The sequence below is a fragment of the Amphibalanus amphitrite genome, unplaced genomic scaffold, assembly GCF_019059575.1.
Source record: "Amphibalanus amphitrite isolate SeventyFive unplaced genomic scaffold, NRLGWU_Aamphi_draft 001757F_arrow, whole genome shotgun sequence".
NCBI classification, from domain to species: Eukaryota; Metazoa; Arthropoda; class Thecostraca; order Balanomorpha; family Balanidae; genus Amphibalanus; species Amphibalanus amphitrite.
The window spans coordinates 1-111630 of NW_024883250.1; the positions used below are offsets into that span (position 1 = coordinate 1).

Genomic DNA, 111630 nt, shown 5'->3' on the forward strand with positions numbered 1-111630 from the left:
GAGAGAGCTAAGAAAGACTAGAGGGAAGGGATAAGGACGGGAGGAGAAAAAAGAGACAGAAAAGGAAAACCAGAGAGGGTAAAATAAGAAAGAGTGTAATGGTTAAATCAGTGAGAGGAGTGAAAGAGGAAATATTTAGTTGTGTCAGCCTGTTTCGTATGTAAAATGTAAATTTTCTTTCCATCATTTCAGCTTCGGATTGGAACTTAAATCTTAGCATCCTTATGATAAACCCACGCTGACGGGATGGGACGTTTTTATGGTCGTCGTTGGGAGCTCAGCACTAATGGGGATGATGTTGAGGGTTTCGAAAATATTTCATAAAAGAGATGCTATTTTTTGCACAAACCTATTACACATTTTTACGTTTGCTATATGGCAATGCTAGGCCCAGTTCCTTCGAGATCAGGTCCACGATTCCACAGCTTACAACAGGAGCTGACTCCACAGCTACAACAGCAACAGGAGATAGCTAACATAACAATTAACCCGCGCCGTGTTGGTGGCATGAACTTTCCGTCGAGTGCTGGTGGGGGGGGGGGGGGGAGCCCAGGGCCTCCTCTAAGGATTTTTCACTGGGTGGGCAAAATTTTTCGCCGCTCCCCTGCCCAAGGGCAGATCCAGTCACTTGTGTTGGGGTGCAACCATTTTCACCTGCGACTGAGGGGGGGGGGGGCGGGTTAAAGGGACTATCCCACCTTCAAAAAAGTACCATTTAGGATTCGGAAATGTTACTCATGATATTGTGACGAATTCTGCAAGTTTTTACGCGTTTTCATTGTATACTTATTGAGATATTGCGACTTTTATATTTCATCGTGACGTCATTTAGATCGGATCCGATTGACATTTCTTTTCAAATGAAGGGAACGAATTTCTTTAACACCACGAAACTGAGGATATTGCGACCAGGATTATAGTGGTTTCTGAACCTGGCCGCCAACTTGGCTATCTCAACTCAGAACTAATGCAAAGGTGGGACAGTCCCTTTAAGGCCTGTCACTTTCACAGTCAACCAACTGTGCCATTTATAGTTTAACGTTTGTCGTGTGTGATATGGTATTTCGTGTGTATTTCACCTTAAAGGTATGCCTATTGTCTACATTAGTGATGTCAATAACGGAAAATCAGGATACCGATACCAAACCAAATGTCAACCAAAACCATGAAAAATACCGAAACCAAACCAACTTGGGAACATGAGGGAAATACCAACTTTTTACCGAATTCGTATCCTCTTATACATTAGCCGGATTCGTAATACCAACAAAATACCAACAACATTAGGATCAAAATACCAAATACCAAGTTGGTATCGGTTTGGTATCGGTATAGGTACCAAAAAGTTGGTAGGGGAAAGTGGGGTAAGACGGTCAGGGTAGGTAAGACGGGCACCCCTTCTGCAGACCAAACCAATAGCGCTACGAGCAAGAAAAGTTAGGACCAGAATTGCCTTTCCCACTACACACCACCATTCAAGTCTGGTGAATTTGTGTTCAGTCGATAATCTTTTATTTTGATTTCTTTAAAACACTCATTTCATTGAAAACATCCATAATGTATTGTGCAAGCTTTTGTGTACAGCACTATAGAGTTAAAAACTCGCAATCACTTGTGGTACACTCATATGCCAACAGTGTTCATTTACGGCGGATTTGCTTTGTCTGCATCAAATTGTCCACAGCGAAAAATCGTGCTGAACTTCTGACATTGAGTTTGGGGTAAGACGGGCAACTATGAACCCAATGGGTCTGTAATGGTGAAAATATTTTTGTTGCTGTAGGAAAAAAGAAGCATTTCTAATAAGAATATGTTCGATTCCGATACTCACAGACATGTTAGCAATATTCCTTCGGCACAGTTTATTCTCGAATAATGAATGTGAAAAACGGTTCTACATGGCTTCTGAACTAGGGCCTATATAGGAGCATACGCCTTCTGCACGAATCTCGTATACTGCCATTTCCGAAGCACTTGAGACCAACGAGCGACTGTATAAATGCGGCTAATCTCGGGCATTTGTTGCGAGCTGCGCTGATCGGTGAAAGAAGCTGGCCGTCTTGCCCTACCCATGTGACCGTCTTACCCCATGGGGTGGGGTAAGACGGGTTTTTGCAAGGTTTTGCAAAAATAGCTGCAGTTTATTTGTTGAATCAGGTCTAAGTCTCATCTTCTGGCAAATGAAAGTAAAATGTCTGAAAAAGGTTTTCACCCAGTTTCCCGTTTCTATGATGTTTCTAACCGGCCGAAAAATGGCTCCAAAGTTAAGGTGCCCGTCTTACCCCACTTTCCCCTATCCGATTGACATCTCTAGTCTACATACATTTAAAATTTTAAGAAGACTGCAAATGTGCAGAGTTAAACTTACTATGATTGCTCCTTGAACCAGAAATCGAATAGGTAGGTGATGCTCGCTGCCTCTTTTTAGGAGGCATGGTCAGCTTACTCTTGGCGCGTCCTCTTGATCTAAATACGGCTTTTATTGACCTTAATCTACTTGTAATACATCCTTGGCCTTGTAGTGCGCTACCCTGCTGGACAATGCCGGTCTTTGAATGTCCCACACTGACCTCTGAGGCCCCATGCTGGCCTGTAAAGGCCCATATTAGCCTCTGAGGGCCCCGCACTGGATTCTGAAGACCCGATGCCGGCCTTTAACCATCCCCTGTATTGGTGTTTTTCCAGCCGCGAACGTATAGGAGGGGGGGGGGGGCGTTGGACCTCCCTTGCCGTTTCGCTCCTGATCGAGCTAGAGCTTCGCGGAAAAAAGCAAGCGTGTTGCCCGTGACGAGAGGAAGCCGATGATACCCAATTTTAACCCTCGCCGGCACAGGCCATTGCGTCCTTCGGCGGCACGACCCCCCCCCCTCGCGTTTGGCCCCTGATCAAGCTAGAGCTTCACGGAAAAAACGAGCGTGTTCCCCGTCACGAGAGGAAGCCGATGATACCCAATTTTAAGGTCCTAGGTCATCGGGTGACCTTCCAGGTCAGGTCAATGACCCGAAATCCGGGAAAATCGGGACCTGTTAGAAAGTCGTAAAGTGTGGCTGCTATGCGGTTTTCCGGGGTGCTGATCACGAATATAGTGTTAGTTTTGATCAGAGATGATGTTTTAAGCATTTAGACCAGGTCGGGTCAGGTCAGGTCAGGTCAACCGGTAGGGGTTGTGACGGGTATTCGTATTACGTGTCAACCGCCTCTGAGAGCTTCGTAACATGTTACGAAGGCACCAAAACTACTTCGTAAATGTTCAAATGGCTGCTAAATTCGAATTCAGCTAAAAAACTAGCCTAGAACATGAAAAAAACTCGAAAAAGTGAACCGAGGTCACCCGAGGTCACCAAAGGTCAATGACCTGACCTGACCTTCAGGTGACCTTGACACCCACCCTTATGTATGGGAGCAACATCAAATCACATGTTTGAACGTTCGAAACCACGAAAAGCTTGCAAACACGCGGCTAATGCGAGCCGACATACGCCGAATCGCGATTTCGGCCAAACATGGTCACGGAAAAGAGGTCACAGGGCAAAGGTCATTGGGGTCAGGGTGATGAAATTTTCAGGGTAGGTGTAAAATTGATCAATGCGAGGGTACTGAAAGTTTCATCGCGATCGGCCGCTTTTTACGCGAGTTATTCGCGAAAAACCTTAGGGGGGTTGCATCAACCCCCCTGTGCCGGCGAGGGTTAAGGTCCTAGGTCATCGGCTGACCTTCCAGGTCAGGTCATGGACCCAAAAGTCGGGAAAATCGGGACGTTGGCTGTTAGAACGTCGTAAAGGGTGGCTATGGTTTTTCGGGGTGCTGATCACGAATATCATGTTAGTTATGATCATGGATGATGTCTTCATGCATTTAGATCAGGTCGGGTCAGGTCAGGTCAGGTCAACCAGTAAGGGTTTTGCCGGGTATTCGTAGTAGGTGGCAACCTCCTCTGACAGCTTCGTAACATGTTACGAAGGCACCAAAAATACTTCGTAAATGTTCAAATGGTTGCTAACGGGAGCCCTCCGTCTAACTCGGCTCCTGGGCCACGTAGCGACACGCGATAAGCGGCAATCGAAAGAGTGTCAAAAATAAGGAGGAAACATTTTAAAGGTGAGGGCAAAGGTCAGGTCACCAGAGGTCAGCAAAAGTCAAATTTTGTCGATTTCAACGATTTCCAACAACCGACGGCTAACTCGGGATTCCGGGAACCAATAGAGCTACAGCGCCGAGGAAAAGCGCATTCGATAGCTCTTTTAACGCTCTTTCGCCAGCATGTCCTCAAATTCGACCTCAGATCAACGGTTTAGTGTTTTCACCGCTCGAGCACGTCTCTGTCAAAAGTTGTCAAAAACTGCTGAATACCCTTCATGATCTGAGATGACCTCAGGGGCACACAAAGAGGTCACAGGTGCAATTTTCCGATTCAGTGTGTCATGTTTTCCTATGAACCGATGTTTGAGAGGGTGTAGATCAGTGGTCGGCAGGTCCTCCGGGGTCGTGCCCCCTTTTTTGGCGCCAGGCAGGGCCATTACCCCCACCTACCAGACCCCATTGGTGATACAACCAAGGTTACTGAAATTCCATACTTTTCCGTGACTCTTTGGGTGCCATATCTGCGAGAAACCGCAGGCCCCCTCCCCTGCGGTTTCTCGCAAATATCTCAAAAACGTTGGCACGGAGCGCCACCATTTTTGAACATTTTATCATACATCGTTTCTGCACATGCTGTGAATATTTCAGATCAGAGTCACTCAAGGTCAGGTCACCAGATCACGTCAAGTGACCTCACCTCAGTAAAAACTGCAACGCCTGCTTTAGCTGCATTGAGTGACAGATCTCTTTCAAACTTTCAGGAATTGATAAAGGCAACAACATGTACAACATTTGTATCTCGGAGATTTGATGTCGGTGACCAAAGTTCAGGTCAATTTCACACCCTCTCCCATTATCAATGGGAGAGGGCGCAAAGTCAATGGTAGAAAATTTAAAGGCGCCTCTTTTGGACCAGTGCCATTCCTAACACTGTGACACTCTTATTTACAAGTAAACATGACCGCTGAACCGGAAAATTGCACCCGTAACCCCACTGTATGTCCCTGAGGTCATTTCAGGTCATGAATTGTATCTAACAGCTATTCGCTAATAGCTTTTGATAAAGGCATCCCAGAGCGATGAAAATGCCTTAGATGTGTTCAGCTCGACGAAACGGATCGACTGATGTGCAACAAAACCTTCGATGCTTCTCGACGGGAGGATCACGATGCTGATAAAAGTTAGCTCTTGCAAGTTTTGAGTAAAAAGTTATTTAAGAAAAACTATCAGCAAGCAACGTACATTTTGGCAGTTTTTGTCTCCTGCAGGCTAAACCACCTTCGGTTGAATCTGAGGGCAGGCATCAGAAAAACGTTAAGAGAGCTATCGAATGCGTTTTTCCGCAGCGCTGTAGCTCTATCCTTTCCTGAGCTATAGGCCAGTTTGTCGAAAATTGTCAAAGGTTGACCTGGAAATTGGCGAAATTTTACGTTCGATGACCTCTGGTGACCTGACCTTTGATTTGACCTAAAAGGTGACCAAAGTTTTTTCTTCATCATTTCTTACGCTCTTTCGATCGCCGACTACGACGTTTCGCTAGTGACCCAGGAGCCAAGTTAATAGGGGGTGTTCAACCTCCATCTCCAGCAGGGCGTGGAAATCCAGGAGCCCCAGCGGGGCGCGGGTTAACCCCCATACGTATAGGGGTAGCGGTATTTTTCGAGAATAGATCACGTTAAAAGGGTCGGATCACGAAAAAACTGTACCATCGAGCCGATCATTTTTATCTGTCCTGAAAATGGCATGACCTTAACCCGAATAACCGTTGATTTGTGAGATCTTTCTTGAGATCATGGCAGGCCACAAAATCTCACTTCAAGAAGTTACAGCAGGACCCGATTAACTCGGCAGTTGTTATTGACCTATGGAAGGTCACCCAATGACCTTTAAATTAAATTGGGTAGCAGCGGCTGCTTATCTTCACGGGCAACACGCTCAATTTTTCTGCAAAGCTCCAGCTCAGAGACTGAGATGCTCAGGTCAGGGTGCAATGGACGACTCCTCTCCCTTGCGTTAGTGACTGTGAAAACGCCAATAGACGAGCGCCGGCTAGTACATGACTGTTACTTTCCACGACTGTACGGAATGGTGAGCAGCTACATGAAAATTGGCATGCGCCAGCTAATCAGTTCATGCTTTGTGCGTTTGACCTCGACTAATCTTTGAATCCTGGGGCACAACAGTTGTGATGTTTGTCCCATCAAGGGAGCCATTAATTCTAAAAAAGATGAGGCTTTCTCAGAGGCCCTCATTACCCCCCGCCGAAGGGCGCCATTACCCCCAAAGGGGGCATGCCCCACCATTTGCCGACCCCTGGTGTAGATCGACATTCGTCCAAAAGAGGCGCATTTCAATTTTCTCCCATTGACGGATAATGGAGCAGTCGCAAAATTGACCTGACCTTAGGTCACAGATATAAAAAAATCCGAGCTACCCATTTTATACATACGGTTACCCTAAGCAAGTACTGAAAGTTTCAAAGTGATCGCTCAGTCGGGGTCTGAAATTTTCATAACATGTGCGAAAAAGATGTCGGAGCAGGTGTATCTAAAACAGCGGCGCTACGCGTCGCCGTTTTTGAGATAGGTATTCGCGAAAAACCTGGGGGAGGTGGGCGTAAAAACGCCCCCCCTAGCACGGCAATGTTAAACGGTCGACATAGCGACTCGGACTGAACAAATACCTTTAACGTTTCAACGGTTGAATAAGGTGAGAGGATTGAGGAATGATTGCATCAGATTTTTCTTCTGTTTGTCGGTAGCTTAGGTTAAAGTTAATTTCGCAAGCTGTCCATAATCATCCCAGAGGGAAAATTCAGCGGCACATCGTTCGGGTCAAAGTAATACCATGCATTCCCAAACTTTGTTTTGCAGGCAAAATTCGAACAATTATTTAGAAAATATTATCGGTTGCCCTATTTACATCCTAGGTCATCTAATGTTAAGAAAGATCATGAGCGATTGTTTATACTACAATTTTGAATACATATGCTAGCTTCGTGTTCAAAGCATATTCTAAGCTCTAGATCCAATGTACAAAAAGGCATATGATCTGACCCAAGATCTGACCTAAAAACGACCAAAAGTCTTCCTTCATTTCCCGAAAACCAGCCCCCGTTCACGAGCTCCAGAATTCCTTTACCGTGACGTCATCACGGCGGAAAAATTTTCCTTCACCGATAGCAAAGCATGCAAATCATGGTGTGTTTCAGGCAGGCTGACGAGAAATCCAAGCCCTATATGTGTTCAAAAGACGTACCACTAAACCATTAGATTCGTCTCATTACGATAAATGGGGTTGAAATCGAAACATTCGGCCTATATTTAAATAAAATGGGCCAATCAAATGGTCCCTGCAACTCCTAATGAAGGATTTCCTCCTCGTTAAACATTTGTTCCTTGTGTTTTTTATCAACGACAGGGGAAATCCTTCACAATTGCTACCAGATTACTACCATATTCCCTCGCATTTCTGTTGCGCATTGCCTCACAAATAAGAGTTTTATGAAGTTTCTGCTAATTGAGTTGTCATATTTTGACTTATTTTGGCGATTGTTAATTATTTCAACACAGCATGGAATAGATAGCGTTCATAGTTTGCTGAAGAATATGGCTTTTGCTGAGTTATTATCAAGTTATCTGTGATTTGGTGCGCCGTGATCGTAGCATTATGCAAATTATATCAACTTTTAAAATCAAATCAACTTTTGAAATGAAGTTCACAAGAAAAACCAATAGTTGTAGCTTACTGATTGTTTAAACATAATGATGCAAGATGTGTCTCCCAGATTGAACTCATATTTCAATTGAAAACTGAAAATGCAAAACAGAAGATGGGCCTGCGGAGTCACTGAGATCACAAGGTGCTCAGTCTTGATTGTTGGTAGTTGAAGATGTTGAGAGAACTCGTGAATCTGCATACCAGGTCCTGACTTGCTTGATTGATCAAAGCTATTTTAATTGTCATAATTGTGTGTGGTGACTGTGCAAAGTGCTGCTGCGCAGGGGCGTAACTTTTTGGTTTTCGTTGGGGGGGGGGCAACGCTGTCAGGGGCGCCTTTTTAAGGGCATGGGGGCGCCTCCCCGTGACTGTCTAGAAATAAGTCTTATTTCAGTTTACGGCAGCATTTTTTTTTTTACCATAGCACGTTGTTTTTTGTGCCGTCGTGTTTTGGCACGTTATGTTGCAGTTTTGTTTCTGAAATAGCGCGCCAAAAGCGCGGAATTATTTTGAAACCAAATACATTTTGAAAGCAATTTGGGGACCAGAGACCGGGGGCGGGTAGTGGAATTGGGGACCAGGGTAGTGACGCCTTATTAAACAACGCATATGGTAGTTCTTCTAAAGAAACGAGACGAACTGATGAATTGACAAAAAGAAAAGAAAAAACAACTGATAAAAAGGCGAGATTAAAGAAACAAATCTGTAGAACTTTACCCCACGCAGAAGCAAGGGACGTTTTTACGCCTCCCCTTTTAAGTTAAGAACACACTTCATACTGCATCTTTTCCGCACGTGCTCTAGAAGCAAACCAGTGGCAAAAATTTGCCCTCATCGAAAAAAAATAAAAAATTGCCCCCCCCCCCCCGCCCGCGCCGGGCCGGGGGGGGAGGGAGTGAACACCTCCCCTGCGGTTTTTCGCAGATATCTCAAAACTCCGCGCCACCGTTTTTGGCACACCTGTTCATGCATCTTTTTTTACACATGTGCAAATTTCAGACCCAGAGCTCTCAAGGTCAGGTCACCAGGTCACGTCAAAAGACCTCACCTCAGAAAAAAGTTGCAATCCTCGTCATAGCTACACCGACGGAACGATCGCCTTGAAACTTTCAGCGATTGATAAGAGTAACAGTATGTATAAAATGTTAATCTCGGAATTTTGATATCAGTGAACTATGGTCAGGTCAATTTTGCGACCTCTCCATTACCTACATATAAGTCAATGGGAGAAAATTGAAATGAGCCTTTTTTGGACGAATGGTATTTAGAACCCTCTCAAACATCGTTTTATAGGTAAACATGATACACTGAATTGGAAAATGCACCTGTGACCCCTCTGTGTGCCCTTGAGGTCATCTCAAGTCATGAACGGTCACCACCAGTTTTTTGGCTGTAACTTTTGATAAAGGCGTGCTAGAGCGATGAAAACACGTCAGATGTATTCAGCTCGACGATACGGATCGACTGATATGCAACATGACCCTTTTCGGTCAGGTTATGACCTTGACCTGAGGTCAAATTTTAAAAATGACCTTTCAAGGTCAACAAATAGTTCATTCGACGCGTCTCGACGAGAGGAACATGATGCTGCCAAAAGTAATGTCGTGACACTCTTGAGTCAAAAGTTATTGCCGAAAAACAGTTTTCGTGAAAACTGCTATTTTACAGTTTTTGCCCTCTGGAGGCTAAACCGTTGACCTGAGGTCAAATCTGAGAACAGTGATCAGAAAGGTCTGTAAAAGGGCTATCGAATGCGCTTTTCCGCGGCGCTGTAGCTCTACTGATCCCGAGTTAGCCGTTGCAATTTCCAAAATTGTTGAAATGGCCAACATTTGACCTTTGATGACCTCTGGCGACCTGACCTTTGATCTGACCCAAAAAATGACCGAAGTGTTTCCGTCATTATTTTTGACGCTCTTTCGAATGTTGCTTACTGCGTGTCGCTACGTGGCCCAGGAGCCGAGTTAGACCAGACACCCCCCTCCCCGCCCGGCGCGGAAGTCGCGGAGCACCAGCCCGGCGCGGGTTAATCCCAGGCTGAGAGCGTTCAAGCTTAGGTCACCCATATACCTCTGTATACCGAGACATGCAGAAGTCTGTGGCTCACCAGGTGATATCAAGTTATCACGAAATGATACAAATTACTCCTGCTTTGAACTAGAGGTGGCAAAACGTGAAAATTTTGGGAACCAGACTCGAACCAGACCCGGCTGGACATTTCTGGAACCAGTCGGACCCGGTCTAAGTTGGAATCGGAACCAGTTGAACCCGTTCCCCAAAAGTCAATTAATACAAACCGTTTGTAGAAATCATTAATTGCATCGTGTAAAACAGCCCTTTTCCCACTGATAATACTTATGAGCTACAGTGTGCAAAGGGGAACATACATGAGCAAATGTTTTCTTTCCATTCACTTCATATTTTGCAATCATATGTAGTGTATCATATGATGGATGATGATGTAAATAATAAACCAAATTATTACAAATGCATTCAAATATATTCAAAAAGACACACAACGCTTTCGGTTCATGGAACCTTGATCACTGTGCAAATGAGTATAACAATCGCTGTAACCGTCTAAAAATTCTTTGAAATTAATCAGCCGCGTGTTTTCTTCTTCTGCTGGTCTACCACCGATTTTGCTGCCATTGACGACCACCGATTTTGCTGCCATTGACGACCAGAAGAAGAAAACACGCGGCTGATTAATTTCAAAGAATTTTTAGACGGTTACAGCGATTGTTATACTCATTTGCACAGTGATCAAGGTTCCATGAACCGAAAGCTTTGTGTGTCTTTTTGAATATATTTGAATGCATTTGTAATAATTTGGTTTATTATTTACATCATCATCCAACCTGTCATGGATACTAAACAAGTATCATATGATATAAGGTATAAGGTATATATCATATGACCAATAAGGTATTGGCCAGAGGGGCGCTTCATCCACCTGAAGGGGCACATTGATAAACGGATGGGGCGCCGCTCTGCGTGCGGGGGCATTAGTTATTAGCAAAACAGATGACATAAGACGTGCGTGTTGTCAGAGGGGTACCACTTTGGCTCGAGGGGCGCTTTTTAACCAATGGGGCACGCTATTTAGCTAAGTTTTTACTTGCCGCAAGCGGCGCACCATCCCTGAGGAACGTTACACAAACGACTGACGACTCTCTCGACATGGGCATCAGAGGCGCCCCTATAGACCTCACAGGCGTCTCTAATTCCCATTGAGGCGCCCCTTTGGGCTTCAACTGGAGCTCCTCTTTCTATGGGCCTCGGAGGCGCCCCCATTTGGCATGCAGTCTCCCCTCTTTCGTATTGGGGCGCCATTATGGCCTTAATGGGCGCCCCTTTTTCATGTGGGCGCCCCCTATACTATAGACCTCAGAGGCACCCCGAAGGGCCTCAGAGGCCAATAAGGTGCCCCTCTTTCGCATGCAGGCGCCCGTGTTTTGCATTGAGGCGCCCCTGAGGACTTCATGGGCGCCCCTCTTTCGCATGCAGGCGCCCCCAAGGCCTCAGAGGTTCCCCTCTCACGCATCCCATTTCCATAGGCGATGGCGCCCCTTGAAAGATGGCGCACGCGCTCCTATGACGCCGCTGGCCCGTGAGGGCGCCTTTCGGGCCTGGGGGCGCCCACCAAGGTTGGGGGGGGGGCAAACGGAATGTTGGGGTGGCAAAATTTCAAGTTGGGGGGGGGGGCACCTGCCTCCCCAAAAGTATACAAAGTTACGCCCCTGACAATGAGGGGCTATGTGGATACCTAGAGGGGCGGCACCATTATATTGGTGGGTTCCTCTGACACTTCGAAGGGCGTCACTGACACTATAAGGGGCGGCACTAACACTTTAAGGGACAGCAGCATCATTTTGAGGGGCGCCACCAACTTGTTGACGGGCAGCACCATCACATTCAGGGGCGGCATCATCTTCTTGAGGGGCGGCATCATCTGCTTGATGGGGCGGCTCCATCACAATGAGGGGCTATGTGGATGCCCAGAGGGGCGGCACCATTATATTGGTGGGTTCCTCTGACACTTCGAAGGGCGTCACTGACACTTTAAGGGGCGGCGCCAGCACTTTAAGGGGCGGCAGCATCATTTTGAGGGGCGCCACCGACTCGTTTGCGAGCAGCACCATCACATTCAGGGGCGCCACCGGCACTTTGAGGGCGGCACCATCACATTGAGGGGCGCCACCAATACTGAAAGGGGCGGCATCATCTTCTTGAGGGGCGGTATCATCACATTGAGGGGCTCCTCAGATGCTTAGAAGGGCGGCACCATTACATTGAGTGGGTCTACTAACAGATTTAGGGGCGGCACTGTCACATTGAGTTGCTGGATCATCACTTTCTGTTCGCACGCCGTTTGCAGAGACGGGGAGTTGTCGTCGAACGGGCTGTATTTACTGCCGTGGTGCCGTAACTGCACACAAACAAAAGAAACCATCTCAGTTTCGGTCATGTCAACACCACATTCATGACGTCCTACAATATTTCTATCATGAATCGTTACTTATCATACAAATACAATTTCCCTTTGTTTATATCTTATCTGACGCGTTTCAAATATATTGTTTACTAGGTAACTTTCGTATCTTATCTCGGAACACCTTTAAATACAAAAATGCAAACACTTTCAGTCGCAGTGACAAGTGATGATTGTATACAATTTCTTACAGATAATGACAGTCTAAATCCCCAGTTCAGTTCATACCGACAAGTTTTGCCTCCCATGCGAAGTCTCAGCGTGCAAAACGGGTTCTTGGTCGCACCAACTTCGACCTCGTATAAGCGCCATTAGCACAACGCTGAAATGCACACAAAAGAGGAAAATATATCACAACTGTACCGATATACCATATCGTAATCGAATAAATAACACACAACTATCAGAATTATCGCTCAATATGCGTTTGTGGTCGATCGACAAGCTCAACAAAAAATTATCCACAAATTTGGCGCAGCGCCAGATTGCCTTCGCAGCATCGCCATTTCCTTTTATCATGTGAAGCTGCTTAATAATCAACACATATCGAAATGACACACTTACAAGCTACATACCAACCAATACCTGTATCGAAATATCACTCACCCGTTGATATTCTACATAAAAACAAACACAAAGGCACAGACCACTGACGAACCGGCCATTCGTCTGCATTCGTCCCCCACGTGAGCCGGCCGAGCGCCGCGCAGCGGCCGTGACCTTCACAAGGTTCGGCCTTCAGCCGGTTCTGAGTAGAGCTGCCGCTTTACAGAAACACGAGAGCGCCGGTGCGCCGACGAGGCGGCGCCAACACTTTCTATAGACGGCTGCTTCACTTTAAGAGGCGGCATTATCATTTCGGAGGCCAGCAGCATCACTATGAATGACGGCGCCTACTGTTAACGCCAGACCCCTTGAAACCCTAATTTTTCGCGATTGTTTTTTAATGCGCGGAAGAATTTCAACCATATTTAGGAAATAGCTGTTTCAAGACCTGCCGAAACTTTTTCTTCAAATACGTTTTGTTGTCACTTACTACGCATTTCAGACCCTTTGGAACAGTCCTTTTTGGCTCTTTCTCGTTACCTATTCGCTTGATTTCAGCCAAACTTTGACACAATGAGTTTCAAGGGCCTACCTAATTTTTACTAATATGGTCTTTTAACAAAATGTCAAAATGAAAGGCACTTGTCATTGACTTGTAATGGTAAAAATTGATCGGAAAACTTTGCGCCGTGGTAGAGGCTAGCACGGCGTAGCAGTGTCAGCTGTTGCGGCGCAGCTAAGCTCCGCCCACTGCGCCGCGACACCGGGACCGGTCATTCGCCGCTCGGGCTCGGAGGGATGCGGAGCTCTGACGGACTGGAACGAGACACACGCTAACGCAGGTATCCTTGCGTGAATATATGTCGTTTCTCGCGCGGAGAGGATAAGGATGAAGAATGCAATGCAGATCGGTGTATGTATAAAACGTTAAGCACTCCTTCCAGCTACAGAATGTTATTCCCAAATAATTTTATTTTCAATAATCTATAGCGAGCCTCTCCGCAGCCGTCCTCCTACAGGCTATTGTGCATTTAAGGAGAAACGGGACATGATATGACGGACTGTCTTTGCATTCAACGGCTTTATTTAATTGAGGATATCCACATATGTACTTGTAGGTGCGTATTTCGTTTTTTTTAGTTTAAAATAATAAAACTTTATGATGTTTTTGGGTGAAAATAATAGGTAAATCTTTCCATGATATTTCCACAATGCTTTAAGAATATTGTTGATAGATCCTAGGCCCGAAAAACAATAAAACAGGGAAAGATATAGAATGACTCAATCTGAAAATGTAGATATGCAATATCGAGAGTTAATGATCTCCCATCCTTCACCTCCCCTTGTCAGTCTCTCGTCTATAGGCTTAAAGTCTCAAATGTCTCTCGTCTATAGCCTAATCCCTATTTTCGTCACTTGTCTCTGGTCTACCATCTGGTCTGTCTTTCGTCTACCGTCTTTGTCTCCCGCCTCTGCTCTTGCGTTTATGCATATTGTTTGTTGTCCACTAGCCAACGTTTACCGTTCGTATCATTGTCACTTTGTCTCCTCTTCCTTTCTCTTTCTTCCTCCATCCTTATTTGTCGTAGAACAACTTATTAAAAGTTCATGACATGCAAGCAAGTGTTCCAACTCCGCTGCGCTGCGCGCGCGGCCCGCACGGCCCGCACGCCGGCCGGCCAGACTGCGACTGCCGGCGACATGACCCGAGGCTGGACCGCAAGTGGGCGGAGCCAAGCCGCAGTGTGCTAGTGCGGCACGACCAATCAGAGGGGAGACAGCGCCCAGCCTGTGTCAGCCTCTAAGCAGGGCTCTGACGACCTTAACATTATCAGTCAATGACAAGTGCCTTTATTTTTCATTTTTCGTTAATAGACCATATTGATAAAAATTAGGTAGGGATCTCAAACTACCAATGTCAAAGTTTGGTTAAAATCAAACGCATATACAACGAGAAATAGCCGAAAAGGACTGTTCCACAGGGTCTGAAACGCATAGTAAATGTTTGTGGCACTTGTCGTTGACTCGTAATGTTAACTGTTTTTCCATACTGGATAGAGGCCTTCCTACGTCATATGACATTAGGCTCCGCCCACGGCTGCGGCATTGACCCGTGCCCATCAGCGACCTCTGTACAAACGACACCCCTGCCATCTGTAAAGGACTATGCATTTCGCTGACGCTTCACGTGCTATGTATCAATTGCAGCAGACGGTCAAGTAAATGTTAAGCTCTTGTTGACTCTCGTATATAGGACCAAGAGGCCATCACTCCTCAACCTACTATTCACACATGCTTCGAACAAACGTTAAAGATTCCTAACAAATACGATGCTCGATGTAGGATATATGTATGTTTGAAATACGAGCGAGCCTTATGATGTGAAGCGAAGGTAATTAATTAATTATTACGTTGTTCGATGGTTGCATAGCGATGTACAAATCAGCAACTACTTGATGACATCCGAAATCCCATTATCACATTAGTTATCTGCAACGCCATAGGCTTTAAATACCTACAGGTGAATATTTCCTAACCTTATGTCAGGTATATGCCATCTGCCCGTCATTTGCAGCTTATGAAAAATAAAACAAATATCAGCCGTCAGCGAACCTATCAGCATTGTACAAGCAATGCGCATTGAGCATTTATGGCTCCTCAGTCATCATGTCGCTCTTTGGGCACTGTCAGACAAGACGCTACGCACAACTCCGCCGGCTTTCGGCACCGCTCGACCGTCCCCGCTCCCCGCCACAGCGCGAGTACCGCGCGTCGGCCCGAAACCGCCGCAGGCCAAGACCAGGGGCGTAACTTTGTATACTTTTGGGGGGGGGGGCAGGTGCCCCCCAACTTGAAATTCTGCCACCCCAACATCCCGTTTGCCCCCCCCCCCAACTTTGGTGGGCGCCCCTTGGCCCAAAAGGCGCCCTCACGGGCCAGGGTCGTAACCACGCTCAACAGATCGTGGTGAGAAAAAACTGCAATAGGAGCGCCATCCCTCAGGGGGGGGGGGGCGCCATGGCCTATGAGCTTGGGACCTCTGAGGCCATGGAGCGCCTACATGCGAGAGAGGGGCGCCTATGAACTCCATAGGGGTGCCTCAATGCAAAAGAGGGGCGCCTGTGATGGCAATAGGGGCGCCTGCATGCGAAAGAGGGGCACCCTATTGGTCTCTGAGGCCCTTAGGGGTGCCTCTTAGACCTATGATAGTATAGGGGCGACCACGTGCAAAAGGGGCGCCAAGGAAGGCCATAGTGGCGCCCCCATACGAAAGAGGGGCGACTGCATCATGTATGCCAAATAGGGATGCCTTTGAGGCCCATTTTAGAAAGAGGACCTCAAAGGAGCGCCTCAATGGGAAAAAGGGGCGCCGGTGAGGTCTATAGGGGCGCCTCTGTTAGCCATATGGGCCGTTACATGCGAAAGAGGGGCACCTATGAGGCTTAATGGGGCGCCTCCATGCAAAAAGGGTAGGTCGTTTGTGTAGTTTTTGAGGGACGGTATGCCGTTTGCGGCAAATAAATACTTAGCTAAGTAGCGTGCCCCATTCGTTAACATGCGCCCCTCAAGCCAAAGTTGGTGCCCCTCTGACTAGACTTACGTCTTAAATCATCCCTTTTGCTAATAATGGCGACCCTCGCACCACAGAGTGGCGCCCTTCCGTGTATCAATGCGACCATTGAGGTAGTTGAAGTGCCCCTCTGACAAGTACCTTATGCCATCATCCTTGCTAGAATAGCGCCCCCAGTCCGCAGGCTGCCGATTGGCTCCTGAAGGCGCCCTCGTGCCAGTTTTGGTGCCCCTCTGCACTGAGTAATGAAATGTATGTGGCACTCGCACAGTGAGGCGCCTACCGATTTTAAGAGCGCTACTCGAGTCATAACCATCGCCCCTCTACGTATACCTAGAGGGGCCTGGATGCCATATAACACACTATAATGTGTTATGGCATCCCTGCTGCTAAAAGGGCACACTTAGCTATAAGGCTAGCGCCTCAACGGCTCATACAAGCACTCTGCAAGCCAAAGTTAGCGCCCTTCTGACTTATATCATTTCTTTTGCAAAGTAGGGGAGAGTGGGGTAATTTGGCCGGTGGTGTAAATTGGCCGCCCCCACCTGTACGAAAGCTGATAAAAGTGAATGAAATAACTTTAGTCTCTATTCATTTGTCATCGGCAGAATTAACTCGAGAACAAATATCAAAACTTTCCCCCTCTTAGTTTTATTCAAAATTAATGAAAGGTGAATTACGTTAGAAAATGGTAACTTTTACTTCCGTTTAAAAATTTGTATAACATGTAGTATTTGGGCTGTAAACGAATTAAAACATTATAGCGCCATTTTTGAGGGTGTTCAGCGGCTCCAAGAGCAATTTCATCTAGTTCTGTACAGCCATGACGACTTTATAGACAAAAAATTTCAGAATGGCAATGTGGGGTTATTTGGCCGGGACTAGCGGGGCAACTTGGCCGGTGCGCTCAGAGTCACTATGCTGGGACGGCCGAGTTGTCATGGTTAATTATACCATAAAGGACATAATTCATGACCAACTTTGACTACCTTGATGCCATATTTCCTATTGGACAGCTGTAAGGGCATGTGACGTCATCAAAGGTTACCTAACGCTTTTTTGCTAATAAATACTTACAGAAAAAAAGATACAGCCGCGCAAATGGTCTCATTGTGTTCAGCTCGTCAAGGCGCATCGAATGATATACATGATGACCTTGAACTCACGTAACCTTGAGGTCAAGCGACCTGAGGTAACGAGACCTGAAGCCAACCTTGATCTTGACCTTGACCTCTCGAGGTCAACACATACATGTTTCGATGCGGAATGACGAGAGAATTACGATGGTGTTTTTTTGTTTTGTCCTAACTTGATTACTTCAAAAGTTATTCGTAAAAAACTGTCATCGCATCTAGAGCCGCTATTTTGACTATTTTCGACCCCTGTGACGGGTGAGTCAACCTCCAAAATGCTTCAAATGCGTCGTAGGACACGCGTCATTGCTGAATGTGAAGCTGACTCGCCTATAACAAAAATCATGGCCTCAAACTAACACCGGCCAAATTGCCCCACACCCCCGGCCAAATAACCCTGCTAGTGGGGCAATTTGGCCGCTTTGCAGACCTTTGTAATCCGCCACAATTTCAATATCAGTAGTTACTTAATCATTTCAAGTTTACTGTCCAAGAAAGTAAAATGTATGCCACACCTGTCCGCGTTGAGAAAATGCAGAAATGTGTTGTCGATTTTTAGTTACATCGTTTTCTAAAAAAAGCGGCCAAATTACCCCACTCTCCCCTACGACGTCGCCTCTCGTTGGACAGGGTGGCGCCTAGGGCTGATAATCCCGGGATCGGGATCCCGGGATCCCGGGATTGTATTAATCCCGAATCTCGGGATTAGAAGCATCGGGATTTCGGGATCCCGATATGATCCGTACAGAAACATCGTTCATAAAGTGTAGCTGATAGTAGGTATGTAAAAAAAGGTAAGTGAGTAACAACGCATTACAGTGCAGTTTTATGTCCAAAGATCTTACTTACGCCGCGCAAAGTCGTTATGCACAAGTATTGGTTACATATATACCTAATTGACATTGTTTCACACCGTCTCAGCCTTCACAATGTGGCGAGAGACGAGCTCTCTCTCGGCTCATCTCTCGCTCCCCGCGACGTCCCTCGCGTACTCGGTTTAACAGATCATTTTGCACGATGACATACTATGCCGACTATCGAATTCGAGTCCATCGAGTGGGAAGAGGTCGGCCGTCTTCTCTGTGTGACTGTGGGAGCACGTCTGGTGGCTCAGTTACTGTCAGTGCCCCGTGGCTGGACGATCCATGAGGCTGGCCGGGCGCCCTGGGCATGGTTACCGTTAGTGAATAATTATTAATTACGTGCCTTTGTGATAAGCTATAGCTAACTTTGCCAAAATGTCGGATTTTGCTGAATTTAAAGGCAGTGCGGTGTGGGAACATTATCTAAGAAGTCAAGATGGCCACACAGCAAAGTGTCGTCTTTGTAAAAAGGTACTGAAAATATCTGGAGGTTCCACCAAAGGACTTCACGTCCACCTCAGGAGCAAGCATGGTGGTATGAGTGTTGCTGGACCATCCCGATCCGGAGAGACGCCGCAAAACGTGTCCGGCGAAGGTCAAGGTGAGAGCGCTAAAACCACGGCACCGCATCTAAAAGGAATGAAGACCTTAGATTGCTACTATGTTTCCAAAACGGACGACGACCTGGATGCTATCCTAGCTAGAATGTGCGCGAGAGATGGGATACCTTTTACAGTTTTCTGTACCTCACCGGACCTACGCGGACTTTTGGCTGCTAAAGGATATAAAAACCTTCCAACCCATCACAACACGATCCGCCGGCGTGTCCTCAAACACTGTGCTCGCCTGAAGTGTGACGTGAAGGCGAAGCTGGCCGAAGAATTGTCAAATGGCAAACGGTTCTCACTTACGATCGACGAGTATACGTCCCTGAAAAACCGTCGCTATATGAGCGTGACTGTCCACTGCGAAGGTAACATGTGGGGTCTCGGTGTCGCGCGTTGTCACGGATCGATGCCAGCAGAGAAATGTCTGGATCTTCTGCAGGGCAAGCTGGCAGAATTTGGCCTTGAACTCAGTAAGCACGTCACCTGCGTCACAACCGACGGAGCTTCGGTGATGGTGAAATTCGGGAAGTCACTGCCATGTGAGCACCAACTCTGCTTCGCACACGGTGTTCACCTCGCCGTTGTCGACGCTCTGTACTCGGGTGACGCCGGGCAGACCTCTGAACAAGCAGATGACGACCGTGGTGGTGGTGGACCTAACCAGGTGAGCTTAGTATACAATTATGCATACATCTGATATAGGCACCTAGCGTGAAAATAGAATAACAGTGACGAAATGGTAGAAAATTGTGCACCAAAGTTCGTATCATTTACTGTGCGATTTCACTTCATAAGAGTCAAAGAACAAACAACATTTCACCCAGAGAACAAGGCTTAAGAGCATCGAGCTCAGTTTCATCCGCATCGCGCAATTACTCTCCTTAAAGCATAAAGAGTCGTAAACAGTGGCGTAGACAGGGGGGGCCATGGGGGCCATGGCCCCCCCCTTTCCGCCCAGCCGCCCAGATGGCGCCCCACTTAGCGCCGACTAGGCTGATGCCGTTTTACAGAGGGAGCATGAATTAAAAAGCGATGTGCAGGCAGGGATCGAACTCAATATCTCTTTAGGGGTGCCTGGACACCCCAATGCTCTCCAGGGCACCCCCAAATAGGACCTGAGCCCCCCAATGTTTAAGGGCGCACCTCCGGAAACCAGAATAGGTATTCCGAACCCCCAGGGTCGATGGCGCCCCTGAAAGCCGCTGGCACCCACCAGAACGGAACAGTCGCCCCATTTAAGGTTAATTGCACCCCTCTGAAGTTCATAGCTGCCCCATTCGGCCCCATCCAAGGTCGATGGCGCCCCCTGAAACCACTGGCGCCCCTCTAAAGCACCCGCATTCTTCTCAAGATCACAGTCGCTCTATCCGAGATCAATAGCGCCCTCAAGAGAGTCACTAGCGCCCCCCCCCCCCCTTGAGACTGAAGTCGTCCCGCTTGAGACTAAAGTCGCCCCATTCAAGCCCAATGACGCCCCTCCAGAGCGCCCGGTGCGCTTCTGAAGATCACAGTCGTCCTCATCCGAGGTCGCTGGCGCCCCTCAAAAGTCACCGGCGCCCATCTAAACGGAGATCACAGCTGCCCCATCTTAACCCTAGAACGCCTAGGGGGGGTTGTATCAACCCCCCTGAGGTTTTTTCGAAGTGCACGCTAAACGGCTTGTCGTAGCGGGCTGAAATTTTCAATACCCTCTGGGGCAGCCTTTGCGCATCTTTTGCCGAAAAAAAATTGATCGGGTCATGTCAGGTCACGGAGTTATGACGTCATAAGAGGTACAGCCTCCGGCCGGATTTTCACAAACTGAGTGCCAACGCCCTAGGTTTCCTGCCGGTGGTACGGACATCGGTTGATGGATCGTGATGAAACTTCCCATGCATGTTGGGGCAAGTATTGGCTATCATATGGTATAAGAAATTTGACCGGGTCAGGTCAGGTCACGGAGCTATGACGTCACAAGAGGAACAGCGTCCGGTACTATTTTTGAAAAGCGCCCGAACCACTATTTTGCTAATTCTTGTCACCTCAATGGGAATATGCAGCAATATTAGCTTCTATAGGGAGCAAATGGACCTCCCAAATCCAAAAATACAATCAGATTTCAAAAATTTAAATTTTGATTTTTCGAATTTCTGCCGCCGACTGTGACCTTGCCGACTTCCAGCGCTCCCAACGCGCCATTTTTAGAGCTAGGGAAACGAAATACATACCAAACGATAGAGAATTGATCAAGGAACACGAAAGTGAAGGTTTCAAGTCGATATCTCCCACCGTTTTGCCGCAATCGCCGCCGAAAGTTGAAAAAAGTCTATTTTTCCGAAAATTTGACCTTTGACCGGTCAAAAGTAGGTCAAATGTTGACCTAGGACCAAAAAATATACCACCAATCGCGAGATCTCGTTGAGAGCAATCCGTTAGTTTTTTCCGCTAAGCTCTACGACCTTCCGTTTCGAAACGCCAGGGGGGGGGGGTCGTAACAACCCCCCCCCCTGGTCGTTCGTGTTATGAGAAATGGCCTGGTCGTGCGAGGGTTAAGATCGATGGCAACCCTTTGAAACCAATGGCGCCCTTCTAGAGTTTATTCGCCCCATCTGAGACAACGCCCCTTGAGACTACAGTCCCCCCACCCAATTTCAAGGCGCCCCTCTAGACTGTCCGGCGTCCTGCTGAAGGCAACAGCGGCCCCATCCATGCCCAATGGCGCCCCTCAACGCCCCTCTAAAGATCACAGTCGCCCCATCAATCCAAGGTCGCTGGCGCCCCTCAACAGCCACTGGCGCCCACCTGAACCGGGACTTCAGTCGCCCCATCCTAAATCAATGGCGCCCCTCTGAAATCACTGGTGCCCCTCTGAAAATAACAGTCGAATCATCCGAGATCAATGGCGCCCCTTCAGAGCGTCCGACGCCCTACTGAAGGCAGCAGTGACCCCATCTAAGCATTACACCCCTCTAGATCACCCGGTGCCCTTCTGAAGATCACATTCGCCCTATCCGAGTTCGTTGGCGCCCTCCAGTAGTCACTGACGCCCATCTGAATGGAGACTTCAGAGTCGCCCCGCCCCATTCAAGATCGATAGCGCCCCCCCCCCCCCCGCCGAAACCACTGACGCTAGGTAGGTAATTATTTTACAATGGGGCTGTCTCATCGACACCAAGGACCCTTTTCAAGATGCAGCAGCCAGGCGGCGCCGAGCTGGGCTAGGATGTGCCAAGCGTTTCTTATAAGGCAGCCTCGATAGTGCCACCCCTCGTTGCGATACCGCCCCTCAATGCGACGCCGCCCATTCACCGTACAATGCCACCCCTCAATGCAAGTGCTGCCCCCAGCGCATTGCCCCCCATTATTGTGATGCCGCCCCCGCCTAGCAGGGCGGTGCCGCCCCAGCGTACGCCACACCGACGGAACGATCACTTTTAAAACTATCAGAGATTGATAAGACTAAGAATATGTATAAAATGTTTATCTCGGACTTTTGATATCCATGACCTAAGGTCAGGTCAATTTTGCGACTTCTCCATTAGGTATAAGTCAATTGGAGAAAATTGAAATGCGCCTCTTTTGGACGAATGTGGTTCAAAACCCTCTCAAACATCGGTACATAGGTAAACATAACACACTGAATCGATAAAATGCACCTGTGACCCTTCTGTGTGCCCCTGAGGTCATCTCAGGTCATGAACGGTCACCAGCATTTCTTTGGCTATACCTTTTGATAGAGACTTGCTAAAGCGGTGAAAACACGTCAGATGTGTTCAGCTCGACGATACGGATCGAGTGATATGCAGCATGACCCTGTCCATCAAGGTCATGATCTTGACCTGAGGTCAAATTTTCAAAATGACGTTTCAAGGTCAACGTATAGTTCATTCGACGCGTTTCGACGAGAGGAATACGATGCTGGCAAAATAATGTCGTCACTGTCTTGAGTCAAAAGCTATTGCAGAAAACGATTTTAATAAAAACTGTTATTTTTGGAGTTGTTTCCCTCTGGAGGCGTGGCAGTCAGTTACTGGAGGCAGTCATGCATGTCCAGAAGTAGGGGCTGCACGCACTAGACATCGAATTGTAAAGGGGATGTGTGGAGAAAAAATCAAGAACGTATGTCAGCGTTCGGTCGCCTCTGACTGCAGTCGCTGCTGGTATGACAATGAGTTGGGATCTCATGGTGGATCTCATGGTCTTAATTGTTCAAATCTTTCCTTGATTCCAATTTAGGCAATAAGTCGCAGCGTGTATCCTACATACGTGCGCTCTGATATTCTAAACACGGCAACCCCGGTCGACCACAGGCTGCAGCCCACAGGTCACTTCGGATCAGTGAGTGAGCCCGTATATTTTTCTTTTCTTTTTTTTTGCAAAGAATAAAGATTCTGCCTATCGATCAACGTATAGTTATTTTACCGTTTCGAATTCGCATGGATGCGTATTTTGAGAATAAAATGTCCGTAGCCTGAGCTCGTTTCCTATATCATGCTAAAAATTCATCTAGATCAAGGTTTTTTGATAAAAAAAAACACCAGGCTGCAAATTGCATTAATTGGACTTTATGAAAATCAGCGAAAGCTGGTTCTTATGTATTTTGCAACACCTATAGTAAATCATGCATGAACATGACGTTACATTTTAGCCTGACACCCCTGTCACTAGCTGACAATGGCGCCCCTCTCAAGGGAAAAAGTCGCCCCCTCGAGCACCATGGCCCCCCCTTTCGCTGATCTCTGGCTACGCCACTGGTCGTAAATCTTCATCTACAAATAATCCGAGGAGCCAACACAGCAGGATGACCCCTTAATATATGTACTATTGAGCGCAGAATCCGCGCTCATACCGGGACCGAGGCTGGGCCACGGCGGGGCAGGCCTGGTGTGTCAGAGAGTGTACCGATTAGTGTGATGCGACACAGTATCCTTTGAGGGTCACGGAATGACATGACCTGGCTGTTTCTGTTCCGAGTGGGGCGGAAAGCCGGGGAAGGAGAGCCGCAGTAGGCGGCCGCAGCCCGCGTGGAGTGTGTGCGGCTAGACGTCAACGTGAGCGTGATGGCACACCTCAGTGATCTTGACAAGGGCAGGCTCATCTTGCTTTTCGATCAAGGTCACTCTGTCAAGCAGGCGGCAGAGATTCTCGGTGTAGCTCTAACTACTGCCAGACGGTGGAAACACCGTTATGAGCAGGAAGGGGAAAGGGGTTTGAAAGCGCGCTATGATAAGTGTGGAAGAAAACGGAAGACGACGGAGGAGGAAGACAGGCACATGGTGGAGGTTCGTACTTTTCTTTTATTAGGTATTTGTTGCTGTTGTCTCTGCATTTCTAGGTCAAGACGAGAGTGTAGTATCAGATGATTAATCGGGCCAGCATAATGATAATATCGGGCCATAATGACTAATCGGGACAGCATATAATGATAATATGTCGATTAAAGAGCATGTCTAATTGATTAAACGTGTCAAACTATTTACTGAGGTTAGTGCTTGTACGAGGAACATGTTTATACCTAAATAGTAGAAAACTAGGGTTACCCGCGTGCTCCGCAACGCTAAGGGGGGATTTTTTGACCCGTGGGTTGGTCTGTGTCGATTTGGTTGGTAAATATCCATTTCGTTCGATTGCTTTTTGACGGCCAAGCATTTTGTAAGAAAACAAAAAGATACATCGCATCGAGGTGCCCGTGTCGTATTATCATGCGTTCTACTTTAGAATGATTCGAAAACTGGCGTGAAGTCTTTTGAGGGCCATCGATGAATTTCGCTAAAAATGACAATGTAATGGTTTGGAACATTTACATTTTTAAGGATACTGTTGCTAATTATGCAAAAATGAAGAGTGAATATTGGACAGAATTGAATGCTCTATCCAATGGTACCATATTCAATTGCCAAAGGTATCAGGTTATGCAGCAAACCCCGTGTGATTAATAAAGTGGCACAAAATTGACAAACACCATTTTCTCCTGTGATTTGCACCACCTTGATTTGGATCAATCAGCTTTTCATAATTTTTATATGAGAGGCGGTACCTTTCTCTTGCAAATAGGCGTTGATTCAACTCGCTCCATTTAACGGTCACCTAAAAATAAAATTAATTCCAAAATCCCTCAAAAACCGCAATTTTTCAAATAAAAGTGCCCTCTCCGGTGCACGTGGCGCGTGCTATCCTCTGCATTGCACACCATTCAATAGCCCGTTCAATTCTGTACACGATGCTGTTTTCCCCGTGCCGGTCGGATCCCTGGTCACCAAGATATTGCACGGGAACTGGACCCGTGTCGGCCAAAATTAGCCATTTTCGCCCGATTTCGCACGCCGATTTATACATGTAAAGTCTATGACGCGAATTTGCACTTTTTGAGCACGCACCACGCGCTCCCTATCGACCCGATCGAGCTGAGACCCCTCAAAGGCACGTCGCGCATCCTTGATCTATGAGTTGTGCAAATTTCACCGGGCTAGGTGCAACGGTCTGGCCTGCAGTCCACGCAAAGCACCACCAAGTCGGGACCTCGGTAACGGACAGACGCACCCTCCTCAAATAGTAATATAGACAAGCGGCTGCGCCACTTGCTTTGCTGCGTGGTAGAAAAAATTGCGGCACCAGCCAATTTGCTTTCGAATGGTGTTTGATTCATGTCGATGTGTCGTCTAGAAGCATAGATATGGACGGAAATGTGAAGAGAATTTAAAAAGAACTGTTGGCAACACCCTGAACTGAGGGCGTTGTTGGATGAAATTTGGGTGATATGGGGTCAAGACGGGTCAAAGGGGTCAGCCCCGGTCACTTTGGGTCAGGCCAGGTCACATAGGTCACCTCTCGTCCTCTGGGATCAGCCCGGGCCACTGTTCTGCTTTTGCCTCCACCACTACCCCTACCCCTACCACTACCCCTACCACTACCCCTACCACTACCCCTACCACTACCCCCACCCCTACCCCTACCACTACATCTACCCCTACCCCTACCCCTACTACTACCCCTACCACTACGCCTACTTCTACCCCTACTACTACCCCTACCACTACTACTACCACTACCCCTACCACTACCACTACCCCTACCACTACCACTACCACTACCCCTACCACTACCCCTACCCCTACCCCTACCACTACCCGTACAACTACCCCTACCAACACCGCCGGGTCATGTCAGGTCACAGAATAATTGGATCCAATCAGTACTAAAATATCAGACTTAAAGTGTTCCCAGCCCTGCCCCTATTCGTGCCATTCCATTACGCTTAATCGTATTTGTCGGAAATGGCGCTTTGTGGCATATGTGGCGCATTGCGACAAACGCGGCGCATTTTCACCCGGCGATTGAGCATGCATCTTGGCACCAAATTGCACCCATATCGGACTATATTTGACAAAACTGTGCGATTTGCGACGAAGATGGAGCCTTGGGACAAATGTGACGCATTGCGGCAAACGCGGTGCATTTGTAAATACCTATCAAAAACTGCACCCATTTAGCAACAATCAACACATTCTCTCGCCACTTTTTATTCAAATTAAAACTTGCCCATCCGCCAATGCGAGGCACCCGCCGCCGATCGGCATGCCGCCGTCCACAAAGTTTGTCGACCCCGGCTCTCAATGAAGATCTACGAACCGATCAAAATTTCATTGGCGTTCTTCCAGCGCGCGCCACATGCCAACCGTGCACCCCAGCGAGTCGGAACCTAGAAAAGGCGCTGACCCGCTCTGTCACCTAGAAGGTGTGCAAATTTCAACCCCCTACGTCGTACCGTCTGCCCTGAAGCCGTAACAAATTGAACCCACTACACGGCGTGGCGGACACACACACACACTCACAGACAGACGGATTCTGTTGCTTTAGTAAGTTAGATGGGCGGCTGCGCCACTTGCTTTGCTGCGTGGTAGGAAAAGATTGCGGCACCAGCCAATTTGCTTTCGAATGGTGTTCGTTTCAAATCGATGTGTTGGCTAGAAGCATAGATATTGGACGGAAATGTAAAGAGAATTATAAAAGAGCTGTTCTGGGGGCTTAGTTGGATGAAATTTGGCTGATAGGGGGTCAAGACGGGCCAAAGGGGTCAGCCCCGGTCACTTTGGGTCAGGCCAGGTCACATAGGCCACCTCTCGTCCGGTGGGATCAGCCCGGGCCACTGTTCTACTTTTGCCTCCACCACTACCCCTACCCCTACCACTACCCCTACCACTACCCCTACCTCTACCACTACCCCTACCACTACTCCTACCACTACCCCTACTACTACCCCTACCCCTGCCCCTACCACTACATCTGCCACTACCACTACCCCTACCACTACCCCTACTACTACTCCTACCACTACCCCTACCCCTACCACTACACTACTCCTACCACTACTCCTACCACTACCCCTACTACTACCCCTACCCCTACTACTACCCCTACCCCTGCCCCTACCACTACATCTGCCACTACCACTACCCCTACCACTACCCCTACCACTACCCCTACCACTACCCCTACTACTACCCCTACTACTACCCCTACCCCTACTACTACTCCTACCTACCACTACCCCTACCCCTACCTCTACCACTACACTACCCCTACCACTACCCCTACCACTACTACCACTACCCCTACTACTACTCCTACCACTACCCCTACCCCTACCCCTACCACTACACTACCCCTACCACTACCCCTACCCCTACCCCTACCAACACCGCTGGGTCATGTCAGGTCACAGAATAATTGGATCCAATCAGTACTAAAATATCAGACTTAAAGTGTTCCCAGCCCTGCCCCTGTTCGTACCATTCCATTACCCTTACTCGATTTTGTCGGAAATGGCGCTTTGTGGCAAATGTGGCGCATTGCGGCAAATGCGGCGCATCTGTACCTTTCGTTTGAGCATGCACCCTTGCACCAAATTGTACCCTTCTCGGGCCATATTTGACAAAACTGTGCGAGCTGCGGCAAAAATGGCGCCTTGTGACCAATGTGACGCATTGCGGCAAACGCGGTGCGTTTTTATACTTCTATCACAAAATCTTCCCATTGAACGAAAATCAACACATTCTCTCGCCACTTTTTATTCAAATTAAAACTTGCCCATCCGCCAATGCGAGGCACCCGCCGCCGATCGGCATGCATTTAGTTCACAAAGTTTGTCGACCCCGGCTCTCAATGAAGATCTACGAACCGATCAAAATTTCATTGGCGTTCTTCCGGCGCGCGTCACGTGCCAACCGTGGACCCCAGCGAGTCAAAACCTAGAAAAGGCGTTGACCCGCTCTTTCACCTATAAGGTGTGCAAATTTCAACCTCCTACCCCGTACCGTCTGCCCTGTAGCCGTAACAAATTGAACCCACTACACGGCGTGGCGGACACACACACTCACACACTCACAGACAGACGGATTCTGTTGGAATAGTAAGTTAGACAAGCGGCTGCGCCACTTGCTTTGCTGCGTGGTAGGAAAAGATTGCGGCACCAGCCAATTTGCTTTCGAATGGTGTTCGTTTCAAATCGATGTGTTGGCTAGAAGCATAGATATTGGACGGAAATGTAAAGAGAATTATAAAAGAGCTGTTCTGGGGGCTTAGTGGGATGAAATTTGGCTGATAGGGGGTCAAGACGGGCCAAAGGGGTCAGCCCCGGTCACTTTGGGTCAGGCCAGGTCACATAGGCCACCTCTCGTCCGGTGGGATCAGCCCGGGCCACTGTTCTACTTTTGCCTCCACCACTACCCCTACCCCTACCACTACCCCTACCACTACCCCTACCTCTACCACTACCCCTACCACTACTCCTACCACTACCCCTACTACTACCCCTACCCCTGCCCCTACCACTACATCTGCCACTACCACTACCCCTACCACTACCCCTACCACTACCCCTACCACTACCCCTACTACTACCCCTACTACTACCCCTACCCCTACTACTACTCCTACCACTACCCCTACCCCTACCACTACACTACCCCTACCACTACTCCTACCACTATCCCTACTACTACCCCTACCCCTACTACTACCCCTACCCCTACCCCTACCACTACATCTGCCACTACCACTACCCCTACCACTACCCCTACCACTACCCCTACCACTACCCCTACCACTACCCCTACTACTACCCCTACTACTACCCCTACCCCTACTACTACTCCTACCTACCACTACCCCTACCCCTACCTCTACCACTACACTACCCCTACCACTACCCCTACCACTACCCCTACCACTACCCCTACTACTACTCCTACCACTACCCCTACCCCTACCCCTACCACTACACTACCCCTACCACTACCCCTACCCCTACCCCTACCAACACCGCTGGGTCATGTCAGGTCACAGAATAATTGGATCCAATCAGTACTAAAATATCAGACTTAAAGTGTTCCCAGCCCTGCCCCTGTTCGTACCATTCCATTACCCTTACTCGATTTTGTCGGAAATGGCGCTTTGTGGCAAATGTGGCGCATTGCGGCAAATGCGGCGCATCTGTACCTTTCGTTTGAGCATGCACCCTTGCACCAAATTGTACCCTTCTCGGGCCATATTTGACAAAACTGTGCGAGCTGCGGCAAAAATGGCGCCTTGTGACCAATGTGACGCATTGCGGCAAACGCGGTGCGTTTTTATACTTCTATCACAAAATCTTCCCATTGAACGAAAATCAACACATTCTCTCGCCACTTTTTATTCAAATTAAAACTTGCCCATCCGCCAATGCGAGGCACCCGCCGCCGATCGGCATGCATTTAGTTCACAAAGTTTGTCGACCCCGGCTCTCAATGAAGATCTACGAACCGATCAAAATTTCATTGGCGTTCTTCCGGCGCGCGTCACGTGCCAACCGTGGACCCCAGCGAGTCAAAACCTAGAAAAGGCGTTGACCCGCTCTTTCACCTATAAGGTGTGCAAATTTCAATCTCCTACGACAAACCGTCTGCCCTGTAGCCGTAACAAATTTAACCCACTACACGATGTGCGGACACACACACTCACACACTCACAGACAGACGGATTCTGTTGGAATAGTAAGTTAGATGTAAAAACATGACCTTTTTTCCTCGATAATTACCAAAACTAATGCTGTACAAATATATACTTTACTTGACAGAATGTAATATTTATTTCGACCGCAGGCCTTTTTCAAACATTTTCAAATTAGAAAAGTGTCAAACTATTTACTTCAAGATAGGATTGATAATAATAGCGAGTAATTTTTTATCTCGCTTAATGTCGCCAGAGCCACAGCTCAAACATTTTATGTTCATGTTGAATGCTTGTAAAGTTTGCGAGACAAAATCAGAGCACATAAAAAATCGAACCAACTGAACAATGGTTGGCGGTTTCCTGCCCTCTGGGTGTCTAAGAGACAAAACCTAAGATAAACGTTTTATGGTCTTTGTGTAACAGGTCAAATGCCAGTAAACGTCCGATTGCACAAGTCATATCCAGGTAGATATCGTTTTTGCCCAGCACGCCGTCTTCCCCGCACTCTTGCAAACGGTTCCATGTCAATTCCACCAGTGGCATTTCAAGCAGGTCAAACCAGTGACAACTACTCAACCAGTGACATTTCAATCAGTGACAACTCAACCAGTGACATCTGAACCAGTGACAACTGAACCCGTGACAACTCAACCATTGACAACTCAACCATTGACAACTCAACCAGTGACAACTCAACCAGTGACAACTCAACCAGTGACAACTCAACCAGTGACAACTCAACCAGTGACAACTCAACCAGTGACAACTCAACCAGTGACAACCAGTGACAACCAGTGACAACTCAACCAGTGTGCTGAACGCATTGGCTCTATTGTCACAAACCACGTTGGTTAAGTTGTCACTGGTTGAGTTGACTGTATACCCTTGTGAACATGTGCATTTTTCATTGTTGTTAAATATGTCTTCACTACTCCGGCAGGCGTTTTTGCCCTCCGTGGAGGAAATGCGCCCCGACGAGGAGCGACCCTGGACTCTAATGCAAGACAACGCCCCTATCCACACAGCGAGGGCAGTCAAGCAGTGGTTCGAAAACCACGCAGACTCAGTAAGTGGCATCATAAACCTATCATGGCTGCTAACTCTAAAGGGTGCCCCACACTGGACCTCGCATGCGGGTTGCGAGTTTTTGGGTTTTCGGGTTTCTTCAAAATCAAATAATGCAATCTAGCTGAGCGATTCACACTACTATCTAACAAGCGAGTCTGCATGTTTTTAGCTTCCGAGCTACCTTGCATCGCATTCCAAAAGTTGATTTTGAGTCAACTTTCGATTTTCCTCGCTGCGAGGTCTGCAAGCTCTACGAGGTTTGCGGGTTTTTCGTTGGAGTCGAATTTTGGTTCGTTCATGCTGCTATTGCGACTATATGTAGTTTTCTGAAGGTGTACCGGCTTCACAGCATTCATGAAGTGACCATGAGGGTACGGTCTAATTACTCTATGAGTTAGTATTATGCCCGCAAACTCAAAACCTGCAAACTCGCAACCCGCATGCGAGGTCCAGTGTGGGGCGGCTTTAAGTTGTGGTATGATTTAGCTAGGTGACCGGTGACCTGATGGCATTATTTAAAAAAAAATCTTGAGATGCTGTTTATTTATTTATCTGTTTATTCATTTTCACCCCAACAGCAATGCATCCCAATTAGAGGAGGCGAGGCCTACGGCTATGTGCGGGAGGCCGCTTTGCCCCTGGTCGCCTCGTCCCCGCCTGTTATAAACTTATCGAGATAACTTAAACAATTATTTAAAAAGTTCTTAAGATGCCTTACAAAATTGCTCAGTAATGATCAAACACTTTCCAACAGGTGTTATTCGTTGCACCATACAGCTTCATAGTCATGACCGATGTGTCAACCTATATCACGTTACAGTGAGTAACAAACATGGTTTTGTTCGCAGGTTCGTGCCATCCCCTGGCCCTCAATAAGCCCAGACCTGAACCCTATCGAAAATGTGTGGTCTCTAGTGGTTCATGAGCTGGAGGAGGAGCTGCGCCAGCCGGCCCGGCAGCTCAACCAGGACGAGCTCTGGGCCGCCGTCTTGGCGAAATGAGAGGAGCTCCGCCGCCGCCCCGGCTACTTCCGGAGCCTGGTGGCCTCGATGAGGCAGCGGCTGGAGCAGTGCTCCGAGGCAGCGGGCGGTCACACCTACTAAACCGTTCTGTTTGTTTGTCATCTAATGTTAAAGAACAGTGTTTTGTTTATAAATTTTACTTATGTTACCTACATGTGATTAGTGTGCAAGATGTATATTAGTACAAATGTGACTCAGTGACAAGAGGCTGATGCCTGATTTTTTTCTTTCGTGATGTGATATTCAGGGGACTTGAAACGTCTCAACTATTAGTGCGAGCTAGGAGTGCTATGATCAGCAGCACTTGTATATAGCATCGCTGGATTATGTGCAGTGACAGTGAGAATAGACTTGATCACTCAACCTTTTATCCGACATACCCCAGGACTTCACTTGAAGAAATATATAGCTGACACTCCTGGCATGTCTTGTTTTATTATTTGAAAAAAACTGTTAAGCTTCGTTTTAGACGTAGGTGCTACTAGCATGCAGTCATTCCTCTATTGCAGTCATTTCCTCTAACAATGAATTAGTCAACTCTAATTCATTGACAGCGAGAGTTTAATCAGCACCCAGGGCTTCGACAAATTTTGAATGACTCCGACTACTAATAAAACTGTTCACTCCGACCGACTACGGTTCCGGCTTCGACATCTTTTGCATTGAGGATTCCTAAAACGGTTGTGCAAAAGATGAAAAGGAAGATTGGTGCACTATGTGATATTTATTTTAATTGTCGCCCGTTGAAAGGGCCGCACCCTCCTGAGGTTTTTCACGAATAGCGAAAAAAGGCGGCACGTAGTACCGCCAGCTTTCCGGCTACCTTATGGACCATCCTTTGCGCAACTTTTGGCGAAAAAATGACCGGTTCAGGTCAGGTAACAGAGCTATGACGTCACAAAGGTAACAAGGTCAGGCCGATTTTGCACGAAATCGTAGTTTTTCGATGATATCGGTTACACTTTGGCATTGTTTGGGTCAAAAGTGACTGACATGGCACTGACATACCCTCCATTGACCTATGTAGGGTCAAGGTCAGGTCAGGTCTAGTTCAGGTCAGTGACCTCTGGTGACCTCTTGAAGTTTGACTTTCCGGCGGTAATTTTTGGCCCTGAATTCGAATCTGACGGCCAAATAAAGCTGGGGCACTTGGTTTAATCACGGTTTAATGAGCGTCTCAGGGTCAAGGAGAAGTCGCCGACAGGTTAGATCACATTTCCGGCCCCAACTGTCAGACGGCATTTTCGACCACCCGGGGCGCGAACGCGACCCCGCCGGCTTCCGGGCGCTCTGCCCCGGAAGTTATCGCGTAAAATGTGACAAACTTTACACCAAAATGCACCAAATTCATCCAGAAATACGATGGTGAAAATTCCATGACCATATCTGCCATAGCGGCGACGCTACCGGCGCGCAAAGTTAAAAATGCCGATTTTCCCGAACTTTGATCTTTAACCTGCCAAACCTAGGTCAAATATTTACCTATGGTCAAAAGTAATATGCGCAATCGCGAGCTCTCGTCGAGAGCAATACGGTGTTTTTCCGCTAAGCTCTACGACGACGCGTTTCGAAACGGCAGAAGGGGTCGTAACCCCCCCCCCCCCCACCCACCCTCCACTGGAAAGGATGGCGAAATGCCGTCCACGGGCGAGGGTTAAATTTTCAAATTGCAAAGTTCTTAAGCGCCGATTCGGGCAACTTTCATAACGGTAATACCGAGGTGCACGCATTCGTGACGCATGCCCAATAAATGTGAATTGTTATGTCACATTGACGTTATGTTACCATATACATGTAGGTATATGTATATGGTATATATATATATATATATATATATATATATATATATATATATATATATATATATATATATATATATATATATGTAGGTATATGTGTATATGGTATATGTTACCATATACCATATATATGTAACATACGTTATGTTACCACATACATGTTATGTTACCATATACATGTAGTTTGGAGAAACAAAAAGTCTAGTTCAGACAGAATGGCGGTGGCCATAGGGAAGTTGTGGCATTTTCGCTTATAGTTCGGCTCAGACTTCCGGTGAGATTTGTGCTTCCGATACTTATTTGATAGGAACTAATTTTTTTTTTTAAAGGTGAGATGAACATTTTTGAGAAACATGGCAAGGTCATGTTTCTTAGCTGTTTCTTAGCTTAGCTGGCAGAGTGCATTGAGTGTCGCCGTTCGCCGACCAAGTGGCCCGCGCGCGCGCCGCCCAGTCCCACGCCGGCCGGGCGGCCTTGGCCCTGGCTTCTGATTGGCTGAGCGGTCCGTGTGACCAGGCGAGACCGTTCGGCTGGGGTCGCGCCATCACGTGACCAGGGGATCCACGGGACCGGCTCCGAGGGCGCCCAGAGTCGCAGGTTGGCGGAAAAACCGGCTAACACCAGGTTTTACCCGTGCATTTTTGAGAAACATGGCAAACTTCCATTTAAAGTTAATAAAAAGTGTGCTCATGCCTCATGGTCTGGAAGAGCAAGGTTAAGAGCAAGGAGCAAGGCCAAAAACATCAGGAGTTTTTCTATAAAACGTTGCGGTGAGAGCAAAGAGGGCGAGAAATTTAAGGACGATCCGAAACTACGTAACGGCACACCTTAACCCTATTAGTGGCAGGGGGGTTGTTTTTATCCACCCCTCAGGTTTTTCGGGAATATCTCCGAAACCGCTGAAGCTACGATGCTGAAATTTTCTGACTTTTCCTAAAACTAAATTGGGCACATTCCCTGAAAATTTCAAGTTCATACCTTTACCAGGGGCGGCTCCAGAGCACTGGGAATTGGGGGGTCCTATTCGTGAAGCGAGTCATTTGGGGCGAAGATCATGCGATGCTGATGTATTATAACTGTATACACCAGTTTTACGAACATTGAATGAAAGGTATCATGTGATAACATATACAAAGTTATTGTGCATCCTCTTTTGACACGTTTTTGCTATAATAGGCGGATCCAGGCGTCCAAAAAGGGGGGTTATGTTTTACCTCCCAACATAGGTGCCCTGACACCGCCTATGCATGACCAATACAATTGTAGTCGTTTTCTCATAAGAAAATTGTAACACAACAAGACCATTGCCACCCTTTTTAGAAACAGTACCAACAAAAACCTTATGTACTATACTTTTTGTGTACCCCCAATCTCAATTATCTGTATCCGCCTATGATTTTTGAAAATGCATATTTTTAGGATCCATGTGAATTCCTGGTTCATTCTCTATCGATCGGCAAAAGTTGCGTTAAGATTGGTTCAGAAACCTGGCCGTGATAAACAGTCTAAAATGCATCTGCAATAGGGTTGGGACCTATCTGCATGCTCTGTATGTTTTGGTAAAATAAAAAAGCTCAGAACTTTTAATGATTTAATTTAAAATCACTTTGTTAAAAAAAATGCCTAGTTAGCTCAGAAATTAATTATTTGTGGCTGAAAACAACTTGCTTCTGATTGGTCGGGCTAATCATGACGTCACATGTAGGTATTTAACTGTCTGTATATTTGGCGCAGTTGAGACATACATTTTCTATGTATTTTCCTATGGTAAATCGGAGTGATTGGTCGTGTTTTCAGTGTCTCTTTAATTTGTGCTGGTATTGCGTGGCTAAGAAGTTTTATCAAGAATGACATATACTAAAATGTTCCTTTAATAATGGAGCTTCAATATCTGAGTTTTATTGGCAAGCGAAAACTGATTTCGCTGTTATTTTATCTGGAAATTACTCATATTTTAGGTCAATATTCAAAATATTTTACGGGAACAAGTTGGCCCCTTTCTTGATTTTTGCACTCAAATCGCGTGCGATTCAACTGTATTGGAACTTGCAAAGAAGCTTGGTTATTAATTAACTGTGTTGTTATGACACTGTTTGCAAAGCATGGATAATGAAACTGTGCCAAAGACTTAGCTACATAGCAATGCCTCAAGCAATACGCAGAAGGGACAGAATTCAGTGTCCGATCGAGAAGAATCGGTGCAAATGCTACGAGGACCAAGCAGCTGTGATACGATAGCTAGTCGTCTCACTACTCTCACTCCATTAGACCAGCTGATTCCTGACAGCACCGACTCGGATGCAAAGATGGAGCTCATCTTCCAAGCCAGAAACAAGTTCTTTGATGGAAGATGTGATGCTGCCTCTGTCTCTGCTTTGTTGGCCACTTTGGACAGGGCGGAGCTCCGCTCCTTGCGTGAGCGGTTATTCGCCTGTCATCCAGAAATAGTTCCTTCGTTTGCTGGCCGTTCCCTGATTAGGTGCAATACGGGGAGCTGTAATCAGGGAAGTAACTTTCCATATGAAAGGGGTGCAGGTGCACCCCCGTCCCCCATCCACTAGAAGTGCACCCCCATAGGCTAAGCGGCGCCCCACACGCCGCCCCACACGATTAGCTCTAGAGCAGATGGCGAGGGTGATTTCCCGGCTACATTCCATCTCGGCGTCGTGATGCTTGTGGGCTTGGAAAGCGTCCAGTCGTATGTAGGGTAGTGTAGGGGTAGGGTTGAGTTCAATAAGGTCCTTACATTTGAAAGGTTTGAACAGCCCGCAATCAGCATAACATACCACAAGTTAAATAAAAAACTACCAAACTCCGCCCAACTAATATTAATAAACATTACAGCCAAACTAATGGCCTAAATAAAAATATATCTCAAATCCTAACGGTTATCGCGGGTGATGGCGCCATGAGTTGCTATTATCCAAAACATATGCAAATACCTAAACATGTTTGTATGTCCTATGTATGTTTGTTTTAAAAACGTTGCAGCGGCGCTGGGAACTGCAGTCTTAGATCTGGGTATGTTTGGCATCTGCAACTCTTCATATACACATTAATCCTATTTCGGACGGGGAGGCCTTTCAGGATTTTCTTGTACAATTGTCAAACGCCGCGAGACATTCAGCTCATATTTGGTGACTTTTCCTAAATGCTCATTGCGCACATCTCAGCAAAAAAAAATGCCGGGTCAGGTCAGGTCAGGTAACCAGAGCGGGTTTGTTGACCCCACCTCAGAAAAGTTTGCAATCACGTCAGAGCTTTGAGTTTTTCACGAAGTTATTTCCTCTCATCAAGTCTTCAAAACAGTACCTGCAGTATGTGTCGTTTGTATATCTCAGAATTTTTTATCTGTGATCTGAGGTTAGGTCAGAGTCGTGACCTTTACATTGCAAGCCTATGAGAAAATATTGAAATGCGACCTGCACCTCGAGTAAACGAGTCAAAACCACCCAATTCTTTAAGAATTATGACAAATTATCTTATCTGTAATGACTCAGGTGCCGTTTACTGACAAGGACACCGGAGAGGGTTATCTGAGCTGAGATCATGTGAGGTGATATCTACCATACATCAATGCTCACAATACTTACAATATTGACAATGTTTTGCTTACAACACTTACAATACTTACGATGAGACCAGCAAGCACTCTGCCGTTACAGCTCTAACTTCTGTTTCGAAAACCGACGTTACACACATTCGCTGCCAGCATAACATGTATTGTTTGAAACACAAAATACAATTGACATCTGAACCCCAAACGGACCGCCATCCACTCAAATTTTATAACCCTGACCGGTCAGGGGGCGAATGGAGGTCATCTCCTGGGCATTACACTCAGCCCTTGCACAAAATATCTCACCTCACAGTGATCATTACAACAATATCACCGACTTGATAGTGGATATCAAAGTACTTGCATCAGCTCTTCCTGCTATTGCAGACGATCATCTCCTCAGGGTAATGTTGTTCGGGACATGAACGAAGATCGTTTTCGGAGTTTCATAAGTGCTACTGCAACAGCCTGGCACAAAACAGGACTTGCACGCTTTTCTCTGCACTTTGCCCTTCAGTATATCACAAAAGAATTGTTTAGAATCCATCTTACGCTTCTTTCACAGTCTCCCTTGCCACCGTAGGGCGTAGAGAGATTGCTGTTGCTGGTAAGTTAACCCGCGCACCGACGGGGGGGGGCGGATATCCGCCCCCCCCTGAGGTTTTTCGCGAATAGCGGGAAAACCGCGGCGCGTAGCGCCGCGAAATTTGGTATGACTATAACCTCATCAATTTTACACATGGTGTGCAAGTTTGAACCTCCTAACATTTAAGGTCAGGTCACCAGGTCACTTTGAATGACCCAACCTCAAGTCACTTTTTTGCAACTTTGTCACCGTGCCAGAGCTACAGTAGATGTCGGAGGCCTTTGAAAGTCGCAGGATATTATTAGGTCATTAGTAGCTACAATTTGTGTATCTCGGAATTTTGATATCGGTGACCTAAGGTCAGGTCAATTTCGCGACCTCCCCATTATAAGTCAATGGGGGAAAAATCAACTCCCTGTTTTTACCACTAAAACGGGTCGGAATGGCCCCATATACCATACATGACTTCATATACGATCAACCTTCACTACCTTGAGGTCTGTTTTGCTGTTGGGCAGCTGTGAGGTCATGTGACGTCATCAAAGGTCACCAAAGGTTTTTGGCCAATAACTCCGTACAGGAACAAGATACAGACGCGTGGATCGTCTCATTGTGTTCAGCTCGTCAAGACGCATCGAATGATATACATGATGACCTCGAGGTCACGTGACCTGAGGTCAACCTTTGACCTTGACCTTTCGAGGTCAACATATATATCATTCGATGCGGATTGACGAGAGGATCACGATGATGCCCTTAGTTTGTTCCTATCTTGACTAATTCGAAAGTTATTCGAGGAAAACTCTCTCCATATCTAGCGCCGCCATTTTGACTTTTTCGACCCCTGTGACGTCATCTTTGACCTGACCTGAAAATGACCTTAGTAAAAATTGTAGATCTTGGCCGTGCGTATCCGATGCCGTTTACCGCTTGTCGCTATCTTGCTTCGTTCTCGAGATCTCAGGGGGGGGCGGTCATCCGCCCCCCCCCCGTCGGTACTAAGTTGGCGCAGACCCCCGTCGGTGCGCGGGTTAAGGCACGGTAGATAGGAATTACCTCGGTTCTCAACGTCTTAAGTTATTTTTATGAAAAAGAACAAAGAAATTTTTAATAAGATTAGAGAAATGTTAAAAATTTATTTGTAAATTAGGCCAAATGCGTATTGGAAAGGCCTTTGCCCTTCAGCATCTTCCGATTCATCATGTTTTTCATTTGAAAATTCGAGGTTCACAAAATGTTTACCACGCGCTCAATGTTAAATGGGAACAGTACACGGCAGACGCATCAATTTTTGACACTGAACCTTTCATTCGTGAATGCTTTATCATAATTTAAAGCTAAAAACAGCGCAAATGGCAGAGTGAAACAAACAACCTCTTTCACACATAGAAATAACATGTAATCGGTGGTGCGCCAGATGCGCCATTATTTGTCAACCGCAGAAGGTGACATGTGACGTAACAGCATCAAGAGCGTCTTTTTCAAGAACTTTAAAAAATCTGTTTTCTATCTGTCTTCCCCCATTTCTCTCAGCATAATGATTTTATAAGGAAATTGTATGCACCATAAATTCTGCGAAAATAGTTTGATCATTTCTATACATTCTTAAAAAATCGAGTTCCCAACCCCATTTGCCCGTTTTTACCCCCTCTACCCCCCCCCCCCACTTTTGACATTTTTTAATTTTTATTTTTTAGAAATGTAGATCACGTTGAGCGAAATCGAATGCCGTTTGAATTTTGAAAATCGGCCAGTTAGACCTCGAGATATCAGGGGGGGGGGTCGTAAACAGCCCCCCCTGCCACTAATAGGGGGTAGCCAGGAGCCTGCCACTAATAGGGTTAAAACACAGAAGCCTCTTTAATCGCATTCCTACAGAAAGGGGTCTTTCCCCGGCTGGTCGGCCATATTACAGTAATACACCGTTTCACCATGTCTGTGGCCTGCCTGTGTAGGGGAACAGCTATCTGCTGACACCGCCCGGGCCCGCTCCCTGCAAACAGCCACCGTGATCAGTGGACTCCAAGCAAACCCAAAACTTTGCTGGAGAAATAATCCCAATATACACAGTAGACACTGACGCACTAACTCCGCGCGGGCTGCCACTGCATGAATCGCTCCCCTTCTCCGGCCTCCCTCCCCCACTCGGGGAGGGAGGCCGGGGCGGTTGCCTTCCGTGCGGCGGCTGACCCAAGTTCACCAGACAGCAGCCGCCTGGATGGGATACTGTTCCGCAGCACACTATCGGTACACTCTCTGATACACCAGACCTGTCCCGCTTCGGTCCCGGTATGAGCGCGGATTCTGCGCTCAATAGTACATCTTATATAGATTAATAAGGTAAGGATATTGTCGCCTTGCAGGTGAACTCGTCAGATGAATCCGACGGTGATGACGAGGATGAGGACGACAACGTGGAAGAAAACACTACTGGTGCTACTGGTCACCACGAACTACATAGTTCGCTCTCTCCAGTCGTTAAAAGCATTAGAAACATTGTCCGCTGGTTTAGAAAATCGCCCGTACGAAATGAAGTCCTTCAGAAATACGTTAGAGAGGAGCGTGGGCAGGAACTGATGCTAGTGCTAGACTGTAAAACCCGATGGAATAGTTTGTATGACATGCTAGAACGATTGGATAACCTCAAAGCAGCTGTCCACAAAGCACTCATTGACATAGGAGACAAACGTATGAAAATGATCGATGATTATGAATACGCCGCCATACCTGCGCTCATTCGCTGCCTGAGAATCATGAAACTCGGAGCAGAAGCGCTATGCAGGAGAGAAAGTGGACTATTGGAGGCTGAAGCTGCTCTAAAGTTTATGTTAAGCGCGCTTGACAAGGAGGACTGCGCGATTGCATGTAAACTGTCTGATGCGTTGAAACAGCGCATCCGACAGAGACGGTCACGTGCGGCTAAAGTCCTACAATCGCTCCATAACAAAATGTCGGCAGACAGAGACTGGAAAGATATTTTTCCTAGTGCCTCTCGCAAGGAAGCACAGGACTTAGTTGTCCACATGATGGAAAGATTGGGAGAACAGATGCATGATACCGAAGTAGGTGTAGATACAGAAGTGATGGACGCTGATGATCCTGAAGCAGCGCCGTCTCTTCAGTCGATGCTTCAACAAGCTCTAGATGAGGTTAGAGCTCCAGAGCAAGGCACCAGTTCATGCCCGTCTGGGATTAACTTTTCGCAATCTTCTCTGATGATGACGAAGGCCATAAGGAAAGAATTGGAAAATTTACCTATCTCAGGAAGGACAGGCATGGTAGCGCTGTCCTACAACTGGCTGAAGGGCATAGTTCCTACGAGCGTTGAATCGGAACGAGTGTTTTCCACTGTCGGGAATATCGTCACAAAAGTGCGGTCGAGTCTCGGCGACGAAGTCGTTGATGCACTTTGCTTCCTCAAGTGCTACTACCGTAACAAGTGAATGTGACCAGGACATGCTGCTGGTCAGACGACCACAATCCGTAGGCACGTCTACTGTATCCTGACTCGAAATATAAACAAGAAATACAATGATCAATGTCATTCATGCTCTTATATTTGTTCGGGGTGAAGGTGTATGCCTGGTATTGTGTTTATGATGGTAAGGATGCGCCATGTACATACGATATTGCAAGAAAATTCTGCTTTGTAGACAGGTTAAAATAAAAACTGCTCAATCCCGGGATCCCGGGATATCCCGGGATTGCATTTCTAAAATCCCGGGATTGCCAAAAAGTCCCGGGATTATCAGCCCTAGACTGGCGCCCCACCAGTTTATCGGCGCGCCTTTAGCCACATGAACCGCTCCTCTGGTCAATGCGGTCAATACCTAATGCCATCGCTGCAGCTAGAACGGCGCCCCTATTTCGGTGCTAGAACAGCGCCCCTCGAGGCTCTTTTGACGCCCTTCTTCAGTGCGTAATGACATTTACATATGTGGTGAAGAGCGGCGCCGCCGCCCTTGGCGCTGAGTGGCGCCCCACTATTTATTAATGCGCCCAGCTACAGTCTTTGAAATCGTCCCTCCGGGAAATGTGTTATTATCTTTGCGGTAAAACGGCACACTTAGCTAGTTGGAGAGCCTCATCGGTCAATAAAAGCGCCTCTCGAGCCAATCTCGACTATAATAGATATTAGGTAACCCCTTTGCCTAGTCTCCATGACCTATACTAACATCTTTAACTACACTAGTGTCTAACTAGGGTGACCCGCGTGCTCCGCAACGCGAAAGGGGATATTTTCGATCGGCGGGTGTTCGGTTGTTCTTGTGTCGGTTGGGTTATCTTCCATTTCGGTCGATTGCTTTTTGACGGCTAAACGTTTTGGTTTGTGGAAAAAATATCCACCGCATCGAGGTGCCCGTGTCTGATAAGCATGCTTTCCACTTCAGAATCTGTCAAATGTGCTTTATAATTTAGGCGCGTAGTTTTATGACAAATTAAAGGCGTAGATAATTTTCACTAAAAATCGTTTTGCAGAGGTTTGAAACATTTATATTTTTAAGAATACTGTTGCTTGTCATGCAAACGTGATGATTGGATCTTGGAGAGAATTGAATGCTCTTTCCAATGATAGCATTTTCAATTGTCAAACGTATCAGGCTAAGCAGCAAAATCCGTGTAATTATTTAGTGGCACATTTTGGAAAATACCATTTAATTAAGCGATTTTTTCCACCTTGTTTTTGATCGATCAGCTTTTCACAATTTTTCCATGAGAGGCGGTACATTTCTCTTGCCAATAGGCATTGTTTTAACTCTCTCAGTCTGACGGTCACGTAAAAATAAAATAAAATCCAAAATCCGTCCGAAACGTCAATTTTTCAAACAAAAGCGCCCTCACGGGTGCACATGGCGCGTGCCAACCCCTGCACCGCACACCATTCGATAGCCCGTTGGATTCTCTACACGATGCTGTTTTCCCCGTACCGGTCGGGCCCACGGTTACCGAGATATTGCACCGGGACCGGACCCGTGTCGGGCAAATTTGGCTGTTTTCGCCCGTTTTTGCCAGCCGATTAATACATGTAAAGTCTATGACGCGAATTTGCACTTTTTGGGCACGCGCCACGCGCTCGCTATCGATCCGATCGAGCTGAGACCCATCAAAGGCACGTTGTCCATCCTTGTTCTATGAATTGCGCAAATTTCAGCGCGGTAGGTGCAACGGTGTGATCTGTAACCCGCGCTACGTAGCACCATGTCGCGACCTCGGTTACAGACAGAAACTACGTCACCTCAAATAGTAATATAGACTAGGGTGACCCGCGTGCTCCGCAACGCGAAAAGGGATATTTTCGATCGGCGGGTGTTCGGTTGTTCTTGTGTCGGTTGGGTTATCTATCCATTTCGGTCGATTGCTTTTTGACAGCTAAACGTTTTGGTTTGTGGAAAAAATATCCACCACATCGAGGTGCCCGTGTCTGATAAGCATGCTTTCCACTTCAGAATCTGTCAAATGTGCTTTATAATTTAGGCGCGTAGTTTTATGACAAATTAAAGGCGTAGATAATTTTCACTAAAAATCGTTTTGCAGAGGTTTGAAATATTTATATTTTTAAGAATACTGTTGCTTCTCATGCAAACGTGATGATTGGATCTTGGAGAGAATTGAATCCTCTTTCCAATGATAGCATTTTCAATTGTCAAACGTATCAGGTTAAGCAGCAAAATCCGTGTAATTATTTAGTGGCACATTTTGGACAAATACCATTTAATTCAGCGATTTTTTCCACATTGTTTTTGATCAATTAGCTTTTCACAATTTTTCCATGAGAGACGGTACATTTTTATTGCTAATAGGCGCTGTTTCAACTCATTCCGTCTGACGATCACCTGAAATTAATATAAATTCCAAAATCCGTCCAAAACGTCCATTTTTCAAAAGAAAGTGTCCTCCCCGGTGCACGTGGCGCGTGCCAACCCCTGCACCGCACACCATTCGATAGCCCGTTCGATTCTCTACACGATGCTGTTTTCCCCGTGCCGATCGGGCGCACGGCTACCGAGATATTGCACCGGGACCGGACCCGTGTCGGGCAAATTTAGCCATTTTCGCCCGTTTTTGCCAGCCGATTTATACATGTAAAGTCTATGACGCGAATTTGCACTTTTTGGGCACGCGCCACGCGCTCGCTATCGACCCGATCGAGCTGAGACCCATCAAAGGCACGTTGTCCATCCTTGTTCTATAACTTGCGCAAATTTCAGCGCGGTAGGTGCAACGGTGTGATCTGTAACCCGCGCTACGTAGCACCATGTCGCGGCCTTCGTAATAGACAGAAACTACGCCCTCCTCAAATAGTAATATAGATGTCGTTTCTTATGTTAGGCGCGGTGCCCCGCGCCCGTCAGGGTGGCGCCTCAACAGTTAATTAACGTGCCCCATGAGGCAGTTGAAATGCCCACTCTCCAATACCTTGTCATTGCTGTTCCCAGAACGGCGCATCCTGACGGACGTACCATTGGTCCCTCCCAGAGGGAACTCTCGAGCAAGATTTGGCACACCCCTCTCGGAAGTGCATAGTGACATTTCTGTGTTTTAGAACGGCGCATGGTGCTCCACCTACTCATCAAAGTCTCAGCATGATTCTATAGCCCGTCCAATTCTGAAACCTCCGGTTTTGTTCTGCTCCGATGGGATACCCGGTCGGTAAATAATGACCCGGGGAAGCACCCTCCGCCGCCTCCTTTTCAGAATTTGGTCATTTATTTCTCACAGAAAATCTCCTCTGTTAACACGCGCAGTGGAAGGGGGGGCGGATTTCGCCCACCCCTCCTGTTTTTCGCCAATAACTCGCGCCGCAAACATAATATTAATGTGAAATTTCGGCTACCTGTCCAGAATTGAATTGCGGATCTTCTCGTGCAAGAAATAAGAAAATCGGTTCACAACTTTTCTAGTAATAGCGGTGTAAAGTCAAACATCCTGCCGCCGCGGCGCACTATGGTTGGAAACGGCCTCACGGATGGCCGGGGGTCAACGCGAAAAAATGTTTTGCCCATAACTTGTTAATGCGTAGACCGACTGCGATGAAACTTTGCATAGGTATACCAGTGTCTTTCGTGCATCATACAGTAACTCAGAAATGACGAGGTCACGTCACGTCACGCGTGTGTGACGTCATCATTGCAAGTATGTCATAAGTCGCCTATGTCTTTCGTTATGTTATCGATATCGTGAGGCATTTTGAACATGTTTTGAATACTGCTATTACTGAATGGATATTGTTGTTATGCTTTAGGGCGAGAAATATCAACGTAGTGACGCACAGTGTCTTACTATTGGTCATAAAGGGTCACAAATTTGGAGAAAGAGTATTTATGATTTTTTTTTTAGATTAGGCAAAAAAGTAAGAAATAAAATGACGATCAAATGACAAAACATGCGTCAGATTAACCCGGCAGTTGCTGGGGTATTTCCCCATCCGCCGTTTGCCGGGGGGGGGGCGTTCAACGCCCCCAGCCGATAACTCGCGAACAAATAGGCGCAGCGAAACGCACGAGGCGCGGCAAACGAAAGAAGAACGCGACGAGACGATTCACATGAATACTTTAAAGCTGAATTTCGAGGTCACAGGTCGGGTCAAGGTCAGGTCAAACACTTGAAATCGGGCTTTCAGTAGCATGGACTTTAGAACCTCGCAATCGGTGCCTCGCGTTTCGCGTTTCGATTATATCGTCATCAGTTGGTCCTAAATAAATTCAGTCATCAGTTGGTCCTAAACAATCTGTCACAACTGTCACAACTGTCACAACCCTTCATATAAGTGCTAAAAGAGTGTCAGATCAATGTAGGGGTCAGTCAAGCATAGGCCACTGGCCAGGGTCAAAGTCAGGTCAATCAGGTAAGCACATAACCCCGAAAATTAAAACTGGTACCTATCCGCAGCCCATGCATGACACATGTTTTATGGGTACTTTTGGGCGTAGAACACGATGGTGACATTCATTTTATCATACGAGTACGTGGCTGGTTGAAAAAAGATCAATTTCAGAAATGCATGCGTCATGGTCGTGAAGTAGTCACGAGAAATTGCCAACATTCAGTTCAAGATTTTGGAAACTGTAGAACGATGATCAAAAACCATAGATAGCCATTTGATTTGCCATGGTATTGGCAGTGTAATGGAGTTTACAGCATGTCTGTATGTCTGTTCTGTCAGTGGATATCCATATCCATACTCCAGGATATCCATACACGTTTGCACGATATTCATACTCCAGGTGCAGGGGCGAGCAGTTACTTCTTACGAGGGGTGCGGAGTCGAAGTCAGAGTCGGAGTCGGAGTCGGAGTCGGAGTCAGAGTCGCCCAGAGTCGTGGCAACGAGCCAGGAGTCGGAGTCGGAGTCGGGGTCGGTCAGGAGCCCGCAGTGGAAGTCGGAGTCGGTCCGAATCGGAACAGCTCCATCGCGACTCCGAAACACTGGCAGGGGTCCGGAGTCGGAGACAGAGTCGGCCGGAGTCATGGCAACGAGTCAGGAGTCGGAGTCGTAGTCGGAGTCGGATTTGGCGCCACCACGACTCCGCAACCCTGCTTCTTACCATCATTTATAAGGATAAGCGATTGCAAGACTGACGAGCCGACCTGGTGCTAACGAAGCGACGGGTAGGTACGCCTCGGGAGATGACGCTTCACGGACGATTTTGCGCACAAGTGCGCAGTCTGCTTTTACGTTCCCCTTACGCAGAATTGAACAGCGATTTATTCTGCCAAAAAGCTCAATGGAGGTCGATGGAGAACTTTTTGTATGTCCAATGAAACATAAACGCAATTTTGCAAATATTGCTGTGGTGACACTGCAAACAGAATGCAATGCCGTTCCTGATTTTGAACACGCATGGGAAAAAGAGTCACTCCACTCGATAGCCAACATAACAAGGATTATTTTGATATATAATAATCCAGTTTTACAACGTCATGGAGGTACTCCACATGCTATCACCAGCGCGGTTGTTTAAACCTTTGACGGCGCACCAAAAAAGTCACTGTCAGAAACTCCCGATTCCACGTACAATAATGGAGACTAAATGCGCAACTAAATAATTTTTTCTGCCCAATTCAAAACATTTCATCAATTTCCAACAGAATGACACCCCAAATATACAAATATTCCGAAATTGCCCACGGCCATCCGTGAGGCCGTTTCCAACCATAGTGCGGCGGCGCGGCTGCCGGCGCTAACCGTTACGCGCCGCCTGAATTGTAGACTGTGCCGGGGCGGGACGGTTCCGTCTTTACATCGCGCTCCTTACCGCTGATTATATTAGATTCGCGTCAAATTCGGTGAGAAGACTGAGAAATGTACAGGCAATCATATGGTCAAAGAATTTTGAAAATCGGCCGGTAACAATTCGAGTTATGAGTGTGTAAACACAAAATTGTGATTGCCGCGTTTCCCGCGTCGGCCGATCCCGCTTCAGCCGGCGACATCTTACCCTTAGCAGGCTTCTAACTGCCATATTTATTGTTGGATTATCTAGAAATTCACCTTACATACTCACAAATGTGTTTTCTTTCGTATAGTGAAAGAAAAAAGAAAATCGGCCGGTAACTTTTTGAGTTATCGGCGTGTAAACGCAAAAAAGTCGCTAATATGGCAGATTTGACCACATTTGACCTCATTTGACCTTGAAGATATTGACCTGGGGTCATGAAATTCACACACAACAGAGTTCTCCATGGGCCCCACCTACCCTCCAAATTTCGTCTTTCTAGCTCCAGTGGGAGCTGAGATCTTAGGGGGGCGACATCCGCCCCCCTTCCACTGGGCGTAGTACTCGCAACCCTTCCACTGCGCGTGTTAAAATAATGGGGAAATGCGCGTTTTCTCAGCGTGCGTGCCACGTACCACACCCGGCACCCACGCGATTTAAGATTGGGGAAGGCACCGACCAATAACGTCATCTTACACCCCGTGCACATTTAGACCTTTTGTAACGCAGATGCGCTACATTTTTTCATCTTTCATGCGGAATTGCAAGCTGTGTCACAAGCTGAAACATAGCCATCTGCGAGCGCCACACAGACACGGTCAGCCGGCTAAATCGGCTGTGATACCCGATCTCCGTCCCAGCCGGCGCCCACAGAAACGCCGCAGCCGGCTTTGACAAACAGGGTCCCCTATAGATGACCACCCCGCTTCATGAGAACCCGGATTTGAAGTCGACAAATAGCATACCGAAACGCGCCATTCGGCCCGTCTCGAACCATTTATCAGTTTAACCTTTGGAAAACAAGACAATGTCCCACGCTCGGCACCCCGCCAGAAGAGAAGAACAAGGAGAGGGGAGTGCAGACCGGCCCTGATTTGAACCAAAACAAGAAAGGGGAGCGGGGACCGACCCGGTTTGTACGAAAACAGGATGAAATAGAACTCGGTCGCCAACGACAAAATATAGGACATCTGGCCGGAGCTGGCTTCAAAAACAAGGGGAGCGGAGGGCCAGCCCCGCCACCTGGCGCCCCAGACGCCGTGATCGCCGGCGGCGAATTCCACCCGACCGCTGCGTGAAAGGGTGTGACTGCCATGGCCGGGGGTGCCGAACTTCAGCAAATCACGAACGTTTGAAGGCGGAGCCAAACGCACTTTCTGAGAATGGAGGACGAAGATTGGACAAGGAGATGCTGCCCGGCCCTCTGAAGTATGACGTCATCAAAAGTATAAGTTGATGAAACGGAACTGGAAGGCTCTGGCTCTCTCTCGGACGACGGATTCTGGGCTGGCACTCTCTCGGTTCACGTCTCTCGTCTGGCATCGCGGACAGCCCACGAGACCTCCACGGCTGGACACCACGGCGCCGGCGGCGGCTCTGGCCGCCGGGCCGGGCGCTGGACGGACACGGCCATCATGTCAGCGACTCCATCTCAAGTAAGGTCACGGTGATCACGGGCGTGCACCTAATCCCCAAATCCTTGGAATAATCACTTCCCCCTCGTTACTGCTATGTGAGCCACATTATATTCCTCTTCTTTTTTTGTGCCGTCCCGCAATATTTCGGGCCATTCATTTTTAGGTAGTTTAATTGAACAATTCGATTCTGTCAGCTATTTAAAATGTACGAGTGTCTGTTGTCGTAAGACGCGTGCCGGCGTGGACTCTCGTCCGGCGTCCCATGGTGATTAAGGCGGACGGAGGGAGGGGATTATGCACCGTGGGGAGTCGGGAAAGGGACGGGCGACTGTGTACCGCACCGCGCGGCTTGTGGGGCTCAGTTGATGGGCGGCCTGGGCCCAGAATCTTTCCTTTAAATTTGACGTGCAAGGGAATTCAAGGTGTTGCGTCGGAGTATGTAAATAAATGGGACTTGTAAATATTGAAATACGAGTGTGAGTAGTGCTGAAGGGGCAGGGATCGGAGGATGAAGCATAAAAGGCCATATGCTAACCCACAGTCAGGAAAGAGGTCGTTTCCAAGGTGTCTGGCCAGAGTAATTTACAACGATCAGTTCTCTTGATCTGTTGATTTTACACAGTGCACAAAGCGATTATACACAACACATGCAGGACCTCCCTAGCCTAACCGATACTGGAGCTTCTCCGGTTGACTCCTAAGTGCCCTTGCCAGTGGATTTCCTGGCACTCCATCCTCCCCAAATCATCCCACGGTCCAACAATAGCGATTACACACAACACCCACAGGACCTCCCTAGCCAAACCGATACTGGAGCTTCTCCGGTTGACTCCTAAGTGCCCTTGCCAGTCGATTTCCTGGCACTCCATCCTCCCCAAATTATCCCACGGTCCAAACAATAGCGATTCCACACAATACACACAGGACCTCCCTAGCCTGACCGATACTGGAGCTCCTCCGGTTGACTCCTAAGTGCCCTTGCCAGTGGATTTCCTGGCACTCCATCCTCCCCCAAATTATCCCACGGTCCAACAATAGCGATTATACACAACACACACAGGACCTCCCTAGCCTAGCCGATACTGGAGCTTCTCCGGTTGACTCCTAAGTGCCCTTGCCAGTGGATTTCCTGGCACTCCATCCTCCCCAAATTATCCCACGGTCCAAACAATAGCGATTACACACAATACACACAGGACCTCCCTAGCCTAACCGATACTGGAGCTTCTCCGGTTGACTCCTAAGTGCCCTTGCCATTGGATTTCCTGGCACTCCATCCTCCCCAAATTATCCCACGGTCCAAACAATAGCGATTACACACAACACATACAGGACCTCCCTAGCCTAACCGATACTGGAGCTTCTCCGGTTGACTCCTAAGTGCCCTTGCCAGTGGATTTCCTGGCACTCCATCCTCCCTAAATTATCCCACGGTCCAAATGATAGCGATTATACACAACACATACAGGACCTCCCTAGCCCAACCGATACTGGAGCTTCTCCGGTTGACTCCCAAGTGCCCTTGCCAGCGGATTTCCTGGCACTCCACTAATCAATTTACCAACGCCCCGCATACAAGCAACACGCTTAGACCCTGTTGCACACCAAATATATGTAATTGTATTCTACATGGACACTGCAATGGATGGAACCGGGGAGATAGATGGTGCACGTCACGCCCCTGTGCGTGGAGAATCCACCGGCGCGGCCATGGGTTAGGAGGGAGATGAGACGCGAGTGAAAGGGAGGAAGACTGTACAAATAGATAAATCGGGTTTCCCGAATGACGCTAAATTCGGACAGACCCCACTAGATATGAGGCCTCGATTGAGTAAGCCCTGGATGCGTGCAATAAGTCGCGAAATTAAACGTGAGGATGAAGGCGAGTCGGGCACAGACCGCCGAGGAGGGTTTCAAGAAATGTTACCCGGTCAGCCTCGTGTCCTGGCTCGGAGGGGACGACGGGCTGTAGTCTGTCTAACCTCTGGCTAGCGGGACACGGGACCAGTGGCCCGATTGTTCCGGCCCAGGGTAGGCCTGGGTGATAATTAAGGTCACGTGGGCCGTCGCCTGGGATGTGTATCGGCGGGTGGACCGCCGCGAGATGACGGTGTTCCGTCTCGGATTAACAGCCTCGGAGGCTGGGCAGATTTTAGGCTGCCGGGCTGGCCCGGAAGCCCTGAACTATGACTGGAGCGAGATGCGGTCATCAGTATCACGGATGGACCTTAGTTACCCAGCCCGGTTTCAAAAAGATAGGTAGGCCCGCTATCGGTCCCTCAAGTGGTCGGCGCGGGACGTCATTTGAAGAGCGACATAGATAGTTTCGGAGGTGGTTAGGACCCCGGGCGTCTTAGCGAGGGAATCGTATGCCGCCGGAAGAGTAATGCCCCGCGAAGGAACGTATAATGCCGCAAGACGGGGGTGAACATTAGATACCGAGCATTCGAGTCGGGTGATCGCAGTCAGACGGTGCTGGCCACCCGCAGTCAGTCGAGTAGCTCCGGCCATGCTCTGGTCCTTTCGAATAGGTCTGTGACGACAGCTTAACTACCAGCCACGGATAGATAGGGCTTTGGACACCTATGTGCTGGTAGTCGACGATGTGTGTTGAGTGCAGGATGTCCCCGAGTGGACCTGCGTGCGTGGAAGACGCGTGTCGTCTTTGTAGTTAGCCGACGAGAGCTAACCCTTTTTAGGTCGCCGGGTTGGCCCGGAAACCCTGAACTATGGCTGGTGCGGGATGCGGTCATTAGTATCACGGACGGACTTTAGTTACCCAACCCGGCTTTCAAATTTTAGATACGTCCGCCGCGGAAAGCCCGGGCTACTGAGTGCCCTGCGAGCTCTAGCTCCGGAACCGTGGGCTGGAGTGTGTTAGAGATGCTGACTGACCACTGGCAGCAGAAGGTAGGTCCACACGTGAGTGGCAGTAAGACAAGGGCTGCATACGTTGTTGCAAAGGTTTACCGGCCCATGCTGTAAGTCCATTGTTCGCTCAACAACCTGCGTGCGTGTGTGTTTATTATTTGTGTGTAGGTAGTTCGGCATGGTCTTGGACCCGCTATAAGTCGCGAAATTCAAGGGCGGAGTGCCGAAATCTGAGGTGGTTCGTATAATCTATTCGTGTAGCGTGAGCATTATGAAGCGTTTGTCTGATGTACGGAGCATTGTGGTTATGAAGGGATAACGGTTAATGAAATTTAAGGCCAATGACTCAATAACGACTTGCGCACGCCTTAGCACCACCGGGGAAGTTAGGCAAAGAGGGAGGGATCGGAGACGGCTAACTCTGATAATTATGAGGTATAACTGGACGTATGACAGAAGTGAGAAGGGATGCACGAGTGGAAGTATGATTGTTGTGTATATCCGGTGGGAGATAGCCCTCAGCTAGGAAGGGCGCTGTTGTTTGAGAGTGGGACTTTTTGTTAAATAGAGTTGATTTTCTATACCAATATGATCGAGGGTAATTGATTATCATTTATCATTATCTCCCATTCCCTAACCCTGGCCTATGTGTTTCCGATGATTGATCGCCCCGGAGAATGTAAAGACAGAGTCGGGACGAGTTCGCGAGGGGCTGAACCGAGAAGGGCTTTTACGAGTAGAAGCGCACCGACTAGGCCGATTTTAACACCCCCACTCGAGCCAGCCCACCTGCTGAGAAGCGAATGCCCGGTTAGCCCCGCAACGGCGAAACCCCGCTACACTTTCGTCACCATTCACCAACCGTTTGTCATAGTTCATATCTACAGGAAATCATGGGAAACATGAAATATGAGCTATCAACGTTTCATAAACGTGCACCTTGTCGCGTTTACGTCCTGCATAATCGTTTTTTATCTCGTTTTTTTTTTAATCGGCTGCTTTCTCATTTTTCGGGTCATTTCATTCCATCTGTTCATCCTTTTTAGAAGCACTACGGACTACCATGTTCGTTAGAGTGTAATAGGGCGTCACTACTATCAGTAGCGGCGGAACACCTTCAATTAACCCGCGCCGGGCCGGTGCTCCGAGATTCCGCGCCGGGCAGGGGGGTGTCTGAACACCCTCCCTTCTAACTCGGCTCCTGGGCCAGGTAGCGACACGTGGTAAGCGGTAATCGAAAGAACGTCCAAAATAAAGACGAAAACACTTCGGTCATGTTTTGGGTCAGGTCAAAGGTCAGGTCACCAGAGGTCACCAAAGGTAAAATGTTGATTATTTCAACATTTTGGAAACTGCCAACGGTTATCTCGGGAACCGATAGAGCTACAGCGCCGCAGAAGAGCGCATTCGATAGCCCTTTTACAGACCTTTCTGAGAGGTGTTCTCAGATTTTACCTCAGGTCAACAGTTTAGCCTCCAGAGGGCAAAAACTCCAAAAATAGCCGTTTTTATTAAAAACGCTTTTCGGCAATAACTTTTGACCAAAAAGAGCCATGACATTACTTTTGCCAGCATCGTGTTCCTCTCGTCGAGACGCGTCGAATGAACTATAATTTGACCTTGAAGGTCAACTTGAAAATTTGACCTCAGGGCAATGTCATGACCTGACCGGAAAAGGTCATGTTGCATATCAGTCGATCCGCAACGTCGAGTCGAACACATCTAAGGCGTTTTCAGCGCTCTAGCACGCCTCTATCAGAAGTTATTAGCGAAAAAACTGTCAGATTCTGTTCGTGACCTGAGATGACCTCGGGGACATAACGAGGGTTCACAGTTGCCATTTTCCGGTTCAGTGTGCCAATTTTACCTACATCTCGATGTTTGAGAGTGTCTAGAATAGCGTTCGTGCAAAACAGACGCTTTTCAATTTGCTCCCATTGACTTATAATGGAGAGGCCGCAAAATTGACCTGACTTTAGGTCACTGATATCAAAATTCCGAGATATACATCTTATAGATAATGTTGCTCTAATCAATCGCTGAAAGTTTCAAGGCAATCGTTCAGTCGGTGTAGCTATGACCAGCATTTTTTTTGTGAGGTGAGGTCACTTGGCGTGACCTGGTGACCTGACCTAAGGCGACCTGAGTCTGTAATTTTCATAACATGTGCGGAAAAGATGCACGAACAGGTGTGCGCCGCCGTTTTTGAGATATCTGCGAAATACCGCAAGGGGGTGTTCAAACACCCCCCCCGGCCCGGCGCGGGTTAAGGGGGGGGGGGGACTGCCGACTTTTGGTCCCATTCTTTCCATGCAACGCCATAGGGCTAATGTTAAAATGCCTAAATCAAAGAGGGGCACGGTGCCCCGGTGCCCTCCCTGTTCCGCCGCCTATGACTACTATGGTAATTCCACAACTCGCCCGCGGTTGCTGACCCCCAAATTGCTTTCAAAATGTGCTTGGTTTCAAAAAATTTCCGCACCTTCGGCGCGCCACTGCGGAAGCAAAATGCTGCAACACAACGTGCCAAAAGACAACGGCACAAAATACAATGTGTTTGGTAAACGTAAAAATGTTGCCGTAAACTGAATTAGGACTAATTCGTAGAAAGACACGGGGAGGCGCCCTAATGCTCTTAAAAAGGCGCCCCTAACAGCAGTGCCCCCCAACAAAAAAAAAGTTAAGCCCCTGGCCAAGACCACAGAGGCGGGGCTTAGCTGTGACGTCATAACGTATCACAAACTGACTGGTGATAGCCCCTACACACCGGCTGAAAATCTTGCTCGAAATATAACATCACGAGTCAATGAGAAGTGCCTGAAATAAAGAAATAGCGACAAAATATCTAAATTGTAAAAGTTTCGGCAGGTCTTGAAGCGGCCATGTCCTGAGTTTGGTTGAAATTCTTCCACGCATTAAAGAATAATCGCGAAAAATTAGGGTCTCAAGGAGTCTGGCGTTAACAGTAGCCTGCATGTGCGTGCTGCATCCAGGCACGTAGCTAGGATTTGGCCAAGGGAGGGGCGGAGGAATCCCGGGGGCCTCCTTTCTACAGGGGGCCTCCTCCCTAAAGGGGCCTCCTTTCTACAGAGGGTCTCATGCCTACACAATTACATATACAACATAATGCATTTACTTTTGTTCAGCTTTCATATGGCAAGCGCACTGGTATGTTTCTTTATTCTTACCGCTGCAGGCTGCAGCGGTAAGAAACATACGCATATCACAAGTCTCCGAGTGGCATGATAACGGGCAAAAAAAAAACTCGGGCGCCGGCGGCGGCCGGACCGCAGCAGGAGGGGGAGGATCTGCGAGGAATGGGAGGATACTGGATGACGGTCAGAGTAACACTTGGTGTATTATCATATATCGTTCAAGCGCTTAACCGTATTCCGGGCGGGCTCTGAAAGACTCTGAATCGGGCGGGGGCCTTTTCTGGCCCCCGTCAGAACTCGAAAAGCACGAATCGTAGCGACAAACGGCAAGGGCGTTTGATAGTTCGTTGAACGACTTACAACTTTTGTAAACAACTTTTTTTTGGGTCAGGTCAATATTGAGGTCGCCAGAGGTCATAACAAATAACATGGTTTATAACGACCTACATAGATAGGTCAACTTCAAAATCTAACCTAGGAAAGTCACGCTGGGTACCAATCGACGCGTCATGACCAGGCGAACGGTTTGGTACACTAACAACTATTTAGCCCCATCATGTCGCGATTTATTGGCTAAAAACTGTTGATGACCTCACCTCACCTCAGATGATCCTTCCCGGTGCTCCTGTCAGTAAATGCCACCTGGGTGCTTACAGATCAGATAATCTGACGTAATTCAGAAAGAATTGGGTGGTTTTGACTCGTTTTCTCGAAGCAGGACACAGTTCATTACCTATATTTTCCAATAGGCTTGTCACGATTCTGACCTTACTGACGTCTGCAAGATTGAAACTATACGGTTATCAATTCTTTCTGTGTGAATTATGCCACGTTTACTTGCTGTAAGTAACACATGGTTTCGTTAGTAAATTTTCCTAGGTCCAGGTGGTTTGCTTCATTTACGCCGTAGATGAAACAAACAATCGATGGATAGGTATAGGTATATTAAGTTCCCGGTCAAATAAATTATTATGAGTTGTGCGAAGCATGGCTATGGGAATATCACCACGGTCTATTAAATGGTTTGGGTAATTGCATCCATCGTAAAAATACCAACACAGCCACAGGTATATATTACAGAAATGGGCTGCTGTGTTCATGCATTAACCCGCGCCCTGCCGGGGGGTGTTAAACACCCCCCTGCAGTTTTCCGTGAATATCTAAAAAACGGCGACGCGGCACACTTTATTCTACATCATTTCTACACATGTTGTGAAAATTTCAGACCCTGGTCACTTAAGGTCAGGTCACCAGGTCAGGTCAAATGACCTCACTACATAAAAAGTTTTAATGTCTGCCAAAGGTACACGGAGTGACCAAACGCTTTGAAACTTTCAGAGATGCAAATGCACAAGAGCGACAAAATGCAAAAAATGTATGTCTTGGAATTTTGATATCGATGACATAAGGTCAGGTCAATTTTGCGACCTTAAATTGAAAGTCGCCTTTTTAGACGGAAGTCATTATAAACACTCTAAAACACTGAATTACTAGTATCTTTGACACATTGAACATGAAAATGGCACCCGTGACCCTTTCTATAACCCTGAGGTCATCTCAGGTCACGAATGGTATCTGACTGTTTTTCGCGAATAACTTTTGATAGAGGTATGCTAGAGCGATGAATACACCTTAGCTGTGTTTGGCTCGACGATACGGATGGACTGATATGGATCTTAGCCCTTATCGGTCAGGTCATGACCTTGACCTGAGGCCAAATTTTCAAGTTGACCTTTCAAGGTCAATTCATAGTTCATTCCACACGTCTGGACGAGAGGAACACGATGCTGGTAAAGGGAAGTTCGTGCAAATTTTGAGACGAAAGTTATCGCCGAAAACTGGTTTCCGAAAATATCGGCCATTTTGGCAGTTTTTGCGGCCACTGCAGGTAAAACCGTTGACGGGAAAACCGCTGACGGCACGCGGCATGATTTCTCTGAGCGCATTTATACAAATAATTTGTCTACATAGAATAGGCCTTCTGTTTACAGAGGACCTCCTCCCCTGTCCCTTCCTACAGTGGGCGGCGACGCGGTTGGGAGTCTATTCTGTACAGTTTCCTGAGTTCTCAGTTTTCACTATAGTGAGAACTGATAACTCTCTATAGAGAGTAGCAGGGACCAGAAGCCAGAAGGTAATTTGCTCACAGTGGGCCTCCACTCTATGTACTTAATATACGACGCTGTCTTTGACTACCGGGGGCCTCCTGCCCACAGAGGGCCTCTTATCTACAGAGGGCTTCCTCTCTACAGATTGCCTCTTATCTACAGAGGGCCTCCTCTCTGCTGAGGGTGTGTCTCTCTCTCTCTCTCTCTCTCTCTCTCTCTCTCTCTCTCTCTCTCTCTCTCTCTCTCTCTCTCTCTCCAGAGGGCCTCCTTTACAGAGGGTATCCTCTCTACAGAGGGCCTCCTCTCTAGTCTCTACAGGGACCTCCTCTCTACAGAGGGCTTCCTATCTATGTAGGGCCTCCTCTCTTCAGAGTCTCGTCTCTACACAGGACCTCCTCTATACAGAGGACCTCATCTCTGCAAAGGGCCTCCTCTCTTCAGAGGGCCTTCACTCTACAGAGGGCCTCCTTCCCACAGAGGACCTCCTTTCTACTGAGGGAATCCTCCTCTACAGAGGGCCTCCTCTCTTCAGACGATCTCCTCTCTACAGAGGGCCTCCTCTCTTCAAAGGGCCTTCTGATTTCAGACGGTTTCTTCTTTACAGAGGGCCTGCTCTCTACAGAGGGCCTCCTTTTTTACAGAGGGCCTCCTTTTTACAGAGGGCCTCTTTTTTACAGAGGGCCTCCTTTTTGCAGAGGGCCTCCTCTCTACAGGGGGTCTCCTCTCTAAGGGGGCCTCCTCTCTACAGAGGGCCTCCTACCCACAGAGGGCCTCCTGTCTACTGAGGAGTCAGAGGGGCCCTAGCGGTCAGACACAGACACTAGTGGTTATTCACAGGAGATGAGAAGGGCCCTAGCTGTCACTTGTCAGGCTGGTCAGAGGGCCCTGATTGTTCTGACGTCATTTTTTAGATTCCCGCGTGAATTTCGTTCGCCTCCGACGTGATTTTGGCCAACGTGGGCCTTCGGCCCACGTTGGATTCAGGCCGAAAGGATTCAGGCCAACGTGGGCCTTCGGCCCACGTTGGCCTGAATCCTTTCGGGGGGCCTCCTGAAAACCCCAAGGGAGGGGCGGGCGCCCCCTCCGCCCCCCCTTGGCTACGTCCCTGGCTGCATCCTAGAAGGGGTGGCAACTGGGTCGGCAAACGGCTGTCAATGGGTCGGCATTCTCCGTGACTGGGTCAGCCATTGCCGACCTAGTTAACATGTTAAAATACGCCCTAGTTATACTTCTATAGTTTTGATGGTTAAAATCAATTTTTGTTTAGAAATTAGAGTTAGCAGTTTTGTAGCGCTGTTTATTTTACATCTTTTTTATCTTAAATATCTTTCGTTATCTTCAAAACTGTAAGCGTGACAGCTCTTCCCGCTAAACTAAAACCTTTTATTGGGTCGAAACAGGGCTGCGGAGTCGGAGTCGGAGTTGGAGTCGGTCAGAGTCGACAGTTCTGCCCGGAGTCGGAGTCGCCAAAATCTTACCGACTCCGACTCCGGAGTCGGAGTTAACGCTGCATGGCTCAGCGTCATGCACTGCACCTATTTAACCCTCGTCCGTAGGGTGAGGTGCCTAATTAGGAACCCCCTTAACCCGCGCCCCAGTGGCGATCTCAGTCAACTTCGCCCTAGTGGGGGGGGGGGGGCATATGCTACCACCCACCTCTAACTCAAAAACTATAGAGGGCTAGAAAGACGCGGTAAAAAGCAGTCGATAGCTCTTAATGCGTACGTTTGAAAGTATTTCGGTCATTTTTCATCTTAGAGCAATATTGGGGTCACTGAAGGTCATCAAAGGTTAAAATTTGTCAAATGTCATTATATTTTTCAGAAAACATGAATTTATCTCAGGAACTATGATAGCTAGAAAAACGCATGGAATAGCAGTCGATAGCTTTTAAACTCTTCTTTCGATAAGGTTATCATCAAAATTGACCTCAGGTCAACGGTTTAGCCTCCAGAGGGCAAATACTCCAAAATAGCTGTTTTTACGAAAAGTGTTTTTCGACAATAACTTTTGACTAAAAAAAAGCCAAGACATTTCTATTACCAGAATCATGTTCCTCTTGCCAAGACGCATCAAATGAATTATAATTTGACCTTGAAAGGTCAACTTGAAAATTTGACCTCAGGTCAAGGTCATGACCTGACCGGAAAAGGTCATGTTGCATATCAGTCGATGCGTCTCGGCAAGACAAACACAATGAGACCATCCCCAGCGTTCTATGTCTTTCCATTCGAGAGTTACTGGCAAAAAGCTGTTTGTAGCCTCAAATGACCTCGGATGACCTTTCTAGAGGCTATCAGCAAAAAAGACACCTTGGTCGTCACGGGTGGTCCAAATCATTGTAATTCTGAAATATTTGGACTGTTCCTATGCGTACACACGGATTTAGAGGCATTTTCATTTTTCTCCATTGACTTATAATGGTAAGGTCACGCCACTGGCCTGACCTTAGGTCACGGATATGAAAAATCCGAGATATACAAATTATAGGCGCCTATAACATCATGCAATCCACCAAGTTGAAAACCTTTCTGACCAACACTGCAGGCTGGACATGATTGCAAACTTTTTTAGGTTTGGTCAGTAAACTTGACCTGGTGACCTGACCTGACATGACCTGGGGTCAAAAATTTCACAAATTGTCCAAAATTGATGTACGGTTCTCCAGGGTATTAGTCGTTGGTCGCTCGGCGAGCGGGAGGGCAACCAGTTCCGCCCCTGTATCGCGTGACCCCTTGCTCCGCCCAGTTACGTACAGTGTGTCTAAAAAGAATGTACCGTCGCCACTACGTGGCGCTGGTGTCGCGAGCCGGTAGTTGGCTGAATCCGCACCAGACCACACATTCCCAGGCGCTAGGTGACAGCTGCGCAGCGGCCGGTAGTAGCGTAAGCCCGAACCTTCGTGACACGACCCCGGGGGGGGGGGGGAGGGAGGGGAGCGGGCGGGGCAGCGCGTGTAGGGAGGGGTGCTCCAGCAAGCTGGCAGTTGTCGCGGCCAAAGGTCAAGGGGTCACACACCAAGCGAACGGACGCTGATGTGGGTTCGTGGGGATCATGAACTTGTGTGTGGTAGGTGCGTCTTGCGATGCACGGGTGATAAGCCAGGTCTAAGCCAAAGTATTCAGGGGAGAGCTGAAGAAAACACCTGGTCAACTACGGCGAAATAGTGCTGAAAAATGGAAAGTATGGGTCAATGCAAGCCTTCATGACTATAAACAACTTTCTGAGGACGCAAAGGCCAGCATTGAATAACGATATCCGGATCGAAATTAGCAATGATTTATAATTAAATGCCGAACTAATAGCGCTACAAGACCCTCCTAGTAAATTGTCAAGTCGGATTATACCCACTTGAATTAAACTATCCTAAATGAAATTGTTCATTAACTTTCTAACACTGACGTTCTTTATCATACGATAAGTATGGGGTTAACCAAGATTCAGCATCTTCCACGTTCAAACAATCACCTGTAAGGCTAGAACATTAATGGCCAGGTAAAAACATGGTCGGGATTTGATTAACCGGATTATAAGTCGATTTTTTTAGTCGGGATTTGATAAGTCAGATTTTTTTACGCCAACCGCATTTTTAAGTCAAGTCAGGTCACTGATCTATGACGTCATAAGTGAGCAGTCCTAAAATGAACTGTGTGAAACTGTCCTAAACTGTCCTCAACATTTTAGGACTGTGTGCACACTCCTAAAATGTTCAACTTCGCTACACCCTCAGTGCAGAGCTTTCATAGGGAGATGAAACTTACAGGATCTTATAGTATGATCGAGAGTCTCACAACTTGTATAAATGTATATCTCGGATTTTCTGAAGTGTCGCCTGAGATCAGGTCAGTCTCTCACCATTAAAAGTCAGGGGAATATGGAAATTGCTAGTCTGGTCCGGAAATGATATACAACTATCTCAAATTCTCAAGCACACGGAATCGTGATTTCATGCGCTCCTTGCAAGGTCTGATGCTTTAATTTTGCTTTGTTGATCTTGCGTGACGTCATTTATCACGTAACCAAGGGTATCAGTTTTTCGTCAATAACTCCCGATCAACTAAAGCTACCGAGTCGATAAAGCCACTAATGGACATGAAAAGACCTGCCGAATCGATTGATATGCAATATGACCTCCTTTGACCAGCTTCGTGACCTGACGGGCTGTGACCTGACCTTGACCCGAGGTTAACACCTTAACTCTCGCCCATATTGGTGTTTTTCCAGCCGCAAACGTATAAGGGGGGGGGGGGGGTCCGTTGGACCATCCCTTGCCGTTTCGCCCCTGATCGAGCTAGAGCTTCGCGGAAAAAACGAGCGTGTTGGCCGTGACGAGAGAAAGTCGATGATACCCAATTTTAAGGTCCTAGGTCATCGGTTGACTTTCCAGGTCAGGTCAATGACCCAAAAGTCTGGAAAATCGGGCCTGTTAGAAAGTCGTAAAGCGTGGCTGCTATGGGGTTTTCGGGGTGCTGATCACGAATATCATGTTAGTTTTGATCACAGATGATGTCTTCATGCATTTAGGCCAGGTCGGGTCAGGTCAGGTCAGGTCAACCAGTAAGGGTATTCGTAGTAGGTGGCAACCGCCTCTGACAGCTTCGCAACATGTTACGAGGGCACCAAAACTACTTCGTATATATTCATATGACTGCTAAATTCGAATTCAGCTCAAAAAACTGGCCTAGAAACATGTAAAACTCGAAAAAGTGAACCGAGGTCATCAAAGGTCAATGACCTGACCTGACTTTCCGGTGACCTTGACACCCACCCTAATGCATGGAAGCAACATCATTTCCCATGTTTGAACGCTTAAAACCACGAAAAGACTGCAAACGCGCCGCTAATGCGAGCCGACATACGCCGAATCGCGATTCCGGCCAAACATGGTCTCGAAAAGTAGGTCGCAGGTCAAAGGTCATTAAGGTCAGGGTCATGACAATTTCAGGGTGGGTGTAAAATTGATTAACGCGAGGGTAACGAAAGTTTCGTCGCGATCGGCCGCTTTTTACGCGATTTATTCGCGAAAAACCGAGGGAGGGGGGTCCGTTCGACCCCCCCCCCCTATACGGGCGAGGGTTAAGTTGATCTCACCCGAAGAAAAAGTATACCATTCGACACGCCTGAGCTAGAAAAACACGATGCTGCTAAAATCGCGGATCTGCGATCATTTTTAGCGAAGTTATTTACCAAAAACCGAACCTGTGCCTTGGGCCACTTGACCTGACCTCCGAAGTCATCGGCTGACCCTGGTCCTTAAATCGGAGACCAATCGCTGCATTTCGTAACGACGCACACGATCGTTTCTTTCGTGAGGCTCTAGCTCAATTAGGGGCGAATCGGCGAAGGGGGTTGTTTCCTCACTTCCAACCCCCAACGTCCCTCGGTATTCAGAAAACCTGAAGGTCCGGTGAGGGTTAAAACGTTTCTCCTGAACGAGGAAGAAATGTAAAAGTCAAAGCTCTATAGACGTCCTGTAAAAGTGGCCATAATAATAAATTCGTTAGAAATAAGATGCTTTTTAAACGACTTCCTCATATAAAATCGGGTGCTAGGAGTTGGGACCAATCCTATAAACGCTTTAGAATGGACAGGGCGTCACTGGCTAAAGTTTGGGTGCAGAAAACGGCTATTACCTAAATGCAAAATGGTTTTTATGCATTTCAGTCAATTGTATATTGTCGGTCCCAGTGGCCGAGCTAAAAAAAATCGGTAGTGTTTTGCATCTTTTACGCCCTAAGAAACTACACCATCTATCGAAGTGGGCGGGCTTATTTGAATGGGAGGGCGCATTATGCACGAATCGAGTGCTTTCGTTTATTTTGGACTGTATTTTACCACATCCACTGCTGGTATCACTATTAATATTATCTAATGCCGTGAATACGACAGCATTCCATTTATAAGATTGGGGCAACGGAGTCGCGCCCCGCGAGCTCGGTTTTCCGCTGGGCCGCTACAGGCCAGGAAGTCGGTCTTCGCCTGAGGGCAGGACAAAGGTCAGCGAGGGAGCGCGGGGTCAGCCAGGTATCGCCAAGTGCCGAGCGGATGCCGCTCCCTCCCCTCTCTTCCCCTCTTCTCCCCTCCCCACCTCGGTATAGATGGGGAGGGACCGAACTGCCAATGACATGCGAGCGGTCAAGGCCGCTCGCGCGGCAGCGACCCTGGCGGCCGGGTGCCGCAACTGGGATTCAGCCAAGTTACCGATTCGCCTCCTGTGGGAGAGCCAAACCAGGGGACATACTTTTTAGATATACTGTACTAGAAGAGTATTGATCTTTCTTTCATCATTTTGTAGATTGCTGCCCAATCAAACTGACACTAACACTGCTACTCAGGTCTGTTCCTTCTGGCTTAATCCTTCCCCGGCAATTTCCTCCCCTGGCATTTGTCCTTCCCTAGGTTTTTTCCTTTTCCGGCTACCCACAACCCTGCTTAGTTACCGCTTAGTACCTACCAACCCCGACACTACATCGTGGAAGATCGGACAGTTGAATGCAAGAAACGAAGAAGTTGGACGCTAGGGCCTGACGGCTGCGCGCCCTAACCCACAAAGAAGAAGAAGAAGAAGGGACCGCTCGGTCCGGCCCGCGGGCGGTGGACGGGCGACCGGTAACGCTTTCCGCCAGCCAGCTGTAGAATCCAACAAACGGGACGGCCACCGCTCAGCGCAGCGAAACCGGTGTTAATCAATGGCAGTAGATGTTCATGGCCACAATGATTATGAGCTAGTCATTGTTAGCCCGTGCCCCACAGGAATGCCTGGACTCTCAAGCCCTGTTGGAGTGGAAATGGGGATTAAGCATCATTCTTCGGTGTAGCTATGACGAGCATTCTTATTTTTTCTGAGGTGAGGTCACTTGGCGTGACCTGGTGACCTGACCTAAGGTGACCTGGGTCTGAAATTTTCACAACATGTGCAGAAGAGATGCACGAACAGGTATGCCAAAAACGGCGGCGCTCTGCGCCGCCGTTTTTGAGATATCTGCGAAAAACCGCAGGGGGGGTGTTCAAACACCCCCCGGCCCGGCGCGGGTTAAAATTTCATGACCCTGACCCAAATGACCTGTGACCTGTGACCAACCTTTTTTCCGAGACCATGTTTGGCCGGAATCGCGATTCGGCGTATGTCGGCTGGCATTAGCCGCGCGTTTGCAAGCTTTTCGTGGTTTCAAGCGTTCAAACATGTGATTTGATGTTGCTCTCATACATTAGGGTGGGTTTCAAGGTCACCTGAAGGTCAGATCATGTCATTGACCTTTGGTGACCTCGGGTGGCGTCGGTTCACTTTTTCGAGTTTTACATGTTTTTAGGCTAGTTTTTGGAGCTGAATTCGAATTTAGCAACCATTTGAACATTTACGAAGTAATTTTGGTGCCTTCGTAACATGTTACGAAGCTGCCAGAGGCGGTTGACAAGTATTACGAATACCCGTCACAACCCCTACCGGTTGACCTGACCTGACCTGACCCGACCTGGTCTAAATGCTTAAAGACATCATCCCTGATCAAAACTGACACGATATTCGTGATCAGCACCCCGGAAAACCACAAAGCAGTCACACTTTACGACTTTCCAACAGGTCCCGATTTTCCCGGTTTTCGGGTCATTGACCTGACCTGGAAGGTCACCCGATGACCTAGGACCTTAAAATTGGGCATCATCGGCTTCCTCTCGTGACGGGCAACATGCTCGTTTTTCCGCGAAGCTCTAGCTCTATCAGGGGCCAAACGCGAGGGGGGGTCGTACCAACCCCCCCCCCCCCTTGTGCCGTCGAAGGACGCAAAATGGCCTGTGCCGGCGAGGGCTAACCATCGCTTATATTGGTGTTTTTTTCTTATTTTTACCTCGTTGGGTTCCTCTTTGCCTCGCTTGTCCGGATAGGAAGGGGTCAAGCTAGGTGGATGTAAGGAACCCTAAATGAAAGAGACGCGCCAGTCCAAATGGTGACAGACAAGAAATAATAACATTTAATAATGGACCGGAAATTGCGCCTCGCGAAACATAGTCGTACAAGATAGACCTACATCATATAAGAAAAACAAGTTGTAAGACGATACCTACCTATACAGTTATCATTACCACAACACAGTTCGCATTTTCATATAAGTTAATCTACATAATCGAACAGTTTGCTACGAATACATGTATCGAGAATGCGTTTTAGGCTATTAATATTAGTCGCGCATGCTGCCTCTGCAGGCAGCTCATTCCATATGCGAATACAGCGAACAGAAAAAAAAGCGCTTGCGAGTGTCAGTTCTGGTGGCTGGGGGAAATATCTTACATCCGTGACCCCTGGTGCCGCTGCGATAGGGCCTCTGGAAAAGGTCATTAGGATTGATACAGGAGTGGTTATTTAGGATTTTCCAGTACTGGATCAGGTCGGCCCGCAGCAGTCTACCCTGTACCGAATAGAGGTCCAATGCAGCTAACCTTTCACCATAGTTAAGTCCAGTCATTCCATCAATGTGTCTCGTCCATCTCCGCTGAACCCGTTCAAGAAGTCGAAGGTCTTGTACATACCCAGTATTCCAAATGCAAGAACAGTACTCCATGATTGGTCGGATGTGGGTTGTGAGAAGGGACAGCATAAATTGAGGAGAGCGACACACTGTGGACTTAAGTAGGCTTTCAGCTAGGCCACCCGCCTTATGGGCTACATTTCGGATGTGGTCATGAAACTTCATGGTGACATCAACAAGGACGCCCAAGTCAGAGGCCTTGCTTGCTGGAGTTATCGGAGCACCATTCAGGATGTAGGATGGCTGGCTAATGTTAGGACAAGGTCTAGCAAAGCGTAGGACCACACATTTTTTGGCGTTCATGTGCAAACCCCACGATGTGGCAGTCCTCAGCAAAACGTCGATATCATGTTGAACGGAGTGGTACATAGGGGAGCCCGGTGCCGAGTCACGTTTGTGCTCAAAGCTGCTGTATATTTTCAGATCATCTGCAAAGATTTTGTAGTCGCATTTAAGATCGGATGCAATGCTATTCAATATATAAGGAAAAGGATCGGGCCCAGCACAGACCCCTGGGGCACACCACTGAGTACAGGTCTGGAACTGCTTGATTTGCCCTTGACACATACCCTCATGAACCTGCTTGTGAGGAATGAAATTATCCATTTCAAAAGATTTCCATTGATATTTAGGCTTATCAGTTTATCTATAAGCAATTCATGAACAACTACATCAAACGCTTTACTAAAATTGAAGAGAACAACATCCGTTACCGCACCCTCATCTGTCCGTCTTGACACGTCATCATAGACCAGTAGCAGTTGGTCCATTGTAGACCTTCCAGACCTGAACCCGAACTGGTGAGGACTGATAATCTCATTTGACTCCAGATAGGGAACAAGTGATTTACAAATTAAGCGCTCCATCAGTTTGCACGGCACAGAGGTAAGACTTATCGGTCGGTAGTTGAGAGGGTCAGACCGTACACCTTTCTTAAACAAGGGAACAACAAGAGACCTCTTCCAGCTATCTGGTAAGGTACCTTCTCGGAGGGATCTGTTGAAAATGGTCATCAAAGGTTGAGCCAACTGATCAGCACACTTCTTCAATAAGAGAGGGTGAATGTCATCAGGTCCCATGGCTGAGTTTCCATCAAGCTCGAGAAGACTCTTTAACACATCTTCACGGGAAATAGCAATGTGTTCAAGTGAGGATTCGTGAAATTGTTGGTGTGGGCTTGGTTCGGATGGGATAGAGCGGCTATACACGGATGAGAAAGACTCAGCAAAAATCTCAGCCATGCAGGAGGGATCATCACTCAGTTGGCCCGATGACAGCTGCAGCGGTCCAACCGAAGGACGGCCAACCTTCTCATGCCTAAGGTAAGAGTGGAATAGTTTAGGCTGTTCATGGGATTTACGGAGAAGGTCTTCTTCATATTTGGCTTGGGCATTAACAGCATGGGCACGGCATCGCTGGTTAATACTGGCAAAGGTGGAGTAGCAGGAACGGGCCTCTGTGGACTTTCGACCCAGACGCCCCCTCACTGTCTTGTAATGGGACCATGCCTCGTGTCTTTGGTTGAGAAGGCTAGCAGGAGGCCTAGTTGACCAAGGAGGCCTTCCTTTTCTATGGGGTTTGAGAGGGATGCATTCCACTGTAACACTGTGTAAGATGGCTGAAAATCGTTCAAAAGATTGATTAGCATTTAAATAAGCAAGCTCAACATCCCAGTCAACATCGTTTAGATTGCGGGCTGCGGAGTGGTAGTGTCCCTTGTTCCAATCCCTTGACAAGGTTGACGGACCAGAAAAAAGAGTCCCATCTGGAGATATATCGAAGATGTAATCAAATGATATCAAACAGTGATCGCAACCAGGCAGTGGAGCAGATACGTTGAGAGAGCCTACTCTGTCAGACTCTGAAGTGAGAAGCAAATCAAGGACATTCCCAGACCTGGGAAAGGTGGGCTCTATAATCCATTGGTGAAGACCAACAGCTGTGAATGTGTCGAGGAACATTCTTTCAAGGGGAGTACAGGAAGGGTTTGAACGACTCCAGTCAATGTTAGGCAGGTTGAAGTCTCCGGCAACGATAACCTCTTTGCCACTGCAGAAGTCTATAGTATGAATGAGTTCAATGATTCATTAGCATCAGAGGAATTAGAGGGGGCTCTGTAAACGATCAGTATAAAAACATCAAAGGATGTAAGACGAAAAGAGAGTACATTTGGAAGAGGTTGAGTCACAGAATCAACCATCAAGCTGTTGTGAATGTAACTGCATACACCATGTTTGTACACATGGCCACTGGCATCATGCCTGATCAGGGAATAATTGGGAATATCTACAATGGAGCTAGGAAGGTGAGCGAGGAGATGGGTTTCGGTGACGCATATGATGTCCCACAGATGGATTCCAACATTGTCTTTCAGAATATTCAACTTGGGAGCAAGGCCATTGACATTGGTGGACATGATCCTTAGGATTTTGGTACTATTAAGGGTAGTCACGTATAGTCAGTGGCGCTAACTAGTTTCCCTGGGGGGTAGGTTGCGGAACACTCTCCGTGGAGTGTGCTTGGGGAAGGTTTCCTCCGCCAGAGTTTCTCACAGGAACCTTTTGAGCATTTTGAGCCTCCGTCTGCTTAGCCTTCCTGCGTGCAAATAGTTCAGTCCTCTGTGCGTAGGTGAGATCTCTAGAAATATAGACTGAGCTAAAATCAGAGCTTCTCAGCATTTTTGCTTTCTCAAGTACCAGCTTTCTGAGATTTGCATCTTTTATCTTAGCTCGATAAAGATTGGGATGACCTGAGATGGGAGACACATCTGATAGAATCACTTTGGCACCCATGACCTGATCTGAAAGCTGTTCAAATTTGGCAGTCAGCTCACTTGAAGATGAAGCAGAAAGGCCTTTGATGATCACTGATTCCTTACGCTTGTCCCGTTCCTTCATCTCCTTAAGTTCCTCATGAACGATTGTGCGGTAGTCAGCTGCGGGCTGTTGCGGTTGTTGGTTGTTAGAAGGCTGAGTGACTGAGATCATTAATGATCTCAGTCACTCAGCCTTCCCCTCCTGACTCCAATTGGAGTCAGGAGGGTTTGTGGAGGAGTTGTGGATGCCAGAACTTTGACCTGTTCAACAAGTTCCCTAACTGTGCTACATATTCCCTTGATGTGTTGAAACATCTGGGTTATGATATCGTGAGAAGGCATCTGAGCATTGGATGGTGAGTTACCCTTGGTTAGGCGGCCTTTGGCAAAACACCTAACCTTTGGTTAGGTGTTTTGCCAGCGTCTAGCGTAAAGGGGAGGGGGTCCGTTGGACCCCTTTGCCGTTCGGCCCCTGATCGAGCTAGAGGTTCGCGGAAAAAGAGCGTGTTGCCCGTGACGAGAGGAGGCCGTTGATACCCAATTTTAAGGTCCTAGGTCATTTGTTGATAGGTCAATATGTACTCAAAAGTCGGGAAAATCGGGACCTGTTAGAGCTTTTTACAGTGAGGCTGTTATAAGGCTTTGCGGGGTGCTGATCATGAATTTCAAACTATTTTTTATCACAGATGATGTTTTCGTGCATTTAGTCCAGGTCGGGTCAGGTCAGGTCAGGTCACATGTTACGAGGGAACCAAAACTACTTCGTAAATGTTCAAACGGTTTCTAAATGCGAAATCAACTCCAAAATCTACCCTAGAAACATGTAGAACTCGAAGCAGTGAACTAAGGTCATCAAAGGTCAGTGACCTGACTGACCTTCACGTGACCTTAACACCCACTAGAATCCATGGGATCAACATCCTTTCACATGTTTGATCGCTTAAAGCCACAAAAAAGACAATAAACACGCTCATATTGTGAGACGAAATACGCTAAATCGCGATTCCGGCCAAACATGGTCTCAGAAAACAGGTCACAAGTCAAAGGGTCAGGGTCATAAAAATGTTAAGGGTAGGCGTAATATTGATTAACTCGAGGGTACTGAAAGTTTCGTCGCGAACAGCCGCTTTTTGCGCGAGTTATTTTCGAAAAACTGAGAGGGGGTTCTGTTCGACACCCTCCTACAAGTGCGAAGGTTAAGGTCAGACCGTTGACCAATGACGTCAAAAGTGAACCTCTGTAAGGTCCCAAAATGTCGCAACGTCGCACCACCTTTCGTACCAGGGGACCTTTCACTGGGGGATGAAGCTTATATGATCTGCATAGTACTATCTCCTGGAGGCCTCACAACTTGAATGTAGTTATCTCGTATTTTTCTTAACCCTCGCCCTGGCAGGGGGGGTCGATGCGACCCCCCTAAGGTTTTTCGAAGATAGCGTAAAAACGGCGGCGCGTAGCGCCGCCAAATTTGGCACAGCCTATGGGGCAACCTTTTTACATATGACCTCAAAATTTCAGGTCCGGGTGACCTTGGGTCAGGTCACCAGGTCAGAAAAATCGGTACAAGGTCATGGTCAAATTTCAATTTTCTTTTTGCACCTGTCCAACTCACAGTTTCGCACTGATTTCCTTCAAACTTTCAGGATGTGCTAAGTTCACCGAGTTGTATAACATATAGTTCGGGTTTTTTGAGGTCACTGACCTGAGGTCAGTTAGAGGTCATTACGTCGTAATGTTAAGCCTATGGGAAAATACTAAATTCGAAAAATACTGGAGATATCAGCTTCGTTCTATCACTTTTGTGCTTTGAAACCACAGTAATTACCAGCAGGTCACTTGGTGCTTCTTTGTTTGGTGTACTTATCCATGGGTCAGGTCAAATGAGGTCAACTGAGGTCAAATGACGTTTTTGCCAATAACTTGGCACATAATGATGCCAGAGCTTAAAAATGGTCTCATTGTGTTCCTGGTGATCAGCCAAATCGAATGATATGCGATATGATGCAATTTGGTTAAGTTTAACTTAATTGATTAATTAAAGTTTACTTAAAAATTAAGAAAAACTTTAAGTACACTTAAGCAAGCTAAAAAGTATATCATTCGACGCGCCTTGACGTGCTGAGTTCACTGATGCTTTTCGTTTTGCTCTATCTTAATTAGATCAAAAGTTATAAGCGAAAAACTTTTGACCTGTTTTTAGCGAAATTTTTACATTTATACCCCCCAAAACCCCCCTAAATATTGACCTAGAGCAACCAAATTTGCACAGGGGCGAGAACTCCAGGGGGCCCACCTACCTACCAAATTTAGTGTTTCTAGGTGCCATAGGAGCCAATCGCGAGGGGGGGGGGTCGCATCGACCCCCCCCCCCCCTGCAAGGCCGTGTTATGAAAAATGCCCTGCCAGGGCGAGGGTTAAGAGTCACCTGAAGTCAGGTCGGTCACGCAACCTCACGATTAATAATCAATGTGGAAATATGAAAACTGTTATTTTCGCGCCGGGAGCCATCTTAAGCTGTCTCAAGCGCATTGATTCGTGATATTATACAATCTTTGCGAGCCCCAGCATTAACTTTTGAATTCTTGATCATAGGCGACTTTATTTATGACGTCACTAAGGTCACAGGAGTTTTCACCAAAAAAGTCCCGATCAAATTGAGCTAGCGAGTCGGGAAGCCACCAGTGGACTTTTGAGGACCTACCGAATCGAATAAGCGATATGACCTCCTTGGGCCAGCTTCGTGGCCTGAGTGGCTCTGCCCTGACCAATGACCATGACCTGAGGTGAACACCTTAAATTGACCTCAACAAAAACAAAGCGTATACTATTCGACGCGCTTGAGCATGCAAAACTCGATGGTGCTATTTCCTTGGCTCTGTATCCACTATGGTGAAGTTGTTTACCAAAAACCGATCCCGCGACTTGGAACACTTATACTGACCTCAGAGTTTATCGGTTGACCTGAGACATTCAACTCTTCATCTCATACGATGCACGCGCTCAGTTTTATCCCCAAGGCGCTAGCTCAATTAGGGGCGAAAAGGCGGAGAGGGGTCGTAATCGCCTCCCCCCCCCCTCGGCCGGGGTATATGCAGAAAACCCACAAGTCCGTTGAGGGTTAAGCACTGAAGTGATATATTATGATACGGGAAGATATAGGTCAAAACAAGTATGAACACGAGTGGGTGTGAATAAAATTGTATTTGAGGTATGCCTTTTAATTATACGTTCGATTTGCTTTAGTTATTGGTAAGAACAGAGGCAACCAGGAAGAGCGCCCCTGAAGAAAAGATGGCGCACCGGACGGGTGCGATTTTAAGGTCTAAGGTCAGTCGGGGACCTCTAAGTTCGGGTCAAGCGCTCCATGTTAGGGGTAAAAGACTGGGGGCAAAAAAGCATCCCGATTTCGGCAGCATCGTCTTCGTCATGCTGTGTCACGGCACCCATCCACTCCCTCGCCAGAAAAATAATAAATTCCCTTTTTGTATCAGTTCTGGCATAATCCCGCACATTATGCTGCATGTTGTTTGTAACATTGCATGTTCAGCTACGTTCTACGCAGTACGCACTAACCTAACCACCATCCCACCATCCACCACTAACCACCATCCCGTTCTGTGCTCCCTTCCACCCCACACGAATCAGCCGAGATACTAGTCAGTCGGGCTAGCGCTATCCTCCCCTCCCTTCCTGACTGCACAGCTCCAAAACCTAGAGCCGAGACTTCCCGCCCGCCGGCCACCCGGATAGCCTCTGCCGAGTCTCCCTTTCATACACCGTTTACTATGCGCTCGATTCATTCATGATTCTGTGTTTCCGCGTTCCTCTCGTTAGATGTATCTACTGATGATGTCATAGGCGATCCCAGGCAGATTGCGGCCAGAATACCCAAAACGGCAGAAAATGAAGTTTTTGGTGAATATCTCGGAAAGTATTTGGCATACAAGGATGCAATTTTACAGTCTCGTGGTAAATGTGCATACACATAATTCGGGTTCATACTTATGCATTTGAACATTATATAGGACCATATTATCCAAAAAAGCAAAACCAACAAGACTTTTACTGGAGAACCGTACCTACAAAAAAGCTACCGCGGTTTTTTATCCACACACACAAAAAAAGCGACAAGGTGATAACATATACCCCCCCCCCCCACTGGGGCGAAGGTTAATTTGAGCCGTCATTGCTCACGCTCTATGGGTGCCACTGTATCACTGGCTTGATTTTCGGAGAGATCGTTCATTTTTCTATTAAAATCTATTCATTTTCTGCCCTAATATCCACTAAATTATTTGTAGTGAGCATTTTGGCAAACTATTGTAAAAAAAAACGCTAATAGGGAACTCGTCCCGATTACCGACCGGGGAGGTTCGCTAATAAGTCTATGGGGTTTCCCATAATAAAAATGACAAAAATGTGACGCCTGAAAAGCTGAAATATGATCCCAAAAAGGTAACCTATACGCAAAGCACTCAATCACTGGAACAGGAGCGTTTATCCAACACCTTTATGAAAGTGAAAACTGATCACGTGCCGTACCAAAGGCGAAAAAAAGGCGAAAACCCAAAATTTGCGGGCTACCTCGTATGATATTCGAGGCCCACCCTGGATTTGGCACCCCTCACCCCTGCAGTCGGTGACGACAGTTGGCATCAACCGCCACACATTGCAAGCTTCAGCATCACCTCATTTTCATTTCTCTCTTTTCCTCTTCCTTTCCCTTCTTGAGCTATTTGCGACCATGTCGGGCGCAAATAGGAAATATATGTTGCGACACATTTTTTATTTTTTAACCACCATGCAGTGCACAGTCCAGCGATTCACTACGGGAAAACAGCAAGCAATGGAAAAAGGATTGTCGATTCAGAATAAAAAAGGTGAATCGTTTTTTATCAGCTAGGGCTCATATACGCACGTTTTGGATAAGCAAGTGACCATTTTTATTTAAACTACCCTAACACGTACCACCAGAAGCACTGACAACCGGAAAAGAATTTAGTTAAATAAACAAAGTATGGCAGACCTTTCACCGAGTTCTCTTGCCAGCTTTTCTGTAGGTCGCAAATAGGAAAGGGTCGCTAATTAGGCACCTTACCCTATTGGTGTTTTTCCAGCCGCGAACGTATAGGGGGGGGGGGTCCGTTGGACCCCCTTGCCGTTTCGCCCCTGATTGAGCTAGAGCTTCGCGCAAAAAACCAGCGTGTTGCCCGTGACGAGAGGAGGCCGATGATACCCAAGTTTAAGGTCCTAGGTCATTAGTTGTCCTTCCAGGCCAGGTCAATGACCCAAAAGTCGGGAAAATCGGGACCTGTTAGAACGTCGTAAAGCGTGGCTGCTATGGGGTTTTTCGGGGGTTTTCGCTATGGTTGGGGTTTCGGCTATGGGGTTTATCACGAATACAATGTTAGTTTTGATCAGAGATGATGTCTTCATGCATTTAGGTCAAGTCGGGTCAGGTCAGGTCAGATCAACCAGTGGGGGTCCTGCCGGGTATTCGTAGTAGGTGTCAACCGCCTCTGACAGCTTCGTAGCTTGTTATGAAGGCACCAAAACTACTTCGTAAATGTTCCTATGGTTGCTAAATTCGAATTCAGCTCTTAAAAACTGGCCTAGAAACAAATAAAACTCGAAAAGGTGAACCGAGGTCATCAAAGGTCAATGACCTGACCTGATCTGCAGGTGACCTTGACACCCACCCTTATGCATGGGGGCAACATCATATCACATGTTTAAACGCTTGAACCCACGAAAAGACTGCAAACGCGCGGCTAATGCGAGCACACATACGCCGAATCGCGATTCCGGCCAAACATGGTCTCGAAAAGTAGGTCACAGGTCAAGGTCATTTGGGTCAGGGTCATGAAATTATTAGGGTAGGTGTAAAATTAAATAACGCATTAACGCGAGGGTACTGAAAGTTTCGTCGCGATCGGCTGCTTTTTAAGCGAGTTATTCGCAAAAAACCGAGGGGGGGGGGGTCCGTTCGACCCCCCGGGCGAGGGTTAGGTTAGGTAGGGGCGAGGGTATATACGGGCGAGGGTTAATTGACGATACTGCGTTCGAAATTAGATTTTGTCGAAAAAAGGTCATTTTGCTGTTTTGGACGAACGTTTTCAGCGAAAGAAGCAGAAGTTGGTGAATTCACCGTAACCTGCTTTTTAATTCTGCATGTTTTTAATGCATATTTGCAACGCAAAGCCTTGGAACACACAAGAGATCGTTTCAGTCAAGATAAAAATATCTCCATTATGAACTTCAATATCATGATATGTATTTTAATGGAACCGCCCGGAGTCGGAGTCGGAGTCGGAGTCACCCTAAAATCCATCGACTCCGCAGCCCTGTATAAGACCTTATCAAACATTTGGTGAGCAAAAAGCATCAAAAACGAAAAGTAACGATTCTTAAAAGTACTTTAGTGATGGGCCATGCTAGTTTCATATCGCCGGCTTTGTTTATAGTGCGGAATTGTCGGGAGCGAGGGCGAAGGTCCCGGGAGGGTAGTGGCGAGTAAAACATGTATTTGTTGCTGTTTTCTGCATTTATTAGCATATTGCGTGGTTGATTTCAAATTTTTAGGGCTTTTGCCAAACATTTGGGTGGAGGTCTCGTCATTTTTCAATGTTTTCCCGGAATATGAGACGAATTAAATTAGGCGTTGGTGCGCCGTTTTTCGTGCTACTTTCTATCGAAGGAGCAAGGATCTTCAATTTATATGAGACGTAGGTAGTAAGTTTATTTTAAACCATCCTTTGCCAAGACTATAGCTGTGTTCCTCCTGGTTGGTTATTGACCAGCTTTTTTCTCTTCTGAATTATTATGTGTCCTCTAGAAGTAGAAAAAGAGAGCAGTGCACCAGGACACCATGCTATTATATCACTATGTACATTGACATAGCATGCCTGTATTACCAACACTAGCACTGCTGCTTCTCCTTATATCAATGATCATAAATGGCAAAATCAACTGTTGATGTACCTAACACATTTAAAAAGGCCGTAGCTTAAATCAAAGGATGGAAATCACAGTTGGGAACACTGAGATTAGGCCTTCCAATTTTGAAAGCCTTCCATTTTTGGAAAATGCATACCCCTTTATGGAAGGTCTTTCCAAAAATGAAAGGCTTCCAAAAAATGGAAGATTTGACCACAGTTTCCCCCACTGACATCATTAGAATCAGTGCAACTAGGAAAATCCAGCAATAGCAAAATCAAGCCGATCCCTTTAAATTTTTGAAACCCTGATGAGCCCTTTAAGGGTATAGAAAAATAAAATTGGTGATGCCAATGTGATGCCGGGCTTACCTGGGTAGCTCTACGTCCGTTCGCCCTCTGTTATACTTTATTCACTGCGGCATCCGATCTCTGAGGAGACAAGACGCCACTAGTAGTCGTATGAATGTAGGCGTAGTTAAAGTTGCGAACGACGACAGTTTTTGGAGCACTCAGTACCACCGTCCGCCACGCCCGCGACCAATTCCAGACTGGCCGTCTGGCACGGGCGAGGTCAGCGCCCGCTGACCCGGTCGCCCCGGGCGGCGGTTCATTCAGCCGGCTAATCAGCTGGCGGCTCGGCGTTTGACGCGGCAGCGGCTCCGACGCACTATGGGACGATGGCCCCCAAAATGTCTATTAAATCGTGGATTGCGTAAGACAAAGTTATTTTGGTACGTAAGGGGGTTATTTTATGCGCTGAGTCCGATTTTGACATTAATTTTATTGTCAGGTTAATATTAACGCACTTTCAAGGCATGATGCATAGTTCACATGCTTTTCGCATAGATTGCTGTCAAATTGTATCAAGTATACTGACTCAGTTTGGACTCAGCTTGATCACGAGTTCAACCTAAATAACATCTTTTCAACTTTAACGTTTTTTTTATTCAGGGATGCCTAAAACGATTAACAATATGATTGTGGTTTCAAAGTTTATTCAGGAACATCAAAGCAGATTATCACACATTTGCACGCAAAACGAACACAAGTCAACCGTGTCCAATTACAAATTATCAGGGAACGCGTGATTAGCAACAGTACCTACCAGTTGGCAAAATTGAGTCCACAGGTACCCGCTGTTTCTATGCGTTACAAGGCGCCTTGTCCTGACAGCGTGCGTCTACAGCGTCTTAGGCGTCGTCAGAATCGCTCAAGTCGGATTCATCGCTATAGATGTCGACTCTCAGCAGGCTCAACAACACACCTCCCTGCAGCTCAATTAGCTCAGAGCTCCCTTCGCAGCATGACGCCAAACGCAACCCGACCGCGCACTCTTCCCGTACGTTCAGACGCAACGATGCCGACAGGACCGTCTTTCTGTCATATAAGGTCGGTCTCGAGTTTTATCGGGTCGTTCTGTCCCTGCTCTCCATAACCTGACACCCGGTAGTGCCGAACAGCCACGCACAAGACGGAGGCGCCCCACCATTTGAAACCCCGGCCGGCCCGGCGTCTGACCTTGGTCTGACCGACTCAGCCGGCCGACCGGTAATTAACGACTTCACGCGGCATATCTCCGAAAACCGCAGCAATCCGCAGCTGAAAATCTCAGGACAATTTAACAACATGCCAACGACATTAACGATGGCAGAAACTTAACGGAACTCGATGGAACTTTTTTTCGTAGAGGTAACTTAAGCTTTGTCTCATAATGTTAGCGGCCATATTTTGACGTCACGTGTTAATTGCACCAAAAAACTGTCATAAGTACAAAACAATCAATTCAAAAGTGGTCCGTCTGCAAGCCCACTAACCAAGCATCATAATGGTATGCAGATTTTCTGACTCCCATTCCAGCTTCATGCCTTTATACAATCTCAAAATACCATACCAGATTCAGCAGTCCGACTCGCGTCCATAGCGGGTGGGACGTAGCTTGTGTTTGAAGTCAAATTGATCGGAAAGGGCACTGTTAGAGTTAAAATCGTTGCCATGTTTGGGTCCGCTGGTCAATTTTACACTGGAAACCACCTTTAGAAATCAGAAAACAAAACTTTATTTTTTTGATTAAGTGGGCATTCTTAGGGGCATCCGTCCCATGGTGCGACGAGCCGGCCGCGCCGCCCCTACCCGCCCGGGTGGTGTTTCACCGGTGATGCAGCACGCTGCTATTCTGCTGACGTCACACTTGTGATAGTGTTGGAGCAATGGGGCTTGTTAATGTTGACGTCTCCATGGAAACCCAATTTGACACGTGTAAGAGCAGCGTGCTGCTATCACCGGTGAAACACCACCCCAGTCTCCACAAGTGCCGATAGAAAGGACAGGAGGACATGCAATAACAACTACAAGGAATAATGAATTGTGGCTGATGCGGTAATATAGTGCATTATAAGGCAGTGTATTATTATATACCTAGTAGAATGCGCTTAAGAAATCTTCGGATAGAAAACCCAGCCGCTTAGTGTGCCCACTTGAGCTTTTCACGGATTTTTCCTTAGAAGCATAACTGACCCCGGTTAATGAAGCTACCGCTTATAAATCCAAAGCGCTGTGTCACCAAGGTGGTCTTATTAAGCGGATTCTCCTGTATTAATTAACCTGGCAGTTGCTGGGGTATTTCGCCGCCGGCACCCACCGTTTGCTTGGGGGGGGGGAGAGGGGGCGTTAAACGCCTCAAGCCCATAACTCGATAACCAAGAGGCGCAGCGAAACGCACGAGGCGGCTTAGCTTAAAGTTTATTTCGCGAGCTATCCATAATCATTCAAGAGGGAAAATTCAGGTGGACATCGTTCGCGTCAAAGTAATACCAAACATTCCCAGACATTGTTTTGCTGGCAAAGTTCGAACATCCAATCATAAACTATTATTGGTGGCCCTATTTTACATCCTAGGTCATCTAATGTCAAGAAAGATGATAAGCGATTGTTTATAACAATTTTAAATACACATGCTAGCTTCGTGCTCAAAGCATATTCTAAGCTCTAGATCCAACATATAAGAAGGCATATGAAAACACATCTGATGTACTCATATCAACATTACAGATCAGCTGATGAGCAGCATGGCTGGGTCCTGGAAAACTGCGTTTCGGATACGAAAAATAACATTTCAAATTGTAATAACACATGTACTTAATTTTTTTTTTCATAAAATCTTTAATTGGTTTGAGATGGGTGCAAAATGATCTGACCCAAGATCTGACGCTGACCTAAAATGACCAAAAACCTTCCTACATTGTCCGGAAACCGCTGACGATTGATAGCTCAATGACACTAGAGCCGTGCATAAGGAGGCGTGAAAACACTTTCCTCGTCTCGATCTATTACTAGAGGACCATGTCATGGCGTGTGAAAGGTGTTCTCAAAATAATTTTTTTTTGTTTTGTTTTGTTGGGTTAGGCCCTTTCGGTCCAATGAGACCATTTCAGAGCCGGGAGGATGATAGGATATAGGGGGAGACATTGGTCTGGGCAGGCACCCTAGTGAGTCGCCGGGGCTGAGCCCGTCCAGAGGACAGGCCACCCAGCCCCAAGGCACTCACTGCACCCGGCTACGGGGTGCGCCCCCTCGGGAGCAGCGGTGCCGCTCCAGGGGAGCAGCCCGCATGAGATAAAGTTGCCTGTCCAGCCCGGAGGGGGGTTGCGGCGTGGAGGAGAAGGATTTCAGTATCCTGAGGATAGAAGCATGGAACGGATGTCAAAATAAAAATATTTAGCCCGCTCCCCTTTGGGCTATTGGCGGACCTTACCGCTCCTTGGGGATGGTGGCCGTTTCGCCCCTCCACCTAAAATCTCGGAAAGTAACCGACCGATTTTGAAAGTTCAAAGAGCCTTCGATAGCCACATCAGCGAACTACCTGGTAACCAAGTTTTCCTTGACCTAGGTGCAACCGATGACGTCACAGGTCAGGTCAAAGGTCGATTTTTTCACAGATTAATTGGGCCTTTTCTATATGGAATGCGTTATAACATCAAAGAGAAGGCATGTGATCGAAAATCATAACATAACATAACATAACATAACATGTATTCCATGTAACAGCAGGCCACTTGGGCCCAACGAGGTTACAGGTAGATGAACAAACACTGTATGTAAAACACGGTACAATTACACCATTTCATCGAACACTAGCCCACGCTGTTTATAATACAAGTCTAACTCATTTTTAAAATTACTTAAGGAGGAACTATTGATAACTCTAGGAGGTAAACCGTTCCAAGCTTCTATGACCCTACTGGTAAAAAAGGACTGTCTTAACTTGGTTCTGGAAAATTTCTTTACTAGTTTGCACCCATTTCCTCTCGTGGAATTTGTATTGAGTGTAAACATCTTCCCAAAATCTAACTTATCAATCCCTTTGTATATTTTAAAAAGTTCAATCAAATCCCCTCTTATCCTGCGGTAATGAAGGTGTAATCGATAGGTGTAATCGAAAATCATCGATAGGTGTAATCGAAAATCATCGAGCGTTGGTTGCCTTATACATATGTTGCTAAAGGTCACTGATGCCAGATCAGGCCACCGAGGTCAGGCCACTAAGGGTTACAATATCTACTATACTATTTGTGAAATGAAACTCTGTCTGTCTGTCTGTGTGTTTGCACCGTGCAGAGGGGTGCTTTGACGCCGTGCACAGGTCAAACGGTGCGGTCGAGAGGGCTGAAATTTTCGCACAGTGTTGATGACGTCACGCGCACGTGCAGTGTCGTGTTTCGAGTCCCGGGGGGTGGATGGTTCGCACGTGGCACGCGCTGGAAAAAGGTGCATTTTCTCAGAATATTGTTCGGTTCTCAAGGCATTTGCAGCCGGGTTCGATAAACTTTGCAACTAAAATGCATGGCAAGCGGCGGCGGGTGCTTCTCATTTGCGGATTGGCAAGTTATTTATTTTGATAAACAGAGGCGAATGAAGGTGTTGATTTTCGGTAAATAAAGACAGTTTTCACTGCGCTTAACCGAATGCACCACGTTTGCCATAGTGCGCAACATTTGTCACGATGCGCCATTTTTGCCGCTAACCGCACAACTTTGTCAAATATGGTCCGATCCGATAAAGGTGCAATTCGGTGGAAGGATGCATGACAAAATGACAGGTACAAATGCGCCACGTTTGTCGCAACGCGCCACATTCGTCACAAGGCGCTATTTCCATCAAATACGATTAAGAATAATGGAATTACACGAATAGGAGCAGGGTTAGGAACTCTTTTTTTAGTTCATCAGTTTATCTGATAGTCTGTGACCTCACATGACCCAGTGGTAGTGGTGGTAGTGTAGTGGTAGTAGTATTGGTAGGAGTAGCGGTAGGGGTAGTGGTAGTATTAGGGGTAGTATTAGGGGTAGTGGTAGGGGTAGTGGTAGGGGTAGTGTTAGGGGTAGTGTTAGGGGTAGTAGTAGGGGTAGTGGTAGGGGTAGTGGTAGGGGTAGTAGTAGGGGTAGTGGTAGGGGTAGTGGTAGGGGTAGTGGTAAGGGTAGGGGTAGGGGTAGGGGTAGGGGTAGTAGTAGGGGTAGTAGTAGGGGCAGTGGTAGGGGTAGTGGCAGGGGTAGTGGTAGGGGTAGTGGTAGGAGTAGGGGTAGGGGTAGGGGTAGGGGTAGTGGTAGGGGTAGTGGTAGGAGTAGTTGTATGGGTAGAAGTAGTAGAAGTGTGGTACAGGCCGATCGAATGTGACGTGGTGACCTATGCGACCTGGCCTGACCGAAGGTGACCTGGCCTGACCCAGTGTGACCAGAGATGGCCAACTTGACCTGACTTGACCCCGCATGACCCAAATTTCATCCAACTAAGCCCTCAGAATAGGTATGTTCAAAATTTTTCTCTTCACGTTTCCGTCCATATCTCTGCTTCGACGACAGATCAATTTATCAAACACCATTCGAAAGCAAATTGGCTGGTGTCGCATTTTCTGGCTACGCCGCGAAGCAAGTGGCGCAGCCAGGGGGCGTCGAAGTCTAGTTCCTACCAACCTGGCACTCCCATGCCTACGTCACCACGAGGACGCCCGAGGGCATTTACATGTTGAAGATAGGGAAATTGCCATAGTTTAGAGCCGCCTGGAGGGCAACCTTGAGATAGATGATGATGTAAATGTGTGCTAATATGATCATCAACATGTTATTTATCCAAATCCAGGGCCAATTAATCGATATCTTGTCACGTTTTCCAGTGGTGATGCGCTAACTTTCGTGGTTCTTGCAGCCAATAAGGGTGTTTCATAGCGCGATTCAGCCGCATTATCGACTTTAATGCCATAAACTGCCACGGAACATATGATTTGCAGCTCCCTGGCGTGATAGCTGCCAGTAGAGCTCCGGAGTCGGAGTCATGAAGTCGGTCGGAGTTGACAGTTCTGACCTGAGTCGCCGAGTCGGAGTCAGAGTCGATTTTAAAAGCTGGAGTCTGAGTCAGTCACCGCAATTCGATCCCCTCCGCAGACCTTTCAGGGTTCTGTAGTCGGAGTTGTAGTCGGTCGGAGTCAACAGTTCTGACCAGAGTCAGAGTCAGAGTCGATTTTGAAAGCCAGAGTCGGAGTCGGAGTCACCAAAAATCCATTGCCTCCGCAGACCTGCTAGGGCTGTGGAGTCGGAGTCGGTCAGAGCCGACATTTGAAATCAAAGTCAGAGTTGATTAAAGTCTGAGTCAGAGTCGGAGTCATCAAGAAACCCATGGACGATCCGCAGTACCATGCAGTAAGGGCGCTGCCGATCGATGCCCTGAATTGCCTATGATTTATGAATTGAATGAATAGATGGCAATTAATCAGGTACCTTCTATTATTCATCCCTTGCCACTTCGAGGACTTACTTTCAGTAGAAAAAGACGCATTATTTGTTTGTTTATTTATTGACAAATATTTTTTGAGCAGTTAGGGATACAGACACAAAACACAATGATAGCACCTCGCATGGTGCAAATCATTGCTAGACAGATGTTGAAATGTGTTGCCATTGAAGAATCTACTGATTTTCCTGGCGGCTCTCGTTTTCAAGTAACTACTGGTCTTGTAAGATCTCTTGATTGCTCACCATCTGGCGTCTATAGTTCCAAGGTTTTCTGAAAGCTTATCAAACTTTACCATGGCTGCTCTTGATGGCATGGCGCTTGCTGGTTCTGGGTTCTTAATTAGTGGTTCTTGCGTCTGATCCTGTTGCTTCATGTTCCATCACATCACATTAAATTTCTAATGGAACAAACACTTCTACCTTGTATTTCACTATCAGTCGTCTTGCATTTACCCCTGTGCGCCTGCTGGCCCTTTTATTTCCACGATAGAATCCACCAATTATTGAAAAAGCCTCTGATAAAAAAGCAAGAAAAGTATGTCAAGTTAAATAATTGCGACGGTCCTAGAAAACCAGAAAAAAATATCAAAAAGCCTGTCCATCTCACTTCCCTCACTTCATAACAAAAACCACGCAGCAAAACATGCGAAAGAGTCCTTAGCAACGCCTTAGCAACGCATTTGTCTGAAGTGCGCAATATGTGTCACATCTGGAAAATTTAGTAGCTACTTGATTATTCAACTAGAGTTGGACTACATAAGCTAGGCTTTTATATAAAAAATAAGTGTCTGCTTATCGAATTTATAGCAACTGGTTGCTTAACTTCGAAATAATGATTTATTACAGAAAAAGCTTGTTTGCGACATATTTGTAAAGAAACAACGGAAATAGCTTTGACTCGAACGCTATTCTAGTACATTTTTGGTAGAAAACTTCGTCCAACCTTATGTTTTAGGGCCTTGGGCGCAGCCGCTTGTCTACTATACTATTTGTGAAATGAAACTCTGTCTGTCTGTGTGTTTGCACCGTGCAGAGGGGTGCTTTGACGCCGTGCACAGGTCAAACGGTACGGTCGAGGGGGGTGAAATTTTCGCAGCGTGTTGATGACGTCACGCGCACGTGCAGTGTCGTGTTTCGGGTCTCGAGGGGTGGATGGCTTGCACGTGGCACGCGCTGGAAAAAGGTGCTTTTTCTCCAAATTTTGCTCGGCTCTCAAGCTTGCTTCAAGGCATCGGCAGCCGGGTTCAATCGCCTTTGACAATAAAATGCATGACGATCGGCGGCGGGTGCCTCTCATTTGCAGATTGGCCAAGTTATTTGTTTTGATAAACAGAGGCGAATGAAGGTGTTGATTTTCGGTAAATAAAGACAGTTTTCAGTGCGCTTAACCGAATGCACCGCATTTGCCGCAGTGCGCCACATTTGTCCACATGCGCTATTTTTGCCCCAAATCGCACAACTTTGTCAAATATGGTCCGATAAAGGTGCAATTCAGTGGAAGGATGCATGGCAAAACGACAGGCACAAATGCGCCACTTTTGTCGCAATGCGCCACATTTGTCACAAGGCGCCATTTCCATCAAATACGATTAAGAATATTGGAATGACACGAGTAGGAGCAGGGTTAATACTGTTTTAGTTTATTATTTATCTGTTTTTTTTTTTTAGTTCCTACTTATTGGATTCAATTAGTCTGTGACCTCACATGACCCAATAGTAGTGGTAGAAATAGTGGTAGAGGGAGTAGTGGGTGTAATGGTAGTGATAGTGGTAGGAGCAGTGGTAGTAGTAGGGGTAGGAGTAGCGGTAGTAGTAGGGGTAGGGGTAGGGGTAGTGGTAGGGGTAGTGGTAGTGGTAGGGTTAGTGGTAGGGGTAGTAGTAGGGGTAGTGGTAGTGGTAGGGGTAATGGTAGGGGTAGGAGTAGGGGTAGTGGTAGGGGTAGTGGTAGGGGTAGTGGTAGGGATAGTGGTAGGGGTAGTGGTAGGGGTAGTGGTAGGGGTAGTGGTAGGGGTAGTGGTAGGGGTAGTGGTAGTGGTAGATGTATTGGTAGGGGTAGCTGTAGGTTTAGGGGTAGGGGTAGTAGTAGTGGTAGGGTAGTAGTAGGGGTAGTGGTAGGGGTAGGGGTAGGGGTAGTGGTAGTGGTAGGAGTAGTTATAGGGGTAGTGGTATGGGTAGGGGTAGTGGTAGGAGTAGGTATAAAGGTAGTGGTAGGTGTAGGGGTAGGGGTAGGGGTAATGGTAGGGGTAGTGGTAGGGGTAGGGGTAGGCGTAGTGGTAGGGGTAGTGGTAGGGGTAGTGGTAGATGTAGTGGTAGGGGTAGTGATAGGGGTAGTGTTAGATGTAGTAGTAGGGGTAGGGGTAGTGGTAGTGGTAATGGTGGAGGCAAACGTAGAAGTGTGGTCCAGGCTGAACCCATGTGACAGGAGGTGACCTATGTGACCTGACCTGACCCAATGTGACCGGGGTTGACCCCATTGACCCGTCCTGAACCCGTGTCACCCAAATTTCACCCAACAAAGCCCTCAGAACAGTTCTTTTTTTCAAAATTTTCCTCTGCACGTTTTCCTCTGTATCTAAGCTTCCAGAGGACTGATCGGTATGAATCAAACACCATTCGAAAGCAAATTGGCTGCTGCGCATTTTATGGCTACGCCGCGAAGCAAGTGGCGCAGCCGCTTGTCTACTATACTATTTGTGAAATGAAACTCTGTGTGTGTGTTTGCACCGTGCAGAGGGGTGCTTTGACGTCGTGCGCAGGTCAAACGGTGCGGTCGAGGGGGCTGAAATTTTCGCAGCGTGTTGATGACGTCACGCGCACGTGCAGTGTCGAGGTTCGAGTCCCGGGGGGTGGATGGTTCGCACGTGGCACGCGCTGGAAAAAGGTGCTTTTTCTCCAAATTTTGCTCGGCTCTCAAGCTTGCTTCAAGGCATCGGCAGCCGGGTTCAATCGCCTTTGACAATAAAATGCATGACGATCGGCGGCGGGTGCCTCTCATTTGCAGATTGGCCAAGTTATTTATTTTGATAAACAGAGGCGAATGAAGGTGTTGATTTTCGTTGAATGGGGACAGTTTTCAATGCGCTGACACAAATGCACCGCGTTTGCCGTAATGCGCCACATTTGTCGAAAGGCGCCATTTTTGCCGGAAATTGCACAACTATGTCAAATATGGTCCGATAAAGGTGCAATTCGGTGAAAGGATGCATGTCAAAAGGACAGGCACAAATGCGCCACTTTTGTCGCAGTGCGCCACATTTGTCACAAGGCGCCATTTCCATCAAATACGATTAAGAATAATGGAATGACACGAGTAGTAGCAGAGTTAGGAACTTTTTTATCAGTTTATCTGATGGTGCTGTGACCTCACATGTCCCAGTGGTAGTGGTAGGTGTACTGTGTAGTGGTGGTAGTATTGGTAGGAGTAGCGGTAGGGGTAGTGGTAGCAGTAGGGGTAGTGGTAGTGGTAGTAGTAGGGGTAGGGGTAGTGGTAGGGGTAGTGGTAGGGGTAGTGGTAGGGGTAGTGGTAGGGGTAGTGGTAGGGGTAGTGGTAGGGGTAGTAGTAGGGTAGCGGTAGGGGTAGTGGTAGTGGTAGGGGTAGTAGTAGTGGTACGGGTAGAAGTAGGGGTAGTGGTAGGGGTAGTAGTAGGGTAGCGGTAGGGGTAGTGGTAGTGGTAGGGGTTGTAGTAGTGGTAGGGGTAGAAGTAGGGGTAGGGGTAGTGGTAGGGGTAGTGGTAGGGGTAGTGGTAGGGGTAGTGGTAGGGGTAGTGTTAGAGGCAGTGGTAGGGGTAGTGGTAGTAGAAGTGTGGTCCAGGCCGATCCAATGTGACGAGGTGACCTATACAACCTGGCCTGACCGAAGGTGACCTGGCCTGACCCAGTGTGACCAGGGATGACCACCTTGACCTGACTTGACTCCGTATGACCCTAATGGCATACAACTAAGCCCTCAGAATAGTTCTTATGTTCAAAATTTTCTTCTGCACGTTTCCGTCCATTCTCTGCTTCCAGACGACCGTTTAGTTTAAATCAAACACCATTCGAAAGCAAATTGGCTGCTGCCGCATTTTATGGCTACGCCGCGAAGCAAGTGGCGCAGCCGCTTGTCTATATTACTATTTGAGGAAGGCGTAGTTTCTGTCTATTACGAAGGTCGCGACATGGTGCTACGTAGCGCGGGTTACAGGTCACACCGTTGCACCTACCGCGCTGAAATTTGCGCAAGTTATAGAACAAGGATGGACAACGTGCCTTTGAGCGGTCTCGGCTCGATCGGATCGATAGCGAGCGCGTGGCGCGTGCCCAAAAAGTGCAAATTCGCGTCATAGACTTTACATGTATAAATCGGCTGGCAAAAACGGGCGAAAATGGCTAAATTTGCCCGACACGGGTCCGTTCCCCGTGCAATATCTCGGTAGCCGTGCGCCCGATCGGCACGGGGAAAACAGCATCGTGTAGAGAATCGAACGGGCAATCGAATAGTGTGCGGTGCAGGGGTGGCACGCGCCACGTGCAAGTGTGAGGGCAATTTCATTTCAAAAAGTGCCATTTCAAACGGATTTTGGATTTTATTTTATTTTCCCGTGACCATCAGACTGAGAGAGTTGAAACAACGTCAATTGCCAAGAGAAATGTACCGCCTCTCATGGAAAAATTGTGGACAGCTAATTGATCAAAAACAATGTGGAAAAATCGCTGAATTAAAATGGTATTTGTCCATAATGTGCCACTAAAAAGATACACGGGATTTGCTGCTTAACCTGATACGCTTGATAATTGAAAATGCTATCATTAGAAAGAGCATTCAATTCTCTCCAAGATCCAATCATCACGTTTGCATGACAAGCAACAGTATTCTTAAAAATATAAATGTTTTAAACCTCTGCAAAACGATTTTTAGCGAAAATTATCTACGCCTTTCATTTGTCTTAAAACTACGCACCTCAATTATAAAGCACATTTGACAGATTCTGAAGTGGAAAGCATGCTTATCAGACACGGGCACCTCGATGCGGTGGATATTTTTTCCACAAACCAAAACGTTTAGCCGTCAAAAAGCAATCGACCGAAATGGATAGATAACCCAACCGACACAAGAACAACCGAACACCCGCCGATCGAAAATATCCCTTTTCGCGTTGCGGAGCACGCGGGTCACCCTAGTAAATCCAACTATACTAGCGTCGTGTGATACACGTTTTATAGCCAATTTTGCATTTCAAATTCAATGGTGTGGGCTAGACGACCATTGGGGCCGGCTTAGCAGTGTTTCATTTTTCAGCCTTTTTGGTGGCAAATCACACCTAATGGGGAAAATATTTTCATCTCTAAAATATGAATGACCAACTTTACTTCATCTCTGAAAAGAGTTTCATGTATTCCCAACAGCCAGTTCACTTGTCACTTGACAGTTGATGCACCCATATTCTTTTGTTCCACACCCTGTCAAGATCCTGACATGAAATCCTGGTTTATCAGTTAGCATAAAAATTGGCATTAAACCATTTTGCAAAAATACTGCAGTTATTTACTTTCTTTTTTTCATCCTAAGATTTTTTTTCTTCATCGGCACACCCAACCAATATCCAATTTTAGAACACTGCGGCTTAGATTACACCCTGGTGAAGGTCAGGTCAAGGTCAGGTGAAATAAGGTTAATTTTCGAAGTTGATATTTTGCATAAAATGGGTACCTAGATATTCGCTTCAGCTCATCACGGGGAATCCAAAGGTGGTCATTTTTGCTCTGTGTGGTCTAAAACAGCTAAAAGTTGAGTTTGGAAATTTTACGTAATAAATGTTGAGTGATTTATTTTTTTTCACCATAGCCTTGGTAAAAATGGAGCCATCGAGATCACGTCTGGCATGTGTAGGTATAGCAGACCAATAGTTCTGGTATTTTCGGGGTTTGATATAAAAATCACTTTAAGTTTTGATGGTCAATTTGTTTAATCCGAGTTAGGAGTTTTGTAGCCCTGTTTATTTTACATCTTTTTTATCTTGAACATTTTTCGTTATCTTCAAAGCTGTAGGCGTGATAGTTCTTCCCGCTAAGCCTTTTTTGGGTCGAAAATGGCAGAACATGACATGAATCTGACGTCCTTTGTGGCTAAGCTTTCAAAGACTTTGGAAAAATGTGGTAACAAGATGTAAAAATGATGCCCGGAAGGGCATCATTTTTAGGCTGGTGACGAAAGACTGGTGGCGAAATCTGCTACAGATTAGGAGATATCGACTGAAAAAGAGAGATGGTCCGTTTCGCCCCCCCCCCCCTCCCTCCCCCAACGAGGCGTCGGGCTTTCATTCAATTTCTGCTCTCACAGTCTCTCTGAACTCTTTTTTTAAATTACAGAGTAACGGAATTGCAAGTGGCAATATAATCTTCCTGCCTGCGCCGGACCAGAGTTTACACATGCAGGCTGAGTTCTAGCATTTATATTTTAAATTTTTAAGCCGTTGAGCTTTTAAGAAATTGTATGCACTGTTCAGCTTCTTTTTTTGGTCCATCACAGCGGGCTTGTATGCCATTTGCCAATCAAAAACGAATGTAAACACTTTTTATGAGGTCTGGTAACCTCGCCAAGTTCTTAACTGATTCGTTTAGTAGCTTTGATTGGGCACTGCCCACGTTGTCTGTCTATGACACGAATAGAGGCTGCTGACATCGTTTGTCGCGGTTAGATAATAATACCAAATACCAATCCAAGTCCCAGTGGCTGCTAGATCGCAATTTTCCTGGCCCACCTCTCCAGCCAGGCTAGACTTTGCTCGGCACAGCTGTCGCCTCAGTGCCTCGGGCGGTGACCCGTTCAAAGGGGCCCACAATTCGTATGGTGCCGTGGCTCTCAAACCAACACAGAGCAGTGAGACGCACAGGCTCACTTTCCATATAAGGCGAACAGCTGATTCTGACGGCCGGGTTTCATTAATGCTAAGGCGCCCCATCACAGCGCGGCATTTCAGTTGGTGTCGGGCGCAAAAGCTGCTATGCCCCGCCCCTCCATCACGTGACCCTTCCCTCACGTGGCCTCAGTCACGTGGTGTTTCCACTCCTTGGCGCATGGCGGCGCTAGTCTCTCAGGGGCGGTGGTAGCTTGCTCCCCCGCCGTCCGCGGGTGATGGGTAGCAAGTGCTGGTGACTATGCCTACATTTAGTATGTGCTATGCTATGTGTATTGAGGATTGAGGGCACCTCTGACTCGCTGCGCAATTAAAATTCTGGTATTGATTGGTTGATTCTGGCATTGTGTCTTCGCGCAAACCATTGAAAAGGAGGCGGACATTTTTAAGGAACCGTTAAGTACAGTCACCAGCACTTGCTACTAATCACCTCGTTTTTGCTCAGTAGTTTGAAGACCGATCAATTCTCAGTCGAGCAAGATACGTCAAACGATCGGTTTGGTCCTCTGATTTTCGAATATCTAACTTGTTTTTGTATGTTCGAAGCATTTTGGGATGAGGAGCCAAAAAACGTCTTTTCTGCCCTAAAGTTGCCCCAAGAAGTCGTAGAACCTAGCCCCGCCTCTGATCCACAGACCACTAGTGCCATCTCTTGTCAGCCGAACAAACCGCAGAAGTAAATAATGTCACGTGACCTTTGCACACGCTACAATTACTACGCAGTTGTAGTGGGGGAAGCGGGGCGGAGGCGTGGAGAGGGACGCGATCGGTACGGTCGGCTGGGGTCAGGTCGCCGAAGTCGGAGGTCATCCGCCGGAGGGTGTTTGGGCGGTTGAGCCGTGTGGGCTGGGGCTTGCGGAGTGGGGAGCGCCTGGACCTGTCTGGAAACAAGTTCTACAACGCTGTGGCAGTCGAGAATATTGTGAGGAAAGAGAGAGAGAGAGAGAGAGAGAGGGAGAGAGAGAGAGGAGAGAAAGAGAGTGGAAGAGAAAGAGGGAGATAGAGGGAGAGGGAGAGAGCGGGAGAGAGAGAGAGAGAGATGGAGAGATAGAGAGAGAGAGAGAGAGTGGGAGAGGGAGAGGGGAGAGAGAGAGAGGGAGAGAGAGGAAGAGCGAGAGAAAGAGAGAGGAGAGAGAGAGTGGAAGAGAAACAGGGAGAGAGAGGGAGAGAGAAGGAGATGGAGAGAGAGGGAGAGAGAGGGAGAGAGAGGAAGAGAGAGAGAAAGAGAGAAAGAGGAGAGAGAGTGGAAGAGAGAGAGGGAGAGGGTGAGGGAGAGAGGGAAAGGGAGAGAGATGGGAGAGAGGGAGAGAGGGGAGAGAGAGAGAGAGAGAGAGAGAGAGAGAGAGAGAGAGAGAGAGAGAGAGAGAGAGAGAGAGAGAGAGAGAGAGAGAGAGAGAGAGAGAGAGAGAGAGAGAGAGAGAGAAGAAAGACTGGAGGGAAGGGATAAGGACGGGAAGAGTAAACAGAGAGGCAGAAAAGGAAAACCAGGAAGGGTAAAATGAGAGAGAGAGGGTAGGTAATGGGTAAATCAGTGAGAGGGAGCGAGAGAGAAAATATTTAGTTGTGTCAGCTTGTTTCGTATGTAAAATGTAAATTTGCTTTCCATCATTTCAGCTTCGGATTGCCGATTGGAAATTAAATCTTAGCATCCTTATGATAAACCTACGCTGACGGGATGGGGACGTTTTTTATGGTCGTCGTTGGGAGCTCGGCACTAATGGGGATGATGTTGAGGGTTTCGCAAATATTTCATATAAGAGATGATATTTTTTGCATTACCTATTAAACATTTTTTTTTACGTTTGCTATGAAAATGTTAGGCCCATTTCATCCCGAGTGCTGAGGGGGGGGGGGGTGGCGTTTCACGCCCCTCCGTCTAACTCGGCTCCTGGGCCACGTAGAGCGACACGCGGTAAGCGGCAATCGAAAGAGCGTCAAAAATAAGAAGGAAAACACTCGGTCATTTTAAGGTTAGGGCAAAGTTCAGGTCACCAGAGCTCATCAAAGGCAAATTTTGTCGATTTCAACGATTTTAAACATTCGACGGCTAACTCTGGAACCAATAGAGCTACAGCGCCGTGTAAAAGCGCATTCGATAGCTCTTTTAACGCTCTTTCGCCAACATGTCCTCAAATTTGACCTCAGATCAACGGTTAAGCCCCCAGAGGGCACCGCTCTGATTGACCTCAGATTTGACCTCAGATCAACGGTTTAGCCCCCGTGTTTTCACTGCTCTAACAAAAGTTAGTGTCAAATCAAAAGTTATAGTAAAAAAAACTGCTGAAGACCTTTCATGACCTGAGATGACCTCAGGGGCACACAGGTGCAATTTTCCGATTCAGAGTGTCATGTTTACATATGAACCGATGTTTGAGAGTGTGTAGAACGACATTCGGCCAAAAGAGGCTCATTTCAATTTTCTCCCATTGGCTTATATGGAGCTGTCGCAAAATTGACCTGACCTTAGGTCACAACTCACAGATATAAAAAAAATCCGAGATATCCATTTTATACATAGGTACTGTTACCCTAGGCACGTACTGAAAGTTTCAAAGTGATCGCTCAGTCGGTGTAACTACAGCGAGCTTTCTAACTTTTTCTGAGTTAAGGTCAATTGGCGTTACATGGTGACCTGACCTTGAATGACCGGGATCTGAAATTTTCATAGCATGTGCGAAAAAGATGTCGGAACGGGTGTAGGTATCTAAAACAGCGGCGCTACGCGTCGCCGTTTTTTGAGATATTCGCGAAAAATCTAGGGGGGGGGGGGCGTAAAAACGCCCCCCCCCCCCCAGGACGGCGCGGATCAAACGGCCCCTGAGACCTTGGGATGGTGCCCCTGAGACCTTGGGATGGTGCCCTTGAGACTTCGAGATGGTGCCCCCTCAGACCCGGGGAGAGTGCTCCTTCAGACCTCGGATTTCGGAAAAGTGCCACTGGAAACTTGGAACGGTGCCCCCGGAGACCTCGGGATGGTGCCCCCAGACCTCGCGATGGTGCCGCCGGAGACCTTGGGATGGTGCCCTCTCCGACCTTGGGATGGTGCCTGCGGAGAACTCGGGATAGTGCCCCCTGAGAACTCGAGATGGTGCCCCCGCGGACCTCGGGATGGAAATAGATGGACAATATTAAACTAAAAACTAAAAAACTCAACTAAACTAAAAAAAAACCCGAGGCGAGGGACAGAAATGGGACTCCGGGAGACCCCGAAAACGGTACCCTATTCCGATAGACCTTCTGGATGGTGCCCCCTTAGGAGACCTCTGGGTTAAAGCTCCCGTCGGTGACCTCCGTGATGAATTAAAAAAAAACCTCCGTGATGGGCCCCGGGAGGCCCAAGGGGGGAGAATGGCCCCCATGGCCTCTCTCTGGATCCGACACTGAAATGATCTGGCCCAAGATCTTACCTAAAAAAAACCAAAAGCCTTCCTTCATTGTCCGAAAACCGCTGACAGTTGATAGCTCAATGACACTAGAGCCGTGCATAAGGAGGCGTGAAAACACTCCTCATCTCGATCTATTACGAGAGGACCATGTCATGGCGTGAGAAAGGTGTTCTCAAAATAGATGACACTGTATGAATGAGTAAATAATTCGCGCCCCGTTGGGCTATTGGCGGACCCTACCACCTGATGGGGTGGTGCAGCCGTTTCGTCCTCCACCTGAGATCTCGGAAAGTTACCGACCGATTTTGAAAATTCGAAGAACGTTCGATAGCCCCACCAGGGGCTATCGAACCTTGTTACCAGGTTTCGTTGACCTAGGTGCAACCCATAACGTCACAAGTCAGGTCAAAGGTTGCATTTTTTTACCGATTTAGTCTAAATAATGCGTTACAGTCAGTTAACACATCAAATAAAAGGCATGTTATCGAAAAACATCGATGGAGCGTGGTTGCCCAATACATATGTTGCCTAAAGAGGTCACTGATGCCAGGTCAGATCAAAGAGTTCATGTCACTAAGGGTCACAATATGAACCCAACTATGCTAATTGGTCGCGTGATACATGTTTTATGGTCAATTTTACATTTAAAGTTCAATGGTGTGGGCTAGACGGCCATTGGGGCCGGTTTAGATTACGTTCTGGTGGAGGTCAGGTCAAGGTCAGGTCAAAAAAGGTTAAATTTCATAGTTGATATTTTGCATAAAGGGGGTATCTATTCGATGCAGCTCATCACGGGAAATCCAATGGTGCTCTTTGGCTTGCTCTGTGTGTTCTGTGACGGCTAAATATTGAGTTTGAAAATTTTACGTAATACATTTTGAGTAGTGTTTTTTTTGCCATAACTTTGCTAAAAATGAAGCTGTCGAGTTTAAGTTTGGCATAGCTAGAGCTGATAGTTCTATAACATATATTCCAGCTTTAATTTTGAACGTTGTTGGTATTTTCGGGGTTTTATACTTCTATAGTTTTGATGGTCGAAAACAATTTTTGTTTAGAAATCAGAGTTGGCAGTTTTGTAGCGCTGCTTATTTTATGTCTTTTTTTTATCTTGAATGCCTATTTTTTGTTATCTTCAAAACTGTAAGCGTGACAGCTCTTCCCGCTAAACCTTTTATTGGGTCGAAAATGACAGAACATGACGTCACTCTGACGTCATTTGTGACTAACCTTTCATAAGAGCTCTGGAAAAATTTGGTCACAAGGTGTAAAATGATGCCTGGAGGGGTCTTGAAAGTTTGGTGGGGACCTACGCTATACTTTAGGAGATATCGACTGAAAAGGAGATGGGGCTCTTTCGCGCCCCCCTCCCCCCAACGGGGCTCGAGGCTTTCAGTTGTTGCTCTCACATTGGTTACATTACAACGTAGTGGAATTGCAAGCTTGGCAATATAAGCTTTCTGCCAGCGCCGGACCCGAGTTTAAACATGCAGGCTGAATTTAAACATTTGACTTTTAAATTTTTACCGTTGAGCTTTTTAGAAGTTGTATGAACTGTTCAGCTCCTTCTTTGGTCCATCACAGCGGGCTTGTATGTCATTTGTCACACGGGCGTAGGAACGTCATGAAAAGTGGGCGGGCCACCCTGTTAAGGGGCCTCCTTTTCCAGGGGGCCTCCTATTTTCAGGGGCCTCCAACTTTTGCCTCGTCCTGCTGGCTGCTTTCAAGTATGACCTCCAAATCTAGCTTCTGAGATCGGGCAGATGTACCCAGGGGCGTAACCGCTTAAAGGGACCCTCCCACCTTCAAAAAAGTTAATGAATTGGCACGAAAGTGATGTCGCTCGGTTCAGAAAGAGCGAAAACGAATATCTACCAAATTTCATCGAAAAATATTCACCGGTTTTCAAGATATTAGACTTTTACTTTTGTTTACTTTTTGGGATCTCCGCTGTTCCTAGCGACTTTATTTGAAAGTGCGGCATTTGTTGCGCGCAAAGCAGCATATACCACCGCGTGCTACCAAACGTTTTAGTAAAAGATTTAAAAATCGTTAGATCTCCGCTGACGTCACAAATTCTAAGGGGGCATACCAATGCACTAGCCCCTTAGAATCTGAAAACTGCAAGTTTGAAATTCCATAGCTCCGAATTAAAGCATTTGTCGATGTTGTGAGTGCCCAAACCGGTATTTGCAGGCCATGGCCACCAATTTGGCTATCTCAACTCAAAACTAATGTTAAGGTGGGAGTGTCCCTTTAAGCGAACAGTGCGGAAAGTCCGCACCATTTTTAAAACTTATTCCCCCTCCGGTTTTTTTTTAGAATCTATTTGCCGCAAACGGCGCATGACCCCTGAAAACCCTTACACAAATGTCTTCCTCGTTTCCCAGGTGCCCCCATTAGCTTCATAGGCGCCCTCTTTGGCATATAAGCGCCCTATGTATAGTCATCAGAGACATCCCTATATGTCCCACAGTCCGTTGTCGTTGTTAACCTTCACTACATTTGATAACAATTAACAATTTTTAAATGTCAAGAAAACAAAAACTGAAGCAACGGGTAAAAACCATATAAATAATATAAAAGCACTACAACAATGATAATTAGGGGTTTAAAAATTTCATTTTGCCATTTTACACAAATACTGATTGTTTAGTACCTATGTGATTCATGATACAAAAGAACATACAGTGCGATTTCCTCAAAACAGCTTTTACGTGATGGGCAGTGGTTCTGTCTTTTTCCCATTCACAAGGCCAAAGAAGGGACAATTTCTTAGCTTGGAGGTAACACTTTTTGCAAACCTACCACATTTTCTACCTTTTTTAAGAAAAATCTCACCGTCATGGGCCTTTTTTACGCCGTAACGAGACATTTGAAGTCAAAAGTGTACCCAAATGAATCAAAAAATTGATTCCATGCCCATATTTGGTCATGGTGGCTCCTCCCACCAGAATCAAATTATTGATGCCTCCATATTTTGATTCCAAAAGTCTAGTTTGCCCAACTGAAGACGCGTTTACATAGGGTTTGTTGCTGTAGCGGCGGAACACCTTCAATTAAGGGGGGGGGGCACTACCGACTTTTGTATACAAACGACACCACCGCATAATTACATACCCAAACGCCGAAGAGTGAGATGTCGTACTTACCACTTCATTGTGATTGGTCATCAAATTTGTGGACGATCGATCTCGGTGCTTGTCCTCTGTCAATCGGACTTATAGAAGCCGAGTTATGCCGCCGCGGTCCAACCCGTACGACCGACCACTTTGCAATCTAGCTGGATTCCGCTGGATGGAGGCACATCGGTCACAACTCACATGCAAAAGCTAGATTTGAAAACTGAGGAATCACCCAAGGCTATCAACCAACAGCTTAGGATCACGAGGCGGCGCTGTTTTCTGCTTGATATATTCAGGCAAATACATTGATATGTTTTTATTCAAATTAAAACTAGCCTTTTTAATATTTTTCAAAAGATGATTTTTCTTTACCCAGAGCAAATATGTATTTCAAGCTAGCAATTTTCTACCACGACAATATTTCTGCTAGATTTAGTAAAAGTAAGGTTCTTGAGAAGCTGTAAACAATCATGTTTGTCGACAATTGCAAGACACCTAAAGACAATTGCGAAGAGGTTCACTGGTGACCGCCCAGATGAGAGATGTCAAAGGTATTATCAGGGTTTTTTTTTCCAAAATTTCGGACTTACTCAGTGAAACGTGTAGAAGAAGGTGACTGAAGCCCCAATCCAAAGTCATTCGTCTCAAAATTGCCTAATTTTCCAATGGTGGGCCTCCAAAGTTTTCGCGGCTGCCAGCCGCGTAAACTTGCGAGTACTTGGTGGTCCATCTCTAAACGCCCATAGGGTTTACACTAGCGGAGACTTTTCTAAATATTTCTAGGGAAAATATAATGGATCTAGGGAAAATATAATGGATCTAGGGAAAATATAATGGATTACATATGGATTACAGCATATTTACGTCTGGACAACGAGTTGCGGGGAAAAGTGCTGATTGTGTTGCAGTTTTAGGAGCCGGTGATTAGGCTGGATTTTCGGGTTACTTTTTCGTTCCGATTCATGTATTTCATAGTGTTTGGCTTTTGAATATTTTAGTTCTTTCAGATAAATATTACTTGCCTTACAACTTTTGTAAAAACATTTCATTTTTTATAAGCCGACATTCAGAGTCCTAAAAATACATCAGCACTACAATCATTGTAAACAAACAAATGGAGCACCACTTGGCTCTGTTCCAAGGCCATTTTTTAGTTTATCTGGTGGTTTTCTTGCTCTTGTACGTCGTTTTGTTGGATGTTTTGAATCCCTTAAGATTGACTTATATCATATTTAAGAAGCATGTTGACTGAAAACAATCTGAAGTATCCAGGAGGCTGACAGAGGTCCTGACTACTGAGCAATATCAATATCAAGTTGAACGAGTCAAGAAATTTTGGTTGATAAACGCAAGTTGATCGGGCTCATATATCAGCAAGAAAAAGTAAAATTAAAAGAGCTTATTGTCCAAAAACAAGCTATAATATTGCAGACCTTGGAGCAATACTGAAGAGCACGCTGAGCAGGATCATGCCAGAAAATGTTGACTGATGAGCGCATATTGATGTATTGGTATGAATATTGAATTATAACTTACAACAGCAAAATAAATTAGTGCTAACTATCAAGTTAAAATCTAGAATGAATGGACTTGGGCAGTTTTACTATGCTTAGATGCTATGCAGAAATGTGCATCAGGTACTCAGTGTCTGGCAAATGAAACATGCGATCATTCCATTGCTACTGGAGGAGAAAGCTTGGATCACTAAATCCACTTTATGTTGATTATGATGTTAATCATCATCACTGTATTTCTTGAAAAAAGGATTGTAGTAAAATTGTCAATGTGACAATCCATGCAATGATGTGATCATATTATGTGTTCATAGTCATTCGTGATAGTCATTATTGGTCCAATATACAATGGCAAAGCTCTCAGTCTCGGTGTTTCTTCCTGTGGATGGCCAGCAGTGACTCAGAGCTTAGAAGTATTAGTTTTCTTCACAGGGCTGGGATAAAAAGTACTGAGGGTAATCTTCCACCAAGGAACTCTACTTTGACATGGTATGAGATGTAGGCACAAGTAGTTAGGTGCTCAGTTCCTATATTCAGTACTCAGTAGTTGTGTATGTTTAGTCGGGTTAGCTTAGATCAGATTGTTAGTTTTTTAATTTGCCAAATGTCCATAAAAATGTGACCTGAGCAATGAGCATACCTGAACCTGACTAACCTGACAGCTGACCTAACCTCAATCATCACACATATTTGCAGCCTACCCAAGACCTGCATGGCAGTAGCACCCAGTTATAGGTAGGTACTCACCCTAGCTCAATCTTACCTGCTAACCTTCAACTTGCCAAAAGTTAGCTCACATTGCCAAGCTGTGTCCAGGGAAACAGTCAACTGAGGAACTGGCTCATTGGGTGGCTGGTGTGAGTCTGTGCATTTAAAGTGTTTCTTCTCTGAAGCTGCTCTGCACTGCTGTATGTCATGTTAGATGCTCAGAAAATGTGGGAAATGATTACTAAGCTACTTTAGTGCTTTGTTAATGCTCGAGACATGAACAAGTACAGATCCTGCAGGGTACAGCTATGAGTTAGGTGCTAGGTGAGTATGTTATGTGAATGTGCTGTTCCCTGTTTGTCCATAGTAAGTATACAAACAAGCACAGGGTCACAGTTATATTCAATCTCCACATAAACATACAACAAAAACGGCCATATGGCCTAACTCCGAACACACCACAGATAACTTAAGCCTTTGCAGGCACAAAAATGTTTTGATTAACAGGACAGGTATACAATATATCCTCTGTCCTTGGGGGATCTTGCTGCCAAGTTCAGGTATGATGACTTAACTTCAGGATTGATCAACCTTTTCTTAGCCACTGCTTATATACGAGAAAGACCAAATCTTGTTTGTTTTGATTTACAGGACATGTATACAATATATCCTCTGTCCTTGGGGAATCTTGCTGCCAAGTTGAGGTACGATGACTGAACTTCAGGATTGATCAACCTTTTCTTAGCCACTGCTTATAAACGAGAAAGACCAAATGCTTGTTTGTAAACTGCGTTGAAAATTTAATGATCCACCTTCAATTCTGACATGAAGGCACAAATGAAATAGTTCCCTCTCCTTTTGGAATACACAAAGCAAAAAATTTAATAAATGTTAGTGGATGGACAAGAGCAATTAGCATAGCTTTCCCTCAAGTTAACTTCTGGCACTGTTGATGATGAATTACACTGACGCTTATTCGCTTCATATTTTGTAACAAACGCGCTAAAACTGCAATATCACAGCACTATATGCTTCTTGACAAAATGCAATAATACTGAAAATTTAGCCCTGATGGCATTCATTCTTGGTGGAAACGTAATTACAAAATATTTTGTAGTAACTATTAAATTCCGGCCGAAAACAGTGCACGGTTTAAAAAAGAATCATTCCAATGACGGTCCATTCTTGCGGTCCTGAAATCGCCACTATTTCCGGCCTCTCCAACGCAACTCGTTGTCCAGACGTAAATATGCTGGATTACATGCTCCATTATATTTTCCCAAGACAAAATAGGGAAATATAGCATAGGTCCGTAACACAACGAACACAACCTTCTTCTCATTCTTCTCAGCTTCTCATTCTAATTCTAGATATCCTGTGGGTTATCAAAATAATTCAAATTAAAAAATTGTGTTGTGTGCGTTCAAACTAAGCTCATCCCGAGTGTAATTCAAGAATGTCTTAGTTCAAGTAATTAAACTTGAAAGTGATATAGCTCAAGCAATGAAGAAGCTTGGATGGAACTAGTGTTGAATCAAAGTTACCTATCATTTTTAATGCTAAGTGCTGAACGTTACCAATAATTCGAGACATCCGTTGTAAGATGTATGACGCAGATCAACTTTGATCAAGTGAAGAAAATAGATTTCAGATGAAATAATGTCAATGTTCAAGGCTGAGCGACTGGCAGATTTCGGAGTGAGCATGAGTGGCCTTGAGACATTCTGTTTCTGTAGGTACTCAAAATAAATAAATTATCATGTTGTGTGCTTTGAGGTTAAGTGTTATCAGTGGTGCTTCATGGTTGTGCTTTGTTGTTGGTGTATAGGCATGTTTTGAGCACATTGCAGCATGATATTGGTGGTGTGTAAAGCAACTGATCTCCGCAGACTTTGCACTTACTTGCAAAGCCTGCGGACTGACTTTGCAGACTTTGGCTTACAATGAGCAATGCATTGCTGACTGATATCATTTATTCTGTGTTTGTAGCACAAAGTACAGAAGTGGCACATACATTGTTACTTTGAAAACCTGATGTGAATTTTGATGTAGAAAATTGGTGGCTGACGTTGAGTCCTGACGTATTGTGAGTAGTGTACATCTGGTGCATTGAGCGCAGACTTGAGACCAGTGACGTTTGTATCAGTAGACTGTGTTTGAGTCTACTTATATGGGTAGTCATAAAGCAGGCGTCACACTTCTTTTTGCAACCAAGGAGATGCGCTATACCCAGAGATGCTTTCTCACCAAACCTTACCAAACCAAACCTAACCTACAGCGCCTCTCTTCGTTCGTTCATGGTTGCAAAAAAACAAGTGTGACGCCTGCTATACTACTACCCTTATATGGCCTTGGTTTGAGTGTGGTGACTGAGTAAGCTGGTGTGTATAGCCATGCAATAAGTGTTTTGAAATATATTTTTGGGACAGTATTGAAATGGTGTGTTTTGGCCATCTGGCATGGATGATGGAAAGTCACTAACTCAACTTCAGGAACGCTTCTTCATTATGCTCATCTGAAGCACAATGATCTATTTTCTCTTCGCAAGGATTGATTCCTAATTCACTGTCAATTATAACCTGGGCCAGAAGGTTTCGCAGAGCCACAGGGTTCATACAGATTCATCCACAGTGCTCAGCAGTGTATGTTTTTAGATTTCAACACTGTATTTTTTTCTGTATGTACATATGCATCATGCAAGGGTACAACAGATGCGGTATTTGGTAAGCAGTTGGCAGCAAGGTGGTGTTTGTACTTATTGGCAGAACTAGTTGAGCAGGACTAAAACTATCCTAGTTTCTCTCCAGTTTACTCAGATCCGTCTCAACACATTGAACATATTGAAAGCGTTCATCCATGAAATGTCTGCATGTATACTCATTTCCGAGAAGGCACGCTCGTCGCTCATCCATTGCCGAGCAGGCACGTGCGTGCCCATCGCCGGCGCGCATTAGCGCGCGTCCATGGCTGGGGCGCACGCGCGCGGCCATGGCCGGCATGCACGCGCGCGCGCCCATCGTCGGCACGCAAGCGCGCGCCGCGTCCTTACCCGGCGAGCACGCCGCGTCCGTACCCGGCGCGCACCCGCGCGCGTCCACAGCCGGGGCGCACCCAAGCGAGTTCGTACCCGGCACGTACCGGCGCGCACCCGCGCGCGTCCGTACCCGGCCCGCACCCGCGCGCGTCCACTGCCGACAGTGACAGACCCTGACAGACGGGCGTGCTGCCGTCGGCGGTCCTGACAGATGAGCGGCGGGCCCGGCTCCCGCAGCTCCGGCAGCGGGCGGCAGCCATGGTCGGCATACACGCGCGCGCGCGTCCATAGCCGGCGCGCACCCGTACCTGGCGCGCACCCGCGCGCGTCCGTACCCGGCCCGCACCCGCGCGCGTCCACTGCCGGCACTGACAGACCCTGACAGACGGGCGTGCTGCCGTCGGCGGTCCTGACAGATGAGCGGCGGGCCCGGCTCCCGCAGCTCCGGCAGCGGGCGGCAGCTCCGGTGACTGTTCCGGCAGCTCCGGCAGCGAGCGGCGTCTCCGGCAGCGCTCAGCAGCGGCGCCAAGCAGCAGCAGCGGCTGAGCCAACAGGCGGCCGCGGAGGCACGCCCCCCCCTTTGCACATTGTTCGTCCATGGAGATGTCTGCAAGCACGCCCATTGTTGAGAAGGCACGTGCATCCATGGCTGAGCACTGAGCAGGCACGTGCGACCCCTTTGCACATTGTTCATCCATACATATCAATATAATTTACCTTATGATTAGTGTGAGTCTTACAAAATCTTAAACTCAGAAATACCACAAGGCAGGCTGCCTGGGTGAGTTGCTAATATGAACATAATGAACATTATACATTAGTGCAGTACCTATAAGCATCTATGCTGTGTGAAGGACTTGGCCCTCACGTTCATTCGTTTGGTGATTGCACATGGTGGCATGTGTACCATTATTGTTCTCCCTAACCCTTCTTACAACTTTGACTAGCAAGTAGAAGCTGGCAAAATGCAAGGAGCTTACAAAGCATGCCTATATGTAGATAACTGAGGATGATTCTCTCAATTGAAGCATGATCCGCACTCAGCAGCTTCTTCTGTTCTGTTCCACAAACTAAAACTGAAATGCCTCAATTTTCCTCAAAATATATTCATTTATCACTCATAAACAACAAAAATATACATTAAGTAGGTACCAGGGCAATAAAAAACATACAAGTTACATATTTTTTCATGTATCGTCCTTTCACAGCAGCAATATGTAGAAACGCACCAAGACGTTCACGGAGAGCCCACCCATAACAAACTATAGTTGAAGCCGGGGCTCTGCTGCAGCAGCAGGGGAGACGTACAGGACACAGAGGTCATGTCACAACATCATGTTGTACAACCTGTTGTTCGAAAAAACAGATCAACATAGATCTTGAAAAACTGTAGGTAGCGCTTCAGTCACTTAGGTAAGCTTTCTCGCAAGACGTTACATTAGATTGACCACTCTTGACAAAATAATCAGATTGAAACTTAGCTCTTGTGCCTGATGCACTTACATTTCAATTTATTGAAATAAACACTCAAATTTACCCTTGAAAATTGTTGACATTTAAATGATATTAATCAAGATTTGATGATCAGCAAACAAGCTCAAGCTATTCAAATCACACCCAAATCAAAATAATAACTTTGGCAATGTTGATAACTCTTGCTGTCTTATTGAAAAGCAAATCTTCAATTTGTTCATATCCAAATTCAATGCCAAGCACTGAAATCTTGTTGCAAGGCCCTAAAAACAACAGACAAAAACAAAACAGACAAGGCCCGTCTCTTCGCAGACGATGCTAAAGTCTACAGGAGGATAAGGAGCCCCAATGACAGGATCGACCTCCAAGAGGATATCCACCGACTGCAACTATGGACCAAGAAGTGGCTTCTGAGCTTTAACGAGGATAAGTGCAAAGTAATGCATTTTGGGTCCAATAACCCAGGATACACATACATGATGGGAGGTGTATGTCTTGATACATCTGCAAAAGAAAAAGATCTGGGAATCGTCATTACATCGGACCTCAAGGTCTCAGAGCAAGTGACCAGAGCAGCAGCAGCAGCGAACTCCATGTTAGGAAGAGTGAGGAAAACATTCACCTACATGGACAAGGGAATGTTCCTGCCTATTTACAAAACCCTGGTGCGCCCCCACATGGAGTACGCCATACAAGCCTGGTCCCCGTTCCTCCAAAAGGATATCATGAAGCTGGAGAGGGTTCAGAGGAGGGCTACGAAGCTCGTCCCTGAACTCGCCGACCTTCCGTACCCGGATCGTTTGAAGGAACTCCAGCTGACAACACTGGAAGAGCGAAGGATCAGGGGAGATATGATTGAGGTATACAAACTGATGCACGGGCTCGACAAGGTGAATGCTGGAGAGGAGTTCCTGAGAATGGAGACTGGTGCGAACATGCAGAGGACGCGGGGACATGCACTCAAACTACAGAAGCCAAGACACCGGCTACACAGGCGGAACCAATTCTTCACTTCGAGAGTGGTGGACCACTGGAATCAACTACCATCTGAAGTTGTACTGAGCAAGAACACCAATACCTTCAAAAACAGATATGATAAACATGTCCGTACACTGAGAAGAGGCAGCATCCCATGAGCAACCCGCTCCCTTTGCCTCTTTCCTTTCTACTTTGGTAAGCATCTACTTTGGTAAGCATGTGGAAATCGACAGTGCGGTGCGGCGGCCTTGGCGAAATTTCCCAAGGCTGCTCTTTGTTTACATTTTAGTGATGGGCCAACTTGGCCGCCCAAGTACTTGTTTTGCGTGAGTAAGTACAATTTTGTCAATTTTGAAACGGCTATATCTCGCAAATTTTGGTACCAATTTACATTTTATGCATATATTTAGAATCGGCAGAGTCTGGGGAGTTCATTGATTGGAAATTTATGCCGATTCCTTTCAATTTTTAAACCCTGATAATCCCTTCAAGACGTTTCCGGAAAGGAGAGACATAAGCGTCAAGATCTAGAAGTTGCTATTTGGTTATTGCCTTTCTTTAATTTAATTGTCTTTGAGAGAGGACGATTAACTGGAAGGTGGTGAATATTCCACCAACTCAGCTGAACTGGTTCTCGCTGTTGAGTTCATTCAAGGCCATTTCATTTGTACTTGCCTATCATTGGGAATCTGTCCTGTTGGCAATAAACTGAATAAATACAAAATACTTATAGTTGCATTCGGAGGTCGGTAAGTAAGCATATGGATTGGACGTGATGGAGGGGCCAAGGGCCTTAAAACGGACAAGAGTGGATGAAATGAGTTTCTGGGGAGATGCAGATGAAGGAACCCAGGGGGTTTATCTGCAGCTCAAACTTACATCTGGGAAAAGTGTGAAGGAAAGAGGGTGGCCATGGGTTCACTTCAAACCTGCGTCCGAGGCATTCTTGGCGGACAGGAAAAAGTGGCCAAAGCTAACTTCATGGCAGACGGGTCTTTGCTAGTCAAGACCAAAAACGAGGCTCAGACAGACAAACTCTTAAAGGCCAACTTTTTGGTGGTGAGGAGTGTGTCGTACAGAGGGACGCGAGACTGAATCAGAGCAAGGGCATCATACATGCACCTGACCTGATTGACTTGTCAGAGTTGGAGATCTGCGGTTGGTTGGAGGAGTTTGGTGTGGTTGGCGTAAAATGATTCACGAGGAAGGTAGGGGAGGAAGTTCAGCGCACGCCCACTCTTCTTCTTACCTTCAACACCCCAACATGTCCCTCACAGCTCCAATTTGACTATGTCAGGTACCCAGTCAAGAAGTACATACCAAACCCACTTCTTTGCCACAACTGTGGGAAATACGGACATGCACAGGAAAGGTGTAAGGCTGAGAGTATGTCTGAACTGTGCCTCTAAGAAACATGAAGGGACTTGCTCTCCAAAATGCATCAACTGTGGTGAGGCTGGACATGGCTGCCTCTCCAAAACCTGCAGTGTTTGGAAAACTGAGAGGGACATATGTGAAATTAAAGTGGACAGAGATGTCTCCTATGTAGCTGTACAGCAATGTAGAGTTGCTTCAGCTTTGGCGTAAGCTTTCTCCTCTTCCGCTCACCATTCACCACCAGAGTCAGCAGCGTCTCGGCTGGCAGTCCAGTCAGTCAGGGTGAGTGTCTTCACTCGCCACAGCGGGCCGGACCCATTACAGGGCAGCAGAGTTATCAGTTACCAAGCCTTGGCCTATAAAGAAAACCAGGAAATAGTAGCAATTGCATATATGTAATGATTCTACTCTATTACGATTGAGCTAGCGAAGCGTATTCCTGTAACGTTTTTAATAGGCTTGTAAGTCAGCAACCGCTGGGCTGATTGACCTGCGTTACTCTTTGTTGCGCGTAATCCTATCCCTTCCATCTCGTTATTGACTACAACTGATGTATCTTGGTGAGTTATTGACTACAACTGATGTATCATGGTGAGCGTCGTGACACGTGCGACGTGAAGGGCCAAGAGTGTTCGTTATTCTGCTGCAGTAGCGATTTTGGGTTGCTCATATATCTTGAACCCTGGACTGCCACGCCGATTGCGCTCAAATTTGGTAGGTACACTGTTTGGGACTGGTTGATAGGGATGTTTTTTTTATAGCGCGCATGTGTTTTTTATAGCCCGGAGAAAAAAATAGGGATTGTTAGGGTTAAGCAGGGAGTCACCGATGTTAGATCCCTCTCTGGGTCCTTTCATAGGAGGTCACGGTCCTGACCCGAGATAGCTGAGCTGTGTCGCAGCCCTGACCTCAGACAGCTGAGCTGTGCACGCCGTCGGCTCGGCCGTCAGTCGCCACAGCCGCTGACGCCAGTGTCCAAACAGCTCCAAACAATATCTGGCCCTGTATAGCAGGATAAGCCATTAGAGGCGGGAGTGATCACCGGGACGGGCTGCATGGTACAGGACGGGCTGGGAACACGTCAACTCCAGCATGACGTGTTCCCAGTGTACCTGCATGTAGTTTCTTTATTCCTCAGCAGTTGTCATCCCCTTGGCGTTAGTGTTTCGCGTCCCTCCATTGATCACTCCCGCCTCTGATGGCTTATCCTGCTATACAGGGCCGGATATTATATTGTTTGGAGCTGTTTGGACACTGGCGTCAGCGGCTGTGGCGACTGACGTCCGAGCCGACGGCGTGCACAGTTCAGCTGTCTGAGGTCTGGGCTGCGACACAGCTCAGCTATCTCGGGTCAGGACCGTGACCTATGAAAGGACCCAGAGAGGGATCTAACATCGGTGACTCCCTGCTTAACCCTAAAAATCCCCACTTTTTTGTCCGCGATATAAAAACACACGCGGTTAGGCTACCTGTGTCGAATTAATTAAAGTTTATTATGCCAAAGTTTCAAAATATCAATCCGGTCTGCATGTCTGACTGCTCGCAGAACGGTTCTAGAGGCAGTGTCAGTGCGCGCGGAACGGTCCTCAGATGTGTCCACTTTCAAGCGCGGAACGGTCCTACTGCGCCACCAGACTCCTCTCCCTCTCCCCCCCTGCCCGCTGGTCTATGTCAGACACCAGTACACCACTGACCTCCCCTACCCTCCCCTGACCTCAGGTGCCAGCTGAGACGCTGGTCGGCCTACAGAACCTGCTCGTTCACCTGCGGGACGGCTCGGCAGAGAACGCGCACCTCTACCAGTACCGACTCTGGGACGCTAAGAGGGTCAAGGTGGAGACTGGACGGCGGACTGGACGGCGTACACCGAGGAGTGCGAATCGAAGTTCGCATCTCTCCCCCGGCCCGACCAGCCCACAGATCAGATGGCCAAGCATCTGGCGGACACGCTGATGAACGCCAGCGCCCGCCCATCCCTCGAGGTGCCAGAGCGGACCCTAAACCGTGGGCCCTCGACCCCGAGCTGTCGGCTGCGGTGGCGGAGCGCCGGGAGGCGAGAGCAGCCCTGCGACGTTCCCCCACCGAAGAAAATCGCGAGGTTTGGAAACTCAAGAAGCGGAACGCGGCCGCCGCAGAAGAAACAGCCAGGAAGAAGTCAATCAGGAAGTTCGCATCCGAAGAACTGAACAAGCCAACAAGTCTCGGCCGTGTCACTAAAGTCCTTCGCAAGATGGAGGGCGCAGCACAGACGTTTGCTCCCGGCCAAGCTGTTAACGGGGACCGCGGCCGCGAGGCCGTGGGGGACCGCAGCAAGGCCGAGGCCTTCGTCTCGACATACGCCGCTGTCAGCAAACACGTGAGACGGAAGAAATGGGACAAACTCACCAAGGCCGAGCTGAAAAGACTCAGACGCGCCCCCTGCACATGTCAAAATCAAAGGACTGACGCCTGCCAGCCCTTCTCCGCCGCGGAGCTCGACGCCCAGCTCCGGAAGCTGAAGCCCAAGAAGGCCCCGGGCCCGGACGGAGTGTGCGCGGAGCACCTACAGCACCTGGGCCCCCGAGCCAGGGACGGGTTGCTCCAACTCATCAACAAGAGCTGGGCGCTCGCCGAGATCCCCGCGGACTGGAGGAGGGCGGTTATCATCCCAATACCGAAGGCCGGCAAGGACCCGAAGGAGGTATCAAGCTACCGCCCAATCGCCCTCACCAGCTGTGTGGCAAAGCTGGCCGAGCGGATGGTGGCGGCCCGGCTCACTCATCTCTGCGATCTCCACCGCCTGATCCCCCCGGAGCAGGTGGGATTCCGCCGCGGCCGTGCAGCGGAGGATAACCTGGCCAGGCTGGTCCAGTCAGTCCAGGATGGCTGGAACAAGCCGAAGGCACGAGGGAGACCGGTCGACGGCGTCACCGCTGATAAGTTCGTCTTGGTCGCCTACGACTTCGCGCGCGCATACGACACCATCGACCACAAGATGCTGTACGCCAAGCTGCTGCGCCACCTCCCCTACTGCATGGCGCGGTGGATCTTCAGGCTGCTCAGGGACCGGCGCGCCTGTGTGGAGGTGAACGGGGTGAGAAGCAGGGAGCGCCCCTTCAGAGCGGCCTCCCCCAGGGCTCGGTCCTCGCCCCCACCCTCTACACCATATGGGCTGCCGACCTCATCGCCGACCTTCGCCGTGCCCCCCGAACGGACATATTCATGTACGCCGATGACACTGCCACACTCAGCGCCGGCGCGACAATCCAGGCAGCTCTAGCCGCGGCTCAACACTCGGCGGACCTCCTCGCAAAATGGGCGACACGGAACAAGATGACGATCGCGAGCCAGAAGACCCAGATCATGGTGCTGTCTCAGTGGAGCCGAGACGCCAAGGACGCCACCATCCTGATGTCTGGCACACCTGTCCAAGCGACCCCCACCGTCAAGCTCCTGGGGGTCACGCTCGATAGGCTGCTCCACTTCGGCGACCACTGCGCCAACCTCAAGAGGAAGGCTCGCCCTCGCATCAACCAACTGCGGAAGCTCACCGGCCACTCATGGGGGCTTCGTGAGCACCACCTGCGCGCCGTGGCCAACGGGTACATCCGCGGCGCCATCGAGTATGCGGCGGCTGCGTGGCTTCCTGCGGCGTCCCGCTCCCACCTGGAGCTGGTGGACCGGGAGCTGCGCGCGGCGGCCCGCGCCGTGACTGGCTGCCCGCTATCCACGCCGACCCACGCTCTCATGGCGGAGGCTGGTCTGCCAACCGCAGAGATGCGCAGCGCCACCCTCGCCGCGAGGATGCTGGCGCGCGCCTCTGCACTGCCCGCCGAGGACCCGCTCCGTGAGCTCGCCGAAGCCACCGTCCCCTGCCGACTCCGCAACGTCACAGGATGGCGCGACCAGGGAAGACGGACACTGGGTACCCTGGGAGTCGCCGCCTCCTCGGTTGAGCCTATGGTCGCCGTACCGCTCCCGCCATGGACCTCACGCGAGGGGATCTCCATCTCCTGCGCCGTCCCGCCCGAGTGCGTCCGCAGCGCCGGCGAACACGCCCGCCGTGCAGCGGCGGAGGCACTGCTGTCCGACCTCCCCGGAGCGGAGCGGGCGACCTGGGTGTGGTCCGACGGATCGGCGGACGGCGGCACCGCCCGCGGAGGAGGCGGTGCCCTGATCGCTCTCCCGACCGGCACCGAGCACACGGTCAGAGCCCCCGCCGGCTCTCTTGCTCAAGCACACGAGCCGAGCTGGTGGCCCTTCGAGCCGCGCTGGAAGAGCTCGCCAAACCAGACACCTCACCGGACCCGGACAGGTACCCGACCACCATTATCTGCCTCGACTCCAGGGCGGCGCTGCAGACAGTGGACGCGGGCCCGGCGGCACAGGCAAGCCAGCTGGGTGCTGACATCTGGCGGCTCCTTCTGCAGCTTGCCAGCAGCGGACGCCGCCTCCACCTTCAATGGGTCCCGGCCCACTGTGGCCTGCCTGGCAATGAACGAGCCGATGCCTTGGCGCGGGAAGCCGCCGAGCTAGACCAGGCCGGCGCCCCCCTGGACGTCAGGAGTATCACCCGCGCCGCCGCCAGGTCTGCTCGCCGCTCTTGGCAAGAGAGCTGGCCCGACGGCTGGTACCGCTCCATCTTCACGGATCAGACTCTGCCCGCGCCGGTTCGGCTTGACAGTCGAGAGGCCGCGGTGGACGTGCATCAACTTCGGGCCGGCCACTGGAGCATGTCAGCCCAGTACCTCCACCGTATCGGCCGCCGGCCGACCGCCGCCTGCCCCGGCTGCGCGGACGCCGGCTGTCCGGCCGCCCGGTGCCTGGTGTGCGAGGAGGAGGCGGACACCCCGCAACACGTCCTGCTGCGCTGCCCGTGCCTCTGCGGGGCCCGCCTCCTCGCCATGGGCAACATTCACGGACGCCCCACCGACTTGAGACGGGACGACGTGGTGGCGGCCTTGGCCGCCGGCTTTCGGTCCTTCCAGAGCCGAACGACTACGCCCCGGTGACGGGGCCGGGGGAAAACAACAACAACAACAACAACAACAGGTGGAGACCGCCCAGAACAGGGTATGTAACACAGACCGTAACACAAACCGTAACGCAGGTCGTTACACAGGGCGTAAAATAGATTGAACACAGACCGTAACATAGATCGAACACAGACCGTAACACTGGCTGCGTACGTACGGGCACTCGGCCGGCCGGAACTGGGCTGGACCCATTGGCAATAAACAGGTGCTTTCTGTGACAGCGTCACCCTGCAGGTCAGTCAGGGACACACAGACACTGCACCCGGCGCCCTTGTGCATGGTACAGGTCTCGCGGGTTTTAGCGGTAGGTTTTGTTGCACCTAGAAAATGCAAAAGTCTATTGTCTATAATGTCTACTCTATTACCTTAAGTATTTACCTTAAGTATTTACCTTAAGTAAAGGTCATTAGATACCCTTTCGAGTAATAAGACCCTTTACTCAAGAGGCGCTCCTCCTCTTCTGATGAAGACGAGTTGGCTGCCATGCTTGTTGTCGCCATAAAATGACGACCACTGTTGTTAGTGACAGTAGCTACTGTTGTTAATACGATGAGTAGCCACTCTTGAGCATTGGTAGGAGAAGTTGTAGTTAAACTTGTCGGGGTGGTCCTTCCATTCTTTCCCAAGTCTGAACTTAAAAACATCGACATTTGGTGCTTCAATAGTATTCCTAGACAGCTTGTTCCACGCCCGAGTCACTCGTGCCGCGAAGGCTTTCCTAGGTCCCAACTGATGCTGAACCTGCTGCTTTTGACCATGACTTCGGTGGTACGGCTAAGAGAGTTCTTGAACATGCTGTTGCGACAACACGAGCACTCTCTTTGGTAGTTCACCGTGTCGAAGCCTTTTAGGATTTTGAATGTCTCGATAATATCTGATCTTTGCCTTCGGAATTCAAGGGTAGCCAAATTGAGGCTTCTGAGACGATCGGAGTATGACAGGTGAGACAGCCCCTTCACCAGTCTCGTTGCCCGCCGTTGCACCTGCTCGAGTGCGTCTTTATCCTTCTTAAATTTGGGGCTCCATATACAGCGGCATACTCAAGATGGGGTCTCACGATGCTCTTATACAAGGCTTGAAAGACATCACTGTCAATGTTTGCAAAGGTATGTTTGATGACTTCGAGAATTCTATTGGCCTTGTTAACCTGGTTCATGACATGTTTTGAGAATGATAGTTTCTTGTCAATAGTAACTCCTAGGTCTTTTTCTAGGTCTATTACGATTGAGCTAGCGAAGCGTATTCCTGTAACGTTTTTAATAGGCTTGTAAGTCAGCAACCGCTGGGCTGATTGACCTGCGTTACTCTTTGTTGCGTAATCCTTTCCCTTCCATCTCGTTATTGACTACAACTGATGTATCTTGGTGAGTTATTGACTACAACTGATGTATCATGGTGAGCGTCGTGACACGTGCGACGTGAAGGGCCAAGAGTGTTCGTTATTCTGCTGCAGTAGCGATTTTGGGTTGCTCATATATCTTGAACCCTGAACTGCCACGCCGATTGCGCTCAAATTTGGTACACTGTTTGGGACTGGTTGATAGGGATGTTTTTTTTATAACTTGCATGTGTTTTTTATAGCGCGGAGAAAAAAGTAGGGATTGTTAGGGTTAAGCAGGGAGTCACCGATGTTAGATCCCTCTCTGGGTCTTTTCATAGGGGGTCACGGTCCTGACCCGAGATAGCTGAGCTGTGTCGCAGCCCTGACCTCAGACAGCTGAGCTGTGCACGCCGTCGGCTCGGCTGTCAGTCGCCACAGCCGCTGACGCCAGTGTCCAAACAGCTCCAAACAATATCCGCCCTGTATAGCAGGATAAGCCATCAGAGGCGGGAGTGATCACCGGAACGGGTTGCATGGTACAGGACGGGCTGGGAACACGTCACTCTAGCATGACGTGTTCCCGTGTACCTGCATGTAGTTTCTTTATTCCTCAGCATTGTCATCCCCTTGGCGTTAGTGTTTCGCGTCCCTCCATTGATCATCCCGCCTCTGATGGCTTATCCTGCTATACAGGCCGGATATTGTTGGAGCTGTTTGGGACACTGGCGTCAGCGGTGTGGCGAC

General features: G+C 47.6%; 2 protein-coding genes and 1 long non-coding RNA gene across 3 annotated transcripts; 2 read left to right on the forward strand and 1 right to left on the reverse strand.

Annotated features, from left to right (window-relative positions):
• Positions 1-12079: 12079 nt before the first annotated feature.
• On the reverse strand, positions 12080-13102 carry LOC122375012. Its single transcript, XR_006255319.1, has 3 exons — positions 12902-13102; positions 12524-12617; positions 12080-12232 (listed from the first exon to the last, which is right to left on the reverse strand). It is a non-coding gene; the product is annotated as an uncharacterized LOC122375012 (long non-coding RNA).
• A 5514-nt stretch (positions 13103-18616) lies between these two features.
• Positions 18617-88488, forward strand: LOC122375011. The gene is made up of 3 exons (XM_043354146.1): positions 18617-19680; positions 40382-40567; positions 88411-88488. The coding sequence occupies exons 1-3, from the start codon at positions 18784-18786 to the stop codon at positions 88486-88488; spliced, it is 1161 nt and encodes a 386-aa protein (XP_043210081.1). The 5' UTR covers positions 18617-18783.
• A 14300-nt stretch (positions 88489-102788) lies between these two features.
• On the forward strand, positions 102789-103331 carry LOC122375013. The gene has a single exon (XM_043354147.1). The coding sequence runs from the start codon at positions 102789-102791 to the stop codon at positions 103329-103331; it is 543 nt and encodes a 180-aa protein (XP_043210082.1).
• Positions 103332-111630: the final 8299 nt, after the last annotated feature.

Coding starts and splice junctions, on each gene's coding strand:
- LOC122375011 (XM_043354146.1), top strand. CDS start 18,784: ATGTCGGATTTTGCTGAATTTAAAGGCAGTGCGGTGTGGGAACATTAT. Junction 19,681..40,381: donor GTGGTGGTGGACCTAACCAG/GTGAGCTTAGTA, acceptor GTCGCCTTGCAG/GTGAACTCGTCAGATGAATC. Junction 40,568..88,410: donor ATGAAGTCCTTCAGAAATAC/GTTAGAGAGGAG, acceptor TTTAAATTACAG/AGTAACGGAATTGCAAGTGG.
- LOC122375013 (XM_043354147.1), top strand. CDS start 102,789: ATGTTAGGAAGAGTGAGGAAAACATTCACCTACATGGACAAGGGAATG.